This window comes from Carassius gibelio, chromosome B19 (assembly GCF_023724105.1).
Source record: "Carassius gibelio isolate Cgi1373 ecotype wild population from Czech Republic chromosome B19, carGib1.2-hapl.c, whole genome shotgun sequence".
Taxonomy (NCBI): domain Eukaryota; kingdom Metazoa; phylum Chordata; class Actinopteri; order Cypriniformes; family Cyprinidae; genus Carassius; species Carassius gibelio.
The window spans coordinates 30,842,964-30,987,142 of NC_068414.1; the positions used below are offsets into that span (position 1 = coordinate 30,842,964).

The 144,179-nt window shown below is 39.5% G+C and overlaps 2 protein-coding genes across 6 annotated transcripts; one reads left to right on the plus strand and one right to left on the minus strand.

Moving 5' to 3' along the window:
* Positions 1–25,478: 25,478 nt before the first annotated feature.
* Positions 25,479–117,078, minus strand: LOC127979412 (CMP-N-acetylneuraminate-beta-galactosamide-alpha-2,3-sialyltransferase 2-like). 5 transcript variants are annotated; one of them, XM_052584855.1, is made up of 7 exons: positions 106,477–106,794; positions 104,712–105,105; positions 103,831–104,024; positions 103,562–103,741; positions 103,046–103,091; positions 102,691–102,816; positions 25,479–26,247 (listed from the first exon to the last, which is right to left on the minus strand). In XM_052584855.1, exons 2-7 carry the CDS (start codon positions 104,985–104,987, stop codon positions 26,080–26,082), a joined length of 990 nt encoding a protein of 329 aa, XP_052440815.1. In that variant the 5' UTR covers positions 104,988–105,105; positions 106,477–106,794; the 3' UTR covers positions 25,479–26,079. The 5 variants fall into 5 exon arrangements, with proteins under 5 accessions (XP_052440815.1, XP_052440813.1, XP_052440812.1 ...); XM_052584853.1 differs by lacking the exons at positions 102,691–102,816; positions 103,046–103,091; positions 103,562–103,741; ... (1 more) ...; positions 104,712–105,105; positions 106,477–106,794 and adding exons at positions 26,350–26,475; positions 26,728–26,773; positions 27,246–27,425; ... (1 more) ...; positions 28,789–29,182; positions 116,681–117,078 and having other exon boundaries at positions 25,485–26,247; XM_052584852.1 differs by lacking the exons at positions 102,691–102,816; positions 103,046–103,091; positions 103,562–103,741; positions 103,831–104,024; positions 104,712–105,105 and adding exons at positions 26,350–26,475; positions 26,728–26,773; positions 27,246–27,425; positions 27,515–27,708; positions 28,789–29,182 and having other exon boundaries at positions 25,486–26,247; positions 106,477–106,614.
* Positions 107,370–119,942, plus strand: LOC127979417 (CMP-N-acetylneuraminate-beta-galactosamide-alpha-2,3-sialyltransferase 1-like). The gene is made up of 7 exons (XM_052584866.1): positions 107,370–107,531; positions 108,174–108,460; positions 117,745–117,938; positions 118,044–118,223; positions 118,325–118,370; positions 118,692–118,811; positions 119,467–119,942. The coding sequence occupies exons 2-7, from the start codon at positions 108,194–108,196 to the stop codon at positions 119,632–119,634; spliced, it is 975 nt and encodes a 324-aa protein (XP_052440826.1). The 5' UTR covers positions 107,370–107,531; positions 108,174–108,193; the 3' UTR covers positions 119,635–119,942.
* Positions 119,943–144,179: the final 24,237 nt, after the last annotated feature.

Here is a 144,179-nt window from a genome sequence, read left to right on the forward strand (position 1 = left end):
AAGTACTAAGGAGGTGCATGCACTCACGGAGCCAGGGAGACGCCGGCTGTTTAGGAGGCCATGGTGGAGCCGGCCATTCAGAAGACCCTGGGGCAAGCTTTGGAAAGTGCTCTGGAGGAGAAGACACTGGAGGGTGATCTGGAGTGGATGACCACCAGAATACAGGAGTCGAGTTTAGGGATTTACTATCCATAAGAGGAGGAACAGTTCTCCTAGCTGGGATGAGAAAACTCTGCTTGATTACAGACCGAATGACACTCCTGGCCATGACTGGAGACCTTTAATCTGACTGAAGAAGGAACGGGTCTCCTGGCCGTGATAAGGACATTTAATCTATTTGAAGAAAGAACAGCTCTCCTGGTTATGACAAGGGGATTTAAATCTGACTGATAAGGAACAGCTCTCCTGGCCGTGATAGAGAAGCTGATTCTTACAGTGAGGGGAATGGCTCTACTGGCTGTGGCAAGGACATTTTAATCTGACTGAAGAAGAAATGGTACTCCTGGCCATGATATGGCGGTTTCTCAATATTTTCTGTATTTGTACACTTTTTGTGCACCTCGCTGCCTGAAACTATTCCAATTCAAAGTTCACATCTAGCCAAGCACAGTTCAAATGCCCCTTTTATATTTTATTGAAAATCCCCATTTACTGAGGATTTATCAGATGAGCCTGTCACATGGTGAATGATGGGATACATTTCTCACCAATGAAGTCTTGCTGAAAAATGAAAGATTTGGATTCAAAAATTTGACTAATTTCTTAGGGATAATGGCATTTCCAAGGCCAGAAAGTGGTAAAGTACAAATGCAAAATACTATTGGATGTCAAGACAACAAGAAAGGCAAAATGTGCGTGCTAATCCAAAGCACTCAAAGAAAAAAATAGACATGTACAAAATCAATCAACAAAGAACAAACTAAGACTAAGCAAATAGAAGTTCATCGTGAATTAAATGAAGACACTTAATGCAGCAGAGAGTGTGAATTGTACACGAAATGTAAATTGTGCAATAAAAAGAACCACTTCACACAAAAAAAAAAATAAAAATAAAATGCACAATTGAAAATTAAAACTAAGAGAAGCACATGTTTGCAAAGTGAAAAAGTTTAGATCAGTGATTCTGAGCCAGTGGGTCATGTAGTCAGTGGCAGACTACCCCATATTATTATTATTTTTATTTTTTTATTGACAAATCTTGCTATTTTCTAATTATCTAATTGTTCTTATGAATTTATATGATCAAAAACACTCAAGTCAAGATGCATTATCTAAAAACTAATTTAAGTTTAAATATTGCAACACCAATCACATCACAACGTCAGATTGAACGTTTGTTCAATCAGATGTAGTAACTATGTTACTGTAATATGGATTTTCTGAAAAGAAAAGCAGATCTGGGAGACAGACCTGTGCCAGCAAAAGCTTCGAAGTGACTGGTGAGAAAATACAATGCTGAATACATTACATTTGGTTTTATAAGGGCAGGTACAGAGACTAAGCATTTTTTTGCCCAATCAGGTATCTAGGTGACACAGTTTAAAGTTCTTGAGAGTATGGAATCTCTCATTGCATGACACAGCGCAGAACTTCTCCACACTGCCTGCACTTGTAGTGTCTGCCGGTCAACACTTAAAGGGTTAGTTCACCCAATATTCAAAATGATGTCGTTAATAAGTCACCTTCATTTCTTTCCAAACCCGTGAGACCTAAGTTTATCTTCGGAACACAGTTTAAGATATTTTAGATTTAGTCCGAGAGCTTTCATTGAAAACCTATGTACGGTATACTTTCCATTAGGGGTGGAGGATATCTCGATATTTAAAATATAGAGAGATATTTTTTAAACACGATATGGATTTTTACATACGTATATATCGATATATTGTTTATATTTAATCCTGATTCTGCCACTTTGCATGTTTGTCTTCTCTGTGCTGTGCTCGCCCCTTTTAAACAAGTAGACTTTTCATCTATATAGCTCACTAAACCTAATCTGCAGTAGTCGCATAACAGATTAACGACAGAGTAAATCATTGTACTTTCTTTTATTATGTGTTCTTACTATCATATTTGAAAAGGCCCTTGGAATGTATTTAAAAAAGTCATTGGTGGGCCATGAGTCGCAAAAAGGTTGAGAACCCCTGGCTTAGATGACATACAAGTAAAAAGCACACAAGCTGTGAAAATATAAATGCAGAAGGATAAAGAAAAGTGGTCACAGAAACTCCAAATATAAGATAAATTGCATTTAAACTGGTGAAGAATGCAATTTTCTGTCATTAAATACTTTCAACTCACTTGCATCAAGAAGAAACTGAATAAATCTACCTACAGTACATGTTGCTTACACACTGAAGACACCAGATGTCACCAGTGGGCCAAAGGCTGCCGATCTGTGGTATAAGGGACAAAAACACAGAATTCAATTTCAAAGACAGTTCTGTGATGTTAGGAAGAGTCACATGTCAAGCATTAGGCATGATAAAAAGAGGAGAGGAAATTAAAGTTTGAGAACAACATGCTAAAATAATATGAAGATATGTTCAGTAGACGCATGCCAAGATAACATCACATTAAAGTGAATACAACCTTCCCCCAACTAGATCATGCCACACAAATAGTTCCAGTTGCCTGGGGGGGGGGGGGGGGGGGGTAATTAATAAGAAAAACAAGCTCTACAGTGAACATGCTGCAGTATCTTGCAAAGTTCATTCTGAAATTGTCAGAAGTAGGTGCACACTTCAGGCAGTTGCTTTATAAAAATAACTGGATAGATCAAAAGCTCTGAATGCACAGGACTGGTAAATCATGGATCACAAGCGAATGAAACAATAATAAATGAAACAAAAATAAATGCCAGATCAGAAAATCATTGATCAAATATCAAGAACATTGCTTTTGTACTCACAGCTGATTTAGCCATTGTATTCAGATGTGAAACACTCCATCAGTATGTCTACGCTAGAAAAGAACAAGTAGAAAGTGATCACAAGCTACTGGAGAGTATCTTTAAGGAGCTTCTCCTTCAAACATCATTGAGGATGCTCCACTAATTTTTCACCTTATCACTTCAGCTGAGAAAAGAAATGTTAGATAGAGTTCATAAATCACTCCTAGGCATGGTACTATTTACTGGCCAGGTATGTCAGCTCAAATAGAGATGGTATCTCAATGTGTCAAATGCAACAGTCACCAAAACAGTCACCAGAAAATCACTTATACCCCTGACATTGCCAGGAAAGCCCTGGGAAAAGATTGGTACAGGTTTGTTTCAACACAATGGTTTGTGTGTGTGTGGACTGGTTCCTCATATTTCCAGAAGTTGTTTCCTAAAGCTGAATGAAACAATGAGCTGTCATCACTGCTTTCAACGCTCTTCAAATAGCTGAACACATTGTAATGCTATCACACTACACAAGGAGATGGTAGATGGGTCCGATAAGGAGTAACAACATTTATTTTCCTCTTTGCAGGTAGATGGGCTGAAGACGAGGTTTCAGGATGTTAGAATGCATTGCCAGCCACTCATGGAGTCAGGGAAGTGCTGTCCCTCCTGGCCGTGACAATGACATTTATTCTAACTGAAATAGGAATGGCTCTCTTAGCTGTAACGAGGTGATTTAATCCGACTGAAGATGTAAGGGCTCCCCTGGAAGTGAAGAGATTTAATCTGAATGAACAAGAAACATTTTTCCTGGCCCTGATAGAGAAACTGATTCTTACAGAGAGGGGAATGGCTCTCTTGGCTGTGGCAAGGACATTTATTCTGACTAAAGAAGAAATGGAACTCCTGGCCATGATAGGGTGGCAGATTCTTACAGCGAGCGGAATGGGTCTCTTGGCTGCGGCAAAGACAATTAATCTGACTCCTGCACTCCTGGCTTTGTGTGTAGGACTCAGATATTTGGCAGAAACATTTAATGGACTTTGGTCTGGGGCTGAAGCCTACTCCAGATTCTGATAAAGTGCTGAAATGCGCTCTGGGTTCTAGTCAAAGGCTGGAGCCTGCACTGGACTCTGATCTGGGGTTTGAGCCTGCATTGGTCTCTGGTCAGTGGCTGGAGCCTACACTGGACTCTGGTCAGGAACAAATACCCTCTCTGTGCCTAATTCAGGAACGAAAGCATTCTCTGGGCTAAACATCAAAACAGGGGCCATCTCTAGGCTAAACTCGGGAACAAGGTCCCTCTCTGGGCTAAACTAGGGAACAGGAGCCCTCTCTGAGCTAAACTCCGGAACGCAAGCCTTTTCTCAATTCCGGTTAGGGGATAGAGATGATCTGGAGCTGTTCTCTGAGAGGGGTGTGTGGTCTGGATGGGGTTCTCAAATGGGCTTCTGGCCTTAAGGTAAACTTGGAGTTAACTCACTGAAACAAGTGGGCTCTAGTGCAGATTCAAGGGTAAGAGTAGGCTATGTACTGAGTTTTGGGGTTGGAATGGACTCTGAATTTGTTTGGACTGTAGTGTATTCTGGACTATGCTTGATTAAATGAGTGAACTCGGGGGCTGGAGCCGATACTGAAGTGGACTCAGAGCCTTGAGACGCCACTGGAGTTGATACAGTCTGTGATGCAGTGGAGCCAGCTGGTGCAAACAAACTTAAGTAAATAACCATATTTAAAGAGCAAGAATTCTGTGAATCCTGTGTTAAACTCCCCACGATTAACAAATAAAAAAAAAATGTAATGAGTGTTTGTTGTGCGGCAAAATAGATCATGCATTGTATCAATGATCATCATTGCGTTTCATCCAGGTACAATATTCAAAGAAGAGATGACAGAACAACATCAACATACATTGAAAAATGTTTATTAGGCCAATGGTGTGGTGGTGGATGTTCATTAATTTATTGCCAGAGGATGAGTTCTGAACCTAAAAAGTAACAGAAGAACATAGTAATAAGTAATTTAAATGGTAGTTGGTACCCATGTATATTTGCTACTATTGTAAATCAGTGTAGCTGTAACCATCCAGGTGTTCTGGGAGTTTTTTGTTTCACTATGCAAGTGGAACCTTAAACCTTGTGATAATCTAAATTTGTAACTGAACACGTATACAGATGAGGTTTTCTGTACTTTATCCCAACATTACACAAAGAAATGCATTCAGTCACTGATGGCTGCACAAAACAAAAATGTGCACTGCAAACTAATAAAAACATCAAACTATTATGAAATGATGAATCAAATGTAGTTTAGGATTAAGTTTATCCAATGCTTAAAATAAATTTATCTTTTTTTTATATTCCATCAAATCTGTTGAGTTTCAAGGATTGAGAACAGAAATTCTGAGTTCTGGGAAACTCATTAATAGTCATGTATGCTCTGCCCATTGAAACCCAAAAACTCACGAACTTAAAATCTCGTAACATAGTCGGCAACGGAAGTGGGATTCAAATACCAATGACTCGTTTAGGCTGTACAAAGACTATTTATTATTTTGGGAGACAATAACTTTATTTATCGTGCACTTTCAGCTTTACAACTTTGTAGCTCTTTTAGATTCACATACAGCTAACATTACACACTGCATTAAAAGCAATATTGGAAATGGCATATTAGGGGCACTATCTTACGTAAGTGTCCCTACCCATCTGCAAATTCATAAACCCATCATAATTTTTGCTTAGTGAGAAAAAAATATTTACTGCTGGTGTTAGGGATCATGTAGTCTCTTCATAAAGAGGGATTCATAAATCTTTCCTGTAAGAGTGGACGCGGTCAATTGTAAATTTTGTAAAAACAAAAACACCTGCCATAGGCACAGATAACACAGTTTTACTCTTCTTTTATTGAGTTGGTTCTGTGCTCTTCGATAACTGTCTGGTTTTGGTCAGCCAGCAAATCAGAGACTACAGCTACTAAGACAGCAAAAAGGATCATTAGAAGCATTTACACTGTCTGGCCAGTGCAAGCCAGGGCTTAAAATCTGCCAGATGGGGCTAATAGCCTTGGGCCAGTAGCACTGAGGCCAGAATAGCACAGGGTTTCCACAGTGGAGCCTGAAGCTCCGCTGCACGTCACTAAAACACACCCTTTACACGCCTTTTAGGAACAACGTCATGCAACCTCATCATTTCACCAACAAAGAGAAGTTATCAGAAAACTAAGAAATAAGTCACTGGAACATGCGATCACACACGAACACGATAAAAGCGGTTTGTTTGCATGCTTTGTTAAATATTCAAATTCAAAAGCATCAATGTTTTACTACAGAATAAATGTTAAATTGATCATAATTCATTAATTTATCAGGACACAAAATTAATCATAAATGTATTTATATTTTATTTATTTTTAACGTTTATGAAAATAGCCTGCTTATTCAGTCGAGTCTGTTTCTGTTTATTTGTAGCCACAGTACATCACATTAAGAATGAATGAAAATATCTCTACTTTTATAAAAGCTCCTGAACATAAAACATTATTAAATTTTTATGATAGGCTAATGTGGCGCTATAACTCTAGAGACTAGATTTATGAAAGATAATATAAGTTAATATAAGTAATTACACCATTGTGATAGAAAATAAAAACTCCGCAGATATGCATCTTTTGTCTATAAATCCTTATTGACGCTGTTCAGTGAGTCTATGTGAACACAAATAAACCGCTGCTGACCTGACTGAATATGAGTGAGTGATTAATTTCTATTCAAAATGTGGCATAATACGGATTTATTATTTTGCACTTCTGACATAAATCACTAAATATCTGTCACTGCAACAATGTTTTATCAAAATATTGGTCAAATATCGAAACTAGAGTCTTTAAACTTTCAATTGATGCACAGTTTGTCCAGATGAAGTAAGACAGTGATGTTTAATGTGCTGTGAAAGTGAAACAATAATAAACTGGGGCCGTCGGCGATGTTCGCACGTAAAGGGGTTTTAAAGTATCTTTTGATTTTTTTTTTTTTTTATAATTTATTTCTTATCATTTCAAATGAGTATTCAACATTTTATGTCTTGTATATCAAAAAATTATTCATGCATTTGTAACTGCAGGTTAAATGCATTCTTGTCCTGCACTAAACAGTGTGTAAATACATCTAAATGCCACTTCCGATGAAGCTTCTGCATTTCGTCTGCATTGAAAAGATGAGTTTGTTGATACTGATATGCCTGGTAACAGCCCAAATGTCTTATTATTCTAAATAACTGATTTCTTTAATTAAAAACAACTAGTTTGAGATTAATAGGCCTGTGCCAGGGGTGCCAAACTCAGTTCCTGGAGGGCCATATAGCCCTGCAGAGTTTAGTTCTAACCCTGCTCCAGCACACATATCATGTCGTTTTCAAATAAGCCTAAATGATTAGATTAGCTGGATCAGGTTTGTTTAATTAGGGTTATATCTAAACTGTGCAGGACTGTGGCCCTCCAGGAACTGAGTCTGACACCCTTGGTCCCATTTTTGCCTCCCCATCACTGTTAAAATGTAACTAAGTAATTTTTACTCTGAGTAAATTTTAAACAAGCTACTTTTTACTTTTACTTGAGTAGATTTTTAGACTGGTACTTTTACTTGTACTTAAGTAAAATTTCATTCATGTAATGGTACTTTTACTTGAGTAGAATATTTTTGTACTCTTTCCACCTCTGGAAATGAGACTGGCCCTGGCACGCACTAGCACGCCCGGTTTAAGCTCGGCAGTAGAAATCAGCTATTGGTGTCCACCTACCCAGTCTTTGGGATTCGTAAAACTCCAGAGAAGAGAAGAAATGGGCAGTTAACATAATCAAAGACCTCTCTCAGCCCATACACAACCTGTTTGCACTTCTCCCATCAAGCAGATACTACAGTTCTCTGTGCACTAGAACATCTAGGCATAAAAACAGAGTCCCCCTCTCCCATGCCATCTCCAGCTTAAACAGATAACGCATTAATCATTACCTGTGCTCTGTAATTAATTTCTGTAGTTCATTTTCCAACTTTAATTACTGTCTCTTTCCCAAGTATTATGTAAATACATATGCATGTCTTTATTTATAGCTGTATATACTGTAGAGCAGGGGTCTTCAAACTTTTTGTGAGTGAGGGCTCCCTGAAGGGATAAAATAGTCTTGAGGGCTACTTGATATAGGCACACACCGCACACACAAAGTTTCAAGTTTTGAAAAATACAACAACAAACAGTAATATTGTTAAATATTATGACAATTGAATTTATAATTACCGTATATACCCGAAAATAATATATACCTGAAAAATGGGGGGTGGTCTTATATTCGCGATATAGACAAAATCACGGGGGGAAAGGGAGAAAGAACAGCGGCATAAATATGAAATAGTGACTGAATGATTTCGGCTATACTTGCATGCAAAATTAGAAAAGCAACATAATATCTGTGTTTAACTAAATTAAAACGCTGCTCCTCTGCCTCACGAGATGCAGAGCGAGAGAGACAGAGAGGTGCGCGCGCGCGAGACGAAGAGAGAGAGAGAGGTGCGCGCACGAAACGCAGAGAGAGAGAGAGAGAGAGAGAGAGAGAGAGAGAGAGTTGAACATCGGACACTAAGGAAATTATTTCATTTCCATTCTTGTGATCTTTAAACAGAGTGTTGGTTGTCACAGTCATTGTTCCCTTGACAAATTCACCATCAGAGAAAGTTTTTTTGTGTTTCGTTAAAAAATGAGCAACTCTATATGAAGCTTCGGTTGCAGCCTGTGATTTTTTTAGCGGGTTTTGTAAAAAATTATCGCTGCCTGCTTAATGTTGTTTTCATCTCACTAACTTTTTCTTTTCTAAGTGATGTACCTGGTGGATAACGAACAATGAAGGTCTTGTGGGTTGTGGTGAAATGTCTCTCCACATTGTATCTCTTGGCAACCGCAATGCTATAGCTCCACAGATGAGGAATACAGCCTCCTTCTTTTTTGCATGACTTGCATCATCAGCCATAATTAATATTTTTTTTTTTTTTTTTTTTTTTTTTTTTTTTTTATAGTTCAATTTATCTCATGTATGTACCGTCTGCCCGCGACTGCCTCAACTCACATAGATACAGACGGTTGGTCTGGGAACGCCCCCGTGAACGCCCCGTCACGTGATGTGAATTTAGCCCGTGTACCATTTTGATGAGGAGAGTACGGGGAAGAGGCATGCGCGTAATTTGCAGGGGGGTTACAGGGGTCATGACCCCCCAAAAAATTCAAATCATTCAGATTAAAATAATATGAAATATTCAGAATGAATACTTTTGTTCGTTTTCTTTATTAATTTCATTTGCCAGCAAGAAAGATAGTATCATATTTTAAATAATCTGTAATGTAAATTAGCATGTTACCTTTTACACAAGAAAATTATTCATATGCCGCGAGTTTAACCCCCCCAATGGTAGACCCAAAGTTACGCCCTTGGGAAGAGGTATCATGTCTTATACCCTTTTCTCATAAAAGTGACTGAAATGCACTGCCTGTGTATTCTGTGCCATTGTCTGATCGTATGCATTTGATTCTACCGTATGGTGCACAGTCTGCAAGGAACTTCTCTGTCGCTAGAAAAGTGTCACTCTTGTTCTTCTTAGAGGGGGGGTGAAATGCTCGTTTTCACTCAATATCCCGTTAATCTTGATCGAGTAGTACTGCATCCTTCATAACTACAAAAAGTCTTTAGTTTTATTATATTCATAAGAGAAAGACAGTCTGTACCGATTTTTCCTGGAAAAACACGACCGGCTGGAGGCGTGACGTGTGGGCGGAGCTAAATAATCACGAGGGCCAGTAGGCTTTTGCGTTGAGAGCATGTGGAAGCTGTGACATTACCGTGAGGAAAAAAACATCATCCAAAACAAACCATGGCTTACAGTCAGATTCAGCCATTTATTTATGATCCAGAATCAGATCCCGAGGCTGAAACTGAACGAGAGCAGCAGCAGCAACGACTCGCTCCGAGCGGGGCTCGAACCCGGGTCTTCGGCATGGGAGGGGACGCACTAACAAGGAGGTAAAGATATTTTAAGCAGTTTTACTCACCGCCTGCGGTTTCAACACACGATCGTGACCCTTTTTTGTTGGGATTGCATCATCCTTAAGATATAAGGCCTGGCAACCAAAAACACACTTCTTTTGTGACTTTTCGTGACGCTCTCGCTCTGATCAGTGAATCGCTCTGATCAGTGAAATGCCTGTGCTCAGCCTCGCTATACGGGAGTGCGCGCTCTTCCGCAAAAGTGCCCTTAGGACCCATATAAGGAAATTCCGCTCCATCTAACGTCACACAGAGCCATACTTGAAAAAAACTTTCCGAAACTTGTGACAAACCGGAAGGAGTATTTTGGGAACAAAAATACTCCTTCAAACGTACAACTTAATTTTTGTAACTTTGTCCATGTTTAGCATGGGAATCCAACTCTTTAACAGTGTAAAAAACTCAGTATGCATGAAATAGCATTTCACCCCCCCTTTAAGGAAGTAAACAGATATTGCCCCTGAAAAATCATCTGTGAATGAAATTGCATACTTATATCCATCTTGAGAAGTTGGTTCAATGGGACCTGCTAAGTCAGTGTGTACTAACTCTAGTGCCTCGCAAGCCTTTGCGTCAGTTTTCCTATTTCTGCTGTTGATGAACTTTCCCTCAGCACAAACGTTACAGTCTAGTTTGGTATTACTTGTGATTTTCATACCCTCTACCACTTCAGGTAATTTCAACACATCTCTAACATTACAATGTCCCATGATCTCATGCAATGTTTTAACATCATCTGTTGTAGCAGCTTGATCGGAGATGATGCTCTGTGGATATGATGGTATGAACAAGGCCTTCTTTAGAGTGATCCTGACGCATTTCCCTTCCACATCCAGCAGTAACACATCTGCGTCACCCCGCTTTAATGCCACATTGTTCATCCTGGCTCCATCCGCCAGCTCCATGTAGTGTGACTTTGGGTCGAAACTCTCATCAAATTTTGTGAAATCATTCTTCTCTGTTAAAATGTGGGATGTTGCTCCACAGTCTACCATTAGTCCATTTTTCGTAATATTATTTGGAAGAAATATTTGACTGACTTTGAAAACAAATGTTTGTCCTTTCTCACGTTCCTCTTGTTTTTCTGCAGCCTGTTTTGCTTCATCTTTGTGCCCGTCTTTCCTCTGGCGACATGTCTCATCACTGTGTGTTGAACTTCTATGGTAGCTGCACCACTTAGGTACGCCTTTTTGGCGGCAATTACGTGCAACATGACCGCGGTTTCCACAGCAAGGTCACGGATGCTAGGTTTACTTTCTTCACATTGTAAGTTTTGGGTTTATCATCAAATTTTTATGTCTCTTCATAGCTTCTTAGTTTGCTTTTGAACTGGGTGAAAATCAATTCTTCACTACTCTGTGTAGTATGGATAGCAAAAGGTTTGTAGGAATCTGGCAGGCCCTTTAGGATCATAGCACTTATTACTTCTTTTGCGTTCCTTAGGGAAGTCACCGCTTTCTCAGCTCGGATAATGTAGTCTGTTATCGTCTCGTCAGATTCCTTCTTTAAGGAAGTTAGTTCAGTGTATAGGGCGATAATTCTCGGCTTACCCTGACTGGCGTAGTGATTTCGAAGTATTTGCAGAGCTTTCCTGCCGTCATCAGTCGCCTCTGCATCACCAGTGACAAGCTTTTATCGTCGAGAAACTGGATTAGTTCAGCGTAGCACTCCTCATTCTTTTCCTCGTCTATATCCCCGGTAGAAAGTATTGTTTCTTTTAAACCCATTAATCTCAGATGACCAAGAAATTTTACTTCGCATAGTTCGAAGTTATTTTCGTCTCCGTCAAAGACTAGCCTCTGCCAAATTCCTCCTGTAACGTTAGCATTGGCGCGCCTGGACCCATAACTTGTTAAGTTTTCGTTTCTCTCCATCACGCCTATGTGCAATATGTTGTTGTCATCCATCCATTAAAGATTACTACAAATATAACTTCTCGGTATTGTTTTATTTACCGTTTACATCTCAATACACTGGCATAGCATCAGTGCTCGAGGGAGCAGCAACAGGTACACTGAAAAGGTGGACTCAAGTCAAAATAAAAGTCCCATCGTTTCACACATGCGCACAATGAACTCTTTCACATTTTTGTGCATACAACAGTCAGTATCATAATCTAACATAAAATAAAAAAAATAATAATAAGCTACATAATATAACATAAAGCATGAGAACACAACTCAACAAAAACTTATTTAGGTTCATTTATATTTTCGATATTATAGTATTATTGAATACACATTGGATCAATGCCATAATTGGTCGCTTACTGAACACCACCATGCTTACCCATTTATAGATCTTAGCCATTTAGAGCCAAATTGTTTTCCAGATTTTAATGATCAAATGTGATTGCCAATTTAAATGCTTTAATGACATTACAAAATAGCCTAGGCTAATTACCACCATATTAGTACTGATACCAAAAAAAGTCAACTTCATAAATAGGCCTGTATCCATTGCTAACATATTTTATTATTAGTCTTTTTGTTTATAGCGCTTTTTACAATACAAATAGTTACAAAGCAACTTTACAGAAAATTATGTTCCTAGAATATTTGGTAGTAGCTTATGGTGGTGACTGTCAGTTTGTGCACGTTTGACAGGATTTTAGAAAAAAATAATACAAGACGTAGTCAGCTAGACGATGAACATTATCAATATTATTAATTAATAGTTATTATTTGATGCAGTCACACATGTAGCAATAATTGTTAGTTCTGTTGTTGATTCAGGATTAGCATCATCTGAGGTCCTCTGAGGGTCAGCCTCATCTCTTCTCAGGTGTTCTGGATCCAGACTGGAGCTTGTGTAAATTCTAGTTACCATGGGATATAAATCCTGTGGCAAAACATAGAAACAAAATAGAGACATCATTAGCATAGCTGCTGATCCAACAAAGTAAAATTAGTTTAACCCAAGCTAATGAATAAAAATTCACATTTGATCAGATGCAACTGCACTCACAATTTAAGAGATACATTATTTGAATGCTTAGCGAAAGAGATGTGTTTTTAATCTAGATTTAAACAGAGAGAGTGTGTCTGAACCCCGAACATTATCAGGAAGGCAATTCCAAAGTTTGGGAGCCAAATGTGAGAAAGCTGTACCTCCTTAAGTGGACTTTGCTATCCTAAGAACTAGACGTTTTTGTGACCTTAGGGTGCGTGATGGATTGTATCGTGGTAGAAGGCTAGTTAAGTACGCAGAGGCTAAACCATTTAGGGCCTTATAGGTAAGTAATGATAATTTGTAACTTAAACGGAACTTAATAGGTAGCCAGTGCAGAGACTGTAAAATTGGGGTAATATGATCATATTTTCTTGACCTCGTAAGGACTCTAGCTGCTGCATTTTGGACTACCTGTAGCTTGTTTATTGACGAAGCAGGACAACCACCTAGAAGTGCATTACAATAGTCCAGTCTAGAGGTCATAAATGCATGAACTAGCTTTTCTGCATCAGAAACAGGTAACATTTTTCGTAGCTTGGCAATGTTTCTGAGATGGAAGAATGCAGTTTTTGTAACATTGCAAATATGATTTTCAAAAGACAAATTGCTGTCTAACATAACACCCAGATTTCTGACTGTAGACGAAGTAAAAGTACATCCGTCTAGTTGCAGATTGTAATCTACAAGATTCTGTGTAGTGATTTTTGGTCCAATAATTAATATTGCTGTCTTATCCGAATTTAATTGGAGAAAATTATTTGTCATCCAATCTTTTACATTTTTAACACACTCTGTTAGCTTAGATAATTGATAAGTTTCATCTGGTCTCGTTGAGATATATAGCTGAGTATCATCAGCATAACAGTGGAAGCTAATTCCATATTTTCTAATAATATTACCAAGGGGCAACATGTATATTGAAAATAGAAGGGGACCTAGGACGGATCCTTGTGGCACTCCATATTTTACTGATGATAAATTAGATGAAACCCCATTTAAGTAAACAAAATGGTAGCGATCGGACAGGTAGGATCTAAACCATTTTAGAGCCTGCCCTTGAATACATGTGTAGTTTTGTAATCGATCTATCAGTATGTCATGATCTATGGTGTTGAACGCAGCACTAATATCAAGTAAGACTAGAAATGAGATGCAGCCTTGATCTGACGCAAGGAACAGGTCATTTGTAATTTTAACAAGTGCAGTTTCTGTGCTATGGTGGGGCCTAAAACCTGACTGAAATTCTTACAGATCATTTTTATGCAGAAAGGTGCTCAATTGAGCAGACACAAATTTTTCTAACAATTTTAGACATAAATGGAAGATTTGAAATAAGGCTATAATTCGCCAGTACACTATGATCTAGTTTTGGTTTCTTAATAAGAGGCTTGATAACCACCAGCTTGAATGGTTTTGGGACGTGACCTAAAGATAATGAAGAGTTAATGATATTGAGAAGCGTGATACTGTGATACGTTTATTTAGCTCTTACTGTCCTATAGTTGTAAAGCATTGCAGTTTATCTTTGGGTGCGATGGATGAAACTGAAGTGTTAGACGCTGTAGAATCTACATTCGCTATTGTATTTCTAATGTTATCTATTTTATCAGTGAAGAAATTCATAAAGTCATTACTATTTAACGTTGGTGTAATATTTGAATCAGGTAGCGTCTGGTAATTTGTTAATTTTGCCACTGTGCTAAATAAAAACCTTGGATTGTTTTGGTTATTTTCTATGAGTTTGTGTATATGCTCTGCCCTAGCAGTTTTTAGAGCCTGTCCATAGCTGGACATACGGTTTTTCCATGCAATTCTAAAAACTTCCAAGTTAGTTTTTCTCCATTTGCGTTCAAAACTATGAGTTTCTTTCTTGAGAGAGTGAGTATTACTGTTTTACCATGGCACAGTACGTTTTTCTCAAAGTATTAGAGAAAATAGTGCCCATGTTGTCATTCATTTCGTCTAATTCATGTGTATTTTTGGGTACAAATAGCAGTTGAGATAGATCAGGCAGGTTATTTGAGAATCTTTCTTTGGAGGCTGGAACAATAGTTCTGCCCAGACGGTAATGCATATAGTTAATATCAGTTATACGCAGCATGCACGATACAAGGAAATGGTCTGTAATATCATCACTTTGAGGTACAATATCTATAGCAGTAAGATCGATTCCATGAGATATAATTCAATCTAGTGTATGATTAAAACGATGAGTGGGCGATGAGCAAAAGAGTAAGACTTGACAATAAATAATAAAAATAATGTGTATGAATCTGGAACAGTAGATTTGTGTAGAGATTTGTGCATGATTTACTCTACAGCAGTGGTCTCCAACATGGTAGCCCGCGTGGAGTCTCTGAGTTGCCCGACGAGCACGTTCTATAAATAGCCTGAATTGTAATTTTACTTTTTTTTTTTTTTTTTTTATGATAATGGCATAAAATGAGAAAAATAACTATTGGTGGCATTTCATATACCATTAAAACTTAATAAAATAATTCAATAATTTAAAATATTTAGGATCTGCACGTTGAGTGCAGATCCTAAATGTAACCTATGCAGTGACATAGGTTACATTACGTTGTGCAAAAAAAAAACTTAACCTATGTGAGTTGAGGCAGTCGCGGGCAGACGGTACATACATTAGATAAATTGAACTATAAAAAAAAAAAAAAAAAAGATTAATTATGGCTGATGATGCAAGTCATGCAAAAAAGAAGAAGGCTGTATGCCTTATCTGTGTAGCTATAGCATTGCGGTTGCCAAGAGATACAATGTGGAGAGACATTTCACCACAACCCACAAGACCTTCAATGTTCTTTATCCACCAGGTACATCACTTAGAAAAGAAAAAGTTAGTGAGATGAAAACAACATTAAGCAGGCAGCGATAATTTTTTACAAAACCCGCTAAAAAAATCACAGGCTGCAATCGAAGCTTCATATAGAGTTGCTCATTTTTTAACGAAACACAAAAAAACTTTCTCTGATGGTGAATTTGTCAAGGGAACAATGACTGTGACAACCAACACTCTGTTTAAAGATCACAAGAATGAAAATGAAATAATATGGGAGGCCGTTTGAGGCGAAACCAATTGAAAACTTGCGATACACACTAAAACACTTGCAATACACACTGAAACACTTGTGCGTATAAGTGAAACACTATATATCTGTGCAAATATATAAAAACTTTGAAACATTCTCGCGTGTGAGAGAGCATTAACATTTTCAGTGTGTCCGGAAGTCGCTTCATTGCAACAGGGAGTTATACTTCTTCTTCGGTTTTATGGCAGGTAGCACCAAAGTTAGGTGCATTATCGCCACCTACTGTATTGGAGTGTGAACCAGAGTTTACCCTTTCAAAACGTGAGAAAATAAATAAATAATATAAAATAAAAAAATTATTATTATTTTAACATAAATACAATTAAACCCACTAACTGGAAGTTATAGCTCAAATATTCTCCTCATATATTCCTACTAAATGAACTGGAGGACAGGAGAAAGAAAATGTAAAAGAAAAAAAAAATCAGATTTGGCAATAACACACAAGTGATCACATACAAAAAAAGCCTAATGTAAAGTTTGGAAGGAGCCATATACGTGGAGAATATTTGAGTTATAACTTCCTGTTACATTAAAATAAAAGAAGTATCTTTCAGAATAATACACAGAATATATCTGCCAAAAAAAAGACGTTAGAAAGATTTAAGATTGATATTGAGTATTCATGTACTTTCTGTGGCTCAAATGAAGAAACTATTGAACATCTGTTTTATCATTGTGTGTTTACTAAAATGTTCTGAATGAATGTACAAAATTTTATTGAAAGGAAAACAGGACAGTCATTATATTTGCAGGAGAAGGACGTTCTTCTTTACTTTGAGGACATTAATTTGGAAAAGGACTTGATTTTCTTTGTACAACTTGTTTTATTTTTAGGAAAATTTCACATTCATAAAAGAAAATGGACTGACAGCAAGCCATTATTTAACCTATTTCTACAAGAGCTATCTCATTACAGCACCACCATCAATGATCTTAAACAGTCAAAGGCTTTAAAAACTAATTCTATTCTAGAAAAATGTCTATGCAACTAATGTGTTTTCTGTATACTCTTTGTAACCTTATTTATTTTAATGTTTGTACCCCTGGCAAACAGTTTTGTTCTGTACATATTTGTTAATAATAATAATAATAATAATAAAAATAATAATAAAAAAAGCTATAAATTCCTGTTGCAATGAAATGACTTCCGGACACACTGAAAATGTTTATGCTCTCTCACATGCGAGAATGTTTGAAAGTGCAGTCTTTGTGCATGCACAACAGTACGTGGGCGATTACAGGGTATATGCAAAGAGTTTCTATGTAACCGCATGTCTTTTATATATTTGCAAAGATATATAGTGTTTCACATGTATGCGCAAGTGATTCACTTGTACGCACAAGTGTTTCAGTGAGTATCGCGAGTGATTCAGTGTGTATTGCAAGTGTTTCAGTGTGTATCGCAAGTGTTTCAGTGTGTATCGCAAGTGTTTCAGTGAGTATCGCGAGTGTTTCAGTGAGTATCGCGAGTGATTCAGTGTGTATCGCGAGTGTTTCAGTGTGTATCGCGAGTGTTTCAGTGCGTATCGCGAGTGATTCAGTGTGTATCGCAAGTGTTTCAGTGTGTATCGCAAGTGTTTCAGTGTGTATCTCGAGTGATTCAGTGTGTATCGCAAGTGTTTCAGTGTGTATCGCAAGTGTTTCAGTGAGTATCGCGAGTGATTCAGTGTGTATCGCAAGTGTTTCAGTGTGTATCGCAAGTGTTTCAGTGTGTATCGCAAGTAATTAACTTGTACGCACAAGTGTTTCAGTGTGTATCACAAGTTTTCAATGGGTTTCGCCTCAAACGGCCTCCCATAACATAAAATAATGTCCTCAGTGTCCGATGTTCAACTCTCTCTCTCTCTCTCTCTTTCTCTCTCTCTGCGTTTCGTGCGCGCACCTCTCTCGCTCTTCGTCTCGCGCACGCGCACCTCTCTGTCTCTCTCGATCTGCGTCTCGTGTGGCAGAGGAGCAGCGTTTTAATTTAGTTAAACACAGATATTATGTTGCTTTTCTAATTTTACATGCAAGTATAGCCGAAATCATTCAGTCACTATTTCATATTTATGCCGCTGTTCTTTCTCCCTATCCCCCCATTACTCTGCTGATTTTGTCTATATCGCGAATATAACTGCAACTGCACACACACAGCAGTGAGAAGTGAACACTCCATGAACACACACCCAGAGCCCGGGGAGCAACTGCGGGTTCAGTGCCTTGCTCAAGGGCACTTCAGTCATGGGTATTGAGGATGGAAGAGAGCACTGTTCATTCACTCTCCCACCTACAAGTCCTGGCAGCACCGAGACTCGAACCTGCAACTTTCAGGTTACAAGTCCAAATCTCTAACCATTAGGACTCAACTGCCCCTAGAGAGGCTGAAACATTTAGGGGTGTTCTTATAGCCAGTGGGTGGTCATTGTCAGTGTGGAGTAACTAAAAGGTTAAAGTTGACACATAGAGAGAGGAAAAGAAACAACTTAAACACAGACAAAGGAAGATAATTGTGCCAATGTGCCTTCAGGATCACAGATGCACAGTACCTGCAAAGAGAAGTTAGAGGTTAGCATGAGAACAATAGATATGCGTATATGCAGATGTGATTGTTTATAATTAGATCCATTATCAAGAGAACAGCAATAATCCAGTGCAGGAGTGTTCAGCAATGTCTGATAATGCTGTGTTGAAACATAATTCATTGCTTTGTTAGTATTATGTCATAAAAAAGGTCATTTTTTGATAAAGTCATCCAGATTCTGTTTTTCCTTGTGAACAGCTGTGTTAAACATATGTAACAGATATTTGCATTTCTATATTAATGATAACAACTAGTTTATGTCTGATGGTAGGTTTTTGTTTTTACTTTACCGATGTCAAAATATCAGCGTTTGAAATTTTGTATTTTAACCTCATATGCACGTGCACACTGTAACATTTAAAAGTTTATTTGAATTTTTTTTTTGAAAGAATTTTATGCTTTTATTCAACAACAGCTTTAAATTGCTAGTAAATACATTTATAATAATGCAAAATATTTACATCTCAAATAAATGCTGTTCATTGAACTTTCTATTCATAACAAATCCTAGCTGAAAAATCTTTGTTTCCATAAAAAAGTAAGCTCATCAATGCAGAAAACTTAATTTATTTTGTTGTTTTTTAATCAGCAAATCAACCTAGAGAGCCGTATTGCAATTACGTGTTTTAATTAAAAAAATAAAGAAAGAAAAAAATAAAGAAAATACATCTGATGGGGACCATGCATTTTGTTCAGTTGGAAAGTTATTCCTAAATGCTATTAAATACTAACTAAAATTTGTCCCTGTGTAAGAGAGGGAGATTGGGGGTTTTACATACCCTTTAAGTCACACTTTTTTCATAGTTTGGCTGGTCCTGCGACTTATAGTCAGGTGCGACTTATTTATCAAAATGAATTTGACATGAACCAAGATAAATGAACCAAGAGAAAACATTACAGTATACAGCCGCGAGAGTGTAGTCTACACTGAAGACATAGAGCGCCCTCTCGCGGCTGTAGACGGTAATGTTTTCTCTTGGTTCTTGGTTCTAAATAAATGTTACTTATATTCCAGTGCGACTTATATGTTTTTTTCCTCATCATGACGTATTTTTGGACTGATGCTTATACTCAGGTGCGACTTATAGTCCGAAAAATACGGTAATCTTTTTTGTGACACAACAACAGTCCTGCTGACCTTTGTGACCTCTGAAGCCCCTCTGCCCACCCTGAGGATTAAGGTTGTGGGAACATGACATTTTCAGCATCTGGATGGTTTATGATTGTTCAGCATCTTAACGAAACCATCAGGCCTAGTAGCTACTCTAAAAGGTCATGAAGTATTGTGATAACCTGTAATTGTTGCAACAGGATTAAATTGGTGCTCGTTTGCTTAGATGGGTTTTTAACATGTTATTCAACTCCTTTAATTACATGTAACAATTTAAAAGCTCATCAATATTTATTGTTATAATTTGTACAATATAATATCTTTAAAAAATCTAAAATCACATGATAACAAATACCGGTTTGCAATATTAGGCAGCAAAACGGACTGTTTTTACACCTTTACTGTTGTTTAAAAAACTAAAATGAAAGGTTGCAATTGTCACAAAGATTATTAAAGTAAAAAAATAAAAAATAAATGTCTCATTGAACGAGAAGAAAGCATATAAAAAATTGAAATATATGCAGCAATATATGATACAATTTTTTTAAATATGTAGGCTAGGCTATTATAGTTTGGATTACTTTTCATAATATCCCACATGTCCTAATACATGCAATTTCAACTATTTCTGAATTGATTATTTTAAAAAGTACACCGCTTTCTCACATAAAGCAGTGTAGCAGTCTGTGCATGATAGAATAATTGATTCTGGAGCCGTCGATATCAACGGATTTAGCACCGTATTGTTCGGGGAACATGCCTAGAAATGGTATACCTTTTTAGTTAAGTTATTGTGACGAGTGGGGCGGGGCCAAGAGCTGTGGGAACGGGTGGAGGGCTCAGTCGTCCGTGAGGAGTTGTCGTGCTGTTTTGTTTTTTATTTTGTTATTAAAGTTTTCATTTTAATCTCCGCCGGTTCCTGCCTCCGTCTTCCCGTGACTACGAAGGTTTTTATACATTGTTAACTTACAGTTATACCTTAAGAGTCTTTGTAGTGTGCTTAGAGACAATGTTATCGAGAAACGCAGCCCAAGACTCTGCTGCTTTAGTATAATTTCAGGGCTGTGTTTCTCAATAATGTTGTCTTTTAGAGTCTTTACAAAGACTCCTAACGTATAACTTAAAGGTCCCATTTTTCACGCTTTTTTGAAGCTTTGATTGTGTTTACGGTGTGCAAAATAACATGTGTTCATGTTTCACGTGTAAAAAAAAAACAGTATTTTTCACACAATTCACCTATCTGTATACTGCTGTTTTCACTGTCATAAAAACGGTCTGATGACTTCCTTGTTCTATGAAGTCCTTCCTTCAGAAATATGTAACGAGTTCTGATTGGGCCAGCGATTCCTGTGTTGTGATTCAACACAAGCTTAGAGCAGGCTGCCCTCCTCGAAACGTGATTGGAACAGTTTTGAGAACCAAATGGGCAGTAGCATGTGCTGGAGATGTACTTCTAATCACAAGAGTGTATTTACTGACAAGATGCGCATTTTTTTTTTTTTTATTTTGCACAGCCCTAATATCTAATTAATACAGCTAAACAGCGTTGCCCTTTGTGTAATAAGTTACAGAAACTGTTAAACGCACCAACTTAAATAATAAAATACACTTACCGGTTGTGGTCCATAAACAACGCCTTCTCCAGACAAAGAGGGAACTGCTCCATCTTTCAAGAAAAATCTTTGTGCGAATCCGGCATTAAACTGATTGAGATTGAGGAAGTTGTCCTCAGCAAAATGTGCGGCACATATTTTACATGTGGATTACAATTTTCGGGAACCAAGTTAAACATAAATGGTAACCATTAATCTCCAAGTACCGCGTCTCTGGGAAGGTCAAACAAAGATGATTGGACTCCGAGATGAAAATAACAGGGTTTCAATGACATAGCAAACACAAATGCAGCTCTTCCTTCTTCTTCGTCGGAGCACAACAAGACCACACCCCCCTTTTTGTGAATTTCTTTTGGGTGGAGGTTAGTCTTTTAGTGACGTCATCACTGCAGGAACTAGAGCAGTGGTTCCCAAAGTAGGGGTCGCGACCCCACGGTGGGTCGCGGGACCCCGGCGCAGGGGTCGCGAGATGATTTCGATATAGGCTTTATATATTTTTGTTTCAATTAATTTAACTCTTTCGCATGGCACGTACGATCACACCGGTGTGATCAGTCTAGGCTAGTCCCTGGAGTGTACGACCACACCGGTCAGTGCATGACCGTGAAATTCAAATGTGCTCTCGCGAGTTGGCTGGCGCTGAGCCAGAGACAAGTGCGCTCAGAGCTGTCATCACAACTTTTCAGTGTTTTCAACCACATAATGTTTATTTTAGGTTTCAGACATATAAGTACTAGAAAAAACAATACATTTAGAGTTTGTAAAATACACACTGATGTCAAAGGAAGAGGCAATAATAATCTTTTTCATTATAATTAGACACATTTTATTCATATCAGATACACATTGTGTAAGTAACTTTAAAGTTTACTCCATTATTCTCCCAGTTCACCAGCCACTTACTTTTATGTATTTCGGGAGAAGTGGATGAATTCACGTGTTGTAAATCCAACAGATCTGATTCTCTGAACTGCGTCTGCGGCACAAACTAAGATGGCGGCGCCCATCGCGCATACAGCTCAACTAACGCGATCGTTATAAAGGTGTTTAAACAACAAAACACTTCCACATATTTGACAATCGGAATATCAGCTATTTCATGCCATATCTAACAAATTTGTTAATATTTTGAATAAAAAAGGAAAAATGACAAAAGCAGATCATACATTCAGCTCTGTTGTTGCTGCGGTATGTCACGTGACAAGCAATGACGCGTCACCATGGAAAGCATAAAGTGACACATCTAGCGGATTAGCGAGTGTGTGTGTGTGTGTGTGTGTGCGCGCGCGCGTGTGTGTGTGTGTGCGCGCGCGCGCACGGGTGTGAGCAGCTCAGACTTCGACTGGTTCCTGATGGCAGAATATTGAACGAGTTCAACCCAACATAGCTGCACAGTTATTTTCCGAGAGAGAACAGGTGGATATCGAGCAGCTCATGCAGAATTGTAACACTGATTTTGCACGCAGAACAATAAAATATAACTTTGTGTGCTTTGAGACTGGGCATAAAATCGATTTGCTGTACATTTCACGCGACGAGAGAGAGAGAGAGAGAGGTGTGGGGGGGGGGGGTCGCGGGGCAGCAGCGCATTTATCATGGGGTCGCGGGCTAAAAAGTTTGGGAACCCCTGAATTCGAGGGGCGAATTCTGTTAAATAAAACATCTCGCTTCGCATTTAACTTTGAGCTTTAGAATTTTACAGATATGATTAATACTCTAACAACAACATTACACACCAACTAAAGTTTAAAACATGGGATCACGAAGAAGGGGACCTTTAACTAAAGGTATACCATTTCCTGGCGTGTTCCCTGAACCATACCTTAGGAAGCTGTTAAAATATACCTTACTTACGTGCGCATTGGCGGATCTAGACAAATTTTACTAGGGGGGCCAAGGAGGGGCCAGTGTTTAACCAGACCTCTTCCCATCATGGCAATATGACGCGCTGGTTGTGTTTGACCTGTTACGCTCCACGCGTATTCTGTTTTCATTGTGTAAACGTTCAGTGTGTTCAGTAATTCAACTCAAATTGTCAAACTCGTGTATTAAATAAATCCAATGCACACAGACTAAAGTAGTTTAAGTCTTTGGTTCTTCTAATTGTGTTGGGGCTCCTTTTGCTTTTGGTTTTGATTTAACCCCAAAATTCGCAAGATTTAGTTATTTTTTCTATTTTCAATTTTTTTGAAAAACCTACTTTTTCAAACTTGTCCTAGACGGTTAGTCCGATTGTCGCGAAAAAAGGCTCAGATCATCTTCAGAACATGCTGGCAAAAAGTTATGGAATTCAAGTTGATTTGTCCAACTGTTCTCGAATGACACGTGAACAAATTTGATGAAAAGCACGCAAAAAATGCATGTGAGGTTATATCTCGGCAACGGTTTGGCGTATTGAGACCAAACTTGGTGTCTGTTATAATAACCATGACCTGAGACCATCAGCAATGTTTAGATGCAGCGACACCTAGTGGTCAGGAGATATGAAAAATCCATATTTTGGCTTATAACATCTGAATGGTTTGGCCAAAAAAATAAAATAAAATTTGATTGTGAGTCTTGTTGAGATTTCCCATGTCAGCCATTTTAGGCGTCGGCCATTTTTAATTGTTTTAAAATGCTGTATTTTTTGAACGCATTATCGTATCGTTATGAAAATAATTACAAAAATATTCGGCTCCATGCCCTGAAGGTACTCAAAAAGTTTGACTATTGAAATGAAAATGGTCTCTCTATATTCTTTGCGTCATGCCAAGAACATCGATTCCAATTATGCCAAAATTGGCCATACTTCCTGTCCACCATTTTGATTAATGTTGAAAATCTACTTTTTCGAACTTCTCCTAGACAAATTTTCACCAAATTAGACACGGATTATCTTCAGACCCCACTGGCCAAAGGTTATGGATTTCGTGTCAATATACGAAACGGTTCTCATTTAGAGCATCAACAAATTTGCTGGAAGGATGCCAAAATGCATTTGAGGCTGTATCTCAACAAAGCTTTGACATATTTGCACCAAACTTTTTATGTGTCATTTTCACCTCACACTGACCATGCCACATTATTGGCAAAGTGTAATTAACTATTCATTAGCCTTCAATTATTACATTTCCAAAAATGCTAATAACTTTTGATTGCATTAGGCTATTGTAATGAAACTGATCTCAAAATATTCCTTGGGTTGTGCTGACAATAGACATAATTGTTTAGTAGGACATCTGAACTCCCTGTCCGCCATTTTGATTAATGATGAAAATCTACTTTTTCAAACTCCTCCTAGACGGTTAGTCCGATTTTCACTAAATTTGACAAGGATCATCTTCAGACCCTATTTGCAAAAAGTTATTCATTTCGTGTCGGTATATGAAACGGTTATCATTTAGCGCATCAACGAATTTGCTGCACTGATGCCAAAATGCATTTGAGGCTGTATCTCTGCAAAGCTTTGGCATATTTGCACCAATCGTTGTATCTGTGATTGGCACCTCAAACTGACCATGCAACATACATTTGGTAACAGCACCACCTATTTGTCAAGAGTAATAAACCATGAAGAATTACACTTCTAAAAATGCTAATAACTTTTTAATGCATTAACTTATTGCAATGAACCTGGACTCAACATGATAGGGTCAGGGACTGAGGAGTCATCTTTTTTTTTTAAAAACAGTTCAGTGAAATGAAAACCAGTTTGCTGATTTGAATCTGACTATTAATGTTTAGTCCCTTATTTTCCTCCCTTGTCATCAGTACAGCTGTCATGTGGTGTGTGTGTGGGTCACGCACTCTTTCTCATCTGAGGTGGCGGTGTGCACTGCATCTCCTCAAAAGGCCAACCCTGCCTGCTTTGCCTTTTCTGATGTCTTTAAGTTTGTATTTGTTTGTTTTTTAAATCCATTTCCTCATTCCCTGATTGTTATTACCTTTGTCTTGTTTGTCTATTTAACTCTTGTCTGTTCTTTCAGTATTGTTTGTTTTGTTTTAGTAAGCTCTTCTGCATTTGGTTAAAGCTGTCCCTCATTTCTTCTAAATCATTCTGGTGTGACACACACCAGCAAGATCATTAAAGAGTCATGAAAGTAAAAGTAGCTACTTTAAGTAATAGTCCAGTCAGAATGAAAATTACTAACTATCAAGTTAATGAACTGCTGATTTATCTGTTTATTTGGTGATAACAGAAAAATGAGGACTGACATTTTAAATGTCACTGTCTTGGACTGCAAAACAAATGTTAATACATAACTTACATGTCATCATGCAGATTTAACAGTGGTCCTTGTGAAGACTGTAGCTTCATCTTCAGAATTTAACAGAGGATTAAAGAACTTATGAATACATATGGTTTAATAGTTTAATAATATTTGTGATCATGTGCAAGTACAACACCAAAGGACTGAAGGAAAAACAATGATATGTATGTGCACTTAATATGTTGCCCTCAGTATATCAGTTTTCATTTTAAAATGTTGCATTTACAATACAAATTTAAAGTTAACATTTGATTAAATTACATTAAAAATGTTTGTTGCTTGCTTGTGTACACAAACACACCCAAATGATTGATGCAAAATCATAAAATCAGTATCACTGCTATCTAAACATTCAAAAAGTCAAAAAATAAAATACAAATAAAAACACACACAAAAGATTTCAGAGCCAAAACACATTTTGAACAAGGTGTAAATGCATATAGTATATGCATTTATCATAAATATAATTATTGATAAATTGTGTCACTTCATACTTCATTATCCTTTTCACCACCCTGTGTATAGATGAATCAGCCTCCTTTCGTGAAGTTCTAAGAGGGTTTGAAGCTCAATCCCACCACTGTGTCTACCAGTGCGTTTTAAAGACTTTGGTGTTTTTTCGAAATAGTGGTGCCAGGTGCCTTTATCGTTCGCACCAAAGCCAAACACATTTACCTAAGTGAAGTAAAACAAACGAACAAAAAAACACATCAGCAAGAGTAACTGACATTATAGCACAGCACACAAACCTCAAAAAGTAACTGCTCAAAGCTTTACCTCATCACAAATGTGCAAGGCGTATATTAGCACAAGAAAACCTGTAGATGGATAAGATCTTTGAGACTTAATGTGTAGCCAAGTATTGTGCACATAATGCATGAAAGCAGGGTGCATAACCATCACCTGAAAAAATGAAGGAAAAAAAAATTATAAGCCACTTTAGAAACTACAAAGGTGTCTAAAAGAAAAAGTGTTTACAGCATCAATGTATTGGTAATGCTAAAAGATTTTTATCTATTGAATGTATTGTCTTTGTGTCTTAACATTGGTCTCCATAGCTGTTAGGTCTCCTTGGTAAAGTCTGTAGAGACAATTATCTTTTATGGAATAGTTTATTGTAAAAAAAATATATATTAATGATTTTACTGATCTTACTTTGTCCTTGTTGGCTTGTAGCTTGTCTATAACCTTAAACCGTGTTCTGTTAAGTAATACAATAAGAAAAAACAGGTCAAACCAATTCAATAAATCTGTGAGTTAGAGATTGAAATGCAGAATTCCACTGTTTAGATTGTTAAAGAAATATAAGAAATATAATGTCACCATACAGTATCTGAAAGACAGATAAGTTTCACACCAGGAAAGTCATATTTGTTCTTTCATAACTAGCAGTTCTGCAGGTTATCCTCTCAACTTAATTTGTTAAAAATGTACACATGGCTTAGTGACGTGTAAAAAGAAAAACGTTGTTGATTTAAATAGATATAATTCTGGAAGCATTGTAAAAATGTCTCTTGAAATCTGGAAAAATAACTGTTTAACTGTGATGAAAATGGTGGTAAAAATAAGCTTAATTTTCTTTATTCAAAAATATTTATAAACATATAATTAAAAAATAATAATATTTTAATTTTGTGGTGAAATGTGACCTTGTTTTTGTGATGTTTTCTCACCGTTTGATAGATCCATCAGTTAGAGCACTGGTAATCCACTGGATATCTATTGTTTTAAAGGGCAACAGCACCAGGTGTGTGTTGTTGTCCAGATGGGTTGCACTTTCTGGGTACATTACACGATGGGTCGTCCTGGATCCCACATCTTTCTCATAACCCTGAACTGTCGCCTTATTCATCCTGTAGAAATCAAAATTTGGAAAAATAGCCTATAGTCTCAATGATAATTAGCCTCTTGATTGTAAAGTGTCATGAAAATATAAGTTTACCTAAACACAAAATCGTGCTGGTCTATAACAGGACCATAGTGTGATCCTAAAAGGTTCCCAGAGTTCCCCACCACAGCACAGGTTCGACAGCGGGACGGGCCAGCATCTCTGTACCATTCCTCTTCAGGAATGACAGAAAACAGCTCCTTAATTACTTGGGAGTAATTAGCTTTGCTCTTTGTAGATTGTAGAGACTGTGAATATATTAAAATTGAATCAGTGACTCAGGAAAGTACACTTCTACTATAAGCATGAAACCAGAATCAAATAAAAATCATTATGAATTTTAAGTAAACTAACACTATTGACATTAAAGAAGCTAATTAGTTAAAATATGCATATGTACTACCATTTAAAAGTTTGAGGTTAGTAAGATTGGACCCACTTTATATTAAGTGGCCTTAACTACTATGTAGTTAAATTGTAATTATTAATCTGGTACAATGCACTTATTGTGTCAATACATGTTTTTACATTGTACGTATATTTGAAAAATATCTGCACATAATTACATCTGTAATCAATTTCTGTAATTACATGTATAATTACACGTTGACCCATCCCTTACACCTTAACACACCCTTAAACTTACCCATACCACCAAATCTGTCCCTAACCTTAACTGTTTCCCACCTCAATAGCAGCAAAAAAAAAAAAACAAACAAAAAAAACCCACTTGCAATACTATATGAACACAATAAGTACATTGAATTTATTTTTTGATGCAAGTACATAGTAGTTAAGGCCACTTAATATAAAGTGGGACTGTAAGATTTTTGTTTTCGTCCAGAAAGAAATTAACTCTAGTGTACACATACACATTCTGTATACGGATATATACATTTCATACTTAAAAATAAATAAACATATTATTCGTCCTTGTTCTCCTTTTAAAGTTAAGAATTCAAAGAACTGACTTCTATATGGTGTGAATATGAATGGAATTGGCCACACCTAAAATAGTTAGATTAAAATAGACTGCAATTAAATTCAAGAAGAATTCACTTGTCACAACATAATGGAAAAATTGTAAATTGTAAATACAATGGAACAGAACTTGGTTTTGAAGAAGTCAGTGCTTTCACAATGATTCAGCACACTAGAATGATTTCTGATAAATCGTTTGATACTGAGATAATTGCTCCATTTTAAAAAAGGATGTCTTAGACATAAATTGGAAGTATTCTCAGTTAAATTCTGAATTGTGAACAGTCCAGCTTAATGTAAATTAAAGTGGGCTGAAGTAATAAATGAGAAACACATGAAGACAATACCTGCCACCAGTTAAAGATGTGGTCAGGGAGGACACTGTTGTTGAGAGAGAGAACTGGTGGGACATCTTTTCTGAAATGTTCAGCAAACCACTTGTCGTCACTTGCAGCCAAACAGCGCTCCATACAAGCACAGGGTTCTTCATGAAAGAGCCGCTCCACCACACTATTGTTCACCAAAACTTTAAAATGTCCAAGAGGAACTTTATATATGGTCAAAGTAAAGATAGTGGCACATAACAAAACCAAGATGACCTTTAGATATTTACACCACTGCATTTTGAAAGCTGAGGGGCTTCTACAGTTCAACTCTCTGGCGTTTAGAGTGAGGTCAAGATGATTCCAGGTGATTTCTTCAGCACCTTTCTGCACTTTATCTTGAGATCATCTGCAAGACCTTGAGCAATAAATAACAATAAAAACATTTATTTTTAGCAATGAAGGGTTAGAGGAAGAGTAGTAGACTTTTCAAACATGTTCTACATCAACAGCACTATGTGCATGTGTTGTTTATGTGCAGGAAAATCTCAGGCATAAATGGGTCATTCTACAGAAGCGTCCACTTTTGGGATGGAAAAATGTCTTAAAATGTATTTATTTTTCTAACATTTAAACTTAGACCACATTATTAGATTACCTTTTGCCTTTATGTATACATACAAATGACAGCTTAATTATTTTTCTATTTAGGTTTTTTGTGCAATTATTTCAAGACCACATGAGCCATTTTTTGTCACTGGTGTTACCTTCTTTATCAATATAAAAAATATTTTATAAAATAATTTTTCTTGATATTTTTTCAGCACATGAAAATAATGAAAATGCAAGAAATAAGGAGATTATGTTTTATTTCATGTGGAAAAAATAAACAGTACGGTAACACAGCACAGTAACACCAGTGACACAATGAATCACAAGTGACATACGTAAGACCTGATATACTGATCTTCACTGGTGTTACCCATAAGGAAGGTAACACCACTGACAATTTTCATGAAAAAAGAATTGTACTAAATGTATGCTGTAAGGTAAACCATATGTTGTCAATCATTGCATACTCACTAAATTAAGTAGTTTAATCCATTTTTATTATAGTATTTTTTTTTAACAATAAATAGGTCATACAAGTGACGTCAACTGAAATCTTCGTATGAAATCGTGAGTTAAATGAGAACATTTCTGATAATTGAAAAGAAACAGTGGACTTTTAACATGGGCTTTTTTCATAGATCTTTAGAAAATAAGGATTAAGTCAAGGGATGTCATCATTGTGATTTATTGAGAATTGTATTTTATTGTGCCATTTATATCATATATTTGACAGTTATGAATACATTTTTGTAATTTAAATGGTAGAAAACCTTTTGACTATTTTGACTGCAAAATAAAGACCTTTGCCTGTATACATGGCTGTGGGGACAAGCGGTTTTGTGGTTCTTGGAATTCTTTATAATTAATTAAAAACAAATATTACAAAAAGTGTATATTAAGTAACATCGCATTATACCATGATTGTGTCATTTGCCTTTTAGAATTAAAGCATAACCGCTTTTGATATTTGAAACATACTCATGAAATAAATAAATAAATGCTTTGTGAACCTAATGTTCTAATTTATAATTATACTTTACAGAAATTAAGGTAAACACATTTACAAAAAAAAGATAAGTTTCTATTTATGTATTTATTTTTCACTCGAGGATGAATGTTTCACTCCATATTGTAAGCAACTGACATAAAAGATGGACTAAATATCTCTAATTCTTACACCTGAGAAATAAAGAGTTAAGTGTGACAAAGCGAAAACATTTACTCACATTTAGTGTTCAGCTTTGAATCCAGCGATGTGTGCTTGTCTGTGGACATTGATCGTGAATGTCAGCAGGGTGTAGGGTGTGCGACTGGTTAGAGCAGATTTAACCTGTCATTCAAACAGCTTGCTGCTCATTAAAATGATTGATAACCACGGTGTGGACAAATCGAGAATTTTGATTCTCATCATCAGAGTTTTAAAATAATTGATAAATATATGCTCAAAGACTGTGATTCAATGTAGCCTACGCTTTTTTATGCGATTAAACATTTCTTCCCTTTTTGGACCGTTTATTCTTACAGTGCCACATATTATCCTCTTTTATTTTATCAGACATAAAACATCTTCTCAGTCTCACCAAAACCTTTTAGGTTATTCATTAAAAACAAACATGTTTAATGATTAAAGAATAACAATAATAATAAAAATACTGAACCTCTTAACGAAATAAATCTTATTTTAGAAATGAGTCAATAGCATGCTTATTGTCTATATTCATTATTCTAAAAGCCCATCCTTTGTGGAGTAAAGGTTGATGGCTGCTATTTGACAGGTACGCTACATCACCCCCACTCACAATGCTGACTGTGACGCTACTTTTAAAGAACTTACTATGCAGACATATAGGCACAAATAAATCAGATTGAAAGACCTAATTAAATTATGTCAGTACCGTTTATCTAATATCTCCTTGGGTTACAATTTTTATTTGATTTATACCAAGAACTAGAAGCACTGGTTGGGTTTATAGATCATTATTATTGTTGTTTTTCTATTAGTAACTGCACTTTGGTATCATCCCCGAAGGGATGAACAGGTAAAACCAACTGTGCGACAAACTTTAAATACTTTTCCATTGAGGTGCAGAAGCTTTTAGATATTTTGATGTATCAGATGTCCAGGGATGGGCAGTATTTCAGATACATGTATTTAAAATACGTTTTTGAAATACAAAATACTATTTTGTATTTTGTATTTTAAAGCCTTTGAAAATATCAAATGTAATTTGTATTTAAATACATTTAAGACGAGTATTTTTGTATTTTCAATACTTTGAGCCAGTCAACCTCTTTATCAGGGTGCTGTTTTCATGCATCAACTAATTCAGACCAGACACGCCCCTCCACCCCAACCCCAACATTTATCCACTTGAGCCGCAGCTATACAACCCAGCCTTGGATTGGCAACTTTTCTGGAATAAAGTGAGGATGTGCAACTTGTTGATTAAAGTAGCTTGGCAAATGTGTTTGAATCATTAACGTTACTGGATGTTAGGGATGGGTGATATCATATGATAATATCATAGATTCGTAGCGATGGTATAAATTGTGAATCGATGGAACTTTTTCTAAGTCTTTTATATAGGACTTTCCGCTTTCTCTTTAAATTTGTGCAGTTGAAGCCTTGTTAATATTTTTTGCAATTCGCATGGCTCTACGCCATTACTGCGTGAGCTCCTCAGTAAACCTACAAGGCTTTTATGCTTGACGTGCTCTCCGTTGTATAATTCTGTGAAACGACATAAGGCAACTCTGTGTAATTGTTCTCCAAACCACGAAAAAGCAGATTGGCTTTTAATGATGGTGATAAAACATAATAAAAGTTAGTTTTTGTAGTTTTTCATTTCTTACACTGCAGGGGAAGGAAAGAGATATATAAAATTAAAATGAAAGTTTCTAAGCAGTTGCACACATCTAAATGCTTTTTGGCATTCAGAATAGGCCCAGATAGATTTCAGCCTAATAGGGATGCCTGCACTGAATCTTCAATTTCACATGTATTTTGTGTATTTTCAAAAAGCAAAATACTGTATTTGTATTTAAATACATTTTTTCACACAGGTTTTTGTATATGTATTTAAATACATTTTTCCACACAGTATTTTGTATTTGTATTTTAAATACATTTCCATGTATTTATGCCCAACTCTGCAGATGTCAAGAAATAAAGTCTAGAAAAATTTATTACTTGCTTGTGATGGTTTACAGACCTCAATAAATATCGGCTTACAGGAGACAAATAGGATCCTATCCTATCTTTATTCATCATTTTGGTAAGTTTGATACTCTGGGTAATTTTTAAATTGATCATTTGTAATTAAATTCGTTCAGAGAAATCAAATTAATGTTTTGTCTCTGAAAATCGTAGAATCTGAAACATTTGTATGGGCTACATATTTAACAAGAGTTTTGACAAACTCAGCAAATTGGTCTGAGAATTATTGTTGAACGTGATTAACTCTTCTTTTTGGTAAAACTAATTTAATTTAATTTTAATTTAATTTAATTTAAAACACTGTTTTTAATTTTCAATCGAATTGAAACGATTGAATAAAGGAACCCTTTGACGCATTAATTATTAAATCATAACGAAAAAATATAGAATATTTATTTATTCACACCAAAACAATACATTTACTTAAGTTAAATTACAATGATAAATAATTTTTATTTTTTAAATAAAGGTGTAGTCGAATTTACATTGTATTTGTTTATTGTCTCAATTGAACTATGGATCGAAAATCGAGTTTAAAATCGTCTCGGTTACGTACGTAACCCTCGTTCCCTGATGGAGGGAACGGAGACGTTATGTCGACCGACAAATGGGGTCTCACTTGGGAGGCCAATCATCTCTGATTTTAAGAGAAAACGCCAATGAAATTGGCAAGTGGATTAACACACCTGAGCCACTCCCCGTGCCAGCGGGTATAAATAGGGCGACAGGTGCATCCACTCATTAGGTTTTACGCTGAGGAGCCGAGAACGTGTCCCGGCAACAGCGAATGGTTCAAGGTTGTGGCATGGGGACATAACGTCTCCGTTCCCTCCATCAGGGAACGAGGGTTACGTACGTAACCGAGACGTTCCCTATCTGTCGGTCACTACGAGTTATGTCGACCGACAAATGGGGTCCTATGGAAAACGCCATAACCTGAACCTCGTCACAACCCTGAGGCGCTGCAATTGTTGACAAGCCTTGGCGTGCCACAAAAGCTACGCTTAAGGTCGTAACCTTCCCAAAGCCCCAGCGCAAATTCACTGACCTTGGTACCGAAGGGGCCAAAGGGTGAGTACATCGCTGCTGGAGAAGGCCATGCTGCTGTTCCGCCCACATAAAGTAAATGGAAGGGATTTCAACCTTCAGTGAAGATTGCTTCAAATCTTCCCTATTTGTTCTTTCAGCTGGCAAGACAATGGGGAAGCGAGCCTTTAGGAAAGGTCGCTACGGAGACCACATCCTTCCCGTAGGGAGGTGACATGTGGATATACTGATATGGACTGACCCAGGGGGCAGTACTACATATGGAAGGGGTCTCTGAGGCAGGTCCTACCTTGGAGTAGGGATGGGACGGCTGCCAGAAGAGACCGACAGAGCGATCTGTCAAGGGAAGACACGGGTTTGCCAAGAGGGAAACCTTACCGTGGAAGAATACACATATGGGATTACCCGCAGGGAACCCAGCCATATGGACACCTAGCCCAGTACAGGGGCTGACCGGCTCCGGGCATGCTAACGCCAGTACTGGGCCTGGCGACAGACTGCTCCGCCAAGTCTGACACCGAGGGTGCTGGAGGATGCTCGACCAGGGTACGCCAACCGGGGAACTCTACTGGGAGAAGAAGGCGCTCACATCCCCGTGTTAGGGGGAATGGCGCAGCAAGCGAGACACCCAGCCAGCCCTTCCCGCCAATTACCTGTTACCCAACACACGGGAGGAAACTGGCTCTACACGGAGGTTGTAAAACCTCGCAAAGGTGTTAGGTGTCGCCCAGCCCGCAGCTCGACAAACGTCTGCCAGAGAGGCGCCGTGCGCCAACGCATAGGAGGAGGCCACACTCCGTGTGGAGTGGGCCCTCACCCCCAGGGGGCACGGCTCGCCTTGGGAATGGTAAGCCAAGGCGATGGCGTCCACTATCCAGTGGGCCAACCTCTGCTTAGAGACAGCCTTCCCCTTCTGCTGACCTCCAAAGCAGACCAGGAGCTGCTCAGAGCTTCTGAAGCTCTGGGTGCGGTCCACGTATATGCGGAGAGCTCTTACGGGACACAGCAACGACAAGGCTGGATCTGCCTCCTCCAGGGGCAGCGCTTGCAGGTTCACCACCTGGTCTCGGAAGGGAGTGGTGGGAACCTTGGGCACGTATCCAGGCCGGGGTCTCAGGACAACGTGAGAGTAGGCCGGCCCGAACACAAGGCACTCTTCACTTACCGAAAATGCTTGGAGGTCCCCGACCCTCTTGATGGAAGTGAGCGCGATCAGGAGCGCTGTCTTGAGAGACAGGAACTTCAGCTCAACCGAATCCAGCGGCTCAAAGGGACCCCTCTGAAGTCCCGCCAGGACAATAGAGAGGTCCCAGGAGGGAATCAGGGGTGTCCTAGGAGGATGTAACCTTCTGGCACCCCTCAGGAACCTAACGATCAGGTCATGCCTCCCCAGGGACCGGCCGTCCACTGCATCGTGATGTGCTGCAATGGCAGCCACATACACCTTCAGGGTGGAGGGTGACAGCCCACGCTCCAGCCTACCTTGCAGGAAAGAAAGCACGACTCTGACCGGGCATCTCCGGGGGTCTTCTCTCTTCTTAGTGAGAAGAACACCAATTCGTGAACAGACTCCACTTCAGAGCATAGGCCTGCCTCGTAGAAGGGGCTCTAGCCTGAGTGATAGTGTCTACCACTGCTGGGGGCAGATCACTTAGGTCTGCCGCGTCCCGTCTAGAAGCCACACGTGGAGGTTCCAGAGATCTGGACGCGGGTGCCAAATGGTGCCAAGCCCCTGAGAGAGAAGGTCTCTCCTCAGGGGGATGCGCCAGGGAGGGGCTGTCACGAGGAGCATGAGTTCCGAAAACCAGGTCCGGGTGGGCCAGTAAGGCGCAACCAACAGGACCTGTTCCTCGTCCTCCCTGACCTTGCACAGTGTCTGTGCGAGCAGGCTCACTGGGGGAAACGCATACTTGCGTAAAGCCCGAGGCCAGCTGTGTGCCAGTGCATCTGTGCCCAGGGGGGCCTGGGACAGGGAATAGTACAGCTGGCAGTGGGAGGACTCGTGGGAAGCAAACAGGTCTACCTGGGCTTCCCCGAATCGACTCCAAATCAGCTGGACCGTCTGGGGATGGAGTCGCCATTCCCCGGGGAAAGTGAGCTGTCGTGAGAGCGCGTCGGCTGCACGATTGAGCTCCCCCGGGATGTGGACAGCGCGCAGCGACTTGAGCCACGTCTGACTCCAGAGGAGGAGATGACGGGCGAGTTGAGACATGCGGCGTGATCGTAACCCGCCTTGTCGGTTGATGTACGAAACAGCCGCAGTGTTGTTCGTGCGGACCAACACGTGCTTGTCCAGCACTAGCGGACGAAACCGTCGCAAAGCTAGATGCACTGCCAGCAACTCCAGGCAGTTGATGTGCCAAAGCAGTCGAGGTCCTGTCCAGGACCCTGAGGCTGCCTGCCCGTTGCATGTCGCGCCCCAGCCCGAGTTGGAGGCATCTGTTGTGACAACAACGTGCCGGGACACTTGTTCCAAGGGCACACCGGCCCGTAGAAAGGCAAGGTCCGACCAAGGACTGAATAGGCGGCGACACATCAGTGTGATGGTGACACGATGTGTACCGCGGCGCCATGCCCATCTCGGGACTCGGGAGTGTAACCAGTGCTGAAGTGGTCTCATATGAAGCAATCCGAGCGGCGTGACTGCGGCTGCGGATGCCATATGCCCCAGGAGCCTCTGAAAGTGTTTCAGTGGTACCACTGTCCTGCCTCTGAAGGAACTCAGGCAGTTCAGCACTGAGTGGGCACGTTCGCTGGTGAGACGTGCCGTCATACTCACCGAGTCTAACTCCATACCGAGATAAGAGATTCTCTGCACAGGGGAGAGCTTGCTCTTCTCTCGGTTGACCTGAAGCCCCAACTGACTGAGGTGCCGAAGCACGAAGTCCCTGTGATCGCACAACTCTTCTCGGGACCGGGCCATAATGAGCCAGTCGTCGAGATAGTTGAGGATCCTGATGCCCACTTCCCAAAGTGGGGCAAGGGCGCCCTCCGCGACCTTCGTGAAGACACGGGGGGACAGGGAGAGCCCGAAGGGGAGGACCTTGTACTGCCATGCCTGACCCTCGAAAGCAAAGCGCAGGAACGGTCTGTGACGAGGGAGGATAGAGACATGAAAGTACGCGTCTTTCAGGTCGATCGATGCAAACCAGTCCTGGGGCTGGACGCATTTGATAATGCGTTTCTGCGTCAACATCCTGAACGGGAGCTTGTGTAGGGCCCGATTCAAGACTCGCAGATCCAGGATAGGTCGAAGGCCACCGCTCTTCTTGGGCACGATGAAGTAAGGGCTGTAAAACCCCGTCCTCATCTCGGCTGGAGGGACCGGCTCGATTGCATCCTTCGCCAGGAGGACAGCAATCTCCTCGCGCAAGACAGGGGCGTCCTGGACTGCCACCGAAGTCTCGAGCACGCCATTGAACTTGGGGGGTCGCCGGGCGAATTGAATCGCATAGCCGAGTCGAACCGTCCGGATGAGCCAGCGTGACGGGTTGGGCAGCGCAAACCACGCTCCCAGATACAGTACAAGTGGCACCAAAGGGACAGTCGACATACCCGCAGTGGTGCAGCGATGGGGAGTCGTGCCGGAAGGCCCAGAAGGCACAGCGTCCTGGGTCATCGCAACCACACTCCTCGTGTTCCCGGAGGAACTGGCCAGAGACGCGTGGAGAGGCGTTGCGTCTCCGAACCGCGACCTCTTGGCCGCTGGCGAAAGGGGGCGTCGTGGGTGAGAGTGAGGAAGCTGTGCGTCGCTCACCGTCCGGCCAGTGGCGGAACAGAACAAAACAGAAACTGAAGATTCTCCGCCCGGCCCTCCTCCGGGGGAAGGAGTGGCGCTGTCTTCGCCATCTCCTGAAGAGCAGTTCTCCGCATCTCCGAGTTGCCCGTGTCAGGGCCGCTTGGTCGACTTCCTGGAGGACTTCGCAGCCGGGAGTGACACGGGGGGCGCCGCTCTCCTGCGCGGGGCTCGACGCGCCGGCCTCGAAGAACTCTCAGCACGGGGCGGAGCTGGCGTAGAGGACGCAGGGGGGCGCCCACGGCGACGAGCAGGCTGAGGCGCTACCCGCGACGGAACGGTGGCAGCCGGAGAGACACGTCGGGGCAGGATGTGCTGGATGGCCTCAGTCTGCTTCTGTACCGCCGAGAACTGCTGGGCAAAGTCCTCGACAGTGTCGCCGAACAGGCCTGCCTGGGAGATGGGGGCGTCGAGAAAGCGCGCTTTGTCCATGTCCCTCATCTCAGCCAGGTTCAGCCAGAGATGCCGCTCCTGGACCACCAGCGTGGACATCGCCTTCCCGAGGGACCGCGCCGTGACCTTCGTTGCCCGTAAGGCGAAGTCGGTCGCCGTGCGCAGCTCCTGCATCAACCCCGGGTCGGTACCACCCTCGTGCATGGTTTTGAGTGCCTTGGCTTGGTGTACCTGCAGGATAGCCATGGCATGCAGGGCAGAGGCAGCTTGGCCCGCAGCACTGTAAGCCTTGGCAGCGAGTGCGGCCGTCAGCTTACAGGCCTTGGACGGGAGGCGCGGACGATTCCTCCAAGTGGCGGCGTTTTGTGGGCACAAGTGCACCGCAACCGCCCTCTCCACCTGGGGAACCTCTACGTACCCCCTGGCTGCCCCGCCATCGAGGGTGGTGAGGATGGAAGAGGGAGAAGAGCGGCTTCTGGCCGTGAAAGGGGCCGTCCACGACTTCGTCACCTCTTCATGCACCTCCGGGAAGAAAGGCACCGGAGCAGAACGAGGTTGTGAGCCGCGTCCCGCGCCGAGAAACCAATCATCCAGCCGTGAGGGCTCGGGACTGGGCGGTGTAGTCACCTCCAGTCCGATACTCACGGCTGCCCGGGCAAGCATGGCTGACAACTCCAAGTCCGATTCGGCAGTAGCGACAACACCCGAGGGGGGCAGCCCCGCCGAACCTTCATCCTCAGAGGTCGATAACCCATCCCCCGATGCAGCAATCGACATCTGGTCCTCGGGCGGCGCACCGAAAGACACGCTGGGACCGCTGTGAGACGGCCCAGCAGAATCAATCGGCAGCTGCACGGGACAGTCGCTGCGTGAGGAGTGAGAGGTCCGTGGGGCGTGGCCCGGCGGAGAAGCTCTCACTGTGATCCTCAGATCTCCCAGAGCGCCAGCCGGCGGCCCTCTGCTCGAGCCAGAGAGACCGGGACGGGTGGCGACAGAGGGGTCTGCTGCACTCCCCTTGAGGAGTGAGAGACGCGATCGCAGCGCTGCCATGTTCATACGCCCACAGTAGACGCATGAATCATCCACGAGCGCAGCCTCAGCGTGTTGGACGCCCAGACACTGCAGACAACGCTCGTGACCGTCAACCGAAGACAGGAAACGACCGCATCCAGAAGGACACGGACGAAACGGCATCTTGAAAAAGACGCGAATCGTCCGTGATTTGCTCTTTTAGAGAACTGTCTCTTTTAGCCGAAGCGCCCAGGGGAATCGCCGCTCGCAGGGACACCACTGTAACGCGCCGTCACACCGACCAGGAACAGCTCTACCAAAAACAAAGATGAATGGCTTTGTAGTGATCTTCTTCATCGACTACTCGGCTCCGAAGCAAAAATCTAATGAGTGGATGCACCTGTCGCCCTATTTATACCCGCTGGCACGGGGAGTGGCTCAGGTGTGTTAATCCACTTGCCAATTTCATTGGCGTTTTCTCTTAAAATCAGAGATGATTGGCCTCCCAAGTGAGACCCCATTTGTCGGTCGACATAACTCGTAGTGACCGACAGATAGGGAACTCAGAACTCAGAAATTGTGGCAAGTTAACCTGCTACATGATCTTGATATTTTTGCGTGTTTGTGGATTCAGAACACAGAACTGTGTCTTTTGAAGATAATGAATAACAAAGTATAACTGTCATTTTTCTATCTTTCTAATAAAACTATTTGTCCACCAGGAACACGACACACGCAAAAGTTGAACATCTTCAATAGATTGACGCCTCGCTACATCACCCTGATTTTCAGCTTCATGACTATCCTTCTTTTGTTCACCCAAAACCCGATCGATAATACTGTAGATTCCTTTAGTCCCTTTCACACTGCACGTCGGACCCGCAATATTTCCGGTAACATTGCCGGGTCTCATTCTGTGTGAAAGCAACCACGTCCCGGGATTGATTCCCGCATTGAACCCGGGTCGGGGACCTAGTAACATTGCGGGGTTCAACCCGGGATGAGCGCTGTGTGAACAAAAGCCAGATCTAATTTCGTGTCGAAGTGATGACGCGCGTTATCGCGCGACTCTTTTACCGGCTGTTTTGAAGGAAGATCAATGTTTGCGACGAAAACATATGTGCAAACAGTAATGAAGCAGAGATCAGTTAGTACGACCCCAGCATTACACCTCTGCTGAACAGAAAAAACAGTGTGTTACGTCGAGACCCCTACAGATGGTGGAGTGTAAGTCTTTAAATATTAAATGCTAAATATTTTATCTGCCATTGAGTTCCACATTATAAGTAACATTTATATGTAATTATAACAATATAACATTTTTTATATATTAAAGGATTTCCTGTCCATTTTTTTATTGTAATGCATAATTTTTCCTCTTTACATATATAATAAAAATACTGATTAAGATTTTTGTTTCAGTATTTCTACTGTAGAGTTCCCCATCTTAAATCATATTTATAGTTTAATATAAAGGTAGCAAATTTTTAAGGGACTTAATACTATCAAAGACTTCAGTATCCAATGTGTAGAACTAGTTTATTGTCTGTTTAAAATCAATTTGGATTAATTTGAGTAAAATGATGTTTTCTTTACCAAGAAAGTGGCAAGATGAAAACCACTATTTTCTGTTTCAAACTTTCACATACCATCTTTAGGTTATAATAACATAAACATTTCAAATCCAGATTTTGATTTTCAAATATTTATTAGAAAGACTGATTATTTTCCCTTAAATGGAATAAATCCACTGAATCAATAAAAATAAAAAAAAGGATCGTGGGCTTTTCTAGGACTAGCATTGTATTATCGGAAATTTGTCCCTGGGTTCAAAACTGTTGCTGCACCCCTTCATGAGTTAACAAAGAAATCACAGCGGTTCCAGTGGGGGCAAGAACAGAAGCAGGCCTTTGAAAGCCTGAAGGAGCCTTTGTGTCATGTGCCAGTCTTGGCCGCCCCAAACCCTAGATTGTCATAAATCTTGGACACAGATTCCAGCAACATAGATCTGGGAGAGAGGGTGAGAGGGTGAGAGGGTGAGAGGGTGATTTCCTACTATAGTTGGGCCATCAACAGGGCAGAAAATAATTACTATGTGACCAGAAGTGAACTTTAACCACGGAAGAGGCAATCAGCCATTTCAGGCATCTCATTACTGGCCTTTGCTCAGTGATCCGAACACATCATGTTTCTCTACGTTGGCTGTTGTCTTCCCAGGAGCCAGAGGGACAGGTGGTATGGTGGACAGAACGCCTGCAGGAGTTTCAATATATCGCAAGGGGGAGAAGGGAGAGTCACCAGAATGTGGACAGGTTGCCAAGGTACACCTGTATGGCATCCTGCCCACAATCTGAGTGACTGGCTGGATATGTGATGCAGACACCGGTTGACAAGATCCCAGAGATGGGGATGGAGGTGTCTTGTTGTGTAGTACTGCTTGATTCAAATGTAACATTGGCCACTGAACAGCATGAAACTGAGTCGAATCTGGAAGGAGGCCTACATGGGAAGAGGTAATGGCTTTTGGATCAGTGGTGAGGGGGCTGTGGTCCATGCGGGATGGCCTGGCATTCAATTTGGGAGTGTTATAGAGAGAATTTGTGGAACCTGTAATGGATGTAACCAAGTGGCAGAAAGCCCTTTCACACATACAGACTTTTCCGGAAAATTACCGGTAAATTGCCATAAAGAGATCATGTGTGAACAGGAAGTTGTAACATTACCAGTAAATTGCCGGAATTCTGCTGTGTGTGAACTATAGACTGTAAAAAAATATGGACGTAGTGTCCTTGACGTCACCCATAGACTCCTCAATAGCGGTTTTAAAGCCTAAAGTGTGCAGAGCGGGCCGTCGCCATCTTGGCAGCACGTCACCGCACGACTCTCCCGGATAATCGAAAATGGGCAAAAAGGGAGTTTATTGCTGAAACCACGCCCACCTAGCGCGACGGCATTGTCAACAGCGACAATCCACCTGTCACTCAAGTGGCCACGCCCTTAATTATGCAAAATGTTAAGGCTTAATATAATTTAAACGGATGAGTTGTAAAAAAATTCAAAGGGAAAGGGAAAGGGAAAAATTAGCAAGATAGACCAAAATCATTTTTTGAACCAGGCTGTAAAAAAAAAATTTCGCTGTAAAGTTGTGCATTTTAACATGTGGAGTCTATGGGGCTGACTCTCTTCTGCAGCCAGCCTCAAGCAGCCAGTCGACGAATTGCAGTTTAAGTCACTTCCTTATTGGCTTCACGAGAGAGAGCGTGAGGTTGCCACTTGGTGTGAACGCAGAAGGAAAACATCTCGGTTACGTATGTAACCATGGTTCCCTGAATAGCGAACGAGTTGCTGTGGTGACATCACCTGCTATGGGAACACCCCTCGGTGTGACGAATGTCTGAACCAATCCTATTGGCCAAATAGCGCTTGGCACCACCCTACGCATGCGTACGCATCGTATACCTGGGTGCCGCGCGCCATTTCGCTCAGATTTCATGACTGAAGAAGAAGAATGCTACCAAGGTATGGCACGGCCAGGACCGCAGCATCTCGTTCCCTATTTAGGGAACCATGGTTACATATGTAAACTGAGATGTTCTCTTTCATAGGTCACCTCGATGCTGCGGTGACTTCACCTGCTATGGGAATGCTATACCATAACGCCTGACGTACCTGATAGCTGGGATCCAAGGAAGCATCTGTTCAAGCTGAGAGATCCCGGGAGCCAGGAGCCATCCTCACATCCAGACTGTAAAACTTGATAAAAGTGCTCGGTGAGGACCAACCTGCCGCAGCACAGATATCATCCATAGAAGCTCCACAGAGAAAAGCTCAAGAAGAAGCCACTGCTCTCGTGGAATGAGCTTTAACTCCTAAGGGCAAAGCGAGTCCGCGAGCCTCATAGGCTAAAGATATTGCCTCCACCAGCCAATGGGACATGCACGGTTTTGTAACAGCATGGCCTTTATTCTTATGTCCAAAACAGACACACATGCTCAGACTCACGCCATGGGGCTGTACGATCCACATAAGTCTTTAAAGCTCTCACAGGGCAAAGACTTAGATATCCAGACCCGGCCTCAGCAGGTGATAAAGCCTCCAGGACCACTTGCTGAAAGCGAAAGGGATTAGATGCGACCTTAGGGACATAATTAGGCCTCGGGCACAACAACACCTTCACAGAGCCCGGTGCAAATTCCATGCACGAGGGTGAGACAGAGAGAGCTTGTAAATCTCAACTCTCTTGAGGGAGGATAAAGCCATAAGAAGAAGTGTCAACATAGTCAGGATTTTATCCGGTACAGTTTCCAAGGGCTCAAACGGATGCCCTGATAAACCCTGCAACACAATGGATAAATCCCATGAAGGAACTCGCACGGGGCGGAAAGGCCTCAGCCGTCGCGCACCCTGCATGAAACGAGAAACCAGTGGATGACGGCCCACTGAGGCACCGTCTATATATTCGTGGTAAGCTGAAATGGCTGCCACGTAAACCTTTAGAGTGGATGGTATCACTCCATCCGAAAAAGGTCCTGAAGGAACTGTAAGGGAAACAGGTCAATTTAGCTCAAAGGGAATCATTTAATAATTTAAAGGGAATTTCAACAGAATCACTGTTTCACGGCTGAACAATGAGACGCCCCCGAGAATTCACTGAACAAGCCGTTTAACATCAAATCTGCGCTGGATATTAATATCCAAACTATAGTGAAACACTATCAATTAGCACAGTAACAAGATCGGCAGTTTAAGACATTAACTTGTAAGCACAAAACACAAGATACTTCTCTTTTCAATATGAATAAGGCTTTATTAGATAAATCTAAGAGATATAAACTAATCTAACACATAAACGCACGCACTCACACATTCACACAAGTTGCAGGAAGATCAAAAGTTAGGAAAAGATGAGTTTAAGAGAATGGAAACATGGAATCCCAAGTTTACAGCAATATGTTAAATTGCATAGACATGAACAACCATCAATCACGTAATTAGCCCTCGCATTGAGTTCCTCAATGGGGTTAAAATTATATAAAGATACACCAGCACAACAAATAGCTGGGAATACATTTCCTTCGTTTGCTGTGAAAGGGACTCCCGTTGAAAGGGGTATCCCGGTGTCGCTGATTGGCTGGAAGTTCAGTAGTGGCTGAAGTGACGTCTTGGGAAGCCCGTGGTTGTTGGGCGTTGGCTGAAAGTGCAGAGTCGTGTGCGCTGGTTGAAGTTGAAGACTGAAGCTGGAGACTAAAAACAGACTAAAAGCAAGGCATGACTGATAGCACAAGCAATGCTAGAACTAAAAGCCGACATGGCTAATAGCAGCAGCTAGGGACTAAAAGCAAATATTTTATGATGTCCTAGGTATTTAAAGTGGCCTGTTGGCCACACCTCAAATGTTGCCTTGACCAATCAGATATTGTCTTGGCTCGGGGGGTATCATAAATCATTTGTTTATCTTACCAAGCATGTGGTCCGAATTTCCTGCCTCGCAGGGTCTAATTTTGGACATGATTCCTATAACACGAATACGATACCTGGGACAAATAAATTATTGTCAGGGCTAATTCAAGCAAGAAGATTCGATCACACACATACCAAACACAATTATAAATCGTTAAGCTATGCCATAATTATTAAAAAAACATACACAATAAGTGATTATAACATGATAGTCAAATGTGTGGGTTACACATGAATGAATATGGAGTGAAGCGATGGACTGATTCATTTATGAGTCTTTTTGAGTTCATTCTGGTCCATATATATGTACAAAAGCAGTTTCTTTGCCATTCTCTTGACAAAAGACTTTTCTGTAAAGACAGAGGTTTAAAGCCCTTCCCCCCCTTAGGAATTTCAGTCTGGTTCTGCTAGGTGGGGGGGGGGGGGGGGTCAATGGGACTTGTGCAGTACTCTCATGGGTTCTTCGAATTGAAATTGTAAATAATTGCTCTAGTGGTGTTCAGGTTGAAAGCTGTTGTGTGAACAAGTTGGTTGGTCATCTTGCTTGGTTCTTGTGGCACTAGAACTGATTTATGACTTCCTGAGGAATTCGGCTCTCGTGTTTCGAACATCGCTTTGATAGACTCTTTAATTTGTCTGGTTCGACTCATTTCTGTTACAGAACTCCAGTACTGAAGCCACTGGGCAGAAAACTGGATCCATATTACGAATTTACACCAAGTCATAAATAGTCTCCTCCTGAAAGCATATAAACATCTCATAGAAGCTGCTCTAGAATTCAGTATAGTCTAGGTAGTTTCAAGAGAAAGACCGGGACATACTAACTCACTCCGCTCAGAGGCCATACCCACAGTATCCATAGATCTGGCCTCGGGTGCCAAATCAGTCCCTGTGCTTGTGATAATAAATCCTGTCTGAGGGGAATCTCCCATGGAGAGCCCACTAACACACTGATTAGGTCCGCAAACCATGGCTGTGTGTGCCACTGCGGAGCCACCAGCAGCAGGTGTTCCACTCTGTCCAGCCGTTTTCTGGATAATACCGCTGGGATCAAACGAATTGGGGGAAAAGCATACAAACTGGTCCTGGGCCAACTGTGAGCTAACGCATCCAAGCCCAAGGGTGCGATGGGGGGCATAGGGAGAACCATAGCGGGGAATGCGTAGTCATGTTCGACACGAATAAATCCACTCTCGCTTCTCCGAAAATCTGCAATAAGAGATTCACCATTTGGGGGTGTAATCTCCATTCCCCGTTGCTCCAGAGTCTGTCTGGATAGCAAATCCGCTCCGAAGTTCAAACGTCCGGAGACATGAACAGCTCGGATCGACAGAAATTTGTTCTGAGACCAAAGAAGAACATATCTCGCCAGACTGCAAAGGGGCAAGAGCGTAATCCTCCCTGATGATTCAGGTATGACACAACCGCTGTGTTGTCTGATCGGAGCAGCACATGACGGCCGATCAGCAGATTCGAGAAATACTGGAGTGCCAGAAAAACCGCCAGTAATTCCAACCCGTTTATGTGCCAACTGCGTTGTGCCGCTGTCCACACTCCGTGGGCTGGGCGCCCTTGACAAACAGCTCCCCAATCGGTCAAGACGCATCCGTCGTGACAGTCTCTCGGAAAGCACAAATCCCCAGCCGAAACCCGGTTAGGAGAAATTCGGTTGACATCCATAGTTTTAACGACATCACACACCTCCGTGTCACCAAAATCATCCGATGCGGAAGACAACGGGGTGAAATATTTCATTTTTTCGTCCACAACTGAAAAGGGCGCATGTGAAGTAATCCCAGACGAATTACGGGGAATGCCGCTGCCATTAGACCTAAAGTCTGAGGCACAATCTCACTGTCACTGTGCGACCCACTTTGAAGTGCCACGCGCATGACGCAATCGACTGTGTGCGCGGGAGAGAAAGCTTTGCTGTCATCGTGCGAGAGTCCAAGTCTATTCCCAGAAAGGTTATCTGCTGAGAGGGGATTAAAACACTTTTCTGGAAATTTGTGTGTAAGCCCAGGCTGTTTAAACGATTCAGCACAAGATCCCGATGAGATTGTTCTTGAGTCTGTGATTGCGCTAATCACCAGCCAATCGTCTAAGTAGTTAAAAACACGAACGCCCTGGAGCCGCAACAGGGCCAGAGCTGCATCCATGCATTTTGAGAAAGTATGTGGAGCCAGAGCTAAGCCAAAGGGAGAATGCGGTATTGATATGCTTTGCCCTCTAAAGCGAATCTGAGGAACTTCCTGTGTCTCTTGATGATCTGAATATGAAAGTATGCATGCTTCAGATGGATCGTGACAAACCAGTCGTTTGGTTGAATCTGAGACAAAATAGACTTTACCGTCAACATCTTGAATTTGCTCGGCCTGATTGCAAGTTTCAGACGACGTAAATCCAGAATGGGTCACAATCCGCCGTCTTTTGTTTTTTCTTTTGGTACCACAAAATAACGGCTGTAAAACCCTGACTCCATCTGAGAGGGGTGTACTTCTTCTATATCCCCTTTGCTCAGCAGAGCTGACATCTCCTGTCGCAGTTTATCCACCACGCGGGTAGCCACATAAATAGCTCACTGAAGAAGGGGAGGCGCGTTTCTCCTGTCTGCTGGGAGGGAGAGAACCGCGTGTGCCGGCCAGAGCCTACTCAGAGTTCGAAGCCGCGGTTGGACAAACATAGTTTGAAAAAGCAAATCTGCTGATTAACATGCTCGAGTGGGGGAGAGCGAGCAAGTGGAAAAACTCCATTGAATCAGTGTATCCATAGTCTAGCCGCACATATCGCCCCTAACCAACACCTCGTGCGGGACCTCTGCGAAACAGCGGGAGTTAGACGCGAGGCGACTTATAGAAATACACTCCAGAGCGCGGATTCTTTTTTTCATTTTTTTTACTATAGCCGTAGGCTATCACGGAGAGAACATGTAGAGAGGCTGCTAGCAAACCTCTCATGAGTGCCTCCTCGTGATAAACCCATTATACGGCTCTCACCTTCTCATCGCGTCCGCGAAGATGAGTTAACACTGCTCGTAGAAACTGCTGGAGAACGCGAGATGAATCTTAGGGCACAGATGAATCGCTTCCCTGAAGGAATGAAATCTGAGCAAAATGGCACGCGGCACCCAGGTATACGATGCGTACGCATGCGTAGGGCGGTGCCAAGCGCTATTTGGCCAATAGGATTGGTGGGATGGTATAGAGCTTCAGACATTCGTCACAACGAGGGGTGTTCCCATAGCAGGTGACGTCACCGCAGCATCGAAGTGACCTATGAAAGGGAATTACCGTTATTAACATGTACGAGTTCAGAATGCAGTGATGCAAGACGTCTACTCCGGGCCAATCTTAACAATGTGACGCATTCAACCAGGCGGCAAGGAAGTCGACCAGAAGTTGAAGTCGGCTGCGTGCTGCCATCTTGTAGCAGAACTTCACTTGCGTTAGCATTCCCAGTGACTCCCATTCATTTTGGCTTCACTTTGACAGCGAATAACTTTACATCTGAGGCGTTTAAAGAATCTGTTTGTTTATTATTTATTTCTAAAGATTCACGACAATGTATAAAGGGCTCCATTTCCTTCTATGTTACATTATGGCCCCGTAGAAAGCCTAACGTTTGCATCATAACCACTCGACTCTCTGTCGCATTACCGTACAGACAGGAGGAGAAGCTCGCAGGCAATTAACTTAATATGGCGAACTGGCGTTACATTTTAAAATACTATATAAAATAATTAATCAGAATACTTACTCCTGCTCACTCACGCCAAAGAACTCCCCGCTCAAGCTCGCCGTCTCTGCAAGATTAACGATGGCAGTTTGCTTGCACAGCTACTAGAACATTTACATCTGTCAGACAGGTTGCTGACGTCGTCAAGCTTTGTTTGAGTCTGCGCGTCAGAAACGGAAGTGCTAAAAAACGCTAAAAATGGGCTTCAATTGTCTCAGTTGAGTTCCAATGGGGTCGCTGTGTCCATTTCTTTTACTGTCTATGATCTCAACCCGCGATAGGCTACAGCATGAAATCCCACGCGGCCCACCATGACGAACACAATTAAAAATATATATAATAAATAACAACTTCAAGTTTTACAATTTACTTTAGTTTTTGCATAGGTAAAAAAACATAGGGTATAAATGAGAAGTCGGAGCAGTGGAGAAGATTGTTGGACATTCGGCATCAACTTTCGGTTTGCCCCACAACTCATTTGAGGATGTTCAGCCCTTCTTTTTCCCCAATTCTCCCAAAACAGCTTATACTACTGTTTCAGCTATTAAAACAGTTCAGTTTATGTTTGGAGCAGTTTTTGATCATTAAACAGGCCTATAAGTTTTGTTTTTAAAGCGGCCAGCACAGAGAGAGAGTTTACATAGCCTATGTTTAATCAGTTTAGCCTTCTCAAATCATCACGAATTGTCTAAAATAAAATCTAAAGATATAAAACAGTTCAAGCATGTAACGATGTTTTAACGTTAAACCAAGATACATGTGCGATATATCGAATATTTTGTGCTGATAGTGCAAGATAAGGCACGCTTTTTTGGGAGATGTACGTGCCAGCACGATCATAATAAAAAAATAAAGAAATATAAATTAAAGAAAACAAACATGCTTTCTGCCGCCTCGTCTTGAACAGGAGAGCTTAAAAAAATAAACCAAAACTCAGCCAATACATGCCTCACAGACATGATAAATATATCTACAGAAAGCTTTAAATTACTACTTAACGAAATAATAAAAACAAACAAACAAACTCAATACAATTATGCCTAATGAGGAGATGATCTTCATCCTTGGCACACAGACTCAGAAAACACTAGTTTATTAGTAAATAATTTAAATATATTTTTACTATTTCCCTCTGTCACATAATATTCATGGTAATTACTTTTTACGGCATCATTGAACTCAATTTGAACGTAGAACTGTTTATCTGCGCTGACAGACTATTTGATATGAATTTGAATCAGCATGGCTACATTCGTGAACGCACCTTTTCTGCAATGTCCTGCGTCTTACAGACTGCAACTTACAATTGCAACTTCATTGTGCTATTAATCCTTTTCAAACCGATTTTCAATAAATCATCGGGTGTTTTATCAATAGTGAGTATACTCTGCAGTGCATTGGACCTCCAGGGTAAAAATTGAGGAAGGGGGGTCTAGACCATTCGTAAGCTCTCTCTTAGCATTGTTTGAGCTCAAGATGCTACTGTACAGCAGTCTTTAGAAATCAGCGCAGCGAAGTACAAGCCAAACTATGGTATGTTGACAGTGTTGTGGCTCAACAATGATTTTATTTTATTTTTTAAAGACTCATAATAAATTATGTTTGCAATGGATACAGGCCTATTTATGAAGTTGACTTTATGTGGTATCAGAACTAATATGGTGGTAATTAGCCTAGGCTTTTTCGTAATGTAATTAAAGCGAATTGGCAATACATTTTTTGATAATTAAAATCTGGCAAACAATTTGGCTCTAAATGGCTAAGATCTATAAATGGCTAATCATGGTTGTGTCCAGTAAGGAACCAACTATAGCAGCGATCCAACGTGTCATTGTATTGAATCAAAGACGGAGCCGGATGCAGAGCCGTTTAGTCCATGTCAATTTTTTTATTCAGCAAAACTTAAGCCCTTTTGACATTTTGCCTGACGTGGCAATAAAAAAACAAATTATTGCCTCCCAAGACAACTCATTGTGGAGCTGCTGGACCTTCTCAGACCTGCACTTACAAGGCAAACGCGGTGGAATTTTTCTTTAAGCCACGAAGCCCAGCGCTACTTTTCTGTTTTTTTTTTTTTTTTGCTACAGAGAGCTTCATCGAGGTCTTGGGAGAGGGCTACGGCCTAATCAAGAACTCGTGTGGAGGTGCATCCACACTGTCACCAACGCCCTTCTGCGCCATGCCAGGGATTACATCCTGGTGGATGGCACACTCATCCCTGTCGTCAATCCATCAGTGATTGATCAGGCATACATATCACGAAAGGGATACACGGCCATAAACATGCAGGTTATAGTGGGCCACAGGGGTGTGATCTCCGACCTGGTGGCAATGTTCAGCAAAATTTCAACTTCCTCTGACGAGAGGCTTGGTGCCCTGTTTTACGTTGCTTCCCCACCATATTCTGTATTTAACTCTCTCTCTCTGTTCATTGTAGATAGGTTGCTTTTTATTAAAAACATAAACCAATTGCAATCAATACCGCATTAAACATAAGTAACTGCAGCTGCTTGCCAATCAATTCTGATTGTAAAGTACCTTACCATTAATATAAAAGTGTATTATATAATTTTTAAAAGTCGTTAAACCCATGTCAAGAAGCGGCACAAGTGGCACAAGGGGGGGGCGTGGTTTAGCGAAGTCTGCAGCAGGAGAGAGAATCAGGAGATGAGCGGTAAGTGAGTGGTTTGGGCAAAAATTATCATCACCTGTTTCTTGTTCCAGTAATTGGCGTGGAGAGGGTATAAAACGCCAGGAGAGACAGAAGCAAGTGAGAGAGAGACGGAACTGCTGACCCGAACCGGAGACAGAAACCGGAAGTAGTAAACCAAAAGCGCTCTGCCAACGTGTCAGAATAAAAGTCAATATTTGGTGTTTACAAAGTTTTTTTTATTTTGTGTTAAATAAATACGTCAGCAGTCCGGGCGACCCCTTTGTCCTCCTCCTTGCCGCACACAAACTTACTACACTGGTGCCGAAACCCGGGAAGGAAGAAGGACCGCCGCCGCCACCATGCAAAGCCCGTCCTCCATGCCGCTTGCGGATATCATCGCCTCCCTCACGGTCCTGCACCGGGAACAACACCAGGCCCTGCTGGAACTGAGGACCGATCAGGAGAGACGCTTCCAGGCCATCGTTCAGGCCCAGCAGGAGGACCGCGAGAGGTTCCGGAGCTGGATTGATCGGGAGGCTCGCGCCAAGGCCGCTGCCCCCATGCACCTGCCACTTCACAAGATGGGGAGCTCCTTCCTGGAGCTGTTCGAGAAGTCGGCAGAGGCCTGCGGGTGGCCCTGCGAGCAGTGGCTGGTGTGCCCTTATTCCCCTGCTCTCTTGGGCGAGGCCAGCCGACCCTTCACGATGGCCCATGGAGCATGTCGTCGACCTGGTGGTGCTGGAGCAGTTCATCGCTCGGCTTCCCAAGAAGACGGCCGAGTGGGTCCAGTGCCACCGCCCCATGTCGCTGGACTCGGTCATCCATCTGGCGGAGAACCACATGGTGGCGTGCCCAGGGGTTGGCGAGCCCCTGCCTTCTAACTCTCTCTCTCCTTCTCTCTCTCCCCCCTCTCTCTCTCGCCCTGTCCCTCTCCCTAGTTCCTGTCCACCCGGCCCTCCTCAACCGAGGCATTGGATACAAGCCGCGTGGTTAAGGTGCGGTGTATACACGGGGATGTGGTGGAGTATACGGTTGTCCCAATTATTATTAAATTCCTGGGACAAAAGCGTAGTGTAGAGGTGGCGGTTAGTCCCCACCTCCGCCTCCCAGAATAATTGAACATACAAGAGCTTTAACATTACCCCCCGGAACCATGAAATAGAAATACATAATAATTAAGACTTTTAATAAAGTCTTTAAAGCAAACGGTGATAATCATGTAGATGTGGCAGTGGTACGTCTATCCTGTAGCCTGGTTATGAAGATGGGTGTCTCTCCGCAATGAGGTCCATGCCAGCTAAGATTTGGGAAGCCTTAGTGATCTGAAACAAACAAGACGACAGCAAGAAGGTGCGCAGTAATGTGCTCATAATTATAATGGGGAGGGAGGGAGGGTTGCGAGTCGTTGAGCATACTTACCAAGCCGTAGTGCCACGTATATATATATATATATATATATATATATATATATATATATATATATATATATATATATATATATATATATGTCTCGTGTCTAATAGGAGAGTGGTAGTGATTGGAGCGATTTGACAGCTGACCGCATCAGCTGTTCACAGCCTTGCCTCCATGGCCTGACTGAACTGACGCTGTGCTCGATTAAAAAAAGCTTTTACCTTTCTAAAAACTTAAAATTATTAATATTAACAACATTACAAATTATTGGAATCGAAAAGGTTTGAACAAACCATAAACACGCGTGATCTGGCCAATCGTGAAACAGCTGTGACGTCATCAGCACTGATACAGTCGCTCTGGAGAAACTGTGTCGACTTACTGTAGTTCTCTGCAAAACAAAAGTGGGCGTTTATCACCTTGTGGGTGTTTTCAAACTGCTGGGTGTTTCTAAATCATGTACTCAAAATGATCCCCCTTACCCAACCCCACCCCTAAACCTAACATCACTATGACGTCAGCAAATCAGGTATCATGGTGTAAAAGTACCCTGATCTGGTAACTCCCATTACTTTCCTGCAGAAACCTATACTTGGGCTCAGTCAGCCAAATGCTCTTGAAATGCTCTCGCGGGGAAGTCGTGGCCTAATGGTTAGAGAGTCGGACTCACAATAGAAAGGGTTGTGAGCTTGAGTCTCGGGTCGGCAGGAATTGTGGGTGGGGGGGAGTGCATGTACAGTGCTCTCGGGTGTGTGTTCACTGTTCTGTGTGTGTGCACTTCGGATGGGTTTAATGCAGTGCACGAATTCTGAATGCTGAATGTCACGCCACTTTCATGTCATGTCATGTTGCTTCTGCGTGGTTTTAAGTCGTACAAATTTTTCCTTTCTCTTTGGAATGTTACAAGCTCTTGGTGCATAAAGAAGATCTGTAAAGTTGCAAAGACTAAAGTCTCAAATCCAATGAAATATTCTTTATCAAAGTTAAGACTCTTCTGCCACTTCTCCCTAAAAAGGCTCATTCAAACACGCCTCCACAGGTCTATGTCACTATGTGGAAATATTCACATAATTCCACCGTAATGTTCACACAAAGAAAGAAGGCGTAGTTTCAGTAAGCGCTGCTAGTGTAGAAACAGCCATGTCAGGGATATGCTGTGTGCATCTAGACGAAAGCTAAAGCACTATATTTGGACTTCCGAAAGTAGATTCATTTTAAGGGATCTTTAAGATTACTTACAACAGAACAGCAATGCATTTTATTGATGACCGTTTCGTGAACCTAGGAGAGGAGGTTGCTACAATAATCTTGTGCTTTTGAATCCGCTACTGTAAGTATCAATCAATCAATCAATCACCTTTATTTATATAGTGCTTTAAACAAAATACATTGCGTCAAAGCACTGAACAACATTCATTTGGAAAACAGTGTCTCAATAATGCAAAATGATAGTTAAAGGCAGTTCATCATTGAATTCAGTTATGTCATCTCTGTTCAGTTGAAATAGTGCCTGGTTTTTATTTGCAATCAAGTCAATGATATCGCTGTAGATGAAGTGACCCCAACTAAGCAAGCCAGAGGCGACAGCGGCAAGGAACCGAAACTCCATCGGTGACAGAATGGAGAAAAAAACCATGGGAGAAACCAGGCTCAGTTGGGGGGTCAGTTCTCCTCTGACCAGACGAAAACCAGTAGTTCAATTCCAGACTGCAGCAAAGTCAGATTGTGCAGAAGAATCATCTGTTTCCTGTGGTCTTGTCCTGGTGCTCCTCTGAGACAAGGTCTTTACAGGGGATCTGTATCTGGGGCTCTAGTTGTCCTGGTCTCCGCTGTCTTTCAGGGCAGTAGAGGTCCTTTCTAGGTGCTGATCCACCATCTGGTCTGGATACGTACTGGATCCGGGTGACTGCAGTGACCCTCTGATCTGGACACAGACTGGATCTCGTGGCCACGGTGACCTCGGAACAAGAGAGAAACAGACAAATATTAGCGTAGATGCCATTCTTCTAATGATGAAGGTACGGTGTTATGTGAAGTGTTTCCGGTTCCGGTTTACCTAATTAATGCAGCCTAAAAATCCTTTAACGGATTTGGATATTAAAAGCATATTAGTATGTTATGTGTATGCCAGGTTAAAGAGATGGGTCTTTAATCTAGATTTAAACTGCAAGAGTGTGTCTGCCTCCCGAACAATGTTAGGTAGGTTATTCCAGAGTTTAGGCGCCAAATAGGAAAAGGATCTGCCGCCCGCCCGCAGTTGATTTTGATATTCTAGGTATTATCAAATTGCCTGAGTTTTGAGAACGTAGCGGACGTAGAGGAGTAAAATGTACAAGGAGCTCATTCAAATACTGAGGTGCTAAACCATTCAGGGCTTTATAAGTAATAAGCAATATTTTAAAATCTATACGATGTTTGACACACCAGTGCAGTGTGGACAGGACCGGGCTAATATGGTCATACTTCCTGGTTCTAGTAAGAACTCTTGCTGCTGCATTTTGGACTAGCTGTAGTTTGTTTACCAAGCGTGCAGAACAACCACCCAATAAAGCATTACAATAGTCTAACCTTGAAGTCATAAATGCATGGATTAACATTTCTGCATTTGACATTGAGAGCATAGGCCGTAATTTAGATATATTTTTGAGATGGAAAAATGCAGTTTTACAAATGCTAGAAACGTGGCTTTCTAAGGAAAGATTGCGATCAAGTAGCACACCTAGGTTCCTAACTGATGACGAAGAATTGACAGAGCAACCATCAAGTCTTAGACAGTGTTCTAGTTTATTATAAGCAGAGTTTTAGGCCCTATGATTAACACCTCTGTTTTTTCTGAATTTAGCAGTAAGAAATTACTCGTCATCCAATTTTTTATATCGACTATGCATTCCATTAGTTTTTCAAATTGGTGTGTTTCACCAGGCTGCGAGGAAATATAGAGCTGCGTATCATCAGCATAACAGTGAAAACTAACACCATGTTTCCTGATGATATCTCCCAAGGGTAACATATAAAGCGTGAAGAGTAGCGGCCCTAGTACTGAGCCTTGAGGTACTCCATACTGCACTTGTGATCGATATGATACATCTTCATTCACTGCTACGAACTGATGGCGGTCATATAAGTACGATTTAAACCATGCTAATGCACTTCCACTGATGCCAACAAAGTGTTCAAGTCTATGCAAAAGAATGTTGTGGTCAATTGTGTCAAACGCAGCACTAAGATCCAATAAAACTAATAGAGAGATACACCCACGATCAGATGATAAGAGCAGATCATTTGTAACTCTAAGGAGAGCAGTCTCAGTACTATGATACGGTTTAAATCCTGACTGGAAATCCTCACATATACCATTATTCTCTAAGAAGGAATATAATTGTGAGGATACCACCTTTTCTAGTATCTTGGACAGAAAAGGGAGATTCGAGATTGGTCTATAATTAACAAGTTCTCTGGGGTCAAGTTGTGGCTTTTTTATGAGAGGCTTAATAACAGCCAGTTTGAAGGTTTTGGGGACATATCCTAATGACAATGAGGAATTAATAAAAGTCAGAAGAGGATCTATGACTTATGGAAGCACCTCTTTTAGGAGCTTAGATAGTATAGGGTCTAACATACATGTTCTTGGTTTAGATGATTTAACAAGTTTATACAATTCTTCCTCTCCTATAGTAGAGAATGAGTGGAACTGTTCCTCAGGGGGTCTATAGTGCACTGTCTGATATGGTAGCTGACGGCTGAATGGTTGCAATTTTATCTCTAATAGTATCGATTTTAGAAGTAAAGTAGTTCATAAAGTCATTACTGTTGTGGTGTTGGGAAATGTCAACACTTGTTGAGGCTTTATTTTTCGTTAATTTAGCCACTGTATTGAATAAATACCTGGGGTTATGTTTGTTTTCTTCTAAAAGAGAAGAAAAGTAATCAGATCTAGCAGTTTTTAATGCTTTTCTATAGGATATGCTACTTTCCCGCCAAGCAATACGAAATACCTCTAGTTTTGTTTTCCTCCAGCTGCGCTCCATTTTTCGGGCTGCTCTCTTTAGGGTGCGAGTATGCTCATTATACCATGGTGTCAAACTGTTTTCCTTAACCTTCCTTAAGCGTAAAGGAGCAACTGTATTTAAAGTGCTAGAAAAGAGAGAGTCCATAGTTTCTGTTACATCATCAAGTTGTTCTGAGGTTTTGGATATGCTAAGGAATTCGGATACATCAGGAAGATAACTTAAAAAGCAGTCTTTTGTGGTAGAAGTGATGGTTCTTCGATACTTGTAACAAGAAGTAGAATTTACAATTTTGGCTATATGAAGTTTACACAGAACTAAATAATGATCTGAGATATCATCACTTGGCTGAATAATTTCAACACTATCAACATCAATTCCATGTGACAGTATTAAATCTAGAGTATGATTTCGACAATGAGTAGGTCCTGAAACATGTTGTCTAACACCAATAGAGTTCAGAATGTCTATAAATGCTGATCCCAATGCATCTTTTTCATTATCGACATGGATATTAAAATCCCCAACTATTAAGACTTTATCTGCAGCCAGAACTAACTCGGATGTAAAATCACCAAACTCTTTAATAAAGTCTGTATGGTGCCCTGGTGGCCTGTATACAGTAGCCAGTACAAACATAACAGGGGATTTATCATTAACATTGGTTTCTCTGGATAATGTTATATGAAGCACCATTACTTCAAACGAGTTATACTTGAAGCCTGCTCTCTGAGAAATCCTGAAAACGTTGTTATAAATTGAAGCAACTCCTCCCCCTTTGCCTTTTAGACGCGGCTCGTGTTTATAACAATAATCTTGGGGGGTGGACTCATTTATAATAATGTAATCATCAGGTTTTGACAGGAAGTTTCTGTCAAACAGAGCACATCTATATTATGATCAGTTATCATATTATTTACAAAAAGTGTTTTCGTAGAAATGGATCTGATATTCAATAAGCCAATCTTTATCATTTGTTTATCCATATTGCATTTGTGTTTTATTTGTTGAACCTCAATTAAATTGTTAACCTTAACTTGGTTTGGACGTTTTTTGTATTTTCTAGTTCGGGGAACAGACACAGTCTCTATAGTGTGATATCTAGGTGAAAGAGTCTCTATGTGCTGAGAATTAACTGACCTCTGTGACGGGAGGCAGCTAGCAGACGGTCGGTTTAGCCAGTCTGTCTGCTTCCTGACCTGGGCCCCAGTTAGTCAAGTATAAACACTATGTGCCATATTTCTAGACAGAAGAGCAGCACCACCCCAGGAGGGATGAAGACCATCTCTTTTAAACAGGTCAGGTCTGCCCCAAAAGCTCGTCCAATTGTCTATGAAACCTATGTTATTCTGTGGGCACCACTTAGACATCCAGCCATTGAGTGATGACAATCTGCTATGCATCTCGTCACCACGGTAAGCAGGCAGGGGACCAGAGCATATTACAGTGTCTGACATCGTGCTTGCAAGTTCACACACCTCTTTAAAGTTATTTTTAGTGATCTCCGACTGGCGAAGTCGAACATCATTAGCGCCGGCATGAATAACAATCTTACTGTATTTACGCTTAGCATTAGCCAGCACTTTTAAATTTGCCAAGATGTCAGGCGCTCTGGCTCCCGGTAAACATTTGACTATGGTGGCTGGTGTCTCTATATTCACGTTCCGTACAATAGAGTCGCCAATAACTAGAGCACTTTCATCAGGTTTCTCAGTGGGTGCATCACTGAGTGGGGAGAACCTGTTTAATGTTTTGATCGGAACAGAAGAGCGGTGTTTTGACCCACGACTACGCTGCCTCACCGTCACCCAGTTGCCCTGCTGCAGGGGCTCTGCTGGAACCGGACAATGTACTGGAGTCCCTGAGCTAGACGCATCCAAAGCCATATCTAGAGCCCTAACATTCTTACTGTCCTCAATTAAAGTTTGGATGCGTGTCTCTAATTCTGAAATCTTCTCTGTCAGCCTAACTATTTCCCTGCATTTATCACATGTGAATCCCTCATCAGCGACAGAGATAGATAAACTGTACATGTGGCAAGAGGTGCAAATAACAATTGTAGGAGAAGCCATTACTCACCGTGCTTGATGAAATATTCTTACTGCGGTTGTTTGATGAACTTGTGGAAAACTGCAGCGTGAGAGAGGAGAGGAGAGGAGAGGAGAAAAGAAAACGCTAACGACAAGCTAACGAGTGCTAACGCTTTGCAGGTGTACTGCAGTCACGGAAGAGTGAACGATCAAAGTTAATCTGATAAGATTGATCGATAATATCAGAAATATGGTGTGAATTAGTATGTGTGAATGTGTGAAAGTATGTGTATTGTTATTAGTTTAAGTATTTGCTATTGACTGTTCAAATGCAGAGTTTTGCACATCACAAACATGCGCGTACAGTGTGTGTGTGCGTGTGTGTGTGTGTGTGTGTGTGTGTGTGTGTGTGTGTGTGAGTGTGTGTGTGTGTGAAAGGGTCCACCCGCCAGCCCAAAAAACAGAATCCAAAAGACCTGCTCTAAGGTTTAATGCTTATTTGGTCTTTTACATGCAGTTCTGCATTTATCAGGATTTAGTGTAAATTTTAGTCTAGCTCCATGTTCAGTCTGACTCCAATTTTAAGTGATCACTGAATTTAGACATGTGTCTTCTCATTCTTCTACAGCTTTCTTTCTTCTTCTAAATCAATGCTGAATCATCATGAGATTAAGGGCTATTCCTGGCCATTTTGATATAGTGTATTATAAGGTTGTTTTAATATAAATTATATTACATAAAACAGTATAATAGTATAATAATAGTATAGTATAATAGTATAAATGAAAATACTTTTTGCTTTTGGAAGTCCTCTTGAGCAACTTGTTTAGAATGAGTGGTTATCATCTCACTGATCTTTCTGAAGATACACTCTTGATTTGGCCCTGTGGCAACAGCAGTCCTGTCATGTGCATTGTGTGCACAGCAGCAGGCAAAACTGGAAACCAATTACAGGTTTTTCTTCTGTAAACATTCCATGTAATGAAAGCACGTACTGAAACCAAGGGTCAAATCATTGCTCAATCTGAAATTTTGTGTGTCTACAATATGGAATTAGACACAATATTATTTTGTTTCTGAGCGGAGATGTCACTGGGTTATTATTGATGCTTTCCCTTCTCATTCATGACAAACTGCATGGATGGGCAGGGAGTTTTGCCTAGTACAGAACCATACCACAACACCAAACTTTATGCTAAGTATCTATCACTTTGATGATAGTGGTCCGGACAAAAATATGGTTATTTTTCTTACAAAAACTAATCAGTTCGCCCACCCCCCAGAGGCATGTGGGGCACTTTTTATTATGGATGGAATGCGCTTTATTTCACTTCTTTTGGACTGATGAACTGCAACACCCATTGACTGCCACAGCTTGGAAGATTAAGGTTTTCAAAACAAATCCTGCCCACTTGCTTCTCAAAACTATCCAAATCGCATTTCCAGGAGGGCCGTGTGCGCTCAGCTGGTGTCAAATCACAACACAGGAACCGCTGGCACAATCAGAACTCGTTATGTATTTCTGAAGGAGGGACTTTATACCATTTTTATGACAGTGAAAACAGCGGTATGCGGATAGGTGAATTGTGTGAAAAATACTCCGTTTTTTTAAACGCGAAACATGAACACATTATATTGCACACTGTAAACACAATCAAAGCTTCAAAAAAGCATGAAAAATGCGACCTTTTTTTTACTATTTGCATCATAGTAGCATAAAGGGGAATTGTTTTTAATCAATATCAGTGTGGTTAATTTATTATACTGCCATTACACATCAATTTATTAACATATTACCTCAGTCATTTTTTTTCTGTTGAATGATACCTGAAATGTAAACTGGGTTAAAGCGTTTAAAGTATGATTCTCATTGGTTAATCTCCACGTTTGATGGTTAGATATATCTGAATAACTTTGCAACACTGAAAAACTGACTGCTTATTACTCTACTCAATTTGGTTTACACATTTTGTAAATATACATAAACCGCTACTTAATGATCGGTTAGCTACTTTTTTGTGATAATGTTTTGTGGGAAAAGGTTTTTTTTTAACAACTTGAATTAGCCATAAGTAGCTAACAATTTAAGACAGTTTGTAAGTTTTATTATAATGTATTATTGTCTGTTATTGGCGACTTTTGACTTAGGATTAAGAGAAAGACATGCATAGGCCTGCTTATTTAAAATCTTAAAATTGAAACCGGTCTTTAGAGCTTATCTATTTAAATGAGTAACAACCACATTCCAGAAGTGAATTCATGTCACGCATCTTGAGTTCAAAAGGGACACATATTTTTTTTTTTACAAAAGCAAGAATGTTAATTTAAGGTTCAGCTGGCCTAGGGCTATAATGAAGAGACAGAGATGTTCGGTGCAGAACTTTAATGATGAGAATGTTCGGTATCCATGTGCAGAACTTTAATGATGAGAATGGTCAGACAGGCAATGATCAGTAACGGCATCAGGTATGTAGGAATAATCAGAATCGATAACAGAAACAAGCAGATGTCGGGGGCAGGCAGCAGAGAATCAGAGTCGGTATAAACAATCCAAAGGTCAGGTACAGAAGGAAACCGCTCGGAAATGTCAGACTGGCTAAACAAGACTTTGCAGTGAGTGAGAGTGAGTGTGCTGCTTATATGTGTGTGTGTAAATGAGGTGCAGGTGTGGCAAGGAAATTGGCTGATGAATGAGGTGCAGATGTGGCAGGGTGATTGTGATGCAGTGACTTATGGGTAATGTAGTTTGGGTATGGTGCAACATTATGAGAGGTGCTAGTGTCCAAGTACCATCTGGTGGTTGATGGGTGGAATGGTCCTGAGTAGAGTGCCCTCTACTGAAGCTCATGGGCACTCCATCTAATGATCATGACAAGGGCAGTACTTGTTCGCGCCTTATTAGGCTTGGACATCTTGCCCAGAAGGAAAGTAGAGAGGCAAAGATGTGGCTTTTGATGCACCATAGGGGTTCCTATTCCTATTGGTTCAATGAACTCTATGATCTCTCTTTACAACCACTGCTTACCTGGGAAAATTACACCATCAGTGAAAGTATCTCAGAAGGTACCAATCTGTAAAATGACACAGACTCTTTTACAAAAACAAGTTAGATGCTATGTAGTCATTTTCTAAGACATCACATGTGTGCTCCTGATGCCTGTTTGCTCACATTCTTACATTGGATGTATTCTTCATGAAGAAGCCAATCCCATAATGCATTATGATGAGCTCAGTGAAAGAAATTAATCCAAGATGGTTTCAATAGCTGATATATTGACTTTAATACTGTAGCTGAAAATGTTTAGCCAATGTGTGTGTGCTATGCATTATGTTTGAAAATGATGTCATTAGATTGCTAATGACATCAATGAAGCTAATGAAGCATTAAAAACTGCTAGATCTGATTACTTTTCTTCTCTTTTAGAAGAAAACAAACATAACCCCAGGTATTTATTCAATACAGTGGCTAAATTAACGAAAAATAAAGCCTCAACAAGTGTTGACATTTCCCAACACCACAGCAGTAATGACTTTATGAACTACTTTACTTCTAAAATCGATACTATTAGAGATAAAATTGCAGCCATTCAGCCGTCAGCTACAGTTTCGCATCAGACAGTGCACTATAGACCCCCTGAGGAACAGTTCCACTCATTCTCTACTATAGGAGAGGAAGAATTGTATAAACTTGTTAAATCATCTAAACTTACAACATGTATGTTAGACCCTATACCATCTAAGCTCTTAAAAGAGGTGCTTCCAGAAGTCATAGGTCCTCTTCTGACTATTATTAATTCCTCATTGTTATTAGGACATGTCCCCAAAACCTTCAAACTGGCTGTTATTAAGCCTCTCATAAAAAAGCCACAACTTGACCCCAGAGAACTAGTTAATTATAGACCAATCTCGAATCTCCCTTTTCTGTCCAAGATACTAGAAAAGGTGGTATCCTCACAATTATATTCCTTCTTGGAGAAAAATGGTACATGTGAGGATTTCCAGTCAGGATTTAGACCGTATCATAGTACTGAAACTGCTCTCCTTAGAGTTACAAATGATCTGCTCTTATCATCTGATCGTGGGTGTATCTCTCTATTAGTTTTATTGGATCTTAGTGCTGCGTTTGACACAATTGACCACAACATTCTTTTGCATAGACTTGAACACTTTGTTGGCATCAGTGGAAGTGCATTAGCATGGTTTAAATCGTACTTATATGACCGCCATCAGTTCGTAGCAGTGAATGAAGATGTATCATATCAATCACAAGTGCAGTATGGAGTACCTCAAGGCTCAGTTCTAGGGCCGCTACTCTTCACGCTTTATATGTTACCCTTGGGAGATATCATCAGGAAACATGGTGTTAGCTTTCACTGTTATGCTGATGATACTCAGCTCTATATTTCCTCGCAGCCCGGTGAAACACACCAATTTGAAAAACTAATGGAATGCATAGTCGATATAAAAAATTGGATGACGAGTAATTTCTTACTGCTAAATTCAGAAAAAACAGAGGTGTTAATCATAGGGCCTAAAAACTCTACTTGTAATAACCTAGAACACTGTCTAAGACTTGATGGTTGCTCTGTCAATTCTTCGTCATCAGTTAGGAACCTAGGTGTGCTACTTGATCGCAATCTTTCCTTAGAAAGCCACGTTTCTAGCATTTGTAAAACTGCATTTTTCCATCTCAAAAATATATCTAAATTACGGCCTATGCTCTCAATGTCAAATGCAGAAATGTTAATCCATGCATTTATGACTTCAAGGTTAGACTACTGTAATGCTTTATTGGGTGGTTGTTCTGCACGCTTGGTAAACAAACTACAGCTAGTCCAAAATGCAGCAGCAAGAGTTCTTACTAGAACCAGGAAGTATGACCATATTAGCCCGGTCCTGTCCACACTGCACTGGCTCCCTATCAAACATCGTATAGATTTTAAAATATTGCTTATTACTTATAAAGCCCTGAATGGTTTAGCACCTCAGTATTTGAATGAGCTCCTTTTACATTATACTCCGTTACGTCCGCTACGTTCTCAAAACTCAGGCAATTTGATAATACCTAGAATATCAAAATCAACTGCGGGCGGCAGATCCTTTTCCTATTTGGCGCCTAAACTCTGGAATAACCTACCTAACATTGTTCGGGAGGCAGACACACTCTTGCAGTTTAAATCTAGATTAAAGACCCATCTCTTTAACCTGGCATACACATAACATACTAATATGCTTTTAATATCCAAATCCGTTAAAGGATTTTTAGGCTGCATTAATTAGGTAAACTGGAACCGGAACACTTCACATAACACCGTACTTTCTACATCATTAGAAGAATGGCATCTACGCTAATATTTGTCTGTTTCTCTCTTGTTCCGAGGTCACCGTGGCCACCAGATCCAGTCTGTGTCCAGATCAGAGGGTCACTGCAGTCACCCGGATCCAGTACGTATCCAGACCAGATGGTGGATCAGCACCTAGAAAGGACCTCTACTGCCCTGAAAGACAGCGGAGACCAGGACAACTAGAGCCCCAGATACAGATCCCCTGTAAAGACCTTGTCTCAGAGGAGCACCAGGACAAGACCACAGGAAACAGATGATTCTTCTGCACAATCTGACTTTGCTGCAGCCTGGAATTGAACTACTGGTTTTCGTCTGGTCAGAGGAGAACTGGCCCCCCAACTGAGCCTGGTTTCTCCCAAGGTTTTTTTCTCCATTCTGTCACCGATGGAGTTTCGGTTCCTTGCCGCTGTCGCCTCTGGCTTGCTTAGTTGGGGTCACTTCATCTACAGCGATATCGTTGACTTGATTGCAAATTAAAACAGACACTATTTCAACTGAACAGAGATGACATCAATGAATTCAATGATGAACTGCCTTTAACTATCATTTTGCATTATTGAGACACTGTTTTCCAAATGAATGTTGTTCAGTGCTTTGGCGCAATGTATTTTGTTTAAAGCACTATATAAATAAAGGTGATTGATACACTCACCTAAAGGGTTAGTAGGAACACCAGTTCAATTTCTCATTAATGCAATTATCTAATCAACCAATCACATGGCAGATGCTTCAGTGCATTTAGGGGTGTTGTCCTGGTCAAGACAATCTCCTGAACCCCAAACTGAATGGCAGAATGGAAAAGAAAGGTGATTTAAGCAATTTTGAGCGTGGCATGGTTGCTGGTGCCAGACGGGCCAGTCTGAGTATTTCACAATCTCCTCAGTTACTGTGATTTTTACGCACAACCATTTCTAGGGTTTACAAAGAATGGTGTGAAAAGGGAAAAACATCCAGTAGGCGGCAGTCCTGTGGGCGAAAATGCCTTGTTGATGCTAGAGGCCTTGATGTCTTGTTGATTTCTAAAGAATGCTTTCAGCACATTATTGAATCAATGCCACGTAGAATTAAGGCAGTTCTGAAGGCCAAAGGGGGTCAAACACAGAATTAGTTTGGTGTTCCTAATAATCCTTTAGGTGAGTGTATTTACAGATGATTCTACTGAAATACATTTTTAAGTTGATTTTCCTGTGCAATTCAGCTCAGTGTTCCTTTCCTTTAGTTGACAAAACTATCCATTATCTCTTCGTCACAACATTCATATTTCAATATTTTCTGATGATCAGTTTTTTTTATCAGTCATATTTCTTACCATTAACCATTAATTTCACTAAATAACTGTTTCAGTACAGTTTGGTATGTGCTATGTTTATAATTTGTCTCCAATACTTTAGACCAGGGGCGTGGCTATCTTTTCAGATGTGAGGGGGACAGAAATCATATATATAGTTTTTAAAGAAGTTTCTTCTGTTCACAAAGCCTGCATTTATATGATCCAAAGTACAGCAAAAGCAGTAATATTGTGAAATATTTTGACTATTTAAAATAACTGTTTATATTGAAATATATTTTAAAAGGTAATTTATTTCTGTGATCAAAGGTGAATTTTCAGCATCATAAACTAAAGTCTTCAGTGTCAATTTGTCTACTTGATATTTTCTCATTTAACACAAAAAAAAAGAATATTTTGTGGGTATTTTCAAAGTCAAATTTATGTTTCGATTAATTAGATTAATTAATTGAAGCATCATGTACTGTAATTCATTAGATTAAAATGTAAATTAATTTAAACCATTGCTTCTGGCCATAATCCATAATAACCATTTCCTCCAGTGATAAAGTCCATCTCCTTTTGTCCTCTCACATCCAAATCCACTAACATTTTTGTTTAGAATGGTTTATACTGTTTTCCTTGATCAGTGCATATTTTCCTCCTGATTCTGATGAGACAATTTTTCACTGGAGAAAGTCAATTATAGAGGACTTATATTTCAGAAGGAAGCAATGTTTGAAGTTTAGTCATCTTGATGGAATTGTTTTTTACAAACAGCTTTTCACTTCACAAAATGTTAACTGATGAAAAAATAATCAATGAATAAACATTGCCTTTACAGTGCCTTTAGACATCTGTTTTCAGACATTTAAGGGCATATTGATGATAAATGCTAAATAATGAACTCTTATTTTAACTCTTAACTCTTGACTAAACTATTATCTCAAATCTAATAAATTATCTCCCCCTGCCATCAAATTAAAATTTCTATGAGTAACCCAAGCTCAAATAAAGACAGAATCCTCCATAATGTATATCTCTATAATCTATCTCAAGAAGTGTGTGAACACCTGCATCCAATCAACAGAAACAAGACTGCAAACTGATAAAGACTGCAGTTTACATAGCAATTAAATACAGCTGTTGGATGTTATCGATGAGAGTGTATATAAATGTTAAATCAAAAAACATCTGTTTTTACTTTGCAATTTACATGTCAGATATAGACAACAGCTGGTGTTTTATGTTTCCTTTGTTATCTGCTTATTTTATTTTTCTCACAATCTGTCACATGTGTTAAAATAAAAGTAAATACAAAAGCACCACAACATAAACAAACATAACCCATAATAAAAAAAAATAATGGATTTTTTATGTTAAGTCTCTTGTGTTTATCAAGGCTGCATTTGTTGGATGAAAGCAGTAATATGTAAACTATTATTACAATTGAAAATATTATTATCAAAATTATTTGAATATGTTTTGAAATGTATTTCTGTGATGCAAAGCTGAATTTTCAGCATGATTTCTCCAGTGTTCAGTGTCACATGATTCTTCATAAACCGTTCTAATATACTGATTTGCACAAGACACATTTTTTTATTATCATTGTTGAAACCAGTTGTGCTGCACTATTCTTTAATAGAAAGTTAAAACAACGTCATTTATTTGAAACATCTTTGTAACATTTTAAATGTATTTAATGTAAAAGTATATAGCCTACCACAAAGAGTGGTTTATATTTATTCATAATCTGTTCTTCCTCCACATTTATCTAATTATTTTAAATATGGGAGATCGGCAGAAAAAAATATTTGATTACACAACCACAATGAACACATTCCATGTTTAATTTGAGTTTGCTAAAGAAAAAAAAAATACTAAAAAAAAAAAAAAAAAGAATACCTATAGGCTCTAAGATGTATACTTCCACCTACAACTTTACATGAGCAAACCTTCTCTGATGATACAAAATGTTAATCAACTGTTGACTTATTAGTTATTCATTGCTCTCACTCACTCAGCAACTAGATGTTGAGTAAATTAGGAGCAGCAGGGCTCAGATTATTAAATTTAATATGTAAATATAGATTCTTAAACCACGTTTTACACAAATCTGGGAGCTTATTTGATGTATGTGACATCATAAATGATTTGCACAGGTGAATCCAAGTGAAATTCACATATGAAGCCAGAACCTGTCATCTTACAGGGGTCCAAGATTTTATGGTGATATGGAAAAGTGCAAATGTACAGACGGTGTATGTCTTTAGGCATTAGTCTATTCCTAAGGTTCAGATTAAATAGCCCTATGTGACACAAAACCACTGTTTTGCTGTTTTTAAACAAGAGAAGCCATCTGGTGCCATCTAGTGGATTTACAATGACATTGTTCTCTGTTTGCACCAGGATCAGAGAGATTTTTTTGTCATGACATTTGCCAGCACCAGGATCAGAGAGATTTTTTTGTCGTGACATTTGCCAAGTAACCCATGCTCAGAATTTGTGCTCTGCATTTAACCCATCCAACTACACACACACAACAGTGAGAAGTGAACACACACCCAGAGCAGTGGGCAGCTATAGATCCAGAGCCCGGGGAGCAACTGGGGGTTCAGTGCCTTGCTCAAGGGCACTTTAGTCATGAGTATTGAGGATGGAAGAGAGCACTGTTCATTCACTCTCCCCCACCTACAACTCCTGCCAGCACTGAGACTCGAACCTGCAACCTTCAGGTTACAAGTCCAAATCTCTAACCATTAGGACTCAACTGCCCCTAGAGAGGCTGAAACATTTAGGGGTGTTCTTACAGCCAGTGGGTGGTCATTGTCAGTGTGGAGTAACTAAAAGGTTAAAGTGGACACATAGAGAGAGGAAGAGAAGAAACTTAAACACAGATAAAGGAAGATAATTGTGCCAATGTGCCTTCAGGATCACAGATGTACCTGCAAAGAGAAGTTAGAGGTAAGTATGAGAACACTATACATAACGCATATGCAGATGTGTATGTTTTATAATTAGATCCATTATCAAGAGAACAGCAAATCCAGTGCCGGAGTTTAAACACATGTGTGCAGCAATGTCTGATAATGCTGTGTTGAAACATAATTAATTGCCTTGTTAGTAATATGTCATAAAAAAAAAAGGTCATGGTCATTTTGATAAAGCAGTGGTGGACGAAGTACACAAATCAAGTACTTGAGTAAAAGTACTGATACATATAGTAAAATATTACTCCAGTAAAAGTAAAAGCACTCCTTTTTCAATTTCACTCAAGTGAAAGTACAAAAGTACCCAATTTTGTATAAGTAAAAAAGTAGGCTACTGAAAGATAGATGTTTGCAATTTTATATAGGCTACTTAATTTAATTTTATATTAGCACATATTTTTTTAATATAATCCTACTGCTCAAAATACCTGGGATTTATTCCAAAATAACCACTATATGGAGTCAAGATATATTTTTGTTGTTGATATGGACTACGTTTACGAAATTAATGTTCACTGTGAAGATTACACTGTGATGTACCTGAGAGAAAACAGAGATGACCATCTGATTTTCACCAGTAAGAACAAAGTATTTAAAAGTTTTGTTTTACAGAACATCACAGCAATATATGACATGATAAAAAGGCCTGAAGATTTTAAGGAAAATATAATTATATTTTATAATGATTTTTTCCTTCTCAAACCTTGTCTGTGGTGTAAAAACACCCCTGGCCAAACGGGGTGGATCACAATTACTGCAGTTACCATGTTCTGAACATCACATCCTTTCTTTTCTCCCCAGATGTAATCTTTATATATATAAGTGGTTGAATAAAAATATTTGGACATTATTCATAAAAATTACCTCAAGTTAGCACAAACAAGCTTGTTAGCTAGACAGCATCAGCTAACAATATTTACTTATTTTCAGTACGGTTATGAATAAACATCTGTCTACTCGTCTAGTTAATCCAAACAACATTAATATAAAATATAAAATATAAAATAAAATAAAATAATGTTACTGTTCATAAACAATATATTTATTTTATTTTTTTACCTAAAACACAGAGACGCTGATTGAAGTGTCTGCATTGTCTGCACTGGAGCATTTCAGTGGGCTTAAATAGATCACTCTATACAGTGGATTTAGTTCCCAAACAACTGACAAATTTGACCTAAATATGATTTCAGTTGCAATAATTAATCCTATATTTCGACATGAATAACTTACTTTTAGCAACATCAGACGCACGCACGTGCACTCACAAGATCTCCCGGTTCTTACTTCTGTAGACTAGCACTAAACGGTTCATTTGATTCAGTGAGTGGTTCGACTCCAGAACAGCTGCAAACCATAGACAGTAAAAGAAATGGACACAGCGACCCCATTGGAACTCAATTGAGACAAGTGAAGCCCATTTTTATCGTTTTTTAGCACTTCCGTTTTTGACGCGCAGACTCAAACTAAGCTTGATGACGTCAGCAACCTGTCTGACAGATGTAAATCTTCTAGTAGCTGTGCGTGCACTGCCATCGTTAATCTTGCGGAGACGGCGAGCTTGAGCGGAGTGAGCAGGAGTAAGTATTCTGATTGATTATTTTGTACAGTATTTTAAAATGTAACGTCAGTATGTCATTAATTTAATTCTCCTCCTGTCTGTACGGTAATGTGACAGAGAGATGTGGTTATGAAGCAATCGTTAGCCTATTTTTACAAAAAACTGTTTCTACGGGGCCATAATGTAACATAGAAGGTAATGGAGCCCTTTATACATTGTCGTGTATCTTTATAAATAAATAATGGACAACTGGAGTCCTTAAACGCCTCAGATGTAAAGTTATTCGCTGTCAAAGTGACGCCAAAATGAATGGGAGGTCAATGGGATGCTAACGCAAGTGAAGTTCTGATACAAGATGGCGGCACCCAGCCGACTTCAATTTCCGGTCGACTTCCTTGCTGCCTGCTGCAATCGGATAATTCTAATTCGTAAACGAATCGTTTGGTGCGATTTGCGATCCGATTTAAACGTTTATTTTGAAAAGACTCAGTTCATTCATGATGAATCAGACACCGCTTCTGCGTGTCGGAGCACGTGATATATTATAGGGAGTAACGATATGTTGTATGAAATGTAGTGAAGTAAAAAGTACGATCTTATGCTTTGAAATGTAGTGAAGTAAAGGTAAAAGTTACTCAAAATAAAACTACTCCAGTAAAGGACAGATACTTGAAAAATGTACTTAAGTACAGTAACGAAGTAAAGCTACTCCGTTACTGTCCACCACTGTGAAAGTCACTGCAGTTCTGTTTTTCCTTGTGAATAGCTGTGTTTAACACATATAACAGATATTTGCATTTCTGTATTAATGATAACAGCTAGTTTATATCTGATGGTAGGTTACTTTACCGATGTCAAAATATCAGCATTCGAAAATTTTTATTTTAACATTAAAATACACTATTTCATGTGAATGTGCAAAATTTCTAGTAAGTGCAGGAAACGGTCAATATTTGTGATATAAGCCACTGTTTATGATTTTGATAATAAACAAAAATCACATGATAAGAAAATACTGGTTTGCAATATTAGGCAGCAAAACTGACTGTTTTAACAGATTTACTGTTGTTCAAGAAAAAAGAAAACAAAATGAAAATTATATTTGTGCTGCACAGAAAGGCTTCTGATCATGCTAAATAAAACAATAAAACAAATATCTCAGTTCTGAGTGGTTTGCTAGATGTATTTTTTTTGTGTGTGTATTTGTGTCAATGCGTGTGAACGGCTCCTTGCAGCTGTAAACATTCCCAACTGGAGGCTGTAATACAGACCATCTGTACTGTCAGTCTAATGTTTGCTGCTGCTGGTGCCCCCCTTCCGACTAAACACACACAAACACATATCTATTATGTTTATAGCATTTTACATAAAATTGATCAACTGAATCCCATGCTGAGACTAAAATGTAATGTACTTCCCACAGGTCCATGACAGCTCTGAACTCAATTACTCCTCTATATGTAACAGTGAGCCTGCAAGTTCTGGGTTATTAAAATTAACAGACCATGACATTAATTTCATAATTAACATCATTGTAAAGTGTCAAACACTAAGCAGGTAAAGAAACCATCATATCAATTCTGTTAAATATGTTTATACAGTTTACATTCAATTTCTGACTGATCTGATTCCACATTACATACATTTTTAGATGGCTCACGCACGATATACAGTATGGTAAATAATAAAAGAGTTCATATACATACACTAGAGGGCGATATTTGGTACTGTAGCCAAATGTTTTTAGCTGTGACTTTAGGTAATCGTAATGAATGCTCTCTTTAAGTGTACTTTTTTTCACTTTACATGTTTTGTAATGATATTTGCTGCAGGGGAGAGAGGGGCACAACTTAACATTTCGTGGCTTGTGTAAATCCACTTGAGGTTCAGATTATTTCCTTTTTTCCACATTATTTTAACACCTGTAAATATATGGCTGTGTTTCATTATTTCAGGTAAATTAAAAAGCTTAAAAATTACATATGATCACTAACTTTAACATCTTTTTTTTTTTTTTTAGATTTTTTAGATTTTTTAAATTTATAAAAGCTTTTCCCCCCAACTAGTTCATGTCACTTTAAAAACTTATTTTCTGTGAGTTAATGAATAATCCTACCATGAATAGATAGTGAAGTGCTTAAAATTACTAATTAAGCATTTTTTAAAGAAAAGAGAGAGAGAGAGAGAGAGAGAGAGAGAGAGAGAGAGAGAGAGAGAGAGAGAGAGAGAATAAGGGTTATGTGAATTGAAGTTTAATAATATTTGTTAACATTCAAAAGTACATAAAAATATTTTCATGATTGTATCATTTCCTTTAAAACAATTTGTAGATTTTTAAAAAAGTGCATGAATGTATGAATTGAAAGTTTAATGACATTTGTAAGCATTGAATGATGATCTGTTAAGCATTAGTGTTTGTTAATGATTTATCAATGGAGATTTTAATAATTGTAAACCATCTGTAAAAATAAGATATATTTGAAGATATATTTATTTTATTTTATTTTATTTTATTTTATTTATTTATTTTGGAAGTGCGTGATCATATGAACATGATATCATTAGATAATGTTTAATTATTATATTAGTAAACATTAACAGGGCATGTTATCTAATGTTTATAGCTATTAACTAATGGTCTGTTAAGCTTTATAGTGTTTGTTAATGATTTATTAATGAAAGTAATTATAATGTGTTACCAAAAAAACAAACTAAAATGTTTTGTAAAAAAAATATATACATATATAACTGGAAAATAAGAGCAGAATTTTAATAATTAAAATTGAACTAATTTTAGAGTTTGACAATGAATTGACAAAAGCTCTGGATAGGTAGGACTGTCTTGCCACAAGATCAAAGACCAGTACCATATGTATCACAACGGAATTAAACAACCACAAATGAAACAAAAAGAAATGCCAGATCAGAACATCATAGATCAGATATCAAGAACATTGCTTGTGCACTCACAGCTGTTGTACTCAGATGTGAAACACTCCATCAGTATGTCTACGCTAGAGAAGTACAAGTAGAAAGTGATCACAAGCTACTGGAGAGTATCTTTAAGGAGCTGCTCCATCAAAAACTATTGATGTTACAGAGGATGCTCCACTAATATAATTTCTCACCATACCACTTTAGCTAAAACATTTATTAACAGGTTCGACGGTGAGAGTCCTGGTAGGTGAGTTAGTTAAGGAGTAACAATGTTTATTTTCTTCTTTGCAGGTTGAAACGGTGTAGATGAGGTGTGAGGACATGAGAATGGAGGTGAGCAGGAAAAGAATCAGGTATGTGTAAACCTTGACAAGACCAGACAATAAGGGACTGAAGGAAGACTGCTTCTATTTAGGTAGGTGATGAGGTGAATGAGGGCTCTTATTCTGTCTGAAAGAATGAAAAGACCGAGTTGAAGGTGGAGCGATTCGACCAATCAGATGAAAACAGCATTTCAGCTCTGCCCAAAAGTGTGAATGAAATATTGAAGCCATAAACCGAAATGATCAAAACGTACACAGGGTTTTTTTTGTGTATATGTGTCAATGCGTGTGAACATTCCCAACTGGAGGCTGTAATACAGACCATCTGTACTTTCAGTCCGATGTGTGCTGCTGCTGGTGCCCCCCTTCCGACTAAACACACACAAACACATATCTATTATGTTAATAGCATTTTACATAAAATTGATCAACTGAATCCCATGCTGAGACTAAAATGTAATGTACTTCCCACAGGTCCATGACAGCTCTGAACTCAATTACTCCTCTATATGTAACAGTGAGCCTGCAAGTTCTGGGTTATTAAAATTAACAGACCATGACATTAATTTCATAATTAACATCATTGTTAAGTGTCAAACACTAAGCAGGTAAAGAAACCATCAAATCGATTCTGTTAAATATGTTTATACAGTTTACATTCAATTTCTGACTGATCTGATTCCACATTAAATACATTTTTAGATGGCTCACGCACGATATACGGTAAATAATGAAAGAGTTCATATGCATACACTAGAGGGCGATATTTGTTACTGTAGCTAAATGTTTTTAGCTGTGACTTACAGTTTTTTTCAGTCGCTAACAAGCATTTGTCCAAGCAGTTGTCACATTTTCAAAACTCTAAACACAATTAGCACAGCATCTGTCTATTGTGGCCATACCATTCACACATTTCATGTCGTTTTCACACAATATGGAGTCATTGAACACATTTCCACAATGCTTACATTTTCTGAACAGACAAGCTATACCTCCCAACAAAATGATGGATCGTTTTTGTAGTAGTTACAAATGTTAACACACAACATCCCACAATAGCAAAAACAATGTTCCAAACCTTAAATACAGTATAAAAACATCTGCTTCTGCAATGATATCAGTTCAAAAACAATATATCTTAGCTGATTTATGTTGTGAAAATTGGGCCAACCACAGCTGATTCCAATCTGGCTTAGACTCAATGGCAGGGGTTATTTTTTTCTATTACATTGACACTTATACAATACAGTTTTTTTCAGTCGCTAACAAGCATTTGTCCAAGCAGTTGTCACATTTTCAAAACTCTAAACACAATTAGCACAGCATCTGTCTATTGTGGCCATACCATTCACACATTTCATGTCGTTTTCATACAATATGGAGTCATTGAACACATTTCCACAATGCTTACATTTTCTGAACCGACAAGCTATACCTCTCAACAAAATTATGGATCGTTTTTGTAGTATTTACAAATGTTAACACACAACATCCCACAATAGCAAAAACAATGTTCCAAACCTTAGATACAATATAAAAACCTCTGCTTCTGCGATGCTATCAATTAAAAAAAAATGTATCTTAGCTTAGACTCAATGGCAGGGGATATTTTTTTCTATTACACTGACACTTATACAATAAAAGGAGAACTTTGAATCGTGATATTTTTGGAAACAGAAACAGAAAAAGACAAACACTGTAATGTATGGACGAGGAAGAGTAAGAGCAAGGGGCCCAGGGAGAAGAGCAGGAGCAGTGAGAGGAGCAGTGAGAAGAGCAGGAGAAGTGAGAGATGCAGTGAGAGGAGCAGGAGCAGTGAGAGGAGCAGTTAGAAGAGCAGGAGAAGTGAGAGATGCAGTGAGAGAAGCAGGAGCAGTGGGAGGAGCAGTGAGAAGAGCAGGAGAAGTGAGAGATGCAGTGAGAGAAGCAGGAGCAGTGAGAGATGCAGTGAGAGGAGAAGTGAGGGGAGCGGGAGAAGTGAGGGGAGCAGTGAGGGGAGCAGGAGAAGTGAGGGGAGCAGGAGCAGTGAGAGGAGCAGGAGCAGTGAGAGATGCAGTGAGAGGAGAAGTGAGGGGAGCAGGAGCAGTGAGAGGAGCAGTGAGGGGAGCAGGAGCAGTGAGAGGAGCAGTGAGGGGAGCAGGAGCAGTGAGAGGAGCAGTGAGGGGAGCAGGAGCAGTGAGAGGAGCAGTGAGGGGAGCAGGAACAGTGAGAGGTGCAGTGAGAGGAGCAGGAGCAGTGAGAGGAGCAGTGAGAGGTGCAGTGAGAGGAGCAGGAGCAGTGAGAGATGCAGTGAGAGGAGAAGTGAGGGGAGCAGGAGCAGTGAGAGGAGCAGTGAGGGGAGCAGGAACAGTGAGAGGTGCAGTGAGAGGAGCAGGAGCAGTGAGATGAGCAGTGAGAGGAGCAGTGAGAGGAGCAGTAGCAGTGAGAGGAGTGAGAGGAGCAGGAGCAGTGAGAAGAGCAGTGAAAGGAGCAGTGAGAGGAGCAGGAGCAGGGAGAGGAGCAGTGAGGGGAGTAGGAGCAGTGAGAGATGCAGTGAGAGGATCAGGAGCAGTGAGAGATGCAGTGAGAGGATCAGGAGCAGTGAGAGGAGCAGGAGCAGGGAGAGGAGCAGTGAGGGGAGTAGGAGCAGTGAGAGATGCAGTGAGAGGATCAGGAGCAGTGAGAGATGCAGTGAGAGGATCAGGAGCAGTGAGAGGAGCATGAGCAGTGAGAGGAGCAGTGAGGGGAGCAGGAACAGTGAGAGGTGCAGTGAGAGGATCAGGAGCAGTGAGAGGAGGAGGAGCAGTGAGAGATGCAGTGAGTGGATCAGGAGCAGTGAGAGGAGCAGGAGCAGTGAGAGGAGCAGTGAAGGGAGCAGGAGCAGTAGTGAGAGGAGCAAAAGCAGTGAGAGGAGCAGTGAGAGGAGCATGAGCAGTGAGAGGTGCAGGAGCAGTGAGAGGAGCAGGAGCAGTGAGAGACGCAGTGAGAGGAGCAGTGAGAGGAGCAGTGAAAGGAGCAGTGAGAGGATCAGGAGCAGTGAGAGGAGCAGGGAGAGGTGCAGGAGCAGTGAGAGGAGCAGTGAGGGGAGCAGGAGCAGTGAGCGGAGCAGTGAGAGATTGTTGTTATTTTACCCTCCCCCCCCCCCTCCCCCCCACTGTAAGCAATACTGTCAAACCTTTTCTGTTCTATCATACCGTGTTTCTACTGTACCTCCTGCAGTAAACAGTAGAGGAAAAAAACATTTTTTACTGGAATGCTTTTGAATGTGAACATTACTGTACATTTGGACATACAGTTCCTAACCAAGAAATTTAGTGTAAAACAGTGAATTGCATGTTTTGCATGCAAATACCTGTAAAACTGAAACATAAAAGTCTATGCAGTTTTTGTAATGTCAACAATAGCCAGTATTTTGAAACCTGGTGTACTTTGATTGACTGCATGTACCTTCTGAGGTGAAAACAAGTGTTATTCTTTGACAGAATAATTTAATTTTGAGTCAGATTTCCAGTGTTTTGGTAAAGTTGGTGTGTGCAGAGAAAGATGTGTTCTATTTTGAAATGAAGATTTAGTATATATTTAACAAAATGTGTTTTTGAGAAGAAAATTATCCATTTGGCCAATTGTGTTTTGTAGGTGTTAGTCTGTGTTAAGAGTTTAGAAAAAGTATCTGAAGTATGGTTAAGCGCTTGTTTGCGATTGAAAAAAACTGTAAGTAATTGTAATGAATGCTCTCTTTAAAGGCAGGGTAGGTAAAACATGTATAAAAAACTTTTTTTCCAAATGTGTTTAAACTTTATTTATATATCAATACATAATTAAAATGTAAGTACTCTGAAAAAGAAAGTATAAAAATCGAGTGTCTGTAGACTTCTAACGACTGTTTTAAAGACAGCTCATTATTTCCATTCACACCACCCCCTCCCTTCTGGGCTCCTTCCAAAGCCACGCCCCCAAAACACATGAACGCGCGACTCCGACCATTGAGGTGGAAGACGCATTATTTACCTGAGACGAGCAGAGAGGAAGGAGCACAGTGCATGTAGTGAAATCATGTCAGAATCACATGTAATAAATATAACTTTATAATTATGAAGATAAACAAACAAGATGTATTTTAGTACTCACTATCAAGCTAGCATATTGATATTGGTAAAGTTTAAAATATATATTTTTTGATTCGCTAACGAGCTAGTTATCTATAAGGCAAAGCTAAAAACAGGTTGCATGATACACGTTTTTCCATTACCATCATTTACACTGTGATGAAGATGAATTTCGTGTAAGATTCATAACATATACGTTGTTCTGCATGTAAGAGTTTCCATGATGAAAACATTGTTGACTCTGATGAGGACTACACTCCAGAGACAAGTACCGCATCGTCAGCTCGAGGACAGGTCCGGGGTCGAGGGCGAAGCAGAGGAGGTCGTGCCAGAGGCCGTGCAACTAGGGTCCGAGGAAGTAGAGGCCGAGGATGGGGTGGTCGAAGTGCAGGGCAAGGAGCACTTGAGTTCCCTCATTTCTCGCCATCGCTGGAAAGGCACGCCGATATTAACTCGCGTTTTATTTCTTTGTTTATCCAAAGACTTTTTGTTCATTGCCTTTTCTTGTACTGTTACTGTCTTCCTTTTTTTGCCTGGTTTGCCTTCACTAACTGCATAGGCCGGTACAGTGAATTTTGCTTGCGGTTTCTCTGCCATTGTTTGGGTATTCCTAGGATCCGTGCCTCTTGAATTCCTCAAATCAAACTTGCGTACGCAGGTGGGCAGGTCATGTGTGGCAAAAGGGTGGTTGCCATGGTTGCGAGAGAGTGACAGTCGCCTAAGCCAGTCCTATGTTTCGTGCCGAAAGGAAATAATGAGCTGTGTTTAATACAGATTAAACGGTCTAGAGTCACTCGATTTTTATACTCTTTTTATCAGAGTACTTACATTTTAATTATGCATTGATATAAATATAAAGTTTAAACAAATTTGGAAGAAAGTTGTTTATAAATTTCTTACCTACCCTGCCTTTAAGTGTACTTTTTTTCACTTTACATGTTTTGTAATGATATTTGCTGCAGGGGAGAGAGGGGCACAACTTAACATTTCGTGGCTTGTGTAAATCCACTTGAGGTTCAGATTATTTCCTTTTTTCCACATTCTTTTAACACCTGTAAATATATGGCTTTGTTTCATTATTTCAGCTAAATTAAAAAGCTTATTAATTACATATGATCACTAAATTTAACATCTTTTTTTTTTTTAGATTTTATAAAATTTATAAAAGCCTTTTCCCCCAACTAGTTCATGTCACTTTAAAAGCTTTTTTTTCTGTGAGTTCATGAATAATCTTACCATGAATAGGTAGTGAAGTGCTTAAAATTACTAATTAAGCATTTTTAAAAGAAGAGAGAGAGAGAGAGAGAGAGAGAGAGAGAATAAGGGTTATGTGAATTGAAGTTTAATGATATTTGTTAACATTCAAAATTACATAAAAATATTTTCATCATTGTATCATTTAAAAAAAAAGTGCATGAATGTATGAATTGAAAGTTTAATGACATTTGTAAGCATTAAATAATGATCTGTTAAGCATTAGTGTTTGTTAATGATTTATCAATGGAGATTTTAATAATTGTAAACCATCTGTAAAAATAAAATATTTTTGAAGATATATTTATTATACCTCTCCTTGAACTGTCACCTTATCGTGGTGGAGAGGTTTGAGTACCCGAATGATCCTGGGAGCTATGTTGTCTGGGGCTATATGCTCCTGGTAGGGTCTCCCAAGGCAAACAGGTCCTTGGTGACGGGCCAGACTAAGAATAGTAAACAAAACCCCTTATGGCAAAATTAAAATCAAGGACCGTGACGTCGCCCGGCATGGCGCAGCCGGGGCCCCACCCTGGAGCCAGGCCCGGGGTTGGGGCTCGTATGCGAGCGCCTGGTGGCCGGGCCTTCCCCCATGGGGTCCGGCCGGGCTTAGCCCGAAGGAGTGACGTGGGGCCGCCCTCCTGTGGGCTCACCACCTGCAGGAGGGAGCGTAAGGGGCCGGTGCATAGTGGATCGGGTGACAGTCATAGGCGAGACCCCCGACGACCCGATCTCTGGACACGGAATCTGGCTTTAGGGACGTGGAATGTCACCTCGTTGGCGGGGAAGGAGCCTGAGCTTGTGCGGGAGGTCGAGAGGTACCGACTAGAGATAGTCGGGCTCACCTCAACGCACAGCTTGGGCTCTGGAACCACACTTCTTGAGAGAGGCTGGACTCTCTACCACTCTGGAGTTGCCCATGGTGAGAGGCGGAGGGCTGGAGTGGGTTTGCTAATAGCCCCCACCTCAGCCGCCATGTGTTGGAGTTTACCCCGGTGAACGAGAGGGTCGCTTCCCTGCGCCTTCGAGTCGGGGATAGGTCTCTCACTGTCGTTTGTGCCTACGGGCCGAACGGCAGTGCGGACTACCCGGCCTTCTTGGAGTCTCTGGGAGGGGTGCTGGAAAGTGCTCCGACTGGAGACTCCGTCGTTCTACTGGGGGACTTCAACGCTCACGTGGGCAGTGACAGTGACACCTGGAGGGGCGTGATTGGGAGGAACGGCCCCCCTGACCTGAACCCGAGTGGTGTTCTGTTATTGGATTTCTGTGCTAACCATGGTTTGTCCATAACGAACACCATGTTCAAGCATAAGGGTGTCCATCAGTGCACGTGGCACCAGGACACCCTTGGCCGGAGGTCGATGATCGACTTTGTGGTCGTGTCATCGGACCTTCGGCCATATGTCTTGGACACTCGGGTGAAGAGAGGGGCGGAGCTGTCAACTGAGTTGGATCCGATGGCGGGGGAGGAAGCTGGACAGACTCGGCAGACCCAAACGTACTGTGAGGGTCTGTTGGGAACGTTTGGCCGAGCCCCCTGTCAGAGAGATCTTCAACTCCCACCTTGTGGGGCTGTCTTGGCTGGCACGCCTCTGCAACATCGCATGGCGGTTGGGGACAGTACCTCTGGACTGGCAGACCGGGGTGGTGGTCCCTCTTTTCAAGAAGGGGGACCGGAGAGTGTGTTCCAACTATAGGGGGATCACACTTCTCAGCCTCCCTGGGAAAGTCTATGACAGGGTACTGGAGAGGAGAATTCGGCCGATAGTGGAACCTCGGATTCAGGAGGAACAGTGTGGTTTTCGTCCCGGTCGTGGAACACTGGACCAGCTCTATACCCTTTCCAGGGTGCTGGAGGGTTCATGAGAGTTTGCCCAACCAGTCCACATGTGTTTTGTGGACTTGGAGAAGGCATTCGACCGTGTTCCTCGCGACATCCTGTGGAGGGTGCTCCGGGAGTATGGGGTCGGCGGCTCCCTACTTAGGGCTGTTCGGTCCCTGTACGACTGGAGCAAGAGCTTGGTTCGCATTGCCGGCAGTAAGTCAGACCTGTTCCCGGTGCATGTCGGACTCCGGCAGGGCTGCCCTTTGTCACCGGTTCTGTTAATAATTTTTATGGACAGAATTTCTAGGCGCAGCCAAGGGCCGGAGAGTGTCCGGTTTGGGGACCATACGATTTCGTCGCTGCTTTTTGCGGATGATGTTGTCGTGTTGGCATCCTCAGACCAGGACCTTCAGTGTGCATTGGGACGGTTTGCAGCCGAGTGTGAATCGGCTGGGATGAGAATCAGCACCTCCAAGTCCGAGGCCATGGTTCTCAGTCGGAAAAGGGTGGATTGCCCACTTCAGGTTGGTGGAGAGTTCCTGCCTAAAGTGGAGGAGTTCAGGTATCTTGGAGTCTTGTTCACGAGTGAGGGAAGGATGGAACGTGAGATTGACAGACGGATCGGTGCAGCTTCTGCAGTAATGCGATCGCTGTACCGGTCTGTCGTGGTGAAGAAGGAGCTGAGCTGTAAGGCAAAGCTCTCGATTTACCGGTCAATCTACGTTCCTACTCTCACCTATGGTCATGAGCTGTGGGTCATGACCGAAACAACAAGATCCCGGATACAGGTGGCCGAAATGAGCTTTCTCCGTCGGGTGGCTGGGCGCTCCCTTAGAGATAGGGTGAGAAGCTCAGTCACTCGGGAGGAGCTCAGAGTAGATCCGTTGCTCCTCCACATCGAGAGGAGCCAGCTGAGGTGGCTCGGGCATCTATTTCGGATGCCTCCTGGACGCCTTCCCAGGGAGGTGTTCCAGGCACGTCTCACCAGGAGGAGGCCCCGGGGAAGACCTAGGACACGCTGGAGGGACTATGTCTCCCGGCTGGCCTGGGAACGCCTCGGGGTCCCCCCGGAAGAGCTGGAAGAAGTGGCTAGGGAGAGGGAAGTCTGGGCGTCTCTGCTTAGACTGTTGCCCCCGTGACCCGGCCCCGGATAAGCGGAAGATGATGGATGGATGGATGGATATTTATTATATTTTATTTTATTTATTTATTTTGAAAGTGCATGATCATATGAACATGATATCATTAGATAATGTTTAATTATTATATTAGTAAACATTAACAGGGCATGTTATCTCATGTTTATAGCTATTAACTAATGGTCTGTTAAGCTTTATAGTGTTTGTTAATGATTTATTAATGAAAGTAATTATAATGTGTTACCAAAAATACAAACTAAAATGTTTTGTAAAAAAAATATATATAACTGTAAAATAAGAGCAGACTTTTAATAATTAAAATTGAACTAATTTTAGAGTTTGACAATGAATTGACAAAAGCTCTGGATAGGTAGGACTGTCTTGCCACAAGATCAAAGACCAGTACCATATGTATCACAAGGGAATTAAACAACCACAAATGAAACAAAAAGAAATGCCAGATCAGAACATCATAGATCAGATATCAAGAACATTGCTTGTGCACTCACAGCTGTTGTACTCAGATGTGAAACACTCCATCAGTATATCTACGCTAGAGAAGTACAAGTAAAAAGTGATCACAAGCTACTGGAGAGTATCTTTAAGGAGCTGCTCCATCAAAAACCATTGATGTTACAGAGGATGCTCCACTAATATAATTTCTCACCATACCACTTTAGCTAAAACATTTCTTAACAGGTTCGACGGTGAGAGCTCTGGTAGGTGAGTTAGTTAAGGAGTAACAATGTTTATTTTCTTCTTTGCAGGTTGAAACAGTGTAGATGAGGTGTGAGGACATGAGAATGGAGGTGAGCAGGAAAAGAATCAGGTATGTGTAAACCTTGACAAGACCAGACAATAAGGGACTGAAGGAAGACTGCTTCTATTTAGGTAAGTGATGAGGTGAATGAGGGCAGGTGTGTTGATTGGTGATCAGTTGCAGTTGTGAAGCAGGAAATGGAGTCCAGGAAATGGGAAACACTGGGTCTCCGGCCGTGATAAGGACACTTAATCTATTTGAAGAAAGAACAGCTCTGCTGGTTATGACAAGGGGATTTAAATCTGACTGATAAGGAACAGCTCTCCTGGCCGTGATAGAGAAGCTGATTCTTATAGTGAGGGGAATGGCTCTACTGGCTGTGGCAAGGACATTTTAATCTGACTGAAGAAGAAATGGTACTCCTGGCCATGATAGGGCGGTTTCTCAATATTTTCTGTATTTGTACACTTTTTGTGCACCTCGCTGCCTGAAACTATTCCAATTCAAAGTTCACATCTAGCCAAGCACAGTTCAAATGCCCTTTTAAATTTTATGGAAAATCCCCATTTACTGAGGATTTATCAGATGAGCCTGTCACATTGTGAATGATGATATACATTTCTCACCAATGAAATCTTGCTGAAAAATGGAAGATTTGGATTAAAAAATGTGACTAATTTCTTAGGGCTAATGGCATTTCCAAGGCCAGAAAGTGGTAAAGTACAAATGCGAAATACTATTGGATGTCAAGACAACAAGAAAGGCAAAATGTGCGTGCTAATCCAAAGCACTTAAAGAAAAAAATAGACATATACAAAATCAATCAACAACAAACTAAGACTAAGCAAATAGAAGTTCATCGTGAATTAAATGAAGACACTAAATGCAGCAGAGAGTGTGAATTGTACACAAAATGTAAATTGTGCAATAAAAAGAACCACTTCACAAAAAATAAATAAATAAAATGCAGAATTGAAAATTAAAAATAAGAGAAGCATGTGTTTGCAAAGTGAAAAAGTTTAGATCAGTGATTCTGAGCCAGTGGGCCATGTAGTCAGTGGCAGACCACCCCAAATTAATTATTTTTTTTTTTTTTTTTATTGACAAATCTTGTCATTTTCTAATTATCTAATTGTTCTTATGAATTTCTATGATCAAAAACACTCAAGTCAAGATGCATTATCTAAAAACTAAAGTTTAAATATCGCAACACCAATCACATCACAACGTCAGATTGAACGTTTGTTCAATCAGATGTAGTAACTATGTTATTGTAATATGGATCTGGGAGACAGACCTGCGCCAGCAAAAGCTTCGAAGTGACTGGTGAGAAAATACAATGCTGAATACATTACATTTGGTTTTATAAGGGCAGGTACAGAGACTAAGCATTAGGTGACACAGTTTAAAGTTCTTGAGAGTATGGAATCTCTCATTGCATGACACAGCGCAGAACTACTCCACACTGCCTGCACTTGTACTGTCTGCCGGTTAACACTTAAAGGGTTGGTTCACCCAATAATCAAAATGATGTCGTTAATAAGTCACCTTCATGTCTTTCCAAAACCTGTTAGACCTCAGTTTATCTTCGGAACACAGTTTAAAGGGTGGGTGAAATGCTCGTTTTCACTCAATATCCTGTTAATCTTGAGTACCTATAGAGTAGTACTGCATCCTTCATAACGCCAAAAAGTCTAAAGTTTTATTATATTCATAAGAGAATGATAGTCTGTACCGATTTTTCCCAGAAAAACACGACCGGCTGGAGGCGTGACGTGTGGGCGGAGATAAAGAATCACGAGCGCGAGTAGGCTTTTGCGTTGAGAGCGTTTGGAAGCTGTGAGGAAAAAACCATCATCCAAAACAAACCATGGCTAACAGTCAGATTCAGCATATATTTATGATCCAGAATCAAATCCAGAGGCTGAAATTTAACAAGAGCAGCATCAGCAACGACGTCTCTACGTGGTATGTACTGAAACTGTATATATTTGCTTAGCGGTTTTTGAAAATGACTAAGTTCCACTTTATGTCGTCTTTTTTTTTTTTAAGCTGTACATGTGGAAAGTGCAGTCTGATGACAACATCGCATGTTGTTTACTTGATGTGCTTAAGCGCCGATAGTTAAGTTAACAACACAGAGTTATTTGAAGCAGTTTTACTCACCGCATGCGGTTCCAACACACGATCGTGACCCTTTTTCGTTGGGACTGCATTATCCTTAAGAAATAAACGATGTGCAAATCCGGCGTCAAACTGGGCCTTGTTTGTAAAACAGGCACCTTCGAAATGCAGGGAACAAACAAAAACACTTGCACAACTCCGTTGATGCTCTGTAAAAATGCTGTTTTTTTTTATTTTTTGGTGATCTGTGCAGGGTTGTCTTGCCCTGGCAACCAAAAACACACTTCTTTTGTGACATTTCGCGACACTCTCGCTCTGATCAGTGAATGTCTGTGCTCTCAGTGCTCTGCTATACGGGAGAGGTCGCTCTTCCGGCAGAAGTGCCCTTAGGACCCATATAAGGAAATTCCGCTCCATCTAACGTCACACAGACCAATACTCGAAAAAAAACCTTCCGAAATTTGTGACAAACCGGAAGGAGTATTTTTGAAACAAAAAACCGATGTATCTTTGAAACAAAAATACTCATTCAAACGTACAACTTAATTTTTGAAACTTTGTCCATTTTTAGCATGGGAATCCAACTCTTTAACAGTGTAAAAAACTCAGTATGAATGAAGCAGAACTAGTATAAAAAAGGCAACTGGCTCAATTATATGGAGATACATCGGTTTTAAAGCGTTGGGCGAACAGCAGGCATATGTCTACTGTAGAGGTATGTTAGCCTGGATGTGGGGATGATATATTATTGATGAACTTGTTAAAAGAGTGATCCCCTTGTTTGTCTGACCAAGTCATTGGTCTGACCTACCCTGTTATTGTTACAGGAATAAATGGTTACTGAGTAAACCTGCCAAGTCTTTTTTAAACAAGTCGACTTTTCATCTATATAGCTCACTAAACCTAATCTGCAGTAGTCGCATAACAGATTAACGACAGAGTAAATCATTGTACTTTTTTAATTTTCTGTTGTTGTGTGTTTTTACTATCATATTTGGAAAGGCCCTCGAAATGTATTTAAAAAGTCATTGGTGGGCCATGAGTCGCAAAAGGTTGAGAACCCCTGGTTTTACAAGTAAAAAGCACACAAGCTGTGAAAATATAAATGCAGAAGGATAAAGAGAAGTGGTCACAGAAACTCCAAATATAAGATAAATTGCATTTAAACTGGTGAAAAATTCAATTTTCGGTCATTAAATACTTTCAACTCACTTGCATCAAGAAGAAACTGAATAAATCTACCTACAGTACATGTTGCTTACACACTGAAGACACCAGATGTCACCAGTGGGCCAAAAGCTGCCGATCTGTGGTATAAGGGACAAAAACACAGAATTCAATTTCAAAGACAATTCTGCGATGTTAGGAAGAGTCACATGTCAAGCATTAGGCATGATAAAAAGAGGAGAGGAAATTCAAGTTTGAGAACAACACGCTTAAATAATATGAAGATGTGTTCATTAGACGCATGCCAAGATAATATCACATTAAAGTGAATACAACCAGATCATGCCACACAAATAGTTCCAGTTGTACCCTGGGGGGGGGTAATTAATAAGAAAACAAACAGGCGTTTCTGAACTATTGCAGTATCTTGCCAAGTTCATTCTGAAATTGTCAGAAGTAGATGCACCCTTCAGGCAGTTGCTTTAGAAAAATAACTGGATAGATCAAAAGCTCTGAATGCACAGGACTGGTAAATCATGGATCACAAGCGAATGAAACAATAACAAATTAAACAAAAAGAAATGCCAGATCAGAACATCTTTGATCAAATATCAAGAACATTGCTTTTGTACTCACAGCTGATTTAGCCATTGTATTCAGATGTGAAACACTCCATCAGTATGTCTACGCTAGAAAAGAACAAGTAGAAAGTGATCACAAGCTACTGGAGAGAATCTTTAAGGAGCTTCTTCTTCAAACATAACTGAGGATGCTCCACTAATTTTTCACCTTATCACTTCAGCTGAGAAAAGAAATGTTAGATAGAGTTCATAAATCAGTCCTAGGCATGGTACTATTTACTGGCAAGGTATGTCAGCTCAAATAGAGATGGTATTTCAATGTGTCAAATGCAACAGTCACCAGTAAACCACTGATACCCCTGACATTGCCAGGAAAGCCCTGGGAAAAGATTGGTACAGCTTTGTTTCAACACAATGGTTTGTGTGTGTGTGGACTAGTTCCTCATATTTCCAGAAGTTGTTTCCTGAAGCTGAAAGAAACAATAAGCTGTCATCACTGCTTTCAACGCTCTTCTAATAGCTGAACACATTGTAATGCTATCACGCTACACAAGGAGACTTAGGGGAGACAGACAGATAAGTGTAATCTCTTTATTAACAGCTTGGTGTGAAGGGGAGAGATGCAGAGCAAATGGGTGAATTACTCAAGAGTCTTTAGAATGACTGGACTTGAGCTGAGGATGATAACTGATCCTTGTATTTATTTACAGGTCCAATGGTGAGAGTCCTGGTAGATGGGTCAGGTAAGGAGTAACAACATTTATTTTCCTCTTTGCAGGTAGATGGGCTGAAGACGAGGTTTCAGGATGTTAGAATGCATTGCCAGCCACTCATGGAGTCCGGGAAGTGCTGGCCGTTCAGGAGCCAAGGTGGAGCAGGCTTTTCGGAAGACCCTTATGCGAGCTTTGGAGGGTGCTCTGTAGGAGCGAACACTGGAGGGCACACTGAAGGAGCGGACACTGGAGGGTACGGGACGGGAAAACTCCTCTTGATTACAGAGGGAATGGCACTCCTGGCCATGACTGGAGAGCTTAATCTGACTGAAGAAGGAAATAGGAATGGCTCTCCTAGCTGTAAACGAGGTGATTTAATCCGACTGAAGATGTAAGGGCTCTCCTGGATGTGAAGAGATTTAATCCGAATGAACAAGGAACCGCTTTCCTGGCCCTGATAGAGAAACTGATTCTTACAGAGAGGGGAATGGCTCTCTTGGCTGTGGCAAGGACATTTACTCTGACTAAAGAAGAAATGGAACTCCTGGCCATGATAGGGTGGCAGATTCTTACAGCGAGCGGAATGGGTCTCTTGGCTGTGGCAAAGACATTTAATCTGACTCCTGCACTCCTGGCTTTGTGTGTAGGACGTGATATTCGGCAGAAACATTTAATGGACTTTGGTCTGGGGCTGAAGCCAACTCCGGATTCTGATCAAGTGCTGAAATGCGCTCTGGGTTCTAGTCAAAGGCTGGAGCCTGCACTGGACTCTGATCTGGGGTTTGAGCCTGCATTGGTCTCTGGTCAGTGGCTGGAGCCTGCACTGGACTCTGGTCAGGAACAAATACCCTCTCTGTGCCTAATTCAGGAACGAAAGCATTCTCTGGGTTAAACACCAAAACAGGGGCCCTCTCTAGGCTAAACTCGGGAACAAGGTCCCTCTCTGGGCTAAACTAGGGAACAGGAGCCCTCTCTGAGCTAAACTCCGGAACGCAAGCCTTTTCTCAATTCCGGTTAGGGGATAGAGATGATCTGGAGCTGTTCTCTGAGAGGGGTGTGTGGTCTGGATGGGGTTCTCAAATGGGCTTCTGGCCTTAAGGTAAACTTGTAGTTAACTCACTGAAACAAGTGGGCTCTAGTGCAGATTCAAGGGTAAGAGTAGGCTATTTACTGAGTTTTGGGGTTAGAACGGACTCTGAATTTGTTTGGACTGTAGTGTATTCTGGACTAAACTTGATTAAATGAGTGGACTCAGGGGCTGGAGCCGACCCTGAAGTGGACTCAGAGCCTGGAGACGACACTGGAGTTGATACAGTCTGTGATGCAGTGGAGCCAGCTGGTGCAAACAAACTTAAGTAAATAACCATCTTTAAAGAGCAAGAATTCTGTGAATCCTGTGTTAAACTCCCCAAGATTAACAAAAAAAGAGTGTTTGTTGTGCCTTTATGAATTTCTTCACTGATAAAATAGATAACATTAGAAATACAATAGAAATGTAGATTCTACAGCATCTAACACTTCAGTTTCATCCATCGCACCCAAAGATAAACTGCAGTGCTTTACAACTATAGGACAGGAAGAGCTAAATAAACTTATCACTGTATCTAAACCAACAACATGTTTATTAGATCCTGTACCCACTAAATTATTGAAAGAGTTGTTACCTGTAGCCGAAGAACCGCTTCTCAATATCATTAACTCTTCATTATTTTTAGGTCACGTCCCAAACATTCAAGCTGCCGGTTATCAAGCCTCTTATTAAGAAACCAAAACTAGATCCTAGTGTACTGGCAAATTATAGGCCTATTTCAAATCTTCCATTTATGTCTAAAATTTTAGAAAAAGTTGAGTCTGCTCAATTGAGCACCTTCCTGCATAAAAATTATCTGTATGAAGAATTTCAGTCAGGTTTCAGGCCCCACCATAGCACAGAAACTGCACTTGTTAAAATTACAAATGACCTGCTCCTTGCGTCAGATCAAGGCTGCATCTCATTTCTAGTCTTACTTGATCTTAGTGCTGCGTTCGACACCATAGATCATGACATACTCATAGATCGATTACAAAACTATACAGGTATTCAAGGGCAGGCTCTAAGATGGTTTAGATCCTACCTGTCAGATCGCTACTATTTTGTTTACTTAACTGGGGTGTCATCTCATTTATCATCAGTAAAATATGGAGTGCCACAAGGATCCGTCCTAGGTTCCCTTCTATTTTCAATATACATGTTGCCCCTTGGTAATATTATTAGAAAATAAGGAATTAGCTTCCACTGTTATGCTGATGACTCTCAGCTATATATCTCAACGAGACCAGATGAAACTTCTCAATTATCTAAGCTAACAGAGTGTGTTAAAAATGTAAAAGTTAAGAAGATTGGAGTATAATTTTCTCCAATTAAATTAGGATAAGACAGAGATATTAATTATTGGACCAAAAAACACTACACAGAATCTTGTAGATTACATTCTGCAACTAGATGGATGTGCTGTTACTTCCTCTACAGTCAGAAATCTGGGTGTTATATTAGACGGCAATTTGTCTTTTGAAAATCATATTTCCAATGTTACAAAAACTGCATTCTTCCATCTTAGAAACATTGCCAAGCTACAAATCATGTTATCTGTTTCTGATGCAGAAAAGCTAGTTCATGCATTTATGACCTCTAGACTGGACTATTTTAACGCACTTCTAGGTGGTTGTCCTGCTTCATCAATAAACAAGCTACAGGTAGTCCACAATGCAGCAGCTAGAGTCCTTACGAGGTCAAGAAAATATGATCATATTACCCCAATTTTACAGTCTCTGCACTGGCTACCTATTAGGTTCCGTATCAGTTACAAATTATCATTACTTACCTATAAGGCCCTAAATGGTTTAGCTCCTGCGTACCTAATTAGCCTTTTACCACGCTACAATCCATCACGCTCCCTAAGGTCACAAAACGCTGGACTTTTGGTAGTTCCTAGGATAGCAAAGTCCACTAAAGCAGGTAGAGCTTTCTCACATTTGGCTCCCAAACTCTGGAATAGCCTTCCTGATAATGTTCGGGGTTCAGACACACTCTCTCTGTTTAAATCTAGATTAAAAACGCATCTCTTTCACCAAGCATTCAAATAATGTATCTCTTAAATTGTGAGTGTAGTTGCATCTGATCAAATGTGCATTTTTATTGATTAGCTGTGGTTAAACTAATTTTACTTTGTTGGATCAGCAGCTATGCTAATGATGTCTCTACTTTGTTTTTATGTTTTGCAACGGGATTTACACCTGAGAAGAGATGATGCTGACCCTCAGAAGACCTCACATGATGCTAACCCTGAATCAACAAACAGAACATAACAATTATTGCTACATGTGTGACTGCATCATATAATAATTATTAATTAATAATATTAATAATGTTCATCGTCTAGCTGACTACGTCTTGGAGATGTTTGGCCATAATGCACAGCAACACTTTTTGTGAAAACCTAGACAGCATAGCACAAACACCTTAACCCAAAATTCCCACATGCTGGTTGAAGGGTGATGATTTGGGATTGCTTTGTAACCACAGGACCCGGGCACTTCTGAATCACTGAGCCAACCACAAACTCCTTTGTATCCCAAAGTATTCAAGAGTCAAGTGTGAGGATATCAGTTTTACAGCTAAAGCTTGACCAAGATAAGGTCATGCAACAGCACAATGATCCCAGCACACCAGCAAATCTACAGCAAAACGGCTGAAAAATAAAATAATCAAGGGGTTACAATAGTCTAGTCAAAGTCCAGAGCTAATTCTGATTGAAATGCTTTCATAAGTTCACACTTAAATATAATAAACAGATTAAAGGTTATGCGTATTTGGCGTGCTGTTCGAGAGAAGGTTCGAGCTGAGTGAAGAGACGGGGTGGCAGAGGAATGCTGGAAAACTGTCAAGGAACAGAGGAACATTTGGTTTTATTTTTATTTTTATTTTTTATTTTTTATTTTTTTATTTATAAACTGTAAAAAATGAATCATGAGTCTTGTAATTTTCATCAAAAAAATTAAGGTGATAATTAAAAATAATTTGTGGATTTCATTAAAGAAATTGTGATTCAGTGTTGTATAGAAAATAATGAGGACTTTTTACTAATAAAACCAAGAGATGTGTTTTCCTCATTTTGTTTTAGGAGACTTAAGCAGTTTTGGTGCTTGAATTGGGGAACTGATTAAACTAATATAATTAAGGAAAGAAGGCTGCCTATTTAATTTAAGTGAATTAGCTCAATTTTGCAGTCTTATTTTAGAGGTGATTGTTAGTTCCAAGCATGCTTTGCATATGGCTGGATATGGAGAGTAAATTTTGAAATTAAATGCTACTATATGTTGTTGAGTGAAAGGAGGCATCTATTAATGTTTAATGTTCAGTTACATTTGACATTTGTAAGAGTTTCTGTAACATTGAAGCTTCCATTGCACAGTGCAATCGTTACCACTGTGCAGAAGAGTAGAGCTTGTAGTTAAGGATACTACTCTTCTCAGATATTCTCAGATATTATACCTTGTTTAATGAGCAGTAGCCTTGCTAGTGCTAGTGAAGCACTTTCCAGTATTTCTCAAGTATTTTCCTATTTGAGCTGATTGGCTGTATACAGTCTTGTAAATGTGTAAAAAAACAAAATAATTAATAAATAAATAAACTTAAAATAAATGAGCATTTCCCTAATTATATTAAATTTATTGTGCCATAGACTAAATAAGTTAGGAATTTTTACCTAATTTATTTGGGTAAATTTCACAAAAAAAAAAAAAAAAAAAAAAACTTAAAATCTACTCAAATATAATACGTGTAATATTGTTACCATAATTTTTTTAAGCAGATAGCATGTAATATTTTTTACAGTGTATGTATGCCTTCTCATTGGGACAAAGTGATAATTTCATTATCACTTTGATTAATTTAGTAAATCATCTAACTTTCCTTGTGTTGCGCTGGGTAATACTGTTTCTGCCTCGATTTCGTCTCACATACTTAATCCATGTACAGCGAGTAGTTTTTCAGCTGTTTTCAATGTCTCTCCTTTATTTTCATTGATCGAGTCACACTCTCCCTGTATGGGTTTAGAAGAGTTGGTCGATCAGTTTAACTCTTCTTGCTTAGAGATTTTAGATGTTGTGGCTCCTGTCAAAGTCAGGGGAAGAAAAGTCAAACCGCAGCCCTGGTTGAACAGTACTACCCGTGCTCTTAGGCAGGAGTGTAGGAGGGCTGAATGCAAATGGGTTAAAGATAAATTACAAGTCTCTTATGAGATTTTGACCATTTGAATGAGTATCAAAGAGCTGTTGAATTGGCTAGATCAAATTATTTCTCTGTCATCATCTCCAGAAACTGTAATAATTCTAGAGTACTTTTCTCTACTGTAAATGCTGTTCTTCATCCTACTGCTACTCCTGCATTCACTCCCTCTGCTGACATGTGTGAAGAGTTTTTAAACTTTTTTATTGGTAAGGTTGATGGAATTAGATCTGTAATTTCATCTGTTGGCAATGATTTTATTGTTTCTGTTGCCCCTCAGAACCAACTGACCAGTTTCATGCTTGTTTCTTTGCAGGAGCTTAAGGATATAACTGCTAATATGAAGTCCACCAAGTCTCCTGATGATGTGCTCCCTTCTTCTCTGTTTAAGCGGGTACTTGATTCAATTGGCCCAAGTGTTCTGTCTATTATAAATATTAGCTTGTCATCTGGTGTTGTTCCGGTTAGTTTTAAGCACGCAGTTATTCAGCCCCTTTTTAAAAAAACCAGCTTAGACCCATTTGACATGATTAGTTTTTGTCCAATTTCAAAATTGCCTTTTATTTCAAAGATACTAGAAAAAATTGTGCACGCAGAGGAATAACATCTGCGATAGATTCCAGTCAGGTTTTAGAGTTGGTCATAGTACAGAATCGGCTCTTTTGAGGGTGTCTAATGATATCCTACGAGGTGTTGATTCTGGAAACCGCGTTGTCTTGTTGTTAGATCTTACAGCGGCATTTGATACAGTTGATCACAACATTCTCATTGATCGTCTTAGGGACCAGGTTGGTATTCAGGCCTATTTGAAGGATAGGACTCTTTCAGTCAGCTTAGGGGGTTATTTTTCTTCCATTGCCCCCCTTGTGTGTGGGGTTCCACAGGGCTCTATACTGGGACCAATTTTATTTTCCCTTTATATGCTCCCTCTAGGTTCTATTTTTGAAAAATTTGGGATTCAGTATCATCTTTATGCAGATGATTCTCAAATTTATGTACCACTGAAACATGGGCATAAAAGTGCCATTCGGTCTCTTCATGCATGTTTGGCAGAAGTTAAGTGCTGGCTTGCAAATAACTTTCTCCAATTAAACGAGGATAAGACTGAGCTTATTTTATTTGGAAGTAAGGGGTGTGTGGATGATGATTGCTTGGGTTTGTTTCCTGGGAAAAAACTGTCTAGCGTGAGGAACCTTGGAGTCATTTTTGACTCTGAGCTTAAATTTGAGCAGCAAATTAAAGCTGTTGTTAAGAATAGTTTCTTCCATCTTAGATCAATTTCTAAATTGAAATCTATTCTTAGTTTTAATGATATGGAGAAAGTTGTTCATGCCTTTGTGTCTTCACGTTTGGATTATTGTAATGTATTGTATCTCGGTGTGAGTCAGGCTTCTCTCTCTCGTTTGCAGCTCGTTCAGAACTCAGCTGCCAGACTTTTAACGGGTACTAAGAAAAGAGAACACATTACTCCGGTTTTAATTAAACTACATTGGTCACCCATACATTACAGAATTCAATACAAAGCGCTGTTGTACGTTTTTAAATCCTACATGGTCTAGCCCCCGAGTATGTTACTGATTTAATCAGCCGTTGTCAGTCAATCCAGCAGATCTCTGCGCTCGAATGATCAGTTGGTCCTTACAGTTCCACGAATGCGTTTAAAATGTAAAGGTGATCGGGCGTTTTCTGTTGCAGCTCCTAGGCTTTGGAATTACCTTCCTCTGTCAGTTAAAACTTGTCCTTCATTGGGTGTTTTTCAGAGTGCGCTTAAAACTTATTTGTTTTCTTTAGCTTTTGACAATGCTTTGTAAGTGTGTATGTCATATATCTGTTTTTTTTTTTATGTTTCTCTTTTATACTTTTTGTACAGCACTTTGGTTCCACTTGTGGTGTTGAAAGGGCTTTATAAATAAAGTTGAGTTGAGTTGAGTAAATTAGTTAGTCTGATTGTCAGCGCTGCGCTACAATCAGCTCATGTTTGTTCCGTGCTTCCGTCAAATGATTCCGAACAGAACCTATGCATGGGACTCGATGAAAGAGATAAAGCGGCCAGAAGAAGCATTTAACTGTAGATACATCACTGACCTGCTCAGGGCTTAAAGTGCTGGTCAGTTTCATCTGTAAAGTATCCTTGTTAGTTTTGTCTTTATTAACCTATGAGTATTAAACTGCTAGTATCTGTTAGGCTATCAATAGCACACCATTAGTAACTATATGAAATTATATATAAATTATATAGATCTATAAATGTTCTGGCCCATATCTTGAAAAATGTGATAATTCTAAATTTCCAGTGAAAGAACGCACTATTAATGCATATTTAAATTTGAAATGTATGCATTTAGCAGACACGACTTACAGTGCATTCAGGCTATCAATTTTTACCTATCATGTGTTCCCAGGGAATCGAACCCCCAACCTTGTGCAAGGCTCTACCAACTGAGCTACATGAACACAGTATATGCAAACTATTCAAGACGATGACGTGACGTATGCGCGCACTCTTTTGTTTGGACGGGGGAGGGCGAGGGGGAAGGGAAGCTAGTCTGGAGGAGCCAATCTAAAATCTTTTTTGGTGGCTGCAGCCATGCTGTATTATTATTACTTTTTTTTTCTTTCACTTTTTAAACAATTGTGAATTTACATTCTGCCACCCCGGCCACCTCTGGTGTGAGCGGACCCCCACCTGCTGTTAGCATTCCATTTACTCCCATTCATTTTGGCGTCACTTTGACAGCGAATAACTTTACATCTGAGGCGTTTAAAGGCTAATGCCTTCCCTGCAAGATTCAGTGGGTGATTCAGATTTCTCTTGGCACAGCTATTAGAATTGTCAGACAGGTTGCTGATGTGACATCTACGGCCCAATCCCAATTCTGCCCTTTAGCCCTTCCCCTTTCCCCTACCCCTCCGTTTTGCACGTTCACGTGAAGGGGTAGGGGTGTCCCGATTCTCTTTTGGTTGGATGGGTAGGGGTAAGGTGAAGGGCCAGATAGCCCTTCAAATTAAGATTTTTCGGGACCACACTTCAGACAAAGGGGTATGAATTATCACGGCAACATGGCTGCTATAGGGAACAAAAAGACATAAATGTAAGCATTTCTGGCATAAATAAAGATTTTAACAAAAAGTAATCTTTTGTTTTATGTTACATTCAATTGTGAGTTCATATTAATGGTCATGCTACTCAAAGAAATGTTTGCAAAAAATCGCTAATATTTGCTAACATCATAACATTACAGACTGCATTATAGTGCCACAGCATATGTCTGATCAGGATAACTGCCGTAGACACTGATGGGGGCTAATTCCCCCAGTAATTAGAAATCGCTAAACCATTTTCTCAAATATTACCTATTCGAGAGAGAAAGAGAGAAAGAGAGAAGAGAGAGAGAAAGGGAAATTTTGTGTATTCGCGTCTGTGCGTTTATCTTTTTAGAGTGAGTTTACTTAAAAACAGCGATTGTATCCTCTCGTCACTGCAAAATGTAATGAAGGGATTCAGTATTTAAACTGTATTTAATAAAAGTCGTGGGGCAGCGTTGACTAGTTTATTTTCTCCTGGATGTCTGAGCTGCGCGATTTCCAATATGTGTGTGTGTCAGTAAGCAGGGCATTAATACAGAACGATAATTAAAGGCTCACCAATGATTTTATGTTATGGACATTTTAAGACTAATAATAAAATATGTTAGCAATGGATACAGGCCTATTTATGAAGTTCACTTTACTTGGTATCAGAATTAATATGGTGGTAATTAGCCGAGGCTATTTCGTAATGTCATTAAAGCATTAAAATCTGGCAAACAATTTGGCTCTAAATGGCTAAGATCTATAAATGGGTAAGCATGGTGGTGTCCATTAAGCGACCAATTATGGCATTGATCCAACGTGTATTCAATAATATTATAATATTGAACTTATAAATGAACCTAAATACGTTTTCTTTAATGGCTACAGTAGTAGCTAACGTCAGAGGACTCAAGGCTGCGTTTCTCGAAACATTTTTATTTAGGCTACACTGTTTGTTTTTTACTAAAATTCTGGAAAGTATTTACAAGAACAGTATTTAATCGCAGCATCACCACAGTAAATAAAAAAATGGGAACGAGAAGAAAGCATGTAAAAAACTGAAATGGTTTGACAGCAATATATGATACAATTTTTTAAATATGTAGGCTAGGCTAATATAGTTTGGATTACTTTTCATAATATCCCACATGTCCTAATACATGCAATTTCAACTATTTCTTAAGTGATTATTTTAAAAAGAACACCGCTTACTCACATAACACAGTGAAGCAGTCTGTGCATGAGAGAATAATTGATTCTGGAGCCGTTGATATCAACGGATTTAGCACCGTATTGTTCGGGGAACACGCCTAGAAATGTTATACCCTTTTAGTTAAGTTATTGTGACAAGTGGGCCGAGCTGTGGGAACGGGTGGAGGGCTCAGTCGTCCATGAGGAGTTGTCGCGCTGTTTTGTGTTTATTTTGTTATTAAAGTTTTATTTTAAATCTCCGCCGGTTCCTGCCTCCGTCTTCCCGTGACTACGAAGGTTTTTATGATTTGTTAACTTACAGTTATACCTTAAGAGTCTTTGTAGCGCGCTAATAGACAATGTTATCGAGAAAAGCAGCCCAAGACTCTTCTGCTTTAGTATAATTTCAGGGCTGTGTTTCTCAATAATGTTGTCTCTTAGAGTCTTTACAAAGACTCATAACGTATAACTTAAAGGTTCCATTTTTCGCGCTTTTTTGAAGCTTTGTGTTTAAGGTGTGCAAAATAACATGTGTTCATGTTTCGCGTGTAAAAAAACAGTATTTTTCACACAATTCACCTATCTGTATACCGCTGTTTCCACTGTCATAAAAACGGCTGATGACTTCCTTTTTCTATGAAGTCCCTCCTTCAGAAATATGTAATGAGTTCTGATTGGGCCAGCGATTCCTGTGTTGTGATTCAGCGACACAGGCTGCCCTCCTAGAAATGTGATTGGAATAGTTTTGAGAAGCAAATGGGCAGGAGCATGTGCTGGAGATGTACTTATAATCACAAGAGCATTTCACGGTTATTTTCCATAATGTAATGATAAAGATATTTGGGCGGAGGTTAGTCTTTTAGTGACGCAGGAACTAGAGGGATGTAGTCCAAACGGGTCGTTTTTTTGTAGGCAAATTTTGTTAAATAAAATATCTCGCTTGGCATTGAACTTTGAGCTTTAGAATTTTACAGATATTATTAATACTCTAACAACAACATTACACACCAAACAAAGTTTAAAACATGGGATCACGAAGAAGGGGACCTTTAACTAAAGGTATACCATTTCCTGGCGTGTTCCCTGAACCATACCTTAGGAAGCTGTTTAAGATATACCTTACTTACGTGTGCAGTGGCGGATCTAGAGAAATTTTACTAGGGGGCCAAGGAGGGGCCAGTGTTTAACCAGAGGGGCACATTAAAAATGGCAACATATTTTATTTAAATGTAATGCAAATAAATACAAAAAGTAATTCTTGAGAAAATCTACACAGTAATACATATATATATATATGTGTGTGTGTGTGTGTGTGTGTGTGTGTGTGTGTGTGTGTGTGTGGATGTGTGTGTGTGTGTGTGTGTGTGTGTGTGTGTGTGTGTGCATGTGTCAAAAGACAAAAGTGTTTGTAGAATAACATTATAACATTACAGTAATATGACGTGTTTAGCTGCAATTCCCAGTTTCCCGTATGCTCCAATAAAGAGCACACCTTGTTTAATTACATGAAAAATTAAAAGATGTATATATATGTGTGTGTGTGTGTGTGTGTGTGTGTGTGTGTGTGTGTGTGCGTGCGTGCGTGCATGCGTGTCAAAAGACAAAAGTGTTTGTAGATTCACATTACATTAATATGATGTGTTTTGCTGCAAGACCCGGTTTCCCGTATGCTCCAACAAAGAGCACTCCTTGTTTAATTACATGTCATATTAAAAGAATTCAGCCACTCCTGCAGTTTTCGTCTTGACATAAAAGATTTCACATTTGCAGTAACAATGTGGAAAAACCTGAATGATGTCACTGCACTTTTTCCGTTGTAGCTTGTGAAATTAAGTGTGTAATTAAATAGCATCTTCAAATAATTAGTTTACATTTTGAGTTTGCACATGATGTACATGTGCTTACAAAACTCTTGTATCATGTACATCACATTATAAATTTGTATATTGTTATTCCCTACTTATATGAGTTTTTGTCCTGTCATGCCATTCTGTTACACTGTGGAAGCTTCTGCCAGGAAAACAATTTCCTTGTATGTGTAAACATACTTGGCAATAAAGCTCATTCTGATTCTGATTCTCTTTCTGGTTCTGGTAAGGAAATAAAACATCTCAGAATATTAGGGTGGGATTCAAGGTAAAGCTCTTATTTACCTTATTTACCCCTGGAACACATTTACTTTACAACTTTCAAAGTAAATAGTAGGAATAGTAAATAGTAGGATTAGTAAACAGTAGGACCTAAAGTATACATACAGGTGCATCTCAATAAATTACAATGTTGTGTAAACGTTAATTTATTTCAGTAATTCAACTCAAATTGTCAAACTCGTGTATTAAATAAATCCAATGCACACAGACTAAAGTAGTTTTAGTCTTTGGTTCTTCTAATTGTGTTGGGGCTCCTTTTGCTTTTGGTTGGGGCTCCTTTTGCTTTAATTGCTGCATCAATTCTGGGTGGCATGGAGGTGATCAGTTTGTGGCACTACTTAGATGGTATGGAATCCCAGGTTTCCATACAGAGTGCACAGCACAGCAGTGCAGCACAACACAGACAGGCAGAGAGGCACAGAAGTGGAGCCCTACTTGCCTTTTTAGTTGTGTTTGTCATTTTGTGGGCAGGGCTGGATTTACGAATAAGCATTCGAGGCACATACCTATTTTTACTCAGCCAGGGGGGCCCCAAACACAAATATATAATATTTTGTTATACATTCGGCGAACAGTAAAAATAATCAAAACCCCAGAAGATGTTGAGCCAATATATAACAATAGTGCAAAATAAATAAATAAAAAACTTCCATCTTCAACTTTATATATATATATATATATATATTATTGGTTAAATATGCAGTATAGGTAAGCTTAACAACTCAAAATCAGAAGTTCCTTCAAATTTTACTTATGCAAAAATCTAGCCAAGTTATAATTAGGGGCCAATTAATTAGTAAAAATTTTTTCTTCCGCCGCAAGTCTATGGCAGCCCATAGAACCTAATGCAGGAAAGTTGTATAATTTGGCACACTGATAGAGGACAGTCCCAACATTAACTATAGCAAATTTGAAGTCTCTAACTCCAACTCTTTAGCGCCACCACTTGTCCAAAATGTCAATATTTTTATGCTAATACCGTAAGCCAGAAAATTATAATTCTTTTTTTCCTCTGAATCCTTGGATCATTCCAAGTCGATTTAACCGCAAAATTTGCAAGGTTTAGTTTTTTTATTTCTATTTTAAATTTTTCGGAAAACCTACTTTTTCAAACTTGTCCTAGACGTGAGGCTATATCTCGGCAACGGTTTGGCATATTGACACCAAACTTGGTGTCTGTTATAATAACCATGACCTGAGACCACCTGCAATGTTTCAACGCAGCGCCACCTAGTGGTCAGGAGATATGAAAAATCCATATTTTGGCTTATAACATCTGAATGGTTTGGCCAAAAAAAAAATCACACAACTGGTCTCTTTAGATTCAGTGAGTCTTGTTGAGATTTCCCATGTCAGCCATTTTAGGCGTCGGCCATTTTGAATTATGTTTTAAAATGCTGTATTTTTTGAATGCATTATCGTATCGTTACGAAAATAATTACAAAAATATTTGGCTCCATGCCCTGAAGGAATTCAAAAAGTTTGGTGGCAGCGTCACCTTGTGGTCAAGAGTTATAATGAAATATCAAATAAATGCTAATAACCTTTGAATCGATTAGACTATTGAAATGAAAATGGTCTCTCTATATTCTTTGCGTCATGCCCATAGACAGTAAAATAAATGGACACAGCGACCCCATTGGAACTCAATTGAGACAAATGAAGCCCAGTTTTAGCGTTTTTTAGCACTTCCGTTTCTGACGCGCAGACTCAAACGAAGCTTGACGACGTCAGTAACCTGTCTGACAGATGTAAATCTTCTACGTGGCTGTGCGTGCAAACTGCCATCGTTAATCTTGCAGAGACGGCGAGCTTGAGCAGGGAGTTCTTTGGCGTGAGTGAGCAGGAGTAAGTATTCTGATTAATTATTTTGTATAGTATTTTAAAATGTAACGCCAGTACGCCATATTAAGTTAATTGCCTGCGAGCTTCTCCTCCTGTCTGTACGGTAATGCGACAGAGAGACGAGTGGTTATGACGCAATCGTTAGCCTATTTTTTACAAAAACTGTTTATACGGGGCCATAATGTAAAATAGAAGGTAATGGAGCCCTTTATACATTGTCGTGTATCTTTAGAAATAAATAATGGACAAACAGAGTCTTTAAACGCCTCAGATGTAAAATTACTCGCTGTCAAAGTGACGCCAAAATGAATGGGAGTCAATGGGAATGCTAACGCAAGTGAAGTTCTGCTAAAAGATGGCAGCCCCCACCAGACTTCAACTTCCGGTCGAGTTCCTTGCCCCTTGGTCACGCCAAGAACATCGATTCCAATTATGCCAAAATTGGCCATACTTCCTGTCCACCATTTTGAATAATGTTGAAAATCTACTTTTTCGAACTTCTCCTAGACCGATTTTCACCAAATTTGACACAGATTTTCTTCAGACCCCACTGGCCAAAGGTTATGGATTTCATGTCTATATACGAAACGGTTCTCATTTAGAGCATCAACAAATTTGCTGGAAGGATGCCAAAATGCATTTGAGGCTGTATCTCAACAAAGTTTTGACATATTTGCACCAAACTTTGTATGTGTCATTATCACCTCACACTGACCATGCCACATTAATTTGGTAACAGCGCCACCTATTGGCAAAGAGTAATTAACTATTCATTAACTTTCAATTATTACATTTCCAAAAATGCTAATAACTTTTGATTGCATTAGGCTATTGTAATGGAACTGATCTCAAAATATTCCTTGGGTTGTGCTGACAATAGACATACCAATTGTTTAGTAGTACATCTGAACTCCCTGTCCGCCATTTTGATTCATGTTGAAAATCTACTTTTTTTAAACTCCTCCTAGAGGGTTAGTCCGATTTTCACTAAATTTGACGCGGATCATCTTCAGACCCCATTTGCCAAAAGTTATTAATTTTGTGTCAGTATACGAAATGGTTATCATTTAGCGCATCAACGAATTTGCTGGGCCGATGCCAAAATGCATTTGAGGTTGTATCTCTGCAAAGCTTTGGCATATTTGCACCAATCTTTGTATCTGTGATTGGCACCTCAAACTGACCATGCAACATAAATTTGTTAGCAGCGCCACCTATTGGTCAAGAGTAATAAACCATGAACAATTACACTTTTAAAAATGCTAATGATTTTTTAATGCATTAACTTATTGCAATGAAACTGGACTCAAAATATTTCATGGCTTATGCCGAAAACATAGATACCAAAAAAAAAATGTCTGTAATTTGTGCTGTAGGTGCACATATGTAGGCTACTCATAATTGATCCATCGTATCACACAAAAGATAATATGCACAGTAATATGACGACAATCATTATTAAGAAATATGCCTTAACACAAATAACCTTATGAATGTTTCATTGATATACAGTATCATGACAGTGAGTTAGAAAGAAATGCATAGTGATGTGATTACATGATAGGGTCAGGGACTGAGGAGTCATCTTTTTTTTTAAAACCAGTTCAGTGAAATGAAAACCAGTTTGCTGATTTGAATCTGACTATTAATGTTTAGTCCCTTATTTTCCTCCCTTGTCATCAGTACAGCTGTCATGTGGTGTGTGTGTGGGTCACGCACATTTTCTCATCTGAGGTGGCGGTGTGCACTGCATCTCCTCAAAAGGCCAACCCTGCCTTTGCCTTTTCTGATGTCTTTAAGTTTGTATTTGGTTTCTTTTTCATCCATTTCCTCATTCCCTGATTGTTATTACCTTTGTCTTGTTGTCTATTTAACTCTTGTCTGTTCTTTGAGTATTGTTTGTTTTGTAGTTAGCTCTTCTGCATTTGGTTCAAGCTGTCCCTCATTTCTTCTAAATCATTCTGGTGTGACACACACCAGCAAGATCATTAAAGATTCTTGAAAGTAAAACAAGCTACTTTAAGTAATAGTTCAGTAGGAATGAAAATGACTAACTATCAAGTTAATGAACTGCTGATTTATCTGTTTATTTGGTGATGACAGAACAATAAGGACTGAGATTTAAAATGTCACTGTCTTGGACGGCAAAAAAAAAATGTTAATACATAACTCACATGTCATCATGCAGATTTAACAGTGGTCCTTGTGAAGACTGTAGCTTCATCTTCAGAATTTAACAGAGGATTAAAGAACATATGAATACATATGGTTTAATAGTTTAATAATATTTGTGATCATGTGCAAGTACAACACCAAAGGACTGAAGGAAAAACAATTATATGTATGTGCACTTAATATGTTGCCTTCAGTATATCAGTTTTCATTTTAAAATGTTGCATTTACAATACAAATTTAAAGTTAACATTTGATTAAATTACATAAAAAATGTCTGTTGCTTGCTTGTGTACACAAACACACCCAACTGATTGATGCAAAATCATAAAACCAATATCATTGCTATCTAAACATTCAAAAAGTAATAATAAATAAAATACAAATAAAAACACACAAAAGATTTCAGAGCCAAAACACATTTTGAACAAGTAGTAAATGCATAAAGTATATGCACTTATCATAAATATAATTAAATATTGATAAATTGTGTCACTTCATACTTCATTATCCTTTTCACCACCCTGTGTATAGATGAATCAGCCTCCTTTCGTGAAGTTCTAAGAGGGTTTGAAGCTCAATCCCACCACTGTGTTTACCAGTGCGTTTTAAAGACTTGGGTGTTTTTTCGAAATAGTGGTGCCAGGTGCCTTTATCGTCCGCACCAAAGCCAAACACATTTACCTAAGCGAAGTAAAACGAACAAAAAAACACATCAGCAACAGTAACTGGCATTATAGCACAGCACACAAATCTTAAAAAGTAACTGCTAAAAGCTTCACCTCATCACAAATGTGCAAGGCGTATATTAGCACAAGAAAACCTGTAGATGGATAAGATCTTCGAGACTTAATGTGTAGCCACGTATTGTGCACATAATGCATGAAAGCAGGGTGCATAACCATCACCTGAAAAAATGAGGGGAAAAAACAATTATAAGCCATTTTAGAAACTACAAAGGTGTCTAAAAGAAAAAAGTGTTTACAGCATCAATGTATTGGTAATGCTAAAAGATTTCTATCTATTGAATGTATTGTCTTTGTGTCTTAACATTGGTCTCCATAGCTGTTAGGTCTCCTTGGTGAAGTCTGTAGAGACAATTATCTTTTATGGAAAAGTTTATTGTAAAATACTTACTTTGTCCTTGTTGGCTTGTAGCTTGTCTATAACCTTAAACCGTGTTCTGTTAAGTAATACAATAAGAAAAAACAGGTCAAACCAATTCAATAAATCTGTGAGTTAGAGATTGAAATGCAGAATTCCACTGTTTAGATTGTTAAAGAAATATAAGAAATATAATGTCACCATACAGTATCTGAAAGTCAGATAAGTTTCACACCAGGAAAGTCATATTTGTTCTTTCATAACTATCAGTTCTGCAGGTTATCCTCTCAACTTAATTTGTGAAAAATGTACACATGGCTTAGTGACGTGTAAAAAGAAAAACATTGTTGATTTAAATAGATATAATTCTGGAAGCATTGTAAGAATGTCTCGTGAAATCTGGAAAAATGACTGTTTAACTGATGAAAATGGTTGTAAAAATAAGCTTAATTTTCTTTATTCAAAAATATTTATAAACATATAATTAAAAAATAATAATATTTTAATTTTGTGGTGAAATGTGACCTTGTTTTTGTGATGTTCTCTCACCGTTTGATAGATCCATCAGTTAGAGCACTGGTAATCCACTGGATATCTATTGTTTTAAAGGGCAACAGCACCAGATGTGTGTTGTTGTCCAGATGGATTGCACTCTCTGGGTACATTACACGATGGGTCGTCCTGGATCCCACATCTTTCTCATAACCCTGAACTGTCGCCTTATTCATCCTGTAGAAATCAAAATTTGGAAAATTAGCCTATAGTCTCAATCATAATTAGCCTCTTGATTGTAAAGTGTCATGAAAATATAAGTTTACCTAAACACAAAATCGTGGTGGTCTATAACAGGACCATAGTATGATCCTAAAAGTTTCCCAGAGTTCCCCACCACAGCACAGGTTCGACAGCGGGACGGGCCAGCATCTCTGTACCATTCTTCTTCAGGAATGACAGAAAACAGCTCCTTAATTACTTGGGAGTAATTAGCTTTGCTCTTTGTAGATTGTAGAGACTGTGAATGCATTAAAATTGAATCAGTGACTCTTCTACAGTGACACTTCTACTATCAGCATGAAACCAAAATCAAATAAAAATCATTAGGAACATTATATGTAAACTAACACTAATAACATTAAAGAAGCTAATTAGTTAAAATATGCATATGTACTACCATTTAAAAGTTTGAGGTTAGTAAGATTTTTTGTTTTCGTCCAGAAAGAAATTAACTGTAGTGTACACATACACATTCTGTGTATATCTACATTTCCTACTTAAAAATAAATAAACATATTATTCTTCCTTGTTCTCCTTTTACAGTTAAGAATTCAAAGAACTGCCTTCTATACAGTGTGAATATGAATGGAATTGGCCACACCTAAAATAGTTAGATTAAAATAGACTGCAATTAAATTCAAGAAGAATTCACTTGTCACAACATAATGGAAAAATTGTAAATTGTAAATACAATAGAACAGAACTTGGTTTTGAAGAAGTCAAAGAGTGCTTTCACAATGATTCAGCACACTAGAATGATTTCTGATAAATCTTTTGATACTGAGATAATTGCTCCATTTTAAAAAAGGATGTCTTAGACATAAATTGGAAGTATTCTCAGTTAAATTCTGAATTGTGAACAGTCCAGCTTAATGTAAATTAAAGTGGGCTGAAGTAATAAATGAGAAACACATGAAGACAATACCTGCCACCAGTTAAAGATGTGTTTAGGGAGGACACTGTTGTTGAGAGAGAGAACTGGTGGGACATCTTTTCTGAAATGTTCAGCAAACCACTTGTCGTCACTTGCAGCCAAACAGCGCTCCATACAAGCACAGGGTTCTTCATGAAAGAGCCGCTCCACCACACTATTGTTCACCAAAACTTTAAAATGTCCAAGAGGAACTTTATATATGGTCACAGTAAAGATGGTGGCACATAACAAAACCAAGATGACCTTTAGATATTTACACCAGCGCATTTTGAAAGCCGAGGGGCTTCTACAGTTCAACTCTCTGGCGTTTAGAGTGAGGTCAAGATGATTCCAGGTGATTTCTTCAGCACCTTTCTGCACTTTATCTTGAGATCATCTGCAAGACCTTGAGTAATAAATAACAATAAAAACATTTATTTTTAGCAATGAAGGGTTAGAGGAAGAGTAGTAGACTTTTCAAGCATGTTCTACATCAACGGCACTATGTGCATGTGTTGTTTATGTGCAGGAAAATCTCAGGCATAAATGGGTCATTCTACAGAAACGTCCACTTTTGGTTTTTCTAACATTTAAACTTAGACCAGATTATTAGATTACCTTTTGACTTTATGAATACATATACATGACAGCTTAATTATTTTTCTATTTAGCTTTTTTTGTGCAATTATTTCAAGTTATTTCAAGCCATTTTTTGTCACTGGTGTTACCTTCTTTATCAATATGAAAAAGAATTTATAAAATATTTTTTCTTGATATTTTTTCAGCTCATGAAAATAATAAAAATGCAAGAAATAAGGAGATTTTGTTTTATTTAATGTGGAAAAATAAACAGTACGGTAACACAGCACAGTAACACCAGTGACACAATGAATCACAAGTGACATACGTAAGACCTGATATACTGATCTTCACTGGTGTTACCCATAAGGAAGGTAACACCACTGACAATTTTCATGAAAAAAGAATTGTACTAAATGTATGCTGTAAGGTAAACCATATGTTGTCAATCATTGCATACTCACTAAATTAAGTAGTTTAATCCATTTTTATTAGTGTTTTTTTACAATAAATAGGTCATACAAGTGATGTCAACTAAAATCTTCATATGAAATCGTGAGTTAAATTTCTGATAATTGAAAAGAAACAGTGGACTTAACATGGGCTTTTTTTCATCGATCTTTAGAAAACAAGGAGGAAGTCAAGTGATGTCATTATTGTGATTTATCAAGAATTTTATTTTATTGTGCCATTTATATCATGTATTTGACAGTTATGAATACATTTTTGTAATTTAAATGGTAGAAAACCTTGATTTTGACTGCAAAATAAAGACCTTTGCCTGTATACATGGCTGTGGGGACAAGCGGTTTTGTGGTTCCTGGAATTCTTTATAATTAATTAAAAACAAATATTGCAAAAAGTGTATATTAAGTAACATCGCATTATACCATGATTGTGTCATTTGCCTTTTAGAATTAAAGCAGAACCGCTTTTGATATTTGAAACGTACTCATGAAATAAAAAATAAAAAAATGCTTTGTGAACCTAATCTTCTAATTAAGGATTATACTTTACAGAAATTACGGTAAACACATTAACAAAAAAAGATTTCTATTTATGTATTTATTTTTCACTCGAGGATGAATGTTTCACCCCACATTGTAAGGAACTGACATAAAAGACGGACTAAATATCTCTAATTCTTACACCTGAGAAAAAAAGAGTAAAATGCGACAAAACGAAAACATTTACTCACATTTAGTGTTCAGCTTTGAATCCAGCGATGTGTGCTTGTCTGTGGACATTGATCGTGAATGTCAGCAGGGTGTAGGGTGTGCGACTGGTTAGAGCAGATTTAACCTGTCATTGAAACAACTTGCTGCTCATTAAAACGATTGATATCCACGGTGTGGACAAATCGAGTATTTTGTTTCTCATCATCAGAGTTTTAAAATAATTGATAAATATATGCTCAAAGACCGCGATTCAATGTAGCCTAGGCTTTTTTTTTTTGCGATTAAACATTTCTTCCCTTTTTGGACCGTTTATTCTTACAGTGCCACATATCCTCTTTTATTTTATCGGATGTAAAACATCTTATCAGTCTCACCAAAACCTTTTAGGTTATTCATTAAAAACAAACATCTTTAATAATTAAAAAAATAACAATAAAAATAATAATAATAATAATTATTATTATTATTATTATTATTATTTAGCCTACTGAACCTCTAAACGAAATAAATCTTATTTTAGAAATGAGTCAATGTACGTGCATGCTTATTGTCTATATTCATTATTCTAAAAGCCCATCCTTGTGGAGTAAAGGTTGATGGCTGCTATTTGACAGGTAGGCTACATCACCCCCACTCACAATGCTGACTGTGACGCTACTTTTAAAGAACTCACTATGCAGACATATAGGCACAAATAAATCAGATTGAAAGACCTAATTAAATTATGTCAGTACCGTTTATCTAATATCTCCTTGGGTTACAATTTTTCTTTGATTTATACCAAGAACTAGAAGCACTGGTTGGGTTTATAGATCATTATTATTGTTGTTTTTCTATTGGTAACTGCACTTGTATCATCCCCGAAGGTATGAACAGGTAAAACCACCTGAGCGACAAACTTGAAATACTTTTCCGTTGAGGTGCAGAAGCTTTCAGATATTTTGATGTATCAGATCAAGAAATAAAGTCTAGAAAAATTAATTACTTGCTTGTGATGGTTTATAGACCTCAATAAATACCGGCTTACAGGAGACAAAAGAGGATCCTATCCTGATATTCTTTATTCATCATTTTGGTAAGTTTGATACTCTGGGTAATTTTTAAATTGATCATTTGTTATTAAATTCGTTCAGAGAAATCAAATTAATGTTTTTGTCACTGAAAATTGTAGAATCTGAAACATTTGTATTGGCTACTTATTTAACAACAGTTTTGACAAACTCAGCAAATCGGTCTGAGAATTATTGTTGAACGTGATTAACTCTTCTTTTTGGTAAAACACTGTTTTAAATATTTGTATTTATGTAAAAGTGATTTTATGTTTTAAATTTTCAATCGAATTGAAACGATTGAATAAAGGAACCATTAATTATAATCATAGCGTATAAATATAGAATATTTATTTATTCACACCAAAACAATACATTTACTTAAGTTCAATTACAATGATAAATAATTGTTATTTTAAAAATAAAGGAGTCGTCGAATTTACATTGTATTTGTTTATTGCCTCAATTGAACTATGGATCGAAAATCGAGTTTAAAATCTCAGAACTCATACAATCAACCAAATGACAGAAATTTTGGCAAGTTAACCCGCTACATGATCTCGTGTTTGTGGATTCAGAACACAGAACTGTGTCTTTTGAAGATAATGAATAACAAAGTATAACTGTCATTTTTCTATCTTTCTAATAAAACTGTATTTGTACACCAGGAACACGACACACGCAAAAGATGAACATCTTCAATAGACTGACGCCTCGCTACATCACCCTGATTTTCAGCTTCATGACTATCCTTCTTTTGTTCACCCAAAACCCGATCGATAATACTGTAGATTCCTTTGATGACTCGATCTTTCAAGCTTCATGCTCCTGTAAATCTTGCGTCATGGGTTTTATGGACGATGACTGGTTCATTTATCGATACGACCCCAGCATTACACCTCTGCTGAACAGAAAAAACAGCGTGTTACGTCGAGACACCTACAGATGGTGGAGGGTAAGTCTTTAAATATTAAATGCTAAATATTTTATCTGCCATTGAGTTCCACATTATAAGTAACATTTGTATGTAATTATAACGATATCACATTTTTTATATATTAATGGATTTCCTGTCCATTTTTTTATTGTAATGCATAATTTTTCTTCTTTACATCAGTATATATAATAAAAAATACTGATTAAGATTTTTGTTTCAGTATTTCTACTGTAGAGTTCCACATCTTAAATCATATTTATAGTTTAATATAAAAGTAGCAAAATTTTAAGGGACTTAATATCATCAAAGACTTCAGTGTCCAGTGTGTAGAACTAGTTTATTGTCTGTTTAAAATCAATTTTGATTAATTTAAGTAAAATGATGTTTTCTTTACCAAGAAAATGGCAAGATGAAAACCACCATTTTCTGTTTCAAACTTTCACATACCATCTTTAAGTTATAATAACATAAACATTTCAAATCCAGATTTGGATTTTCAAATATTTATTATAAAGACTGATTATTTTCCCTAAAATGGACTAGCATTGTATTATCGGAAATTCGTCCCTGGGTTCAAAACTGTTGCCGCACCCCTCCATGAGTTAACAAAGAAATCACAGCGGTTCCAGTGGGGGCAAGAACAGCAGCAGGCTTTTGAAAGCCTGAAGGAGCCTTTGTGTCATGTGCCGGTCTCGGCCCCAAACCCTAGGTTATCATTAATCTTGGACACAGATTCCAGCAACATGGATCTGGTTCCAGTTATTTCCCAGGAGGGGAAAAAGGGAGAGAGGGTGATTTCTTACTATAGTCGGGCCATCAACAGGGCAGAACATAATTACTGTGTGACCAGAAGTGAACTTTAACCATGGTAGAGGCAGTCAGCCATTTCAGGCATCACATTTGTGGCCTTTGCTTAGTGATCTGAACAAATCATGTTTCTCTAGTTGGCTGTTGTCTTCCCAGGAGCCAGAGGGACAGGTGGTATGGTGGACAGAACGCCTGCAGGAGTTTCAATTTACCATTCAGCATCGCAAGGGGGAGGGGGAGAGTCACCAGAATGTGGATAGGTTGCCAAGGCACACCTGTATGGCATCCTGCCCACAATCTGAGTGACTGGCTGGATATGTGATGCAGACACCGGTTGACAAGATCCCAGAGATGGGGATGGAGGTGTCTTGTTGTGTAGTACTGCTTGATTCAAATGTAACATTGGCCATTGAACAGCATGAAACTGAGTCGAATCTGGAAGGAGGCCTACATGGTAAGAGGTAATGGCTTTTGGATCAGTGGTGAGGGGGCTGTGGTCCATGCGGGATGGCCTGGCATTCAATTTGGGAGTGTTATAGAGAGAATTTGTGGAACCTGTAATGGATGTAACCAAGTGGCAGAAAGCCCTTTCACACATACAGACTTTTCCGGAAAATTACCGATAAATTGCCATAAAGAGATCATGTGTGAACAGGATCTTTTCAAAAAATACAGGTAAATTCGTTCCGGCAATTTACCAGCCTCAAGCCAGCCTCATGCGGCCAGTCGACGAATTGCAGTTTTAGTCACTTCCTTATAGGATTACCATCCCGCCAATCCTATTGGCCAAATAGCGCTTGGCACCGCCCTACGCATGCGTACGCATCGTATACCAGGGTGCCACGCGCCATTTCGCTCAGATTTCATGACTGAAGAAGAATGCTATCAAGCTATGGCACGGCCAGGACCGCAGCATCTCGTTCCCTATTCAGGGAACCATGGATACATACATAAACCGAGATGTTCCCTTTCATAGGTCACTTCAATGCTGCGGTGACGTCACCTGCTATGGGAACGCTATACCATAACGCCTGACGTACCTGATAGCTGGGATCCAAGGAAGCATCTGCTCAAGCGGAGAGAACCCGGGAGCCAGGAGCCATCCTCACATCCAGACTGTAAGACTTCATAAAAGTGCTCGGTGAGGACCAACCTGCCGCAGCACAGATATCATCCATAGAAGATCCACTGAGAAAAGCTCAAGAAGAAGCCACTGCTCTCGTGGAATGAGCTTTAACCCCTAAGGGCGTAGTGAGTCCGCGCGCCTCATAGGCTAAAGATATTGCCTCCACCAGCCAATGGGACATGGCCTTTATTCTTATGTCCAAAACAGACAAACAGCTGGTCAGACTCACGCCATGGGGCTGTACGATCCACATAAGTCTTTAAAGCTCTCACAGGGCAAAGACTTAGATCTCCAGACCCGGCTTCAGCAGGGGATAAAGCCACCAGAATCACTTGCTGAAAGGGAAAGGGATTAGATGTGACCTTAGGGACATAATTAGGCCTCGGTCACAACAACACCTTCACAGAGCCCGGTGCAAATTCCATGCATGAGGGTGAGACAGAGAGAGCCTGTGAATCCCAACTCTCTTGAGGGAGGATAAAGCCATAAGATGAAGTGTCTTCAGAGTCAGGATTTTATCCGGTACAGTTTCCAAGGGCTCAAACAGATGCCCTGATAAACCCTGAAACACAATGGATAAATCCCATGAAAGAACTCGCACGGGGCGGAAAGGCCTCAGCCGTCGCGCACCCTGTATGAAATGAGAAACCAGTGGATGACGGCGCACTGAGGCACCGTATATTTATTTGTGGTAAGCTGAAATGGCTGCCACGTAAACCTTTAGAGTGGCTGGTGTCACTCCATCCGAAAAACGGTCCTGAAGGAACTCCAGTACTGAAGCCACTGGGCAGTAAACTGGATCCATATTACGAATTTACACCAGCTCATGAAGAGCCCGCTAACAGACTGATCTGGTCCGCAAACCACGGCTGTGTGTGCAACCGCAGAGCCACCAGCAGCATGCTGTTCCACTCTGTCCAGCCGTATTCTGGATAATACCGCTGGGATAAAACGAATTGGAGGAAAAGCATACAAACTGGTCCTGGGCCAACTGTGAGCTAACGCATCCAAGCCCAAGGGCGATGGGGGGCATAGGGAGAACCATAGCGGGCAATACGTAGTCATGTTCGACGCGAATAAATCCACTCTCACTTCTCCGAAAATCTGCCATAAGAGATTCACCATTTGGGGGTGTAATCTCCATTCCCCTTGCTCCAGAGTTTGTCTGGAAAGCAAATCCGCTCCGAAGTTCAAACGTCCGGGGACATGAACAGCTCTGATCGACAGAAATTTGTTCTGAGACCAAAGAAGAACATGTCTCGCCAGCCTGCACAGGGGGCGAGAGCGTAATCCTCCCTGATGATTCAGGTATGACACAACTGCTGTGTTGTCTGATCTTAGCAGCACATGACGGCCGATCAGCAGATTCAAGAAATACTGGAGTGCCAGAAAAACCGCCAGTAATTCAAACCTGTTTATGTGCCAACTGCGCTGTGCCGCTGTCCACAATCCGTGGGCTGGGTGCCCTTGACAAACAGCTCCCCAACCGGTCAAAGACGCATCCGTCGTGACAGTCTCTCAGAAAGCACAAATCCCCAGCCGAACCCCAGTTAGGAGAAATTCGGTTGACATCCATAGTTTTAACGACATCACACACCTCCGTGTCACCAAAATCATCCGATGCGGAAGACAACGGGGTGAAATATTTCGTCTTTTCATCCACCACTGAAAACGGCGCATGTGAAGTAATCCCAGATGAATTACGGGGAATGCTGCAGCCATTAGACCTAAAAGTCTGAGGCACAATCTCAATGTCACTGTGGGACCCGCTTTGAAGCATCCCACGCATGATGCAATCGACTGTGCACACGGGAGAGAAAGCTTTGCTGTCATCGTGCCAGAGTCCAAGTCTATTCCCAGAGAGGTTATCCGTTGAGAGGGGATTAAAACACTTTTCTGGAATTTCATGTGTAAGCCCAGGCTGTTTAAATGATTCAGCACAAGCTCCCGATGAGAGTGTGCTCGAGCCTGCGATTGCCCTAATTACCAGCCAATCGTCTAAGTAGTTCAAAACACGAACGCCCTGGAGCCGCAATCGGGCCAGAGCTGCGTCCATGCATTTTGAGAAAGTACGGGGAGCCAGAGCCAAGCCAAAGGGAGAACGCGGTATTGATACGCTTTGCCCTCTAAAGCGAATCTGAAGAACTTCCTGTGTCTCTTGATGATCTGAATATGAAAGTATGCATCCTTCAGATCGATCGTGACAAACCAGTCATTTGGTTGAATCTGAGACAAAATAGACTTTACGATCAACATCTTGAATTTGCTCGGTTTGAGTGCAAGATTCAGACGGCGTAAATCCAGAATGGGTAGCAATCCGCATTTTTTTTTGGTACCACAAAATAACGGCTGTAAAACCCTGACTCCATCTGAGAGGGGTGTACTTCTTCTATAGCCCCTTTGCTCAGCAGAGCTGACATCTCCTGTCGCAGCATCGCTATTTCCATCGGTTTCACCACCGTGGAAAGAATTCCGCGGAAAGGAGGCAGGCCCCTTCGAAACTGAATGGTGTATCCATGACAAATTGTGCATAACACCCATTGAGAAATGTTGGGCCGAAAACAATACTAGCGGTCTCAAAATATCCGCTTCCTGCAACACTGTAATACACGTTAAAATGTCCGGGCACGAAAAGCTCATGGCGTTCATGCACAGGGGAAGTGTATGCTTAAGAGCCGTTGCGTCTCATTGTGTATATTCCTGAAACGTGTCCACGGCAGGAATTAGGCCAACAGATTGAACATCGGGCTCTGCCACTAGCGACAAAACAGCGGCTGTGCGAGCCGTCATAAACTGGTCGTCTGTGCAGGACTCTTGAATCGCCCCTCGAATTCTGAAAGCTGGATTGCGCAGAGTGTCTGAGGGAACGTTTGGCGTTACAGCTCGATCCAATGCTGCTCGAAGCGCTGTTTGCTGCAGGACAGTTAATGTTAGAGCGTGGGGACTGCAGTGAGAGGGTTGGATATGCATTAGCAGTCCAACAGCACTCTCTAGTGGAGGGCACAGTCCCTGGCGAACAGGAAGGAAGCCCATGCGTCAAAGTCGCTGCGTTTCGTTGTGTATAATCCTGAAGCGTATCCACGGCAGTATTTATTCCAACAAGATAAAGCAGCTGTGTGAGCCATCATAAACTGGCCATATTTGCCAGCCTTGTGCCGTCCTTCAAACTCTGAAGGCTGGATTGTGCAGAGTGTCTGAGGGGGCGCTCAAAATATAGCTCAGTTCAATTACACTCGAGGTGCCTTTGCTGCGAGACAGTCAATGTTAGAGCGTGGGGGTTGAGGACGAGAGGCTTTCTCGTTAATAACCGCCATAAAGAGAAGTAAATTTGCAGAAATTAGACACGATTCGATACGCCTTCGACGAGACTTTAGGCCGCGGCCGAGTTCGGCGTGATCCGTTGGGCTAGAGAGTTATTCAAAAACGGCATCGCTGTATAACAGCAGTCCCCCATGTCAGCAATGGTGGCGAAACCCTCAGCGTTCATGACATGCGCTGATTAAGGCTGCTTCCAGGACCTCGAAACCTCTTGGTGGGGGGGGGGGTTAGTTTATCCACCACGCGGGTAGCCACACAAATAGCTCGCTGAGGAAGGGGAGGCGTGTTTGTCCTGTCCGATCGGAGGGAGAGAACTGCGTGTGCCGGCCAGAGCCTACTCAGAGTTCGAAGCCGCGGTTCGACAGATTTGCTTGAAAAACAAATCTGCTGATTAACATGCTCGAGTGGGGGATAGCGAGCAAGTGGAAAAACTCCAGTGAATCACTGTATTCATAGTCAAGCCGCACATATCGTCCTTTACCAACACCTCGTGCGGGGCCTCTGTGACCGCAGAAGCGAAACGGTGGGGGTTAGATGCGAGGTGACTTATAGAAATACACTCCAGAGCGCAGATTCTTTTTTTCTTTTTTTTACTGTAGCCGTAGGCTATCACAGAGAGAACATGTAGAGAGGCTGCTAACAAACCTCTCGAGTGCCTCCTCGTGATAAACCGATTATACGGCTCTTACCTTTCGTTGACTCATCGCGTCCGCGAAGAGGAGTTAACACTGCTCGTAGAAACCGCTGGAGAATGCGAGCTGAATCCTAGGGAAATCTGAGCAAAATGGCATGCGGCACCCAGGTATACGATGCGTACGCATGCGTAGGGCGGTGCCAAGCGCTATTTGGCCAATAGGATTGGCGGGATGGTATAGGGCTTCAGACATTCGTTACGCCGAGGGATGTTCCCATAGCAGGTGACGTCACCACAGCATCGAAGTGACCTATGAATTACCATTATGAGCACGTACGAGTTCAGAATGCAGTGACGTAAGACGTCTACTCCGGGCCAATCATAACAATGTGACGCATTCATGCACTGTTTAAGAAATGAAAATAAATGTCATCCAACTGAAGCAACAGTGAAATTAAAGTGCTTCTCCTTATCCGGGCGGATGAAGAAATTTGTCGTCATCTGAGAGAAACTGTTAGAGATGCAGTAACTTATGATAAAATAACTGTTAACGGTCTCCGAAAGCAATGCATTCACAGGACAAAGTCAGGTCAATAAACTGAAAAAATTGCGTCTTAATATCTAAAAAAAAAAAAAAAAAATTTAATAATAATAAAAATAAACGACCATCACAAACGAAGTAGTAGTGGAAGTATTTCTTGTTCCTATTATGACTTTTGTCAATCTATTTGGGGATCCTGCTACTCCACAAATCCGGTAGCTCTAAACCAGATCTCAACCCGCGGTACAGCATGAAATCACACACAGCCCACCATGACGAACACAATAAAAACATTTTTACAAGTTTTACAACTTATTTTAGTTTTTGCATAGGTAAAAACACATAGGGTAAATGAGAAGTCGGAGCAGTGGAGAAGAGTGTTGGACATTCGGCATCAACTTTCGGTTTGCCCCGCAACTCAATTGAGGATGTTCAGTCCGTCTTTTTCCCCCAATTCTCCCAAAACAGCTTATACTACTTTTTCAGCTATTAAAATAGTTTGGTTTATGTTTGGATCAGTTTTTGATCGTTAAACAGGCCTATAAGTTTTGTTTTTAAAGCGGCCAGCACAGAGAGAGAGTTTACATAGCCTATATTTCATCACGAATTGTCTAAAATAAAATGAAAGTGAAAAGTGACATGACATTCAGCCAAGTATGGTGGCCCATACACAGAATTTGTGCTCTGCATTTAACCCATCCGTAGTGCACACACACAGAGCAGTGAACACACACAGTGGGCAGCCATTTATGCTGCGGCGCCCGGGGAGCAGTTGGGGGTTTGATGCCTTGCTCAAGGGCACCTAAGTCGTGGTATTGAAGGTGCAGAGCGAACTGTACATCCACTCCCCCCACCCCACCCCCAAACAAACAAACAATCTCAATACAATTATGCCTAATCCGTATAGAAGGTGTATCTAATGAGGAAATGATGAGTCAGGCAACTTCATCCTTGGCACACAGACTCAGAAAACACTAGTTTATTAGTAAATAATTCATATATATTTTTACTATTTCCCTCTGTCACATTCATGGTAATTACTTTTTCAGGCATCTTTTGAACTCCGTTTGAACGCAGAACTGTTTATCTGCGCTGACAGACTATTTGATACGAATTTGAATCAGCATGGCTACATTCGTGAACGCACCTTTTCTGCAATGTCCCGCGTCTTACAGACTGCAACTTAAAATTGCAACTTCATTGTGCTATTAATCCTTTCCAGATGATTTTCAATAAATTGGTCAGCTCCCGACAGCATCGGGTGTTTTATCGATAGTGAGTATAATTATTTAAACCAGTCATCTAGTTGTCTCTGTAACAAAAGCAGTTGCATGACTACTAAAGTTTGAAACAAAAATGAAACCATCAACAGAAATACTGAACACGTATTACCCTCCGTGTTTAAAAATAAAATTATAAGTGCGTTAATAGTTATTCATTATCAGCCAGCTTCTATGGATAATAAGAGTTTAAAGACGTCACACAATTTACCGGTATTTTGGAATGGATGTGTGAATGGTGCTTTTCCGGAAAAAAAGATGGAATGTTGTTGACTGTGTGAACAGCGCATTTTTGTATTTACCGGTAAAGTTAGTATTTTTCCAGTAATTTTACGGCAATTTACTGGTATTACTGTGTGAAAGAGGCTATTGTCACGTTTTACATATGGGCTTTGTAATGGGAAGTGATTTTAATGATGGAGAGCTGGTATGGGTCTATAATCTGAAGAGGCAGAAGGGATGTTCACCTAAACTGGATTGCACTTGAGTTGGACCCTGTTATGTAGTGAAGAGGCTCAGAAAGTGTGTTTACCGTGTTCAAAAGAGGCCTGGGGCACAGACAGTGGTTTTACACCAGGACAGGATGGCTCCATATATCTGGGAACGGCAACCCTTCAAGAGCAGAGGTCAACAGTAGACCGCTGGAACTGAACATGCTGTGCTGGGAGGGTCTGGGGCTCTTCTGGGTCAGTCTGAGTTGGGGGCAGCTGAAGATAGCAAATTGAGCGCTGACATTGACATTTCAGTGGAGGCAGTCATAGAAGCCAGGATGTGGAGTTCTGGTGGATTAAACCCTTGAGGTATGTGATACCCGCCAGTGGCCCACAGCAGACCACAAAAGTGAAGACTGGATCACAGCTTCAACCCAGTGAGGCACTTTGTGGATTTCACCTTTGCTTGGGGATGAAAAACCTGAGGAGGGGGCAGTGGGGCAATGACACAGTTTAATCTTGGTTATAATATATATATATATATATATATATATATATATATATATATATATATATATATATATATATATATATATATATATATATATATATATATATATATATATAGACACACAGTATATATATAGGCTTCCAGCAGTACTGTAGATCATGGGACCTCACCCATAAATGAAGACTTCATGTGTTTGTATTGGGCTATAACATGCATATAAGTTTTCAAAAAAAAAAAAAAAAAAGTGTTCATTATAAATTATATTAAACACTTTTTTATCCTTGTGACACAGAATGCTTTTGGGTCTTTAACAGTGACAGTTTGCAATTCATGAGTAAGATTTTAACATTACTTAGACATTTTATTCCACAAAAAAAAAAAAAAAAAAAAAATCACACATAAAAGTACCTAAAAAGGTTTTTATAGGGCAAACATTTTTTTTTAAATGCTATGTCCTAAAATGCATAACTTCCTGCAGTAGCTTAGTAAAACTAGTCATGTGATCAAGTCATGTTGAATTTCTCAACGTGAAAATGAAGATACAAATCAACTGTCTTCGCACGTCCCTATTATGTAATGTCAATATTATGTAAACCAATATTAATAAAACAATATTCATTGATGCTTATCTTGAGCTTTCAAATATTTGTACAGGGTCTACAGCCATCAATGTTCAGGATCAACTACACAGAGGTGGTGGATCAGATGTTTTCTCTCTTCCCTGATAAAGAGCACTACTCAGACGCCGGTCCAGATCGCTGCAGAACCTGTGCTGTGGTGGGAAACTCTGCAAACCTTCTGGGATCCCATTATGGGTCTCTAATAGATTTCCATGATGTTGTGATTAGGTACTAGAAAAAACAGAATAATGCACATAATCTGATGAAATGTTCTCTACAACATCAGTTCTTTAGATAGCTTATTAATACCTGTTACTTGTATTGTTCTCTCAGGATAAATAAAGGCCCGACAAAAGGTTATGAGAGGGATGTGGGGTCAAAGACAACTCACCGGATTCTGTATCCTGAAAGCGCCATGGACTTGGACAACTCAACCCATTTGGTGCTTTTTCCCTTTAAGATTCGCGACATGCAGTGGCTCATAAGTACCTTCACCACTAGACACATCACGCGGTGAGCACAGTTTAAAAAAAAAAAAAAAAAAAAAAAAACCTATGAAAGAAATATTAAATATTATATCTGCATAATTAGTAATCCATCTTTTTGTTCCTCAGCACCTACACACGAGTCAAACCTTCAATCAAAGCAGATGAGAACAAGGTGAGTCACCATATCATTAAATTAATCCAATTAAATTCAAAGCAATTGCACGAAGGATATCAAAAATAGTCATTGTAATGATCCACAGAAAAAAAAAAAAAGGGGGGGGGGGTGTGGCACAACCAACATAAATCCAGATGTTCAAACATCAAGTGGACAAAGCAAAAACAGAGAACACAGATTTTTAAATACTGGGAACATAATCAGTGGGAAACAGAAACAGGTGTGGGGCTAATTAACTAACCGAATAAAGAAACTCAGTAAGAACAGAAGTCCATAACTATGACAGTATGTCTCATTAATGTTTTTGTTTCTGTTTAGGTGATGGTCCTCCATCCTGCTTTCATAAAATACGTCTATGAAAAATGGCTTCTGAAACATGGCAGATATCCATCTACTGGCTTCATTACAATAATATTTGCCATGCATATCTGTGATAAGGTAAAACTGTTTGCATTTTCATTTTAGACTAATTTTATAAACCGACGTTATGCTTGTGAAAGGCACATCATATATTAGAAACCAAATCAAAAGGTACACATAAAACAGAAATGAAAATATTTACCTATAATTTGCCTAAAAGTGGCACTAAAATCATTTGAACATGCACACAAAATTTGATCTTAACGATCACCTTCTATAACCTCAATATCAACAAATATGTTTTTGTGTCACAAACACAATTTTGCCAGGCATTCATTTGTGGATTTTCTGTACATTTTAAATAGATTTCTTTGGATCTGTGCATTGCTACACACATTTGTGGATTTTATAACATTTCTAGCATTCTAGATGCACACTAATCCACAAATAGGTAGACTCTGCCCACCATCTACATAAAGGGTTAGTTCCCTCAAAAATGAATTAGTCCATAATTTACATCCTAGGCGTATCATCTATATCTATAGAACTATTCAAATGCAGTTTTCTGTCACAAATCAATAATTGTCTGTCACAATATGTCTTCTGTTACAGAACAATGACTAAATATGGAATCTTGACTGTCAGACCTTTCCAATGATATGTGTTTTGTTAGGATTAAAAAAAGATTAGATTTTCTAAAACACAAGCTAAAACTGCTCTGTCTCTTACACAGGTGAATGTCTTTGGGTTTGGGGCTTCAAGTACTGGAACCTGGCATCATTACTTTGACAGAACTCGCACTCACTATAAAGGCGGCCCTCATGGTGGAGACTTTGAAAACAAAACAATCCATCAACTTCAGCAGAGAAACAAGATTTCAATATATAAAGGTTATAGATAAGACCAGGAATGGACATTTTCGGTTAAATATATTAAGTCATTTTGTTAACATGTTGATAAAATTATATCACTTTCTTGTATCCAAGAGTTTAATGTGTTAAGAAACCTTATGATTATCACAATGTTGCAACATTCACACAGATTTGTTTATGCATTTAACAGAGAAACAAGATTTCTAAATATAAAGGGATAAATAAGACTTCCATTTAATGAAGGATCTCAAAATGGTGTATAAAACAAAACAAACCAAACCAAAACAGCTACAAAATGAATGTAAAAATGAAAGACAAATAAATATATTTTAATATGAATGTTAGCTAACTATGGTAACAATGTTTTAGGAGCTGTAGCAAATGCTGTATATTGTGCTACTCATATTTATAATACTACAAACTGTAAACATATGGTATGTACCTGGTGTTCTTGTACTAAAGTAGCCAACTAATCTGTAAGACATTTGGAATGTTTTATGGATATTCAAATTCTATTTTGGTTGTAGCAAATGCTGTATATTGTGCTACTCATATTTATAATACTACAAACTGTAAACATATGGTATGTACCTGGTGTTCTTGTACTAAAGTAGCCAACTAATCTGTAAGACATTTGGAATGTTTTATGGATATTCAAATTCTATTTTGGTTGAAACAAAAAAAAAATCCTGTACCAATAAGAAATGTCAACACAAAACAAAAATCTTCTTTGTCATATTGTTTAAGTAAGGAATAATTGATGACAGGCCAATTCATTATTAAAGAAAGAATGCACACCCTTCGTGTCTGGGCCATTACACCTCAGGTATGCATTATTTTTTCAAATAATCCAATGGCCTGGAGTCAATTATTCCGCTTATACTATGGTTACCACACCTCACAACATCAATCAGATTATATATTTAAAGGGATTCGTTCAGTTTTTGTAGTTAAATCGCTTTTGTGAGTAGGAATATTTCTTCCACATATCATTCAATGACTCTTGCTAATTCCAAAACATAATTTTAAAGCTGGTAATGGAGACTTGAACCAATGCAGTTATTAATTAAGCTATGAGAAAGAGAGCAAGAAAGAAGAGACACAGAGAGAGAGGTTTAAAAAATCTTTAATCAATCAAAAGATTGCACACTTGGGACAACACAATTTATTTATTTTTTTACAGTATTCACCAAATAAATGGTAAAGAGTCATCTTCAAAAAACACAAATTAACCACTATTTACACCCTATTTGTATTCAACCATGTTTCCTGTAGTTTATATATATATATATATATATATATATATATATATATATATATATATATATATATATATATATATATATATAAATAATTCTTCTTTTTCTTTACTCTTATTCTTTTGACTGCAAGTCTTCCAAATAGATAATTTTGCTTGTCCAATTATAAAATTGCCTACAGTACATCACTCCTTGTTTAGTTTAGAATACCTACAGCCATAAATAAAAAGTATTTTGTTAAAATCAAAGCCCAGTCCGCCAATAATCCTTCCCAACAATGCAAAATGTGGCACCAACCTTGAACAATTAATGAAAACATGACATGACTTCAAAACTGGAGGAGGAAGAGTAGCTTTCAAGCCTAAAATCAACATGAACACACACCCCTGGAGCCGTGGGCAGCCTTTTATGCTGCGGCACCACGGGAGCAGTTGGGGGTTCAGTGCCTTGCTCTAGGACACTTCAGTCATGGAATTGCCACCCCAAGACTCGAATTCACAACCTTAGGGTTAGGAGTCAAACTCTCTAACCATTAGGCCACAACTTCTCTACCACCCTCACAGACCTCAATTCAACCTATATACCAAACCAGAAGGAAGCCAGTGAAATCATTCCCCAAAAAGATCAACAAATACCTTCTATATTCTTTGCAGTAGATGTTTTAGGGGGTCAATAACAGTCAAAAGATGCCATAGCATTGATGCTGCTAAATTTTTTACAACAAGAACCCTCCCTCTATAAGAAGGATCCATTCTCCATTTCTGTAAGCACCCAGCCACGTTTTTATAGAGGCCTACCCTATTTCTTTCCATGCATTGCTCTGTTCCAAAGAAAACCCCAGCACTTTAAGCCCCTCTAAACTCCAGGAGCAGCACTGAGGAAGTTTTGGAATGCCTTCTTCCTCCCACTGGCCTAATAACAAAAGGTGTACTTTTTTTTCCCAGTTGATTGTAGCTGAAGAGGCGTTTTGATAGATCTCATTTTTCTTGTTTCTAAAAATTCAACAGTACTTCCATCATCCTCTTCAATGTTCAACTGCAAGATACCTTGTTCAAGTTTGATTGAACTTTACTGATGTCCCACCATTGACTCAGAGACATGTACTGAGATTTTCTCTCTCTCATTGCCCCACATAAAAGTGTAAATGAGTGTTAAAAATTGTGATACTGCAAAAGCTTATTATTAAAATGGCAGTAGGGGCATTTAAATTTGCTCTGAGCAGTAGTGACATTGGCAGACATATAATGATGATCTGACTGGGAGTAATACAACTATTAAAAAATGACACTTATTTCTACATGAATTTTGTCAAGTCTTGCTGCAGGAAAAATAGTATAATTTACTTTTATCCATGTATATTGTTTTACATCAGGAAAAGCTTCTCTCCAAATATCTACAAGATCATAATACATTATCAATTTTCTATTAAAAACATCTGCTGATGGATTATGCGGTTTTTCATGATTCCTATCTAATGTGTAATCTAAAGTGCAATTAAAATCTCCATCCAATACAATAATCCTACCCTGTGGAACACTGCTTAAAGCTGTATGAAGTTTTTCAAATAAAAGCATACGTTCTGACCCAATATTTGGGTAATTTATTCCCATCAGTGTGAGTTTCAACACTACCATTGTTCATAATAATATAATCAAAAAGAGATGCTCTTTTCACAGCATCACAACACCCATTAATATTTAAAGACCCAAAACACAAAGGTGACATGATGCTAAAGGAAAGAAGAATTAATGAAAAGAAAAAAAAAACTAATTAATTCTGAAATCACTACAAAACTCTTTTCTTACCAAGTAAATGCAAAGAACTTCTCAAACTGCTCAGAATGTTCTTAAGACGATATCGTTTCTGCTTATCAAGTTCCTCAAAATACGCTTTTCTCATTGCTACTGTACCAGTGTGATAAAATGATGAGATGGATTCACTAGCAAGTAAAAGTGAGTTTATTAGTAAATGTGGAACAGGGATGATGATGAAGATGTGAAAATAATGTCCAAGGAAGCAAACACTCAGTAACAGGGATGCTGTAGTACAGCCCAGTCCGGACGTGATGATCCCGTTAGGTTAGTGAAGATGAACAAAGATCCTGAAGTTGACGGCTCTGATAATCCTAGAGATGTTGACGATGTGAAGGCGGACATGTAGGACAAATGAACAGGCAGCGAAGAAACTGGACAGGTGGGAACAGGCAGGAACATTAAAAAAATTATCCCTCCTGAACGTCATTCTTGGGAAGGTGGTCAAAGCTGTCAGAGGCGTGGCTAGTTGGCTGAAGTTGCGAATGAAAAGGCGGTAGAAGTTGACAAACCCCAGAAGCCTCTGTAGGGCCTTACGGGAATCTGGACTTGGCCAATCTACCACAGCCTTAACCTTCAGGATCCATACGCACTCCTTCAAAAGACATAATGTAACCTAGGAAAGGAACAGACTGTGTTTCTCCATCTTGACAAAAAGCCCATTCTCTAGCAATCTCTGAAGCACATGTCTGACATGTTGAACGTGTTCCTGGAGAGAAGAAGAAAAAATCAATATGTCATTCAGGTAGACATATATGAACCGATCTACCATGTCTCTCAACATTTCATTGACGAGTGCCTGGAAAACCGCTGGGGAGTTGGATAACCTGAAGGGCATAACCAAGTATTCAAAAAGGCCTCTGGGGGCCATGTTAGATAAATTCACAGCATCCTGCAAAAAAAGAAAAAAAAAACACAGATGAACAGTCGGACACAAGACAAAACTCATAACATTGAGTACTCCATGAAGAAACAGAATTGTGTCCCCAGTCAACCTTAGGATTATGCTGAACCAGCCAAGGGTGACCGAGAGCGATATGAGCCAGGGCTGAGCCCAAGAGGTGAAATGATGTAGATTCTGAGTGATTGCCAGATGTGATGAGTGTAAGAGACTTGATAGAAAAGGTTATAGCGAGGAGTTCCTGACCGTCATGGGTATTAACGGAAATGGTGTTCTTAAGTGGAGTGATAGGAATTCCAAGAGTTAGTGCTAGTGACCGGTCCATGATGTTACCCTCTCCTCCAGAGTCCAAAAGTGCTTGTCAGATGTGGGACCGGGCCGCCCACAGCAGTCTTACCAGGATTTGAGTAGAGGATGAGGTCACTTCAGATGACTGAGTCGAGCGTCCAACCTTAAGGCCAGCACAATCAGTCCATCCAGTTTATTGGGCAGGTCCAGGGTGAAGATCTCCCTTTTGATTCGGTCAGCCAACCCATGCAGGAACATGTCCCACTGCGCCTCCTCATTCCAGTTGCACTCGGCAGCCAGGATAAGGAAGTCTATGGAATAGTTGCTGACCGAGTGGTTGCCCTGACGGAGGTCGGCCAGTTGACGAGCCACTTCCCTACCTGCCACCGCCCGGTCAAACACCCGCTTCATCTCCTCAGAGAGTGTCTGTAAATAGGGACAGCATTGGTATTGATTCTCCCACACCGCCGCCCCCCACAGTGCCGCTCGTCCCGTGAGTAGTGTTAAGACGAAAGCCACCTTCACCTCCTCAGATAGTTAGAAACGCTCTGACACCTGTTTCAGCAAGGCTTGAACTGCTCTTCCTGTAAGAGCCAGATTCACTTCCTGTTGATCCATATGGGTGCTGCTGTGTGATAAAAGCTCCTGGAGATCGCTGTTGCTTGCTGAATCCAAGGTGATGGGTCAGATTGTTCTGTGATGAAATGATGAGATGTTTTCAATAGCAAGTAAAAGTGAGATTATTAGTAAATGTGGAACAGGGATGATGATGAAGATGCGAAAACAATGTCCAAGGAAGCAAACACTCAGTGACACAGTAGTACTGTAGTACACCCCAGTCCGGACGTGATGATCCCGTGAGGTCAGTGAAGATGAACATAGATCCGGAAGTTGATGTCGGTGATAATCCTAGAGATGTTGATGACGTGAAGGTGGAAGTGCAGGACGAACAAACAGGCAGCTAAGAAACTGGACAGACGGGAACAGGCAGGAACATCTCCATAATGTGCTGTCTTGGAAGGCTATTTTTTTTTTATATAGCCACGTCAGGCAAAATGTCAAAAGGGCTTAAGTTTTTCAGAAGACATTTTTTTTTACATGGACTAAACGGCTTCGCGGCTGGTGCCATCTTTAATTCAATAAAAAGGACACATTGGAACGCTGCCATAGTTGGTCGCTTACTGGACACCACCATGCCTACCCATTTATAGATCTTAGCCATTTAGAGCCAAATTGTTTGCCAGATTTTAATTATCAAAAGTGATCGGCAATTTAAACTCTTTAATGACATTACGAAATAGCCTAGGCTATTCACACTGAAGGCATCAAGGGCTATTTGACCAAGAAGGAGAGTGATGGGGTGCTGCGCCAGATGACCTGGCCTCCACATTCACCGGACCTGAACCCAATCGAGATGGTTTAGGGGTGAGCTGGACCGCAGGCAGAAGGCAAAAGGGCCAACAAGTGCTAAGCATCTCTCGGGGAACTCCTTCAAGACTGTTGGAAGACCATTTCAGGTGACTACCTGTTGAAGCTCATCAAGAGAATGCCAGGAGTGTGCAAAGCAGTAATCAAAGCAAAAGGTAGCTACTTTGAAGAACTTAGAATATGACATATTTTCAGTTGTTTCACACTTTTTTGTTATGTATATAATTCCATATATAATTCCACACATGTTAATTCATAGTTTTGATGCCTTCAGTGTGAATCTACAATTTTCATAGTCATGAAAATAAAGAAAACTCTTTGAATGAAAAAGTTTTGTGTCCAAACTTTTGGTCTGTACTATATATATACACGTAGCGTATTTTAACCATTCAGCAATCATTTTTAAACATTTTAATTGATTATTAATGGTTCAAAATTAGCTGATACAGTTTGCTGCATTCATGCGCACTCAGAAACCAGTGACTGTGAATGTATCAGCAGAGCTTGTACAAGCTTTTCTCATCGTTGAATCTTTCTCAGACATTTCCAAATGTCGAAATTGGGTTGCGCATCTAGCTGTGCATGGTGATGTCCAATGCCTCTGGTTACTGGAGCTTCTCAAAGTTGGGAATAGTCAAAGGAGAGCTGGGGTCCTCAATGGGACAGGAACGAATCATGCTGGCGCTTATGAGCACTGAGCATGAGCTGCTGTGCAGCCTTGACTTCACTGAAATGATCGAGGAATTTGTGCTTAAGTATAACAATATAAGTAAGCAGCAGTGCAGTAGTAAGAGTGACAATATGCCTAGGAAAAGCAGGATAATCTGGTTTAGATTTAGTTTAATCTTTCAGATAATTGCTATTGAATGTTGATATTAGCTACATAGCTTGATGTTAATCTTGAGTTGTTACAATAAAACATCAATAATACATCGTTATTATTATTCATGTTCAATAAAGGCTGGCTGTTTGAGTCGCTTCTTGGTCCGTCTGAGTGCGCTTGAGGCTCTGTTGAGTGTCGAACGCACATGCACCAATGCAGAGAAAAAATAGGCCCTTTTTGCACTGCAGCACCAGGCCCAATTTGGTCCTAATCCGCTGCTGGTTATGAATAAAGTAATTTCTGTTTTGTCAGTAACATGCAGCAGCCGTGAAAATATACGATTTTTTTATTATTATTTTATCTAGTAAACACCGCTAGTAAATAATCTGCAGGATTAATCAACTCGGCTCGTCTGCTGCTTCGCTCTTGTTGAAAATGAACTGAGCACAGGCGAAACATAATTAACTGAGTTGTACATACACGTTTCATTTTTGTAAATTCAAAGACCTGCCATGTCTATTTATTTCAGGATAGGTTTCATAATAGTCTACACTTATCACGGACAGCAACAACAACAACAACTGATAAAAAGTAATACTAATAGCCACAGTAGTGGAACCTGTAGTAGTCGTAGGATAACACAATGCAAGCCAAGATGATGAAAAAATTATTTCTGATTGGGCTAATAAAGCTCAAGCACATGAAGCAAAATATTACTATTAAATATTACTGACAAAATAATGACTTAAGTCGAAATAACTAGTTATGTCGAAAAACGACTTATGTCGAAATAACAAGATATCCCCCCATCCTAATTATTCTTCCAGTTAAAAAAAAAACTAAAGTTAAACCTGTATGTCACAAAAAGTGATGTATATGCTTTAATTTAGAGTGGCAATTGGCTGCTGTGGCTGAGAGTACGCGTCTATGTCATCAGATTCCCGAGCTTTTCAGTATTCCAGAGCTTTACTGCGGTATTAATAAGTCAACTCTAGATCGGCTGCAACTAGTCCAGGATACTGCTGCAAGACTCCTGACCCGGACATGAAGATATGAACAAATCACTCCCATCCTAGTTTCGTTTAATTGGCTACCTGTAAAATACAGAATTGAGTTCAAAATACTATTTTGTCTGTATTTATGTAGCACTGTGGTTCTGTGAGGTGCGACAAAGTTCTACCAAATTGTGAACTTTGCAACAAGGTGAAAAAACACACTGTATTGTGTTTACACAACAGAAAAGAATGTGTACAAGGCTGTACCCCGCCCTCACCTAGGGTACTTAGAAAACATCTTTGTTATAATAATTCCAGCATACAGACCACTTCTGAAACTCACCAAACCGGTTCAAAAACTCATCACAGTTGATGATGACAGATGATGCTACCTCAACACTACAAGACTGCTTTCAGTGAAGAGACTGGAACATGTTTAAACAGACATCCACCTACAGCAACCTGACAGACCAGCATTAGTACACTGAAACTGTGAGTGCTTAAATAAATAAAAAACTGATGATGTGACAGTCACCAAGACCATGAAGAGGTTCATGGGCTGCTAAATACCAGAGATGAAGCATTCAGCTCAGGAGATAAAGCAATCCTCAAAACAGCAAGAGTCAATCTGTCCTGTGGCATCAAAAATGCAAAACTGTCATATTCTCAAAAAATCAGCAATCACTTCACAGACAGCAGAGACACACAGAGCCTGTGGCAAGCCATTCAGACCATCACTGACAACAAGCTCCCGAAACAGGCCTGTGATAATGACACATCCCTCCCAGATGCCCCTCAACCACTTTTATTCACGGTTTGAAATGTACAATGACACACCTGCACAAAAAATGCCCATACCTTTCAACGACCAGGCGCTCCGTCTGTCTCCAGCAGATGTAAGGAAAACCCTATCTAGGATTAACCAAAGCAAGGCTTCGGGCCCTGATGACATACCTGGCTGTGAACTGAGAGACTGTGCTGCACAACTGACAGATGTGCTAACAGATCTCTTCAAAACCTCGCTGAGCCAGACTGTCATCCCCACATGCCTCAAATCAGCAACAATCACAGCGGTACCAAAAAAATGGACTTTAGGAGAAACTCCATTGACCACCCCCTATTGACCATGAACAGTGCAAATGTGGAGAGAGTCAGCAGCACTGCATTCCTGGGGGTGCACATTACAGAGGGTCTCACCTGGACCACCAACACAGTGTCACTCTCCAGGAAGGTACAAAAGCACCTAAACTTTCTCCGCTGGCTGAAAAGAGCAAGTCTCCCTCCACCCATCCTCACCACATTCTACTGAGAGTGTGCTGACCAGCTGCATCACTATCTGTTATGGGAAATGTAGTGCAGCAGACCGCAAGACCCAGTGGCATGCACAGGAGTGGGGCTGGGGGGCTCGAGCCCTTGCCCCCTTGAGGTACGATGCTAAAGTGCTCTTGCGGTCTGGTCTAGCCCCCGGTCCGTGATTTCTGCAGAGGACAGGGTTGTGATATATGAAGATTTCGTTCGTGGATGATAAAAATGTCTCCACAATCTGCTATTGAGGAAATATCGTTGTATCATGCAGTGTACATTCTATCAGCTGCAGCATGCAGTTCTGGCGTCACCGAATCAATCTAGCCTACTGTCCAACGCGACATATATTAACATCAGTGTTAACTCAGCAGTAGAGTTATTCTCACAGGACACTACACTTATTAACAATCACAAAAATGTTTTGCATTTTCTTTTAAGCCTTATGGTTAAACAGTTCATTTGTGTGCTGTTCTGATTAGCGCTTTTTCTGAGTACACCCAAAAAAAACCATTAAACAGTGCCTGATTACTGAACTAATTTATGTTTACTGCTAATACTCTCAAAACACATAAGGTTTTTACGTATAGACTCAGTTATGTCTAAAATGAAAGTAGACAACTGAGAGAAAGGATGCATACTTGTATATTAGATTCATGCAGGTCTTAAAGGGACAGTAGGCTACATACAAAAAAAAAAAAAAAGGGAAACACTATGGAAGTCACTGTGGACCAGCAACTGTTTTATTCCTTTAATGTTAATAAAACACCAGACACAAAGAGAAAAATCACTCACTGCTCTTGACTGAAAAACTGAAATACAGTTGTTTTATTTGGAATCAATGTGTATATATAGTGTTTACAGTACATTTATGTTTGTTCATTAACTTTTTTTAATGCTCCTACTACGTACCATATTTTAACCTATCCCTGAAAATAAAATGCTGTTTATTTTATTTGTATATTATGTGTATTTGTCATGTGTATCTTTGTTCTCATTTTTAATAACATAGATTAAATAATTTAATTGCCCACTGTGGCCTTAATAGACATCATGCAACTTTATATTTCCTTACACTGAAAGGCTTTGTCTTTATAATGGGGAAAAACAGTCTGGCTGTAATGCTCACACAGCTTGCAAAATAGAAAAACCAAAATGACAAAGAATCGTGATAAAATTGTGATATTTAATATATATATATATATATATATATATATATATATATATATATATATATATATATATATATATATATATATATATATATATATATATATATATATATGAAATGATATTTTTGCCACCCCAATGTGCACGGCCCTGCTTCTAGTAATCCTGAAGACCTTGATTAGGGTTGAAGTGAAACTCTGAAGGACAGTAGCCCTGAACAAAGCAACTGAACAACATTCATTAGGAAAATGGTGTGTCAATAATGCAAAATGTAGTAGAATAATCATCTGTTTCTTGTGGTCTTGTCCTGGTGGTCGTCTGAGACAAGGTCTTTACAGGGGATCTGTATCTGGGGCTCTAGATATGTGATAATTTTAATAAAATAAGAGATATCATTATGTATGTTATTTTTATTTGTAGCTATCAAGAATATGCAATTCTACATAATAGATATTTACATTTAATGATTTTATAACAATTAAAATGTATAATTTATAAAAAATTAAAAAAAAATAATGACTCATATGTTCATTTAGTAGTGGCATTTAGGAGCTGTTTTCCCTGATCATCCAGTTCAAGTAGTTCACACCCTTTCTTTAGAATCAGTTAATAATTTTAACTTTTTAAATAGTTCGGTATAAGTCCCTCAGTTGTCCTCAGGGTGTAAAAATTGGAAAGGGTTCAAATATGGAAAAGATTCTGCAAAATCTGAGAAAGTTTAGGATCTGGAGGATTTTTCTGAAGAAAGCGGGCATTTAAACTGTTCAGGACAAAGAACTCATTTAATACTATCACAAAAAAAAACCTGAACCACATTATTATCATTTTTTTTAAATCAGCTATTATTCTAAATTGAAGACTAAACATATTTTAAATTAAATTACTTCATCGGGCCAGTCCTAAATAATAATAATTAAAAAGCTTACTATATAACTTTATCATTCTGTATTGTGATTAGTAAACTTTTGACAACAACTGTATGCGTGTAACAGTGAGTACAGCAGGCTAATTTCAGTGAAATAGCAATACCCCTAACATCCTTTTCCACGCCCTTTCAATTAATCATGTGGAAACTGTCACCAGTAGTTCAACGGGTTCATATTTTAACATTCCTTCAGATGAATGGTTGGGTCTGGGAACAGAGGATCCTGTAGAAATATAATAATATAAAAAATAAAAACTTATCATATAACTTTATTATTCTGCAATGTGATGTAAAAGTTTGACAACAACTGTATGCATGAAACAGTGAGTACAGCAGGCTAATTTCAGTGAAATAGCAATACCCCTAACATTCTTTGCCACGCACTTCCAACTAATCATGTGAAAACTGTCACCAGCAGTTCAACGGGTTCATATTTTCACATTCCTTCAGAGGAATGGTTGGGTGTGGGAACAGAGAATTCTGTAGAAAAATAATAAAACACACTTTCTCTAAATACATTGCATAGTTTCCATTGTTTAAACAAGTTAGATTGAAGAAACATAACATTGGAACACAAATGTAATGAAAACAGGTGGCTATTCTGTTCACAAGTTCACATATGTACAATATAATAGAGAGGAAAAAAAACATATCTGGCCTGCTGTCCTCTGGGAATGGAGGTGAGAAAAGCAACAATATATAGATTTACTGTAATGCTAATCGGTTGGATTATCTGAAAATATTTCTCCTAAACTATGTTAAAATAAACTTACTTAATAATTGACAAAAAAAAAGTACTACCTTGCAGATTTAGTAACTGAATAAAATAATATAGTAATATAATGGTATTCAAAAACTGTGTTCAAATTACCTGATTGATCACTGTTCTTTAAAGAACAGCAGTTTTCCAGAAGAATGGCAGGTAAATCTCTCAGAAATTACAGGACGCTGTCAGCCAGTAGCCCCTCACTGCAAAACACAAGATCTCCTGTCAGCACACATGCAAATTCAAAAACTGCTGCAGGCGGAGGGTTAAGAGTGAGTCGATTCCAAAAATAATTAATTTATGGACGTCAAGAATTGTGAAACTCGTGTGAATCAGCTCTAAATGTGAGGTCTGGAATGTCAGTGCATGATATTATTGTTCATTACCTGTATTACCAAACCAAAACAAACCCCGAGATACAGCACTACGCTAATAGTGTGTTCTCACCATGGTAACTATAAATTAACCATAAAACTCGTTATACAAAAGCAGTTTTTCTACTATAATCTACCTATAGGAATACCACACCTATCGCAGTATTCTTAAATAAGCTCTAGTCAGTAGGTGCATTTGACTTGAGGCAGGGCTACCGATAGCGGTCAACAAGAGCAGCCGCTTCCACTCTGGGGTGGATTGAAAATGGACACGTCAAGCCGGACACTTTCTTCTCCCATTAGTGACACTCGTGTTCTGTTTGCATACTTTATTACAGATTAAGCGAATGCCATCTTTGTCAAATACACAGATGTTTCAGAAAGGTTTTCATGTGCGACAGAAACACTTTTTTAGAACTTAATACAGCATCATCTTTTCAAGAATCAAGTTCAACATTATCATATACTATTAAATACTAAATAAAGTGGGGGTATAAATAATTTTATCACTGTTGTAAGACAAACATGACTCAATACAACAATGTGACCTTTGCTACCTTTCTAAAAACACAGATTTGTGGCCATTATTGGAATCGAAAAGGTTTTAACAAACCCTAAACACACGTGATCGTTGTCATGCGGTGAATCTGGCCAATCGTGAAACAGCTGAGACGTCATCAGCACTCCTACAGTCGCTCTGGAGAAACTGTGGCGACTCAGTCAAGACTTAGGTCTCTGCAAAACAAAAGTGGGCGTTTATCACCTTGTGGGTGTTTTCAAACTGCTGGGTGTTTCTAAATCATGTAATCAAAATGATCCCCCTTACCCAACCCCACCCCTAAACCTAACATCACTATGACGTCAGCAAATCAGGTATCATGGTGTAAAAGCACCCTGATCTGGTAACTCCCATTACTTTCCTGCTGAGACCTATACTTGGGCTCAGTCAGCCAAATGCTCTCGAAAGTTGTGGCCTAATGGTTAGAGAGTCGGACTCACAATCGAAGGGTTGCAGTCTGCACGGCACTGCATGAAGTCTAACGGACCTATTATTATTTGACAGCTTTTCCACTTGCTCTTTTAATCAATAACGCTGTGTATGCTGCCTGGTCTGTTAATTGAAAAAAAAAAAATGTTAGAAGTTTTGCCAAATGAGAACAGGTTTAATGGGGTCATGTGATGCGATTTCTGTTTTGCTTTCTCTTTGGAATGTTACAAGCTCTAGGTGTATAAAGAAGATCTGTAAAGTTGCAAAGACTAAAGTCTCAAATCCAATGAGATTTTCTTTATCAAAGTTTTAAGACTCTTCTGCCACTTCTCCCTAAAAAGGCTCATTCAAACATGCCTCCATAGGTCTAAGTCACTATGTGGAAATATTTGCATAATTCCACCGTAATGTTCACATAAAGAAACAAGACGTGGTTTCAGTAAGCGCTGCTAGTGTTGAAGCAGTCATGTCAGGGATATGCTGTGTGCATCTAGGCGAAAGCTAAAGCACTTTATTTGGACTTCCGAAAGTAGATGCATTTTAAGGAATCTTTAAGATTACTTACAACAGAACTGCAATGCATTTTATTGATGACCGTTTCGTGAACCTAGGAGAGGAGGTTGCTACAATAATCTTGTGCTTTTGAATCCGCTACTGTAAGTATGTGTATTGTTATTAGTTTAAGTATTTGCTATTGACTGTTCAAATGCAGAGTTTTGCACATCACAAACGTGTGTGTGTGTGTGTGTGTGTGTGTGTGTGTGTGTGTGTGTGTGTGTGTGTGAGAAAGGGTCCACCCGCCAGCCCAAAAAACAGAATCCAAAAGACCTGCTCTAAGGTTTTATGCTTATTTGGTCTTTTACATGCAGTTCTGCATTTATTAGGATTTAGTGTAAATTTTAGTCTAGCTCCATGTTCAGTCTGACTCCAATTTTAAGTGATCACTGAATTTAGACATGTTTCTTCTCATTCTTCTACAGCTTTATTTCTTCTTCTAAATCAATGCTGAATCATCATGAGATTAAGGGCTATTCCTGGTCATTTTGATAAGGTTGTTATAATATAAATTATATTACACAAAACAATAGTATAAATGAAAATACTTTTTGCTTTTGGAAGTCCTCTTGAGCAACTTGTTTAGAATGAGTGGTTATCATCTCACTGATCTTTCTGAAGATACACTCTTGATTTGGCCCTGTGGCAACAGCAGTCCTGTCATGTGCATTGTGTGCATTGTGTGCACAGCAGCAGGCCAAACTGGAAACAAATTACAGGTTTTTCTTCTGCAAACATTCCATGTAATGAAAGCACGTACTGAAACCAAGGTTCAAATCATTGCTCAATCTGAAATTTTATGTGTCTACAATATGGAATTAGACACAATATTCTTTTGTTTCTGAGCTGAGATGTCACTGGGTGCATTCTTTTGAGAATCTATTTGAGTGTGACAAAGTTTAGGGGTTGGGCAAACCCACAGCAAATGCAAAGTACACATGTTGTTTTAGATTTGTGGTCTTTTATGTATGTCTGTCTGCTTAAAGATAAAGAGAATCATACAAGTGTGTATCATTTTTTGTAAACTCTAAAATAAAACCAAGCTATAAGCTGTATCAAGGCTGACATTTGAACAGTGCTGTTCAGCCAAATATTGTGAGATACGAGATTTTACTACTATTTAGTGGTTTTCAATACATTTAATTTGACTGATTTGACTGTTTGACTAATACAAATTCTCCCTCAGGAGAAGTTGTGGAAGACCTCTGGATGGGTTTAACCCTCAGACTTGGTTACGAGCCACTCAATAGCATCAAAATTATTAATGTCTAATGTCTACTCTTCTAGTCACTTTTCTTGCCCAATTTCATTTTCACACACAAAAGATTCTAGTGAGTATTTAATTATCTTTTTAATTTATATCAAAATTATAATTGTAATAACATAATCCAAATTCTAATCTGGTGCTCAAAAGAGGGTCTTAAATGGCAACCTGAATTCTGATATTGATAATTTCCTGTCACTATTGTCTATTGGCTTTACAGCTTTAACATTGCATCAATAAAAAAAACATCTATGTGCAAATAATTTCCTCATCTACTGTCAATTCATGTGGTTTCCTATAATTCTTAAGCCCCACTGGATTTCTGCGGTCTCTGGTCTAAGATGAGTGTTCTGAATCATCCTACAAACATATGACTATATGGGGTGCATCTAAGCATTTCTAAAAAGTCCAAAAAAATTGACTTACCCCAGCAACTGGAGAAAAGAGAAGAAAAGCTAAAACCTCTTTCCGGAGCACATTTGGATGGTGAACTGAAAAGACATCACTCGCCTGAGAGTGGGAGATCACGGAGGGATGGTCACTAACTGTAAGCATTCACCCACCAGCCCAAAAAGTGTAATCTAGTGACCTGGAAGAGGGTTTAGTGCATATTCTGTTTTATACTTGCGCTTCTGAAATTATTTGGATTTAGTGTAAATTTAAGTCTAGCTTTGTGATGGGGACCTATAGTCTCTTTTAAGTCTCACGCTGGCCTTTCATGGATCTTACGATTACATATTTGCCAGTCTGATGCTAGTCAGAGGGTGTAGGTAGACTAATAAATGTTTCACCTGCCGCCTACTGCTTGCTTAAGACAAAAGTGTAGTTTATTTAGTCTTTTTCCATACAACTTGCTAACATTACCGATAGAAATTAGAAGGTCTCTGAGGACACACCTACTGCTCCTATGATTCTCGAGCCTTCAGTTTGACCTATCCTGGCCTTAGATTTGCGGTAACAAAAGCCTCCTCAGTTTACTAGTCACAATGATTTCAGAAGAGTTCAGAAAAAAAACTAATATAAAATGTAATTATTAGTCAGGTAAAACTGTATCTTGCCAATTATATAATGAAACAATTAGAGGCCAATTTAGAAAGGATAGTGCAATTGTGAATCACATTAACTGCGTGGCAACCTGGTTCCTATACAGACAGAGTAGCCATATGGGGAACGACCATGTTACTTGAGTTTATTGAACACAATTTAATTTTGGCGATATGGTTCCTTATGGGGGTTCTTGCTCCCAAATTAACTGAACATACAAGAGCTTTAACATTAATCCCCGGGAACCATCAGCTTGGAAATACATGAAAATTAAGACACTTGATAATGTCTTTAAAAGCATGAAGCGGTAATCGTGTAGATGTGGCAATGGGATGTCTATCCTGTAGCTTGGTTATGAGAATACTTGATGAACATAGTTACTGAGCAGTGGTGCCATGTATATATATCCCGTGTTTAATAGGAGAATGGTAGTAATTGGAGAGATTTGACAGCTGACTGTGCCTCCATGGCCTGACTGAACTAACGCTGCACTCGATTTGTACAGTAACATGTAGGAAGCTAGGAACGCTGTTGCTTTAGGCTAATTGGTTGTATTTTAATACGCTAGTAACATTAACTTTACTTCGCTGCTTCTCATCTTCTTAAAGGGGATGGTGCCCCAGTCTATGCTATTTCAGAAGGTTTTTGCTTTAAAGCTTTTAGGGTATTGGGATTTTGCTTGCTTGTTGGGGCTTATCTAGTGTTCAGTATCATGTTTGTTGCTAGACTTGCTTGTTACTGCAAATGCTGGTACTTCGTTACACTTACAACAGCAAGAAGCTAATGTTTAAGCTGTTGTTTAGGCATCTGGTTGCCTTGAAATATGCTTGCTGCTTATGGCTCATCTAGTATTGGGGATGTTATTGAATAGAAAAGTTTCTCTGACTACTACAACATGCTTGTTGCAAAGCTATCTAGCGATTTTTTAAAGGATTTAACGCATTTAGCTCACGCAGGTTGTAAGATTGAGAACAAGTAACACAATGAGCACAAATGTCAATGATAGAGGACAAACCTGTAAAATAATGAGTTGATTTAAGTTATTATATGCTGTTTTTATAGAGTTTTAAATGGATGTTCACGTATATGGCTCCAGAACGTTATGTTTGCTGACAACTAGGCTGACAAGTGGGTTTTCTGTATATTTTTCAGGTATTGAATTAAAAGGGCTTGCTTCTCTTCTTAGCTGCTTATAAAGAAAAGCACCCATTCACTGTTGCTTTCCTCTGGCAAGGGGCTTGCTACACTTGTTACACTAAGATATCATTATGTACAATAATGTGGTCTTGTTGCGCTCCAACGGAGAAGAGGAAGAGTTGCATTTACGTTTGCCGCCATGTATTCGAATCGCTGTTATTTTCATCTCGGAGTCCAATCATCTTTGTTTGGTCTTCCCAGGGACGCTGTATTTGAAGATCAATGGTTACAATTTATGTTTAACTCGGTTCCCGAAAATTATAATCCACATGTAAAACTATGTGCAGCACATTTTGCTGAGGACAATTTCCTCAATCTCACCAGTTTAATGCCGGATTCACACAAAGATTATTCTTGAAAGATGGAGCAGTCCCCTCTTTGTCTGGAGAAGGCATTGTTTATGGACCACAACCGGTAAGTGTATTTTATTTAAGTTGGTGCGTTTAACAGATTCTGTACACAAAAGGCAACGCTGTTTAGCTTCGTTAACTAGATGTTAGGGCTGTGCAAAAAATCAAATGCGATTTTCATGCACTTCTCTTCAGTAAAAATACTCCTGTGATTATAAGTACATCTCCAACACGGGCGTTTAGACATTGTCTCTGGTTCAGATCAGGATTGCCAGGTTTTCCAAACAAAGCCTGCCCACTTGCTTCTCAAAACTAGCCAAATCGCATTTCCAGGAGGGCAGCGTGCGCTCAGCTGGTGTCAAATCACAACACAGGAACCGCTGGCACAATCAGAACTCGTTATGTATTTCTGAAGGAGGGACTTTATAGAACAAGGAAGACATCAGACCGTTTTTATGACAGTGAAAACAGCGGTATACGGATAGGTGAATTGTGTGAAAAATACTGTTTTTTTTTTTTTTTGCATGCGAAACATGAACACGTTATATTGCACACTGTAAACACAATCAAAGCTTCAAAAAAGCACCTAAAATGCGACCTTTAAACAACATAAAGCCTCTAAATCATGATATGTTTGGTCTAGAGTTAATGAATAAAAAAATGTTTGTTTCATCACTGGGATAAAAACATGGAGAGGTTCAAGTTTAATCTGGCTCCACTCGACTTTGATTTGGATTGAATTGATCCATAGTTGCAATACACAATGAGAGGATGTGCTATTTTGCAACTGACTATATTTGCATCATAGTAGCATAAAGATAAATTGTTTTTAATCAATATCAGTTTGGTTAATTTATTATACTGCCATTACACATCAATTTATTAACACATAGTCATTTTTTTCTGTTGAATGATACCTGAAATGTAAACAACTGAGTGGGTTAAAGCGTTTAAAGTATGATTCTCATTGGTTAATCTCCACGTTTGATGGTTAGATATATCTGAATAACTTTGCAACACTGAAAAACTGACTGCTCATTACTTTACTCAATTTGGTTTACACATTTTGTAAATATACATAAACCCCTACTTAATGATCGGTTAGCTACTTTCTTGTGATAATTTTTTGTGGGAAAAATGTTTTTTTAACAACTTAACTGAATTAGACATAAGTAGCTAACAATTTAAGACGGTTTGTAAGTTTTATTAAAATGAATTATTGTCTATTATTGGAGACTTTTGACTTAAGAATAAGATAAAGACATGCATGGGCCTGCTTATTTAAAATCTTAAAATTGAAACCAGTCTTTAAAACTTATCTATTTAAATAAGTAACAACCACATTCCAGAAGTGAATTCATGTCACGCATCTTGAGTTCAAAAGGGACACATATTTTTTTACAAAAGCAAGAATGTTGATTTAAGCTTCAGCTGGCCTAGGGCAGTACTTGTTCGTGCCTTATTAGGCTTGGACATTTTGCCCAGAAGGAGAGTAGAGAGGCAAAGATGTGGCTTTTGATGCACTGGTTCAATGAACTCTATGATCTCTCTTCACAACCACTGCTTACCTGGGAAAATTACACCCTCAGTGAAAGTATCTCAGAAGGTACCGATCTGTAAAATTTCTCTTTTACTCTTTTACAAAAACAAGTTAGTGGCTATGTAGTCATTTTCTAAGACATCACATGTGTGCTCCTGATGCCTGTTTGCTCACATTCTTACATTGGATGTATTCTTCATGAAGAAGCCAATCCCATAATGCATTATGATGAGCTCAGTGAAAGAAATTAATCCAAGATGGTTTCAATAGCTGATATATTGACTTTAATAGCTGATAATGTTTAGCCAATGTGTGTGTGCTATGCATTATGTTTGAAAATCATGTCATTAGATTGCTAACATGCACTCACCTAAAGGGTTAGTAGGAACACCAGTTCAATTTCTCATTAATGCAATTATCTAATCAACCAATCACATGGCAGTTGCTTCAATGCATTCAGGGGTGTGGTCCTGGTCAAGACAATCTCCTGAACTCCAAACTGAATGTCAGAATGGGAAAGAAAGGTGATTTAAGCAATTTTGAGCGTGGCATGGTTGTTGGTGCCAGACGGGCCGGTCTGAGTATTTCACAATCTCCTCAGTTACTGTGATTTTTACGCACAACCATTTCTAGGGTTTACAAAGAATGGTGTGAAAAGGGAAAAACATCCAGTATCCGGCAGTCCTGTGGGCGAAAATGCCTTGTTGATGCTAGAGGCCTTGATGTCTTGTTGATTTCTAAAGAATGCTTTCAGCACATTATTGAATTAGTGCCACATAGAATTAAGGCAGTTCTGAAGGCCAAAGGGGGTCAAACACAGAATTAGTTTGGTGTTCCTAATAATCCTTTAGGTGAGTGTATTTACAGATGATTCTACTGAAATACATTTTTAAGTTGATTTTCCTGTGCAAGTCAGCTCAGTGTTCCTTTCCTTTAGTAGACAAAACTATCCATTATCTCTTCGTCACAACATTCATATTTCAATATTTTCTGATTTTTATCAATCATATTTCTTACCATTAACCATTCATTTCACGAAATAACTGTTCCAGTACAGTTTGGTATATGCTATGTTTATAATTTGTCCACAATACTTCAGACCGGGGCGTAGCTATCTTTTCAGATGTGAGGGAGACAGAAATCATATATATATAGTTTTTAAGTTTTTAAAGAAGTCTCTTCTGTTCACAAAGCCTGCATTTATTTGATCCAAAGTACAGCAAAAGCAGTAATATTGTGAAATATTTTGACTATTTAAAATAACTGTTTTATATTGGAATATATATTAAAAGGTAATTTATTTCTGTGATCAAAGGTAAATTTTCAGCATAATTACTAAAGTCTTCCGTGTCACATCCTTCAGAAATTAAATCGTTTTAAGACTCTGATTTGCCAATTTGTCAATATTTAAAACAGATAAGTACATTTTTTCAGAATCCTTTGATGAAAGAAATATCCAAAGATCAGCATTTACATGAAATAAAAATCCTTTACAACATGTACAGTATATAGAGTCAATATGATTTTTGAATACTGAATGAATACTTTTTTAGCAAGGATTCTTTAAATTGATCAAAAGTGATAATAAAGGCATCGTTTTACAAAATATTTATATTTCATTTATATTTAAATGCTGTTCTTCTGAACTTTAATCCATTAATCTACTCAGTCGTTTTCAACATTATCACAATATGTGTTAATTTTTTTTTTTTTTTTTTTTTCAGTAGCAAATCAGAATATCAGAATTATTTCTGAAGGATTGTGTGGCTGGAGTAATGATGCTAAAAAAAATCAGCTTTAAAATATCAATAAATTACATTTTGAAATATATTACAATAGAAAACAGTTATTTGAAATAGCCTTGTAAAAATATTTTCTAATTTTACTGTTTTGCTGTTCTTTGGATTAAATAAATACAGGCTTGGTGAACAGAAGAGACTTGACTAATATTGCTCTAGCCGGTTTATTTTCTCAAATAAAAAGAGTCTAACCCTCTAATTTTGCAGGTTTGTTTTATTATATTTTACTTTTAATTGTGTCTCTTACTGTGTGTGGTAAACACGGGAAGGGAAATGAAATATTTCATTAATTAATGAATTTGTCTGATTTATTAATTTGTTCCCCTATTTCAGTTAATTCATGGGTTATTTAGGGACCAAAATTAATGAAACATGGACAATTGCCACAAATTAATAAATCGTAGGGACGAATTAACAAGTTGTAGGAATGAATAGACTATCTGTCCTGTGTCTAGCAGCCTTCAAAGCGCAGTTATCTAATGAAAATTCGGTAGCACTTTATTTTACAGTCCTGTTCCCCATGTACATACTATGTACTTATTATAGTAATTACAAATAACTATGTAATAACTAGGTACTTACCCTGAACCTACTCTAAACCTAACCCTACACCATGTAGTTACTTTGTATTACCAGAACTTTCTTAGATAAATACACTATAAGTACACTATAAGTACACGTACTGTAAAATAAAGTGCAACCGAAAATTCTTTGTTGCTACATTTCTATTGCTTTTCATGTTGAAGAACTTTTGTGTTGTTTCTATTTTAATGTACTTTTAAAGTTTAAATCACATTAAAAGCTTAATTGGTACACTGTGAATTAATGATGATGCATTTATATACGGTCACTCACAGCACGTGTTCTGCGCATGTCTTCAAATCTGCGTATGAGGATGGTACTCCTCTGGTACTGCTTGGTGTACCAGAGGACCAACCATCACCTTTAGCTCAAGCTTACTAAGACAGAACTGCTCTCCTGATAGGACTTCCTGCATGTACTATCAAGCCTCTGCAACTGATCCAGAATGCAGCAGGGAGAGTTGTCTTCAATAAGCCTTAAAAAAAGCTTGCGGTACTCCTCTCCTCATCAGATTAAACTGGTACCAGTAGCTGCTCGTATCAAATTCAAGGTACTGATGCTTGCACACAAGACGACCAAAAACCTGGCTACGGGTTCTGTGCTAGACTGACTTGTCGTGGCACTTGTATACTGTTGTTGTTCTCTTGTTGGTCTGAATTGCTTCTATTGTTCTCATTTTATTGCACTTTATTGGGTACACTTTTCTAGCACCTGGTTGGACATTAATTATTTGTGGTTCATATTGACTTGAGAGCATCACGCAGTTGCTGCAGATTTGTCGGCTGCACATCCATGATGCAAATCTCCCATGCCACCACATCCCAAAGGTGCTCTATTGGATTGAGATCTGGTGACTGTGGAGGCCACTTGAGTAAAGTGAAGTCATTGTCACATTCAAGAAACCAGCCTGAGATGATTTGAGCTTTGTGAAATTGTGCATTATCCTGCTGGAAGTAGCCATCAGAACATAGGTACACTGTAGTCATAAAGGGATGGACCTGGTCAGCAACAATACTCAGGTTGGCTGTGGTGTATAAATGATGCTCAATTGGTACCAAGGGGCCCAAAGTGATAAAGAAATTATCCCCCACACCATTACAACACCACCACCAGCCTGAACCATTGAGACAAGGCAGGATGGATCCATCCTTTCATGTTCTTTATGCCAAATTCTGACCATACCATACCTTGTTCAATTTTGCTGAGCCTGTTCAAATTGTAGCTTCCATTTCCTGTTTTTAGCTGACAGGAGTGGCACCCGGTGTGTTCTTCTGTTGCTGTAGCCCATTTTCTTCAGGGTTCAATGTGTTGTGTGTTCAGAGATGGTATTCTGCATACCTTGGTTGTAACGAGTGGTTATTTGAGTTACTGTTGCCTTTCTATCATCTCTAACCAGTCTGTCCATTCTCTTCTGACCTCTGACATAAACAAGCCATTTTTGTCCACACAACTGCCACTCAGAATATTTTCTCTTTTTCAGACCATTCTCTGTAAACCCTAGAGATGGTGCAACAACTTTCCACCTAAGGGGCCGTTCACATCGCGCCTAAAAATGTGAGGAAAACGCTAGGCGCCCGCTCTCTTGATTTTTTCCCAAAGTTGCAGACGCAGAAATTTCAGCAATGGATAAATGGATTTGCAGCACTAAAAATCACTTGAAGTAATTAAAAAAAAATGTCAATCCATATATGATCAGCCGCTCCTTCATCTTGGCTGAGCTTTCAACGTTGTTATGGAAAAGGTGAGGAAGACCTATGACCTTTGGTGCGCTTGCGGCAATCTGAAAAATTGAGATGTTTTTAACTCGTCGCAACCATGACCACGTCGCTTCCATTATGAGCGTGCATACCGCGCACCTCAGTTTTGCAAAAACTGTGGTCGGAAAGCGGCTGCAAAACGAGGAAATGCATCAAACAAGTTTACCTATTCAGAACATCATCCTGTGCAGATACAGCTATGTCCCATTTATAACTGAAGGCTAATTGCATTATGATTTCTGTGATGCGGAGTGAAACACATAATCCAGTAATGACAATGAATTTACAGTAGCTAGCTACTCTGCAGATGTCAAATAAAATATGCGATTTGATGGATTGATGGATAAATAAAAAAACAAAGCTGTAAAATGATGACATATATATGTTATATAAATATAAAGGATAATCTGTTTGTTTTCCATGTCTCTCTGTGAATGAGCGGCTTTCACATGTACTATACAAAAGGGAACATTCTGATGTTGTCAGTCAAGTTCTGAGTCCAGTTTTCAGGGAAGTTCATTTATTTTTCAAAGGTGGACAACATTTTGTGTTGGCTATTTTGATAGTGAGTTTTACTCCCATGCTGTGGAAAAGATGGAGGAGTACAGACATTGATAATAAGCATCAAAGAGACTTTGATATACTTCAATATACTTTTGGCCAGCAATGTCCATCAACCCAGCAAAGTTAGTAAAAAAGTGAAATGATTATGAAGGTTGAACACAGGTTGTGTCCTTTTCAACACATTTAAAATAATTGTGTTACAAGAGTTCCTGAGTTTTGGCTTCACGAAGACTTAATTTCATAAGGAAATAATTTCATTTCTTACAATATGTTTCCAGGGTCATTATTAGCAGTAGTTAAAAATAGTGTGTATAAAATAGTAAACTCTGCACCACTAGCAGCATTAAAGGATCCTGATTTGTTCAAATTAACCAGCTGGACTGGACAAAGCAACATTGACTCAACTAATGAACTGCATTTGGAGAGGGATTCACTGTTAGCGCCAGATAAAATAAATTAAATTATATGTGTGTGTGTGTGTGTGTGTGTGTCTCATCTAAACAGACAATCTTTTTGCCACCATGATTGATTGTGATAAGGAACCACATAGCTATTTTTTGTGTCCCTCCCCCAATAGAAATCTGGATTATTGTTTATTTATTTATTTATTATTTATGTATGGTATTGTTTTGAAACAATAGTATACAAGTGCAGTTCCACACATCACAGATGGGAAACCATGCAGGACAATGACGCTAAAGCTTGTCCAATGTTAACTAACCTAACACTTGTGTTCCATCCTGGTATGCTCCTTTCCACTCTGTTTAACAATTCATTTTAAATAATAATTTCATAGCAACGTTAAATGTTTGGCATACTTTTGTGTTTTTTGTGAGGTGAGGAGCACTAACAGCATATTAATGTTTTTAAGGAATTTTTTATTATTATTTAC

What these genes read in the sequence shown, in the direction of transcription:
- LOC127979412 (XM_052584855.1), bottom strand. Translation starts at nt 104,987, where the DNA reads ATGCGCTGGTGTAAATATCTAAAGGTCATCTTGGTTTTGTTATGTGCC. An exon ending in ACATCTTTAACTGGTGGCAG is followed by an intron (nt 104,025 to 104,711) that starts GTATTGTCTTCA and finishes ATGCATTCACAG; the next exon opens with TCTCTACAATCTACAAAGAG. An exon ending in CACCACGATTTTGTGTTTAG is followed by an intron (nt 103,742 to 103,830) that starts GTAAACTTATAT and finishes TGATTTCTACAG; the next exon opens with GATGAATAAGGCGACAGTTC.
- LOC127979417 (XM_052584866.1), top strand. Translation starts at nt 108,194, where the DNA reads ATGAACATCTTCAATAGACTGACGCCTCGCTACATCACCCTGATTTTC. An exon ending in ACCACTAGACACATCACGCG is followed by an intron (nt 118,224 to 118,324) that starts GTGAGCACAGTT and finishes TTTGTTCCTCAG; the next exon opens with CACCTACACACGAGTCAAAC. An exon ending in CCATGCATATCTGTGATAAG is followed by an intron (nt 118,812 to 119,466) that starts GTAAAACTGTTT and finishes TCTCTTACACAG; the next exon opens with GTGAATGTCTTTGGGTTTGG.